The 144,179-nt window shown below is 36.9% G+C and overlaps 10 protein-coding genes and 1 long non-coding RNA gene across 13 annotated transcripts in view; 6 read left to right on the forward strand and 5 right to left on the reverse strand.

Annotated features, from left to right (window-relative positions):
• Window positions 1–5,462: 5,462 nt before the first annotated feature.
• On the forward strand, window positions 5,463–16,130 carry LOC308695864 (RALY RNA binding protein like). The gene is made up of 8 exons (XM_081374113.1): window positions 5,463–5,727; window positions 12,063–12,135; window positions 12,246–12,293; window positions 13,952–14,121; window positions 14,339–14,452; window positions 14,741–14,886; window positions 14,999–15,036; window positions 15,497–16,130. Exons 1-7 carry the CDS (start codon window positions 5,472–5,474, stop codon window positions 15,029–15,031), a joined length of 840 nt encoding a protein of 279 aa, XP_081230239.1. The 5' UTR covers window positions 5,463–5,471; the 3' UTR covers window positions 15,032–15,036; window positions 15,497–16,130.
• Window positions 16,131–16,180: 50 nt separating this feature from the next.
• On the forward strand, window positions 16,181–28,198 carry lrrcc1 (leucine rich repeat and coiled-coil centrosomal protein 1). Its single transcript, XM_081375206.1, has 20 exons — window positions 16,181–16,291; window positions 16,871–16,960; window positions 17,065–17,270; window positions 17,415–17,480; window positions 18,133–18,300; window positions 18,770–18,939; window positions 19,037–19,186; window positions 19,331–19,530; window positions 20,968–21,142; window positions 21,238–21,386; window positions 23,261–23,465; window positions 23,817–23,956; window positions 24,105–24,306; window positions 24,636–24,821; window positions 25,012–25,186; window positions 25,270–25,433; window positions 26,864–27,072; window positions 27,276–27,413; window positions 27,495–27,630; window positions 27,846–28,198. Exons 2-20 carry the CDS (start codon window positions 16,917–16,919, stop codon window positions 27,954–27,956), a joined length of 2,994 nt encoding a protein of 997 aa, XP_081231332.1. The 5' UTR covers window positions 16,181–16,291; window positions 16,871–16,916; the 3' UTR covers window positions 27,957–28,198.
• A 356-nt stretch (window positions 28,199–28,554) lies between these two features.
• Window positions 28,555–34,325, forward strand: e2f5 (E2F transcription factor 5). 2 transcript variants are annotated; one of them, XR_014030821.1, is made up of 9 exons: window positions 28,555–28,834; window positions 29,842–29,951; window positions 30,136–30,297; window positions 30,829–30,937; window positions 31,119–31,145; window positions 31,243–31,404; window positions 31,978–32,112; window positions 32,233–32,271; window positions 32,991–34,325. XR_014030821.1 is itself a non-coding variant. In XM_081375212.1 (8 exons), exons 1-8 carry the CDS (start codon window positions 28,694–28,696, stop codon window positions 33,098–33,100), a joined length of 1,092 nt encoding a protein of 363 aa, XP_081231338.1. In that variant the 5' UTR covers window positions 28,555–28,693; the 3' UTR covers window positions 33,101–34,325. The 2 variants fall into 2 exon arrangements, 1 of the variants encoding a protein (XP_081231338.1); XM_081375212.1 differs by having other exon boundaries at window positions 31,119–31,404.
• Window positions 34,326–36,589: 2,264 nt separating this feature from the next.
• ackr4a (atypical chemokine receptor 4a) lies at window positions 36,590–39,984 on the reverse strand. The gene is made up of 2 exons (XM_081373876.1): window positions 39,930–39,984; window positions 36,590–39,118 (listed from the first exon to the last, which is right to left on the reverse strand). Exon 2 carries the CDS (start codon window positions 39,101–39,103, stop codon window positions 38,006–38,008), a length of 1,098 nt encoding a protein of 365 aa, XP_081230002.1. The 5' UTR covers window positions 39,104–39,118; window positions 39,930–39,984; the 3' UTR covers window positions 36,590–38,005.
• Window positions 39,985–40,881: 897 nt separating this feature from the next.
• LOC308695327 (uncharacterized protein) lies at window positions 40,882–47,188 on the reverse strand. Its single transcript, XM_081373446.1, has 7 exons — window positions 47,044–47,188; window positions 42,905–43,104; window positions 42,098–42,160; window positions 41,753–41,815; window positions 41,466–41,573; window positions 41,266–41,359; window positions 40,882–41,193 (listed from the first exon to the last, which is right to left on the reverse strand). The coding sequence occupies exons 2-6, from the start codon at window positions 43,067–43,069 to the stop codon at window positions 41,309–41,311; spliced, it is 450 nt and encodes a 149-aa protein (XP_081229572.1). The 5' UTR covers window positions 43,070–43,104; window positions 47,044–47,188; the 3' UTR covers window positions 40,882–41,193; window positions 41,266–41,308.
• Window positions 46,385–72,169, forward strand: myripa (myosin VIIA and Rab interacting protein a). The gene is made up of 16 exons (XM_081373445.1): window positions 46,385–46,692; window positions 48,208–48,367; window positions 55,648–55,869; window positions 57,834–57,970; window positions 59,868–59,948; window positions 60,110–60,207; window positions 60,298–60,378; window positions 63,651–63,776; window positions 63,907–64,078; window positions 64,230–64,798; window positions 65,518–66,990; window positions 68,393–68,578; window positions 68,670–68,831; window positions 69,451–69,528; window positions 70,800–70,860; window positions 71,072–72,169. The coding sequence occupies exons 2-16, from the start codon at window positions 48,258–48,260 to the stop codon at window positions 71,083–71,085; spliced, it is 3,570 nt and encodes a 1,189-aa protein (XP_081229571.1). The 5' UTR covers window positions 46,385–46,692; window positions 48,208–48,257; the 3' UTR covers window positions 71,086–72,169.
• Window positions 72,170–72,535: 366 nt separating this feature from the next.
• On the reverse strand, window positions 72,536–80,572 carry plxdc2a (plexin domain containing 2a; the record flags this gene model as incomplete). Its single annotated transcript, XM_081375550.1, has 13 exons — window positions 72,536–73,205; window positions 73,473–73,633; window positions 73,763–73,955; window positions 74,035–74,095; window positions 74,202–74,283; window positions 74,487–74,582; window positions 77,410–77,509; window positions 77,605–77,723; window positions 77,807–77,929; window positions 78,440–78,509; window positions 78,611–78,751; window positions 78,827–79,038; window positions 80,485–80,572. 13 exons carry the CDS (start codon window positions 80,570–80,572, stop codon window positions 72,978–72,980), a joined length of 1,674 nt encoding a protein of 557 aa, XP_081231676.1. The 3' UTR covers window positions 72,536–72,977.
• Window positions 80,573–83,385: 2,813 nt separating this feature from the next.
• On the reverse strand, window positions 83,386–89,600 carry LOC308695903 (MAM and LDL-receptor class A domain-containing protein 1). Its single transcript, XM_081374166.1, has 12 exons — window positions 89,069–89,600; window positions 88,797–88,984; window positions 88,523–88,688; window positions 87,469–87,690; window positions 87,186–87,364; window positions 86,775–87,003; window positions 85,006–85,165; window positions 84,812–84,926; window positions 84,579–84,699; window positions 83,930–84,020; window positions 83,791–83,857; window positions 83,386–83,711 (listed from the first exon to the last, which is right to left on the reverse strand). The coding sequence occupies exons 2-12, from the start codon at window positions 88,935–88,937 to the stop codon at window positions 83,628–83,630; spliced, it is 1,575 nt and encodes a 524-aa protein (XP_081230292.1). The 5' UTR covers window positions 88,938–88,984; window positions 89,069–89,600; the 3' UTR covers window positions 83,386–83,627.
• Window positions 89,601–111,031: 21,431 nt separating this feature from the next.
• On the forward strand, window positions 111,032–112,991 carry LOC308695935. Its single transcript, XR_014030765.1, has 2 exons — window positions 111,032–111,835; window positions 112,638–112,991. It is a non-coding gene; the product is annotated as an uncharacterized lncRNA (long non-coding RNA).
• Window positions 112,992–119,210: 6,219 nt separating this feature from the next.
• Window positions 119,211–133,948, forward strand: mrc1b (mannose receptor, C type 1b). 2 transcript variants are annotated; one of them, XM_081374725.1, is made up of 31 exons: window positions 119,211–119,578; window positions 119,760–120,143; window positions 120,712–120,888; window positions 121,038–121,190; window positions 121,325–121,438; window positions 121,681–121,818; window positions 124,612–124,791; window positions 124,909–125,066; window positions 125,188–125,304; window positions 125,400–125,515; window positions 125,783–125,931; window positions 126,040–126,239; window positions 126,357–126,478; window positions 127,071–127,143; window positions 127,242–127,395; window positions 127,504–127,539; window positions 127,619–127,785; window positions 127,905–127,966; window positions 128,066–128,166; window positions 128,339–128,481; window positions 128,766–128,868; window positions 129,079–129,221; window positions 129,364–129,408; window positions 129,496–129,592; window positions 129,698–129,927; window positions 130,286–130,451; window positions 131,429–131,584; window positions 131,680–131,793; window positions 131,948–132,136; window positions 133,055–133,087; window positions 133,304–133,948. In XM_081374725.1, the coding sequence occupies exons 1-31, from the start codon at window positions 119,515–119,517 to the stop codon at window positions 133,516–133,518; spliced, it is 4,299 nt and encodes a 1,432-aa protein (XP_081230851.1). In that variant the 5' UTR covers window positions 119,211–119,514; the 3' UTR covers window positions 133,519–133,948. The 2 variants fall into 2 exon arrangements, with proteins under 2 accessions (XP_081230851.1, XP_081230852.1); XM_081374726.1 differs by having other exon boundaries at window positions 119,213–119,578; window positions 128,781–128,868.
• A 2,846-nt stretch (window positions 133,949–136,794) lies between these two features.
• Window positions 136,795–144,179, reverse strand: part of cacnb2b (calcium channel, voltage-dependent, beta 2b) — a gene marked incomplete at its 3' end in the record, with an annotated part of 21,140 nt that continues 13,755 nt past the window's right edge. The window contains exons 10-13 of the mRNA XM_081374727.1: window positions 142,810–142,961; window positions 141,217–141,312; window positions 140,543–140,716; window positions 136,795–137,481 (exon numbers count right to left, since the gene is read on the reverse strand). Of these exons, the coding sequence (XP_081230853.1) occupies window positions 136,795–137,481; window positions 140,543–140,716; window positions 141,217–141,312; window positions 142,810–142,961 (1,109 nt within the window). The remainder of the gene's footprint in view (window positions 137,482–140,542; window positions 140,717–141,216; window positions 141,313–142,809; window positions 142,962–144,179) is intronic.

The raw sequence follows: 144,179 nt of genomic DNA on the forward strand, positions 1-144,179 counted from the left end.
TTAAAAAAAAAACTGATGACAAATATGACTTCAGGGAGATGTTTTGGATCTATTTTAGCACCCTAGTTGGCGTCATTCTCGCTTTTCATGTAAAAGTGAATGTATTTCCACCTTGTATTGACCTTGTATTGTTTAAGCAGTGCACCTGTCATGTCAGCTGCAGCTCATTGTGTTACCAGCTAATTAGTCACTGCTCTAGTGACCCACTTACACATGTTGGATGATCCGAAATATAGAGTAAGGCCCGTTCACACCAAGGACGATAACTATAAAGATAACGATAAAGATATAATTCTAAAAATCGTTCTCCATATTAAAGAATAACAGAGTTCACACCACAACTATAACGATAAAGATATGAGGAACGATATCGTTGGGATCACTTTCAGAACGATTTTTTTCCAGCTGTCGAACGATAAAACACTGACAGCCAATCAGAATCCATTCTAATTTTAAGGTCTCGCGCATTTAAAATGGATCCAGGCCCGTTCACACCAAGCACGATAACTATAAAGATAACGATAAAGATAACTATATATGCGTCCACACCAACGACCGATAACGGTCTTTTTATTCTAAGCACGCGCGCGCCCGGATGATCCAGATCCATTTTAAATGCGCGAGACCTTTAAATTAGAATGGATTCTGATTGGCTGTCAGTGTTTTATCGTTCGACAGCTGGAAAAAAATCGTTCTGAAAGTGATCCCAACGATATCGTTCCTCATATCTTTATCGTTATAGTTGTGGTGTGAACTCTGTTATTCTTTAATATGGAGAACGATTTTTAGAATTATATCTTTATCGTTATCTATATTTCGGATCATCCAACAGAGGGAGAAAAGAATGAATAAGTCTCCTTAATGCCCGACATATAGGTTTATAATTAAAAAAAAAAAAAAAAAAAAAACATTATGCGCCTTTTATTGCTTTTGCATAAGAACATTATAAACATCATTATCTCATAAATGTAGATGTGAATACTTAGTGCTGGAGAAGTGGATTGGTAGGATAGGATCTGTTGTGATGTTTTCTTACATTTTTTTTTTTCATGAATTCTGTGTGAAGTGTCTGAGCTTTCATGCAGAAACTGTTATCTGGACTAGCACAGCATCAGCAACAGCTACTGTATATAGGGTTATACAGCAATAAAGAGATATAAAACACACCAAGTTTATAATCAGAGGCTGCTTGAGATAATTACACTAATATGATCCCACTTTTTACAATACTCACCAAATAAATAAATATGTGGACATGAAATATTGATTTGATTTTTACCTATATTCCACTATCAAAAAAGTAGTCCATTGCAGTGTACAAAACAATCAACTAGCAACAAGATGAACACTGCAATATTACAGGAATAAAAAGTCATTTTCAATGCAACTGACAACTGAGGTTATAAATTAAAAACAAACAATGCTTTTAACTGAGTTATAAGGAGCCTTATTATGTAATACAAATATTTACAGTGTAGAAAATTTGAAGCTATATTTCAATCTTAAGGATAATTGCGTCAGCATGAAATTAATTCATTCGTTTTTCAATTCTGAAGAAAATTGAGTTGACTGTGACATTCATCACTAAATTTAATCAATTAAAATATGTATACATTAGTTAGATGTTTCTAATGCTGATAGAGAGCAGAGATGGCTTGATGCCACCTTTATTAGATTTTTTGGTCATGTAATTTTAGCACTGACCAACAAATAGGAGAAGTGTGAAGTACTGTACTGTGTGAGGAGTCGAGAGTGTTTGAATGGGGATTGTATAATAGAATAACAGACTGTGCATGGAGCTGGTGAAGTAAAAGGGTTTGAATGGGAATAGAAATGTCATGTCCAGTCACAATGCCCGAGCTCTGCCATGCCTGTCAACCTGAGAGAATGAGGTGAGGTTATTGTTAACACAGGGAAGGAAAAGGTTTTCATGCATCAGTGATTTGGTAGAAATGATGGTGTGTATTGAGAAGAGGATGCTGGTGTTGCTGAGGATCAGTCAGAGGGTTGACTCACTGTCTCACAGATGAAATGGATTCTGTGTCGGTCTGCTGATTTCCAGCCTTTTTGTTTCTAGTGTGTGAATGGTAGATTATATGAAAAGGAATTTGAAGTTGTAGTATTCCTTCTAAAAAAAAGATATCATGTTTTAAACATTTGTTTTAACATTTAAAGACCACATTTATTCTCCTTAATGTTTTTTTTTTAAAGACTTGAATTTCGATTGAAGTTGGGGCAAAAATAATGAAGTTTGTTATTTTTTTAAATATCTAGACTTGTCTATGTCACAGTCATGAATTTGATTTGCTAGTAGTCAGAAGTAGTCGGTATTAAGGTTGGAACTATCACAGCGTTGCAATTGCAGGCCTTTGCAAGACATTGTCTTTACATTTTCACGCCTCTAAACATGACGTTAAACAAATTAACTGTGATTGGTTGCTTTACATGTCGGTCAGACATCCCTTTGGCCAATGAAAGCTGCTATGGAGTCAGTCAGTCTGCCGTCAGTCTGAAGGTCTGGCAACGAGAGACTAGCTTGAACCCTTGACAACCCGATCTTGGTTATATTTACATTTAATGCATATGAGGGAATGCTGTTGGGAATCCTGAAGAAACACTTTGTTATCAGCAAAAGACAGGAGAAGCCTTATATGTGAAACTTTTTTTTTTAGTGTGAACTTCACACTTCTCCGCATTCACACTCTGTAGTGATCCTCACAGCTCATCCTGAATATCATACTGAGTGTCTTCTCTGGTGTCAGCCCTAGTGCTGCCACATCCAGCCAGATGTATAGTCTCTGTGTACAAGAAAAGAGTGTTTAAAAAATCTGACAGGATCACAGGCTCAGGAGATGTATAAATAGCTCAGCAAAAGATCTAATTTATTCTTGGTCCATTTATAGCAACTGCAGAATATTAGCTATGGTGAGGAAAATGTATTTGAAAATGCATGGTGTGGTGTTTGATGCGGCTGTATTAGTGCTTGTGTGTGTTAAGGTTTCGGGAAGGTTTTTGAATGGATGGAGTTGAGTAGATACAGTATCTGAAAATAACTTTCTTGATCATAAACTTTTATGTCTGTTGCCATGGAGATAGGAAATAGCCAGGTAATGAATGAGTCAGTTTAAACCACACTGAAAACTCATTTCACCAATACGTGTACTTTGAATCAGCCAGTCTACTTTTATAATTAAAATATAAATTAGTGTTATTTTATACAGTGTTATTGTTGCAAATCTGTTGTGTTTCTGTTTCATTTTCAAGGACTTTTAGTTTGCTTTCATCATTTCCTGTGTTTCCTTTCTGTTTTTTCTGTTTCTCATTTGTTTCATTGATTTTGTTACGACCCGCAATAAAGACGGACTTGAAGTGAACTTTACCAGTTGGTTTCAAGGAAACCAGCCCCAGCCGACAGATCATCAAAGACACAATTCTAAGTTCCACAAAAAGTATAATTTATTAAGGTGGAAAAAGTAATTGAGTTATGGAGCAATGGCTTCAGGGTGCCCCAAGGCCAAAATAATAAACAAAATAGACTTATAAAAAAAAACATGTATAAATTACCTAATCAGGGAATAAACTAAATTACAAAGAAACTTCCCTAACTCCCTATAAATAAACAAATCACAAACAAAGTCAAAATAAATGGCAAGACACCCCTACGCTCCTAAAACATAAGAAAGAACCTAATTAAATCATCACAAACAAACAAACATGATCAACAGAAGGTTTTGGGATCTGTGACGGGAGGAGGAATCCGGAGCTCTTCGTGCCACAAGGCCAACACCAGAATGAGCTCGACGATTAGCGCCACCCTTTTAAAGCGGCACATCAGTAGATCCGCCAATTAGGTTCCTCAGTTGGCAATCAATCCCTGCACACATACAAAAAAAACCCACACAAAACAAATACCGAGGATAGTAACAGATTCATACTACAGATATGAAAGACGGAACATGGAGAAAAGCCATTTTCCGGTTTCTTGAGAGTTTTTATCCCATATTGATATTGTCGCTCATGACCACAGTAGATCCAGAAACCACCCCCCTGGGGATATGGAGCCTGAGCCCACCACAGACCCAGAGCCAGAGTTTATGCCCGCCATGGAACCAGTGCCAGAGCCTATAGCCTCGTCTGTCCCGGAGACCAAGCCTGCTGTCCAGTCTGACCAGGTGTGTAAGCCAGTTTATACATCTGTGCCAGTGGAAGTTTTAGTGGAGCTAGAGGATGAGGCCTTTCCTCCTTTTCTGGTTCCACCCAGGCTCAAGTCTTCTTCGTGTTCTCTTTAATCCCACCAGTCCCGTCCAGCTCCAAATCTTCTTCATATTCTCTTTCATCTCCGCCAGTCCCGCCCGGCTCCAAGTCTTCTTCATCGCCGCTGGTTCCACCCAGCTCCAAGTCTTTGTCGCCGCTGATGATCCCACCCAGCCTTCCGTTCCCTCTTCCTTCAAGTAAGCTATCCATTTCTTCGGCTTTGGCTCTGCTGGTCCCATTCAGCTCCTCGGCTCGTCCTCCATTACATTTGCTTAACAATGCTGTTACGCCTCGAGGCCGTTCTTCGAGCCCGCTCCAACTTTGTGTAATGATCCCCTGACTCTGCCTCTGGCCTCCGAGCCCATTACTCCACCTCGGCACGTTGACCAGTCGGCCCCACCTTGGCTCTACCCTCCCTCAGCTCCACTGGGAATCATTGTCCTTCTGGCTCCACTGGGCTCCCGCGTCCCTCCGGCTCCACCTTGGTCAGTCGTTGCTCTACCTCCAACTCAAATTTCAGGGCCTTCACCTGTGCCTAGTTTCTCAACCTCTTTGGCTCTGCCTCAGTCCTCACTCCCACCGGCTATGCCTCAGTCTTCCAGCATCCTGGCTCCACCTCGGCTGCTCGTCACTGCAACTCTACCTTGGCCTCCTGGTCCTTCGGTGTTGCCTGCTCTCTCCACCCATCGGACTCTGCCTGGGTCTTCACCTCTCTAGGTGTTGCCTCTGTTGGTCGGGCTCATGACTCCACCCTGGCTCCTCCCTCCATCAGTTCTGCTGTGTTTCACTATTGTCCTGGCTGGCTCCTGGGGGTCTCCAGCTCTGCCTGCTCCACCCTGGTGGTCTCTTCCACTGGTCTAGACTATCCGTTCATATACACTCTCATTTAAAAACACTTTAATTTTCTTGCAGGATCACCTCTGGTCTTACAGTGTCTGAAACTGTTTGATCAAGGATGCAGTTCTCTAAACATCTCTCATCCTTTTAAAGTGCATGCCAAGTGCCTCATTACTGACAAGAATTACTAACTGTTCTTTCTTTTTGGGAGACAAAAACCTCCCTTTATTGTGCACTTTGATCTATGAAACTTTTCAGGCCTCTTACATTCACAAACAGCTATATTACACACTAAATGAAAGGTTATATCTGAAAAAGCATAATAGGGGCACTTTAATATTTGTTTATGTTTGTGTGTGTTTCAGGACATCCTGAGAAGGATGACTGGGAAAACTCAAACTAGCAATATAACAAACAAGACAGATCCTCGCTCTCTGAATTCCAGAGTGTTCATTGGTAACCTCAACACCGCTGTGGTCAAGAAAACTGACATTGAGCAAATTTTTGCCAAGTATGGCAAGATCACCGGCTGCTCTGTGCACAAGGGGTTTGCTTTCGTCCAGTATGCCTGCGAGAGGAACGCTCGCTCAGCTGTGGTTTGTGAGAACACCAGAGTGCTTGCTGGACAGACTTTGGGTAAGTGATATTTATTTCCCTTTTTATTTATGTAAATGATTTGGAATGAAACAAATGACAATTATTTGGATGACAATGAGGATCTGTAGGCACAGAGACAGTTGATCTTAGGTCATGGTCATTCCCTTGGCTACCTGGTAAATATTCATCATCCTTTATTAAAAATGAAACTGCTGCTGTCACTGTTGGGGCTGTGGCTTGAGTTGAACTCCAATGGGTCTCTTGTGCTGGAATGATTTTCCTTAAGACTATTAAGTCTTTTTTTCTTTTCTAACTGCTACAAGTTATTCCCCCCCCCCCCCCCCCTCTTCAGACCACTTGATCTTTCCTTGTGAAAAAATATGAGTTGCTTGATTTTACCTCAGTCCAGAGCTGGGCATCTATAGCCAGCAAAGCTTTTGTTGAATTTCAGGAGTATTTTGATGAAAGATTCAAATGGATTTGGATGTTTGTTTGTTTAAAATATGCTTTATTATAGTCTTTCCATTTAAATTATTTAATACATTATACAAATAAACATTTATTTTATAAAGACAAAGTAATTGTTCACTTTCCCTTTTCCTTTCTTTTCATTTATTTCTTTTTTTCTTTTGTGATAATAATACCTATCACCAACACATAAAAAAAGCACATAAATAAAAACAATAACCAATAAGTACGTGTGGAAAGCATGGTTTAGAGGTTGCTGCAGACGGAGAACAAGTGCTTTTTCCTTAACAATCAACTTTCCCGCACTCGTTCTCTGTCCACAGCGGCCTCTAAACCACATCCTGCTTTCCATAGTACATAAATAGATACTTTTACATCTAAAAAAAAAAAAAAAAAAAAAAAGAAAAAAAAAAGAAAAGAAAAACACACATCAGGCTCTTATAACCACACATAATACCTCAGCAAATAATTCACATAATATCATCTAAACATCAAAAGAAAAAAATACTACTACTACTAATGATGATGATAAATAAGTAAATTAATTAAGTTTAATTATTCAAATTAATTAGGGTTTTGGGCACTTTTCAGTGGGTCAGATTGGGAGATCAATGTGCCTCATTTTAATCCACATTGCTAATAAGGTTATTTTAAAAAATATAGATAGTGCTATTTCTTATTTTATTTTAACCAGAGCAGCATAGTATCTTTAAAAATAAACATAGTTCTTTACAATTAAATTGAATTGAAACAATTTGAATAGTTTCAAGAATATATCCTAACTATTTTTGTGGGGTGTAGAAAGTAAGTAAAAAAAAAATGTACATGTGATTTTTTTTACAGTGTTTTATTGCCCCCCTTTGTTGGCAAGAGGAAGTGCTGGTAAGAAGAATAAAAAAAGTAACTTTACAGAATAAAAAAATAGGCCAATGTCAGCCACTAGATGGCAATATATATCTATCAGAATATATATGTATATGTATGTATGTGTGTGTGTGTGTGTGTGTGTGTGTGTGTGTGTGTGTGTGTGTGTGTGTGTGTGTGTGTGTGTGTGTGTGTGTGTGTGTGTATGTGTACCATAGCCATCTATGGAACTGCAGTGGCAAAGACAAATCAGAAACTAAACATACTCTAGAAGAATACAAAAACCTCATAAATTGAATCATTTATTTGTCTGCATATTTAAAGAACACTACCATTTATAAACCATATAGTGTAAAACTTAAGATTTATATAAGCTTCAAAATGAGTCAGAAATAGGACCTATAGTTTCTTTAACAATATTAGAAACTCCCATACCTCAATATACCCCATTCTTCAAAATTATTTTATTTAAGCTTGCCTTAAATAAAAGGTTTTATTTTATCAATGTCACAATGAGTGTATGTGTGTGTACTCGTCACTATAATTAGTTTTTCTATGTCTGAAACCTTCTGACAGATATGAAGGCATCACAATGTCTTCAATTTCAGAGCCTGTCTTTAATTCAAAGGATAAAAGCATATTCCTGCATGAATATAGCCCCCAGGGCTTATAATGTCAATAGCATTTTCAAATGACTGACAGCAGCTGTGTGATGCTGTTCTTTTGATGTACAATATGATCCAAGATCAGATAAACAATCTGAGACAATACTATAAACTGCATCAGTCGTTGACATACATGTATATATTTATACTAGCCATACATTTATACATTTGTAAAAGCTTCTTTTCCTATACAATACATATGGTAGATAAATACAAAATGTGTTTACTTAAATAATGCCTAAAGTATTATTATTATTATTTTTATATTGATGCAAAACAGCATGATTTCTGCACTATTTAATGAGTCCGGATTATTACTAATTTCTAATTGTTTAGAATTTTTTAAATACATTTATCAACACCCCCATTATGCATCAGTGGTACGGTCTAGAATGGTGCATGCCTGTGTGCTGAACTCTATTCAGTCAGTCTCTCACAGTGATACTACAGTGAAGTGAGTTCAAGGGAAAGGAATAATTTATTTATCAAAATATAGTATGCACAACCTAATGGACATGTACAGAAGAACAATGCAAAAAGGGAAGCGCCACAATCGGAGATGTGAGTATTTTACAGACAAATAAGATGCATCTTATTTCTGTTTTTAATACTTGATTTGTAACTAAATAATAATTATATTCATAATTCATAATAATAAGACTTTTTCAGTTGTGTTCATTAAAAGTTCACTGAAATGGTGATAATTACATTATGTATTACATTGTATTCAATAATATTATAGTTTTTTCTTGTTGGACATATCAAATCTGTTTAATTATTAATAAATGCAATTAAAATCATTAGTTTGTAATTAATCCCAGGAGAACTCCTGTGAAATTGTCCTTGCACAGTTGCTGTGGACATAAAACTAAACATAAATCTGCTAAATGACAAGTAATCAAATAAATGCACTTTCATATGCTGTATAAACTGAAAATGTGCAGTTGTTTCTATAAGGAGCTATTTCTACTTGCAATACTTTATTTGTTATTTGTATAGTTCTTAAACTTTAAATTTTTCAAATATAATAGTATTTTAATAATATGTGACCCTGGATCACAAAACCAGTCACATGTCGCACAGGTATTATTGTGGCAAAAGCCAACAATACATTGTATGGGTCAAAATTATATCGATTTTTCTTTTATGCCAAAAATCGTTAGGATATTAAGTAAAGATCATGTTCCATGAAGATATTTAGTAAATTTCATACCATAAATATATAAAACATTTATTTTTGTGAGTGAATGCAACACAATCGTGACCATAAACGAACAACTTTAAAGGAGATTTTCTCAATGTTTCGATTTTTTTGCACCCTCAGATTCCAGATGTTCAAATAATTGTATCTCGGCCAAATATTGTCCTATCCTAACAAACTACACATCAATGGAAAGCTTTCAGATGATGTATAAAGCTCAATTTCCAAAAATGTACACATATGACTGGTTTTGTGGTCCAGGGTCATATATTACAAAATAATATTATTTAAAATAAAATTCATATTTTTAAAAACACTTAATTTCAATGTTGCTACATGAAACATACTTTAATGTTAAAAAACTATTCTGAAAGCTCTTAAAGGGGGAAATACATAAAAACTAAATTGCGTCTGTTAAACAATGTTGTGACCTGTTTGAAATGATAACCTGTCTTTATAAGGGTTCGATATGTGTTCTCCATACTGAAGTATAGCACATCTACTTTAGTAGCTGAGCATGAAGTTTTTTTCTCCTTTGACTACAGATTTTTGTTCAGCTTTAACTTGTTCATACACATAACTGCACATAACATGCAAATTTGAATTGCAGGCTTGACCAGGCAAAGCAGTCAAAAATTAGATGTTGTCAGAAAGACACAAAATCCCAAAAGCTGTTAAATTTGCATTCAAGTTGCATCTGTTCATGATGAGCATCCATGTTTTGCATGTGTCTAATCAAAGTCGGCACATCAAAGTTACAAAGCAAAGTTTTGTAGCTGTGCACACACAAGACTCCAGGGATAATGAGCGGCACTGAAAATATGTGATGTCCTGAAGTGTGCAAACCGTTCCAGACAATTGCGTACATCAGTCACTGAATTACATCACGCCACAAAGGAATGAATAAAGAAAGTGAAAGAAATGTTTGATAAGTAGGTCATGCATGGAAAACACTCATTAGTCAAAGAGACGCAACAAATGCTAGAGGTGTCTGAATAATATTCATATAGGCTAGCTAAAGAGAAAAATTTGTTATGCGTTTATAATGTTTGCAAAAGGCTTTTCTTTGGAAATAAATAAAGTCCTTGAAGTTCTTTCTTGCTTAGTCAGGTATATCCTGAGTGACTTTGTTTACTGAGATTTTTCATTTAGAGTTTGGCATTTAGGCAAGTTTAGACTCAAGTCTTCAGTTATGCCTTGTCAAATGAATCACTCAAAAAGCTTCTTTAAGCTGACAAGTGGACACATTGACATTAAGCCAAGGTCATCACTAAGAGAAACGCCAATCTTCTCTCTACAACACTAAGCCTGACGGACTTTTGGGAGAGAAAAGCACACTGAGTAGAAGAGGCCCATTGGTAAACTGAGATTAAAGTATTGATATGGCTCCATGTCTGAAATATGATGGTATTTTAGATGGTCGGCATATATCGAGTGAAATGTCTGGCGTTTTGTGGGATTGGTGCAATTGGATGAGTCACCCTGTTCATATTGTCTCCCAGGAAACCATTATTAAGATCTCACAAAATCATTATTGTGAATTTAAAGGCACTTTGAATCACTTGCTTCCACATTAAAGCAGTCAGAGAGGCTAAATGAAGTCGTTCACTCAAACAGTAAAGGATGGCACTAGTGTCAGGGGTTCGATTTCCCAGGGAATGCATGGACTAAAAAAAAATATGGCCTAAATGTAAAAAGTGTCTGCCAAATGCATTCATGTAAATCAAAAGAAATGAACAGCAGCCACATCAGTGATTAGTATAGAATGCCAGGTTCATTGTGATCGAACTCATGATGACTTCCTTTTGAACGTCAATCACAAATAAACTTTTCACCCGTTCAATTCATGAACTTTCAATGCAGATTACTTCACCACAAAAGTATACGAGAACCTAAAAATACTACAGCAAAATATCATATCATGTGATCAGGCAACCTTCTGATATTTGCTTGAATATTTTATTGTTAAATAACTTGAAATGTCAAACTTTTTTTAAAATCTAACAAAAATAATACAATTAATATTATTTAAAATAAACAAATTAATAAATAAATATATTTGTTTTTAACATGTATACAAGTTAGCATGAGTCAGATCTGAAAATTGAAGAAAATTGAAGACAAATAAAATTCTGTCATCAATTATTCAACATCATGTTGTTCCAAAACTATGACTTTTTTGTTTCTTTTTCAGAAATCATAAAGAAAAATTCCTCCACACTTTTTTGTCCCATGAGTGTGAGTAAATGATGACAGAATTTGAATTTTTGGATGAAATACCCTTTAAGTTTCTCCACCATTTTAGATACTGACATTAAACTCACAATGTTATCCTTTGAGCCTCAAACACTCAGGTCAACGTAATATTATTATTTTTTACATACTTTTTACATAAAGCTTTTGTGTTTACTTCAAACTAACTTTGTGTTAACGTCAGACTTTTCTGTGGAAAACGTCTGCTCTCATCGCAGAAGGTTAGCTGTAATTAACTACTAATTAAAGAGGATGAAACAAACCTGATCTTCTTAGTCAACCGTTTTTTCCTCAGGCTTTTCTGTTGCTATATGTTCTCCAATATGGTTGAGTGTATTTTCCAATATACTGTATTCCTCCTAGTGACACTCTCATTTGAAACTTCAATCTCACATATTCTGAGCGTGACCATTTAAAAGGGCTGTATGCTTCCACAATGAATTTGGCTCAGTCAGGCAAAGACTAATCTAAACTCTGACAGTGCACTACTTTTCCCTCACAGATTTAGTGCTTTGTTTTGTGCTTCATCAGAGTGAAGGCTTAAATTGCTTGTAAATGTCTTAAAGCCCCGAATTGTGATTTAGTCAGGCACTCAGGCCCGTCCTTCTGGATAACGTGCCGGATGACCTTGAAAGGCACTCAGGAGTGATTGTGCATTGTGTGTGTATGTGTGTGCGTGTGTGTATGCTGAGTGAGACTGTTGCTCTCTGATAGCATCTCTCTTTCTGATGAGACAGATGAGAGCCATCAGTTATTTATTCTGTGGCATAATGCCTATGCTCTTTCAGAGGGCGCAGAGGCTTTTCTGTCCATTATATTCACCGGCCATTTTTAGACATTTATTTGAAGGAGACTATATTTAAAAAAGGAAGCGTATCCTGTTTTTTTTCTCTTCTTCAAAATGTCCTTTGCTCTTCCTGCAGACATTAACATGGCTGGAGAGCCTCGTCCTTACAGGCCAAAAGTGGGGTCCAAGCGTCCCTTCTCCTTATACAGGTGAGCCACCTAAAATTAATTATAGATTTTTTTTCCCCCATTGTAATTAGTAGACATGTAAAGATTGAAATAACATTTTAATAATCTTTTTTTTTTTTTTTTTTTTTAAGTGGCTATGAATTTGATTATGATTTCTACAGGAATGATTTCTATACCAGGTATGTACACGCAATTACTTATGAAAATGCATTAATTTTAAAGATACCAAGGTTGTATTTCAGTTGTAGATTTGGTAAGGTCTTTACTACAGGAGATTTGTAATATGTTTTTGTTAATTAAATTTTTAGTTAAGATCCACCTTGTCTCGTTTAACCTTTTCTATGCTATGAAAAAGTGAGGTAAGGTGAAAAGAAAAAGAAAAGCAGTAGAAAAAGTAGAGGAAGAGCTTCCCCTAATGTCCATAATTAATGTCATTTTATTGGTTTGACTTCGATCCTTTGCTCAGGCTAATGATGAGCACTCCTCTCCTGTGAGACATTAGCTGAATGTCAGAAAGCTGCTGGGTCGTTAACAGAGCAACGCGAGACACGCCGGTCATCTTTCCTCTGACATTTTCATGTGTTTGCTTTCACTCCTCATTTGGCAGAGTTTTATACTTCTCCACGGAAAATATATGTGTGCTAACGAACAAAATCCCTTTTGTGCAGTTAGTGAAAAACTTATATGCTCATCAAATGTTATCTCAGGGGACAGGGACTAAGATTTGATCTTGCTCTTTTGCATGTAGACTAATTAAGATATTCTCTCATCTCTGTATTATAACTTAATGAAATTCTATACATGCCATGATATGTCAGTTTCCATATTGGTACAACAGAATTATTGGATTACAGCTGGTCATTTTAAATGGGGTCCAGTGGAGTCCAGAAGACTTAGATCATTAGTGAACATCTATTTTTGTAAATTATTAAAGGTACACTGATATAGTGACTGTAACTTTTTCCCCCAAATATTAACAAAATATAAATAATTAGTCAATATATCATAAATCCTTCTTCCAAAACATGTTTTTCTCTTACCCTGATTCACTATGTTTATATTTTAGACCTGACAGGACCGTTTATTAGCTGGAAATTGCGAACACTCGGCTTTGCTTGTCATATCATTGTCATATCTGTAAATAGAGAAAAATTCCTCCGGCTACTATGACGTGTGTATGGAGTGGGAGTGGCATGTAGTTGTCACAATGAGCGAGAAAGGTTGTAATAAAACAATAATCAACATTGGCTTGGCTTTTCGGAGATGGCGAGAAATTAGGGATTTGAAATGTTGTAAAAGTGATGCATTTTTATTACTCAACAGGTGATTAAGGTATTTTATTGAACAGATAAATTGCCATATGTAGCTCTCTAACAGAGTTCACTGTAAAGCATTATCTATTGTAAAGGGGCAAATTCATCCACCCAGTCACACATAACCAAAGCACAACCAAATGCATTTTAACCGCTAGATGCATGGCCAAAAGTTACATTTTGTACCATTAATAATAATAAAAAAATGCTTAATAAATTATATTTTGTAGAATAGCAATATTAGTGACACGTTTAACTCAAAAAATCAACAAGGATTCTTCAATGTGGATATACACTACCATTCAAATAGTTTGCAGTCAGCACAATCTTTTAAATGTTGTTTCATAAAGTTAATATAATTTTAATATGATGATTTGGTGGTCAAATTATTATCAATGTTGAAACAGTTGTGCTGCTTAATATTTTTGTGGAAACCATAATACATTTTTCCAGGATTGAAAGTGATTAAATAATAATAATAATAATAATAATGAACTATAAAATATTTTGTGTCTTTTTTTCAGGATTTTTGACATTCGTGGGCGATTAGCACCATCTCCTCGGGCTATGATACCTGTCAAGCATTCCCGCTTGGTTGCACTCTCAACACGCAGGACGAAAAACTCTTTCCAGCCAAATATGTCCACCTGCTCTTCTCTAAGAAGGCTGTCCTCAGGTTCCTTATGCTCTATGGGTTTGTATCATTCCAAGTCAATTTTTTATCAGTTCATTTCAATTTCCATTATCATGTTTTAGCCCCAAGGACAACATGTCCCAACCTGGACTTTGACATAGCATGCCCATCATGCCAACCATAACTATTTTAAAACTAAAAGTAATACAATGAGCTGATAAAATGATATATTCATCCTCATAATTAAAACATTTTGGGGTGTGTTTTTTTATCTAAGTGAAATCCGATCAGCTCCTGACAATCAAGAAAGAACTGTCTCAGATCAAGATTAAGATTGACTCCTTACTGGGAAGGCTAGAGAAGATTGAACGGAAGCAGTTAGCAGAAGCAGGTAAGAGGATGGAATGAACATTGCTATCAGGGTAGAGGCCATGTTGGCAGGAGGTAGATTAAAAACACTTGTCGTCTTCACTTTCAATGTCAGTGCAGGAAATCGAAAACAGCAGCACTCTGTTCCTACACACACACAAAAAATTGGCCTGGCAGAGGGCCATCCACATACCTGTATTAGTTTTACTTGCTTGAAAGTTTGCTACCTTTTAATTCTGTAAATATACACTGTCGTTTGTCGCACTTTAATCTCAGTCACCCCTTTGTCTGCCATTTCTATATGGTGTAGAAGCCCACTGGAAGCAGAAGGCCCATCAATCTCTCTATAGTGAGACCGAAGAAAATTCTGGAGAAGATGTGGATCAGGAAGGAGGGTCCTGGGACGTGACAGATGAAGGTGATAATGGATATTTTGACAGGGTAAACAAAGAACTGGTGAGCGGTCATTAAACTCATATGCATGTGAAATGTCATTTGTTTTAATTTGATATATGAATAAGACCCACTTGTATTGGATAAAACTGTGTGTATGTGTGTTAAATCCCAGATAGAAAACCACATATCAGATGTAGACAACTGAACAAGGTTTGTACCACAAATTTATGTCACATTATGTTTGAAATACTTCTCTATTTTATTTGACATCATCAAAAAGTAGATTGCATCTTTGATTGCAACAAATGTCATTGTATTGCGCAGTTTACTGCACTCATCATTTTCAGACAGACCTCAGCATTTAGAAGCAATGCCATGTAAAATAAAAGCTATTTACGCCATTCATTTATGAATACTAATGTCTCTGAAATTTCTCGTCATTTGACCTTCAGTATCAGGCAAGCAAAAAGTTCTTATTTGCTTCATTCAGTGTACAACCAACAGTTTCTTGGAAAACACTTAGCCTATTGATACTGGAAATTTCTGATACTACTAAAAAGTAATAATACAACATAAAAAAAATTGTGTTGTGATATATCTTTTTATTATAAAAATATTTCAATCTTTTATTGATGATTTTTGTTGTTGACTTTTTTTCTTCTTTTTTTAGGACTGAGACCACGCATCATGTTTGGATGATATCTAGCTTGAATTGTTGACCTTTCCATGTCAAACTCTTTATGTATTAATTTATGTATGTATGAATGAATGAATGTATAAATGTATGTATGTATTTATGTATTTCTTTTTTTCAATCATTCTTTTTTGTAAGAAATTTGAAAGTAATATCTATGAAGTTATTCTGATATCTGCATACATGATATATGTGTAAATAGACAAAACAAAAGGGTGAAAACGTTAACTTTGGTTTTCGGCTACTCAACTAAATATGTAAAATAATTAATGCATTTTGTCTAGCAAAACAAGTGATAAACTTAAGAGTCATTGTCATAAAGGTTTACAAATACATGGAAAACGTTATACTGTAGCCTATGTGCATTTTATTTTTTGGCATTAAATGATTATGCATATATTTGAATCATATTTATTGAATGCACATTTATGTGTAAGTAAACTTTCATAAAATGATTGACGTCTCACACATTTGAAAAACTACCTTTTACATCTCTATCTATTTCTTTTCTGTATTTTATTGTGGTTTATCCGTCATCTGAAAAGTGTTTATTTGTATGTGTTTAATGTAATATTGTCACACATTTGTGAAATAAAATCAACCAGACATCATTTGTAGCAGCTTTTTTGACTTTCACGCCTATAGGAAGTGACTACGTACAAGGCCGGAAGTGGGAATTAAGACTAAGCGGGACTTTTAATTTTTGCAGCGGTAAAATATGATGGAAAGCTTTGAATCCTACCCATGCAGTTAAAGTTTTCCACAAATCGGGTAGGTGATAGTAATACGTTGCCTTCTATACATATTAATTATAGCATAATGGAGACGAAGTTATTGTAGAATTAACAAAAATAAACCGAGGCTAGCAGGATGAGAACTGACGTTAAAACTAACGTTAACTAACATCACAGCACTTTGCATTTGAAATTAAAGCTTTACCAAACAATTTTGTACTTTTATTTGACCCTGGCAACTATACATGCCTTTTAATAGGATAATATGTCTGTTATTAGCACAATCAAGTCTGTAAACGATCAGGCTGGGCTTTGTTTACATTATGTGTTGTGTTGTCAAGTGCTGAACTGTCGGACTTTGAGAGTTTAAAACTTAAGAAACGTTAACTTAACGTACCGCAGTTCTTCGTCTTAATCCTCGTGATCTGAATCATTGACCCATGATTTAACATTTATTTCAACGAAGGGACATTTTGTTGCTCCATTGTACATAATGAAACAATAACACACTATGCTGTGGTTAATGTGCTCCGTCACTGTCATCGAATTTGTTGTGACCTATTCGATCATGTGACACCCCAGTTATTGTGGGTTTATTACATATTATATTTGACAGGTTGATAAAGACAGAAGCTTGTTCTCAGTCAGTCTGTAGCTTCGTTATGGCTGTTGGAGAGCTTTGTCTAATTGATAAGGATATTTCAAGGTGAGTTTAACTCATTCTACTTCAGATTTAGACTATCAATACTGGATTGTATGTTAAGTACAGTAGTGTGTGATGGTGACTTCACTGAAGATATTTATTTGTAGTCTACTAGAGGTCCATCTGAATCCCAGCATTTCATCCTTGAATCTTCATTGCAATCGTCTCACTAAGATTGAGGGCTTGACGACAGCTTGGTACATAAGACATCTAGACCTGTCATCCAATCACATCTGTTGTATTGAAGGATTAGCTTCCCTGTCCTCTCTGCGCACCCTAAACCTGTCCTGCAACTTAATTTCTAAAGTAGAAGGTAAAGCTCACACTTTTTGAGGCAGAAAATATTAAGAATGTTTTCTTTTTAGCACTGTAGTATAATTTTTTTGCTGCAAAACAATGTTTGAAAAATGGTCAAATGAAATTGTGTCTGATTTGTCAATACATGGATTTATTTCAGGACTGAATGGGCTAACAAACCTCACAAGACTGAATTTGGCCTACAATCAAATAAATGACCTAACTGGTAGGTTAGATTGCATTTCCATCAAATATGTTAATTCCTGAGTAGTTTGTTTTAGCTCTCTGATCTCTCAAGATAAGAAATGCACACTGCCATTCAGAAGTTTGGTTGGGTTGGTAAGATTTTTTAAATGTTTTTGAAAGAAGTCTCTTATGCTCACCATTATGCTCATTTTTTTTTGTACTATCCAATATACAATAAAACGGTGAAATACTTTATCATTGCAATTAAAAAAAAAGTTATACTTTTATACTTTTCTAATATGATTTTTATATATATTTTACAGTGTAATTTATTCTTGTGATGACAAAGCTTTATTTTCAACAGCCTGTACTCAGTCTCACATGATCCTTCTAAAATCATTCTAATATGTTGAATTTGTGCTCATTTAAATGTTTTATACTAATAATGTTGAAAACAGTTGTTCTGTTTAATATTTTAGTAAAAAGCATTTTTTTTAGGATTTTTTTCAGAATTTATTTAAAGTAGAAAACTTTTTTAACAATGTTAAAGTCACTTTTGAACAACTTAATGCATCCCTGCTGAATAAAAGTACCTTAATAAGAAACATTTTTCTGATCCTAAATTTTTTAACAACAGTAGTGTAGATCACAATTAGACAACTGTGTATTCATTCTCTGCTCTGTGCTTTTAGGTCTTTTGTATCTCCATGGAGCGGAATACAAACTAAAGTACCTGCAGCTCCACAGCAATCGTTTGGAGAGTATGAACCACCTGCTGCAGTGCATGGTGGGACTGCAGAATCTGGAAGATGTTACTCTTAGCAAGGAAGGTGCACAGAATCCAATCTGCTCGCTGCCAGGTTTGTTGTAAAAAGTCCTCCTGACATGTAATGAAATGTGGTGAAAGGTCTGAAATAGTGAGAAAAAAATAATTTTACTAACAGCTTGTGCCAGTGCAAACCGTCTTTTGGTGTTAAAAAATTACTGTCAGGATTTACTACAGACAGGGTTAGGCCTTATTGCATATGCGTTTGTAGGAGTTTCCCTTTCACACACAAAATGTACATGAGGAGAGTATTTAAATGAATCATGCAAGTAGATTTACTAAGGATTGCACTTGTCAGTTTACTGGTATTTGTGCCATTGTTTACCACCCCAAAAAAGCAGGCCCTAAACCAGACGCTAATTTGCGTCATTATGGAAAAGATCCAGCTGCGTCTGTGTTCTTTAATTTGCGTGTCGTAAGATCATGCGCAGAACTTTACACTCCCATCAGTGCTTTGGGTGCTGGCCCCTAGTTATCACTGGTATGTTCTTCATATGTTTTAGGCTACAGGGAAATGGTTCTTCAATCTCTGCATCAAGTCACCACACTAGATGGAGTAGATCGCCTTGGAAACACATCTCCTTTAGCAGAGGACAGTCCCATGGATGTTCCTGGTCTTGAGGACTTTCTTGAGTTTCTTATTTCATCAGACACTAGTGTTAATGGAGAACTGGTAAAATATTTTTACTATGCTTTTTGATTAGCTTTTTAACTAGCCAACCCTAACTTATATATTTATCTGAGGTTAAGAGTGTTTCTTTATTATGAAGGCAAAGTCAGATGCTCCTATCACTACTCCACGGATTGATGAAGTCCTGACCCAGTTTCGGAAACGAGGCGGAAAACCAGCTGCAGAAAATCAAGAAAATGAGCAGCGAATTAAAAAACTAGAGCAGCAGGTTTCCCATCTAATTCAGAAGGTAAGTTTTGTAAAAATTGATTATTACATTTCAGTTATCATTATTATCAGTATTTTCATAAAAAAGATTAGCATTCTTTTTTCTGAATGGTAATTTAACATTTCAAAATGTAGCAAAAAGGACTAATTCTGCATTTGTACTTAGATCCCTACAAGGGCTGGCTTTAACACCAACAGTTCTGTACCTTCTGTGGTACATAAAGCTAAAAGAGACACCGATCAGACATCAGAGAGCGAATGTGACAGTGGAAAAGAGAACCAACGGCATTCCAGAATCCTGTCTCATCCCAGAGGCTCTGCAGGGAAAAAACTGTCTCAGGACACCAAACCCAAACAATCTGAAAGGTGAAGTAACTTGTACACATATATACACTGTATATGTGCACTTGGTCTCAAACTGAATTTCAAGTGGTTTTTTTGAGAATTTAGACTTCAGTTGCACAAACACTTCTCATTACAGTTTACTGGATTTGATTAATAATGTAATAATGTTTACTTCAGCACAGGCCTTGAATTGTGTTTTGAGAGGCTGTTCAAAATATTTACTTGCTGCATTCTGTACCCAATACAAAAAGACTGGATGATGCATCTAACAAAGGCTTTGCAGTAGTCCAGTAATCGGGGCAGTTTATAAATTGTCCTAGCTCCTCCCACTTAAAATTGCTTGTACACAAGAATGATTACACTGTCACAAAGTTCATTTAGCTTCATCAAAACTTAAACTTCAATTAGCACAGAACTAGAGAGAGCTACTATTGATGAGTTACAGCAATAATATTTGAATACATACAATAATGCAGTGGTTCCCAACCTTTTTTTGTCTGAGACCCCCTTTTTCCCAAGAAAATATTTTAGGGCCCCCATTCACATTTAATGATATTATCGCTCTTGTAAGCTTGCAGCAAGGATGACAAAATATGTTGTTTTCAAACAAACGGTGTTTACTATAACCAGATATGTTTATGCACAAATAATAGCCTATAATATTAAAAATACAATAACAAAAACATCATTAGGCCCTTTGTAATTTAAAAACGTAAGCCTTGGAGTAGCCTATAAATTGGCCCTATTTGAAATACAGTAACAAAAATATTCACACTGGTGTGTAGGTAAAAAAAGAAAGAAAAGAATATAGGCTATTACTAAATGACTGCTGTCTGGGACCTCAATACTTGCATGTTATTTGTGAGGCTTAATCAATGTGAGGCTTTATTTTTGACGCTTTTGGCGCTATATAGCGAGCAATAATAAACTTGCGTTTACTTACAGAATAATGCGTCTTTCGGAAGAACATTGTAGCCGGAACTACTTCTCTCTGTGTACGTCTATGACGAGTCACGCAGGTACTGGGCTACTCCGCAGCGGCAGCGATCCGATCTAGTGTAAAATAGTCCCAATGTAAACACTTATTATAGGTGTACCATAGTTGTTCAGGATAAGACAAAAACACGGATTGGAAAATGGATTCATGATGAACTCGCTCATCATATAAATTTTGTACATTTTGAACAGAATAAAGTTAAGGGCTTTTATTTAATGCTCATTGCGCAAAACTTTTCAAAATATGACGCGACCCCCCTGAGAGCTCGCTGAGGCCCCCTTGTGGGCCGCGACCCCCCTGTTGGGAACCACTGCAATAATGCATCCTTATGTTCATTTAAATTATTTATATTTATATAATTATATATTTAATGTAAAAAAATAAATACCTATTTCATATTTTCCAAGTTCTACTATCTACTATCTCTCACTAGTCCAAAATGGATTTTGTTTTCATTGCAGTGTGACTAATACACAGAAGCAGAAGTCGACAAAGCTGGCTGTTGGTGCCCGTAGGAGGACATCAGTCCAGAGCTCTGGGTCTGTTGAAACTATAGAGTCTGTAAAAAAGGGCCCCAAAAACATCAAGGCAAGTCTTAGCAAAAGCTCAACACAACCTCAAGAGGAAACCTACAGGGTATGCAAACTGCACTGTTCAGGTCCGGCATATGTTTTTTTTATGAAGCTACTGTAGATGTAAAATGAGTAAAGCGCTTGTGTTTTTACATGCAGGCAATAGTGGAAGAGCGAGACCAGGAGCGGGAGCGGCGCTGGAAGGCAGAGCAAGCTGCAAAGAGACTTACCGAACAGGTCAAGAACCTGCAGACTCAAGCCAGCGAGGAAAAGGACCTGCAGAGTTTGGCCTTACACACCACAGACAGGTGAGGACAAACAGTTCTCTGTTAAAATGGATCGTTTCACTTTGTCTCTTTATGTTTATGCCTTTGAATGTGAATGAAATGTGAATGCAAATTGAGCAGCCCAATTAAGAGTTTTACTGCGGACAAAGTTATTTATTTATTTTTTAATTTTTTCTTTTACGAATGAACACAATTAGCTGCAACACCTATTATCTCACTCATTTAAACATTCTCTCCCATCAAGGACATCTTAACAATCTCCAGCCATCCAAGTGTTTGCAGAGAATGTTTGGCTTGACGTATTGCACCTAATTGGTGTCAGCTCCATCTGAAATGTTGGATCTGAATACACTTGAGTATAATTAAATTTTATTAGAAGTTTCCAGAGACACCACTGCAGGCCCTGATGTATGAATCTCTGCCATCCCACCTGCACAACAGTTTCTGTGGCATGATGATGGCCCTGATATTGTGCTCCAATATTATAGCCCACGCACTCCCCCTGGTGATAAATCGTAATTATAATGGAGATTAAAGTCATGGTGACAGGCACATGCTGCAGATCATCAATCAATCCTAATTACCAGCCCTGTAGCTTTCTGCTGCTAATGATACTCACCTCACTCTCCAGTATCTGTTTTGTTAACTCTTTATCTGCTGTGTGTGTGTAAATGACAGTAAATATGACAGTGTCATATCTGAAATGTCATCAAACAGAAGTTTTAATGTGTAATTTTTGCTATAGTGCAGTGTGTCGGAGCTGTGGCTTAGTGGGTAATGGCGACATGTTGTGCCTTGGTGCTAATGCAGATCTAATGCATGAATCCGGTTGAAATCGATTTTTGACTAATTTCCCAATCCTGTTGCCCATTCTTTTCCAGATCACTTTCAGTCATTTCTGTAATGTCCTATCAATAAACTTAGTCAATAAATCCATTGAATTAATTTAATAGAATTGTAATTAAAATTTGATACACTTTGATACATCATTTAGTACACTTTGATACATCGTTCAGAATTTGTAATGTCAATATTAAAAATTGGTATTAATATAATGAATACTTTTATTTGGCAAGGACGCATTAAAAAATGTAATGCTACTATTTCAAATAAATGCTACGAATATATATTAAGAATAAGTACATCTGTTTTTAACATGGATTATAATAAGAAAGGTTTCTTGAGCAACAAATCAACATATTAAATGATTTCTGAAGGATCATGTGACACTGAAGACTGGAGTAATGATGCTGAAAATTCAGCTTTGCATCACAGGAATAAATTAAAATACATTTTAAAATACATTTTGTTTTGTCTGGCCAAAAAAAAAAAAAACGTCACTGTTTGGATTTAAATAGGCAAATGGTTAAAAGTCTATGATTGGATCATTATTGCAGTGATTATTATGTTTCTAGCATGTTATATGTTTGGGAACAGATCTTTTAATCCTAACTGATGGAGAGTGTAGCTTTTCATTTCTTAAACAACCATGTAGGAAGTCACATTATGGCCATATTCCAGGATGACAATGTCAAGATTCATCAGGCTCAAATTGTGAAAGAATGGTTGGGAGGGAGTATGAAGAATAATTTTCACACAGTCCATACCATACCATACATACAACATACTAGAAACATAATAATCTCTGCAATAATAATCCAATCATAGACTCTTAAGCATTTGCCTATTTAAATCCATTTTTTTTTGACCGGGCAGTGTAAATTACAAAAACATACATCAAATAAATGCAGTCTCAGTGAGCATAAGAGACTTCTTTCAAAAACAAAAAATCTTACCAACCCCAACTTATGAATGGTGGTGTACACGAATACATGGTGAAAAATAATGATTATTCAAAAATATTGTGAGAAATGAGATCTGTCTTTTTCCTTTAGGCTGAAGGAGTTGTTGTTAAAAGAGCGCTCTGATCGGGCAGGATTGCAGACTCGTTTGCAGGAGTTGGAGGAGAGGTACAGGTCAACGTTAGAACAGTTGGAGCAGGTGCACAACAGGGAAGATCAACACAAGAGGGCGCTGCACAGTCTGAAGGACAGCATGACCCAAGCTGAGGCTCTTAGGGAACAACAGCATGCAGAAGAGGTAGAGTAACATTTGTCCAAAATCCCCCCCATACACAACCGATGTACACTCAACGGCTAGAGAGTACCCATAATGTCTGAACCATGAATCCAGTCTTCATTGACCTAACAAAAACTGTTCCTACTTACTAGAATGACACTGAAATACTAGCCATTTAAAAAGAGCAATTTTTGTGGGATGGTTAAAGAAGCAGCTCCCAAATAAATATATAGGCATTTGGCTGAATTGCAAACATGTTCCAATTTCTTTTTGACATTTTGAATCCTTTGAATTGAGAGGAATATTTTACACATGACCTTTTGCATGTGTTTGAATGGCTACCATTGGAAAGCACCTGCTATATTATTTCAGATGAAGAGGGCTCAGGAGTTAGGGAATAAAGCGTCCGCCTTAAAAAGGGAAGTTGAAATACTCCGCGCATCAGCACGACAGCACAAAGAGAAGCTGCAGCATTTGCATGAACTTTTGGCCTCCAGAGAGGAGATGCACAGGTACACAAGCACCACATGGAATCGTGCCTATGATCATTTTCTTAGTCATAGTAAGAGTAACTGTCTGAAAAACAAAATTCATTTACAAAACAGGAAATTTCAACTGTTTCATCTTGCACCTGTTTGACTGTTTAACTTTGTGGGACAGGAAAGAGCTTGCAACCCGACTGCTTCCTGGTGGGACTGAGTTTAAGGAGGCTGTAGACAAAGAGGTGGCGGCGACAGAGCAGAGATTTGCCCAGAAACAGGCTGATTTGGAACAGAAGATCACTGATTCTAGAAGACAGTATGCTGCTCTAGAGGATGAATTTCGCATTGCTCTCACCATTGAGTCAAAGCGTTTCTCAGAGGTAAATCAAAATCTGAGGTAACATATTTAGTCTGAATAGTCTTATTATAATAAAATATATCTATATTTTGTGTGTGTGTAATGGGGACAAAAATTTTGGAACATTTTTGAAAACAGCAGAGCTAATGGATAGGTTTAGAGTCAGGGGATAGAATATACTGTACAGTTTTTTATTATACAGTATAAAAATCATTATGTCTATGGAAAGTCCCCATAAAACATGGAATTCCAACGTGTGTGTGTGTGTGTGTGTGTGTGTGTGTGTGTGTGTGTGTGTGTGTGTGTGTGTGTGTGTGTGTGTGTGTGTGTGTGTGTGTGTGTGATTTCTAGGTCAAGGAGGGGTTTGATCAGGTGTCTGCTGAACTCTTAGAAGTGAAGTCAAGCCTCAGCCAGTCTCAGCAGAAAGAGAAGCAGTCAGCCTCTCTGGTGCAGGAACTCACAGCTATGGTAAAAGAGCAGAAAACACGAATTACTGAGATACTCAAAGCCAAAAAAGAAACTGCCATTGAATTCAAGGTAAGACCAAATATTTTACTTAAAAAAAAAAAGTTCTTGATTTTGTTGTTCTTCATAGAAATCGACATCATTATCATGTACGCATACATGTCTAGAAATGTAGCCAGATGTTATTTTTTTATTATCGAATGGTTGTGATTTTAATCAGTTCTTAGGAAGTGCCTCATTATGCTCTGTTTTTGCATGTTAGGCCCGTGTGCAGTCATTGGAATCCAGGTTAGAGGATGATAAACGACTTAATCTACAGGTGGAGCTACTGAAGAAGGACAAATCCAAGCTGATCTCCCAGCTAACTGCTCAAGAGTCTGTCATAGATGGACTACGGGCAGAGAGGAAGATCTGGGGCCAGGAACTTGCACAGCAAGGTACATCCGTAACTTTAAGAAAAGATGATGCAGATAGAGACTTTTGTATTTGAACTAAGTTTTGTGTTTGTCCTTTTGCTTAGGTGCATCCTTAGCACAGGACCGTGGTCGACTGGAGGCCAGAATTGAGGTTTTGTTAACCGAACTGGAATCACAGAAGAAGCAGAATGAGAGAGACAATGATACACTCAGGATTAAAGCTAAGATTGTTGATGACCAGACAGAGACAATTCGTAAACTAAAAGAGGTGAAGTCCCACTCACTCGCAAAACTATAATCTAAGATATAAATTAAGGCTGTCAATTGATTATAATTTTTTTGAATAATGAATTATTACAATTGCATGATGTTTATTAATTAATCATATTAACCACCAATATGCCATGAGTGCCATTTTTATAAGACAACAAGTTAAACAGTACAACTTTTCAAAATGCTTCTCAATACATCTTTAATTGATCCTGTGGTAAGACATTCCTTTTATCAAAAAATCTACATTACCGTTTAAAAGTTTGTAGTAGTCGACAGTAGTCGATTGCCGAGTTCACGCGCGTGATCATAGGTACTAAACCTATGCGCGTGAACTCGACAATCGACTACTGTGGACTTCGACCGAAAACAGGAAGTAAATACAGGTATGTGCGCTGGCTGAATTAACATCATTTTTATTAATATCTTTCACATCTACTGCAGTCAGATTTACCGTGTTTACTCTGAAGGAATCACTCAACATGGCTGTGCACTTGTAATGACACATCAAGGATGTTAAGAGGCTAAAAGCAGGTTTAAAACTTGCCCCATTGAAGTCAACAGGGTGCAAATTTTAAAAAGAGTATAACACGGTGTAGGCAACACCGATTTTTCTCTGTACTGACAGCACTCCAAATTTAAAAAAAAAATGAGCTCAATGTTAAAATTGACCGGAGTTCTCCTTTAAAGGGATAATTCACCCAAAAATTGTCATCAGTTACTCACACTCATGTTGTTCCAAATCTGTTTGAGTTTCTTTCTTTTGTTGAACACAAATGAAGATCTTTTTTTCCATATGAATGGAGCGGTTCAGTCCAAATTTTCTGAAGAGACTCAATCGCATTATATGATGAACCGATTGAATTTAGGCTTTTATTCTCATATAAACATTGATCAGCGAACATAAACATAAGAAAACTCAACCAAACCTGCTTGACGTGCGAGAACAAACCTCTTGACGAAGCTCATACGTGCTGCGTAACACGAGAATGAACCTAATTTGGTTCTCGCACTTCAAGCGAACATGCTTGATCTTCCGTTTACAACTGATGTGCGAGTTGATAAATGTTTATATGTGAATAAAAGCAAAAATTCAATCTGTTCATCATATAATGTGATCGTGTCTCTTCAGAAAATTTTGACTAAACCACTTAATTAATATGGATTAGTTTTACGATCTCTTTTTGAAATTTTTGAAGCTTTTTGAAGTGTCAGTTGCATATCTGTTTAAGAAATCGCTCAGATTTCATCAAAAAGATCTTAATTTGTTTTCCAAAGATGAATGGGCTTACGGGTTTGTAATGACAAGAGGGTAATTTAGTAATTTAGTGCCATTTTAATGAATTAAATACAAAAAATAGCCTGATGAGCAAAATCTTATGTGTAATATTGGCAGTTTTCAATTTTGTTCTGACATATTGCTTCTAGGCATTGCTGGAACGAGATGAGCAGATCCGTAGACTGCGTGACGAGAGTGTGCAGGACCAGAGAAAGCTGAAGCAGCAGCTGGAGGAGGAGATGGCCTCTGCCGTGGAGCTCAGAGACACAGTGGAGCAGCTCAGTCTCAGGAAGGAGGAGCTGAAACAACAGCTCCTTGATAAGGAGGTGGAGCTTGATGAGGTTAAAGAGACATACAGGTATGAAATAATAGGTTTTATCGTAATCACCAATATGTTATGATTCCAAGCTGTAACCCTGACTTATTGCACAATACAATGTGTTGTTGTTTTAAAGGCTGATGTCTGCTGCACTCCATCACACAGATATAATCCTTTAAATTCAACAGCTATCCAAAATACACTATTATGTATTATGTACTACATGTATTAAACTTTTGCAGGGCCTCAAGTAAGAAATGGCAGGAAAAGGCTGAACTGTTGAACAGGCTCGAGAGCCAGGTGAAGCGAATGAAGGACGGTTTTGATTCCAAAGAGAGAACGCTATTGGAGGAAAGGGACAAAGCTTCACAAGCACACAGGTATGAGATGGGCAGCAGGTCCTAATTTGGCCAATGTAGTATAGATTTGAGACATTTAAAACTGATTTATTGATTTATTAGAGCGGCAGTGGAGAAGCTTCACTCTGTGGACGATGCCTTCCGTAGACAACTGGAGACTCTACAAGCTTCCCATCAGGCGGAACTACTTCATCTTGCGAATGACAAACAGAAACAGATAGAAAAGGCCAATCAGAAGGTACCACTGTAACCAGTTATCATTTCAGTATTGATTTATGTATTGATTCATGGTATTTGCATTCATATGGCTTGTCACGTTCAGACAAACTGCTTGTCTAAAATGAGCAGACGTAGAATGAGTTGTTTTTAATTATATGTCCTAATGAATGACTGATGCTTGAACACTGAACAGCACTCTTTCTTTAGTCCAAATTTCTTTTTCTGTAACCACAGGTGCTCCAGGTGGAGGAGGAAATGCGCCAGCTGCTTGTGGAAACTGAGAGTAATAAAAGGGTAATGGAGGAGAAAATGAGACGCCTCACACAAGTGCTGAAAGACTTCTGACCTCCTACCATTACAAACCAAAAGACAAAATACTTGAAGATGCCTTATGCCTTATATAAGAAGACTTATGTCACGTATGTCCCTAAGTTTGCCTGCCAACATGAACATATCCTCAAATGGTTGTACTTATGAGAGTCCAGCCTTTCTGGATTTGTTTCACAATACATAAATACTAAATGGATGTGAACTGACTGTAACTGTGAATTTTTTTTTTCTTTTAATGATAAAACATTAATAATATTATATTTTATATATTTTCTGGTATATATATATATATATATATATATATATATATATATATATATATATATATACACACATACATTTTGTAAAACGTTTGTACCTTCAACATACAGCATCATAAAATGCACTTTTAATATAACATCGCCTTTTTATTTACTTTTCTGTTTAAATTGTAATTAAATTCTAAACTCGTTGTTATTCCGTATTCGGTGTGCTTTCTTTTTTGGAGAATTACATTTTTGAAACATTTTATTGGCACAGACCTCTGGAACGCTCAAGTGGAGACGTTGTCATAGTAACAGTAATCCTACGTCATTTCCTCTCATTTAAAAACCCCCGAGCCATCAGTAGTAGAAGTGTAGCCTGAGGTAAATAAGTGCAAGAGATGATTGTTGCTCCCCTCACCGTCACCAGCTAAACTGAGGTCGACCTGCTCCATACCTCTAAACGGGACAAAGAGGGTGTTTTCGATTTACACCGGTTGTTTGGATGGTATGGCTGAGTCGAACGGCGCGGGTTTTTCTCACACGACACCGAACGGGTCCAGTCGCCATGAGAAGAGTTTGGGTCTCCTCACAGTCAAGTTCGTTTCTCTGCTTCAAGAGGCCAAAGATGGAGTGCTCGATCTCAAAGTGGTGGGTTGAAATACAATTACGAGTGGCGGAATGAATGAACGAAGTGAATGAATGAAAGTCGGCACTCTGTCAGGAATTAACGTACACAAAGAAACTTTTACCTGAGAGGAACTTCGCCGAGTTTTGAGGCTCTTATATACAGAATTACTAAGTGTTTGGCTCGTAGTTAACTTAATTAAAAGTGTTAAAGAGCGAACAGAAATGGCGTGTTATTGTCAGAGGGACTTTTGAACAGAACCCCGTGGGATTCTCGCAGCAGGTGTTTGTTACCTGACGCTTGAGGCACCAGAGACGCACTGTGTGTGAATTCTATGGAGACTTTTTTTAGGTTTAATCTCCTGCTACTTTCTGCAAAAATGGTAGAAAATAGGGCCCTAATCTCTTTAAAAAAAATCAACAAATGGGAGGTGCTTAATGACTAAAAATAATAATAATTTGATAAATAAAAAAACTATTTATTGTTAAAATCTAGTAGGGGCTAACTAGTTTGGGATCAGATGTTAATGTGTTGATATTGATAGAATATATTTTTTTTCTTTAATGTATATTTTTATACATTTGAGTAACAGGGCTGCTTGAATGCAAAATGATGTAAAAATAATGAAAATTAGTTATTTCTGGGGTCACAATTTGAACTTTTTTTTCCTTTTTTTGTAAATTTTTAAGTATATGAGCATTTCTGTCTTTGAATTTAAAAATATAATGGGACACCAACGTGTGTAGTGTTCATAATGTGCATGTACATTTTGTTACTTTGCATTATATGCCCATCAACCATCATACAATGACAGATGGGGTCTGTCTGACCAGCTCTAGCACACCTGCCCATATTTATCATGATGGCACTCGTACTCCTCTGATAACAGTTGAGAGCTACTGTGATATCCCAACAACCCTAGCTGTCGTTATTTGTTGTTACAAGCTGTAAATTATGTTTGGTCCCCTAAATAGCCAGTTCCTCTCTTCTGATTGGACAGTCTCTGGTAATGACATTGTGATTTTCATAGGCTGCAGACAGTTTGGCAGTCAAACAGAAGAGGAGAATCTACGACATCACCAATGTTCTGGAAGGTATTGGGCTCATTGAAAAAAAGACCAAAAACACCATTCAGTGGAAGTGAGTACAAAGATTAAGAAAGTTATCCATGTGTTACCTGACAGTATATTTATCTAAATTACTTTCCTTATGTGATTATACTGTATATGTATTTTGTAATGTGTGCATTCTTTGCACCATGCATGCTCAGTGTGATATACTTCCGTATCGTAATTCTCTAATGCAGTTGCTTTATCTCAATTAGGGGGGAGAGTTCAGGCTGCCAGCCTCAGGAAGTTCTCGAGCAGGTGGAAGTTCTCAAGGCTAATATTGCTGATCTGGAGATTCAAGAGAGAGAGCTGGACATGCAGAAAGCGTGTCTGCAACAAAGCATCAAGCACTTGAATGAAGACTCCTCCAGCTGCAGATATCCTTACTGTCAGTGTATGAGCCAGAAATAGTTGCGTTTTTCTTTTTCCTTATTCTCGTCTGATATTCTTCCATTTTTGGGTGGTTCCCCAGGTAATTAACAGTCCCAGAAAACGCCATTGTCGGAGGAGTGCACATAATTACATGTTGAATGCTATCCTTCCTGGTCCTTGTTGGGTATTTGAGTCGCCCTAGTCCAGTCTTTCCAGTCTTTAGTATACTGCGGTTCATGCTAGAGTTTCACAATCCTCACCCCACCAGTTATTCCTCTTTGGATTAAACTTGAAGTGGTTTATGTACAGTTCAGCCATCTCAAAACGTGCATTGTCATGGTACGAAGCCCCTAAAGGGGGGCATGATTATGGAAAAAATATAGGAGGAATATTTTTTATATTAATTTTTTTTACGTTTGCTTTCAAAACTTGTGTTCTCTCAGAAATATTGACTTCCTCTGAGAAAATCTGTCAGAGTATTTTTGGAGATAAAAAAATGCATTAGCCCTTGGTATATGTTCCTTAGCGTTGTATACATACAGCTATGTGACACATGAGGACATATGTGATGCGTTTGGTGGGGATACTCTTCTAGCTGTCATGGCACCATCAGGGACTCAACTGGAGGTCCCAGTGCCGGAGATGGTACGTTACACCAACCTTGAGATTGTGCATAATTTATCTTTATTGAAAACAGTTTGAGTGTGAAAGTGGAAAAATTGTAATTAAAACATTTTCGTTTTGTACGTTTATATGTAAAAGGTGTTAATTTGCTTTATTGTGTGATTTTGTCTATATAATCTCCATGCCTTTTTTGTTGACTCAGGGCCACAATGGTCAGAAGAAATACCAGGTGAACTTGCGAAGTCACACGGCTCCCATCCAGGTGATGCTGATAAACAGAGAGACGAGCTGCTCCAAGCCTGTTGTTGTCTCCGTCCCGCCTCTAGATGACATTTCTGCCATGCCGACTCCTCCTAGTACTCCAGCAGCGCTGCAGAGATTCCCCGTCTCCTCAGCCGATCTCTGTGACCTGAAGCATGGGCCGCTCAAAAGCCCCGCTGCAGAGCACCAACTCACTCCGTCCTCCACGTCCCCCGATATGCACATGGGTACTGCTTTCATACTGGCCCCATTCCTTATTGATTGATATTCCTGATTGATATTTATAGCACCAGTCATTGGATTGTAAAAAAATACATATATTTAACAAAGAAAAAATTACATGCATCACCTTTAAATATGTGTGAGAAGATATATTAATGAAAATTATATAAATGTATATTTCCATTCAAAAGTTTGGTGGTTGTTTATTTGGTGAAAAATCTTGCCAAGGCCGCATTAATTGATCAAATATACATTAAAAACAGTAATTTGTGAAATATTGCAATTTAAAAGATTTCTATTTTAATATGTTTTAAAATGTAATTTATTCCTGTGATGGCAAAGCTGAATTTTCAGCATCATTACCCCAGTCTTCAGTGTCACATGATCCTTCAGAAATTATTCTAATATGCTAGGAAGTTTAAAAGAACACTTTGAACTGAATAATAAATGAATTTCTAAAAAAACAACTTACAAAAAAAAAAGCTTTTGAATTGTAGTGTATATGATATGTTTTATACCGTATTTTAATGATTTTAGTTACAATTTCTACCTCTTTTCTACATTTTTTTTTAATAAAGAATGCCACCCTGAGTCTCCTGCCAGTCAGTGTTTGCTGATGCAGGGCTCTCTAGGTGGACCTGAAGAACAGCAGAGGGACATGGGTGGTCAGGATCTGCAGTCCATGCTGGAAGAAATGAGGGATGAGAGAGGAGGTGACATGGATTCCATTATACCAACAAAAAAAATGATAGTGTGATATTTTTGTCATTTTAATTGAACCTCAAGGAGATGCATCTCTTAATTTACACTTGCCTTTTTTCCTTTTCCTCCAGGTGTTTCTAATCTCATTGATGAATTGATGTCTTCAGATGGTAAGTTCTTACCAGCCATTTATTTGTGTCAGTGTTGGCCTTCTGCACAGCCCTCTTGTGGCCACACAGAACATCTTTGGTTATATTTGTTCTGACTAGAAGCAGTTCACTGCTGACCTTATCAATTAATCATATAGCTAGCAGTGCATATAAATCTTTTTAATATGTCCTGACTCCTGACAAAACAGCTGAGTGATGGTTCTTCTCAAGGCTTCTTTCTCCTATGCTTGCCAGTTTTTCTATATCACTTTTGCCTTTGGCTTGTTGTGTTATGGCATCGATCCCTGTTATGCAGTCATGAGATGGCTGTTATGCGCAACCTTTTTCGACATCTATAATAAGAAATACTAAAGCACTAAATTAGCATATACAGATGATTTCTGAAGGATCATGTGACACTGGAGACTGGAGTAATGATGCTGGAAATTCAGCTTTGCCATCACAGGAATAAATTACTTTTATTAAAATGTATTAAAATAGAAAACAGTTGTTTAAAATTTTACTAATATTTCACTATATTACTGTTTATAATGTATATCAATAAATGCAGCCTTGGTGGGCATGCGATAGTTCTTTCAAAAACACTAACAACCTCAAATTTTTGAACAGTAATGTATGGATTGATACTTCTTGTGAGGCATTTTTTTTGTAAATGCATATTGGATGAGCTTAATCTGTGCTCTGTGCTAACTTTTTTTTGTGTGTGTGTTTACCACTAGTTTTCCCCTTGCTAAGACTTTCACCTAACCCTGGTGTGGATTATAACTTCAACCTTGATGACAACGAGGGAGTCTGTGACCTTTTTGATGTGCAGATTCTTAATTATTAAAGCACGATTCATGCCACACCGGTCGACACTTGCTTTCATGACAAAAGCAAAGGTAATGAGTCCCCCCCCACGCCACCTCACTGCCAACGGCTGCATTCCTGCCTCAGCGCCTGCTCCTTGAACCTTGGCTTGCACTCAGTTTCACATTCATTTACATTTCATCCTTAGCTTAGGTTTGTAAGTCTTTAACAGCATCTGCCTTCAACCATGACTAATATTTAAGCTTAACTTTAGACACTTGTGTGTCTATTGTCATTTTGTTTGATACGGTCGTTAGTTTGTTTTCAGTTTTCTGACTTCACTCATTGTTCCTGATGAGCGATGGTGTAATTCATAAAGGTAAATGGAGGGCAGTTTAAATGTAATCTGAGAAATTAAAAGCACCCAAACATGACACGTTGTTGGAACATGTGCCTTAAGATCATCTTTTTGTTCTTTGTTTTTGCCCTTTCTGTGCCATCCTGTTTTATTGTTCATGATACTTTATAAAGGGTTCTAACTTTATCTTCTTAGCACATATTGTAAGCAGGAGCTCTGCAATGTGACATGAAAATGTATGATATAATTTAACAGCTCACACAAAGACATTTGAGTGGCTTGATTATTTGTCTAACTATTTAATCACAACACTAATTATTTGTATGTTGGTTAGTCTTGTAGTCTAGTATTGAAAGAAACACTGACACTCGATTTTGTGCATATTTATATTGGAGTTTACTTTATACCGGAGTTTTTTTTCGTTTGTCTTTGGAACTGACTGTCATGTTGGAATATTACTATGTTGTTCACCTTGTTGTGAAATGCTAGTTTGATTTTTTTTTTTATACATATATATTGTAATCCTATTGCAAATTGCAATCCTAATTTAAAAGGAGAATTAATATAATTGTAGTGTTCTTGGTTTAGAGGACATAAAGATGTTACTGCCTTGGATAATCTTTGTTTATACATTCCACAAGATTGTGCCTTATGCAGTTTTTTTTCTATTATTGTAAGTAACGTTATTTTCTCTGTATAGGTTTTCTAATCAAGAGCAATGTTTTTGTTCCTTTGCACTTTTTTAACCAAAGTTTTATATATGTAAATATATATATATAAAAAAACCACTTGCTTTTGCTCAAGTATTGTGATCATTTATGTTTGTGTGGAATCTCGTCTTGGAGAAGAAATGTATTTGTTTGTAACACTGCAATATAACACACATAAAGCATTCTGTTGGGTTGTCAAAATCTATCCATCAATTCCTATTTTACCTTATTTCAGTACATCTCTCAATCTTTTTCCCTCCGTCTCTTTCTTTTAGTAAAATTTTCACATTACAGCATTGAAAGTTTTTGCAACAGTTTTTAAAATGAAGACTCAACTTACATAAAATGTAATGCTCTTTTTAAATCGACCAAAGATTGTGGCCATAACGAATTAGTAGGGGGTAACAAAAACATATCTCAAAACTAAAAAAAAAGAAAGAAAAGAAAAGTGTAGTACAGAACAGTTTAACCCTATAAAGCCATCTGTATCATAAATCTTTAATGATTCTATAAAGAAAACATAAAAAAAAAAAATTATGTTGACAGTGTAATATTATATTGATATATTTTATTTTTCAAGATAAACATTTACTGGACTTTGCTTATCCATCATTTTTTTATGTATCAAATATACAGCAGGCACAATTAAAATTATAGAGCATTGATCTAATTTCAACATATTATTGACTGTCTGTTATAATGTTATAAAAATCTCATTGATTTACTTTACAAGCTGTCAGACTTACATCTTAATTTTTGGCCATAAAAATAACATCATCTGCACCAAACTTAGTTTTTTGCTCAGTTAGGACCTCTGAATAAAATTGATGTTTTTTCCTTCTCTCGTGTGCGCCATTTTCTCAAAAAACAAAAGTATGGGCCGTAAAAGCCCATATCGAATATCGGGAAAAAAAAGTTTTCTAAATGTTGTCTAAAAGTTCAATAAACTGTTCAATCAACTTGTATTCTTTGCCGGAGTGTCTTTAAAAAAAAAAAAAAAAAAAAAAACGAATTTCAGTGATTATTGGGATCCTGTGAGTGAGTATGGGGAAAGATCCTCCCATGCATGCTTGTGTTTAGGTTTGTTTGGATTGTGCAGCTGGAGTTATACAGATGCTATGTCACCCATGTGACCCATAGGAATTGGCCAAGATTGCTCTTGATTGCTGCTTTGTTTCTCCTCAAATTCTTTAAAGCATTTTTGAACATTTTAAAATTAGACATTTCTGTGGGATTGAAGAACAAACTGCATGGAAACATTTAAAATGGAAAAGGTGAAAATGTGCTAAATGCAATGTTAACATTAAACCGCCAAATGAAAAACACTATGATAAATTTAAAGATTGAAACCGATGTTCTTTTGTAGAGAGAAATTACGTCCAAAGCATTATGAAGTCTTATGAAAAATCATTTTCTTTACATTTTGGTGGTTAAGAACATTTCTTTCTTTATGCCTAATCTAAATCCTAATCTTGTTCTGATATTCATCCACAGATCATTTATTTCAGAAAAAATAAAGGATATCTGAACTGAAATACTCGATTTTGATTGACAAATAGCGGCATTTATTACACGATTCTGTGGAAGACTTGATTCTGATTGGTCAATCGCGCCATCCACGGTCAGAGCCATATAGAGCCATCTCTCTCTATGGCTCTGTCCACGGTTAACTAGAGCAGTGGTTCCCAAACCTGTCCTGAAGGCCCCCCAACACTGCACGTTTTCTTTGTCTCCCTACTCAAACACACCTGATTCAACTCATCAGCTCATTATCACATGGGTTAATTGAGCTGATGAGTTGAATCAGGTGTGTTTGATTAGGGAGACAACGAAAATGTGCAGTGTTGGGGGGCCTTCAGGACAGGTTTGGGAACCACTGAACTAGAGCGCATTTAGGCCACGCCCACACCCAGGGGGAAAACAAACCAACCGTCCCCATTGACTTTGCATTGCGAGAGACTGCCTCCTTGTCATTTCTTGCTTCTAACAAAAGACAGAAAAATGCCTAAAAGCTGCTGTGTGACAAGGTGTACAGAAAACAAGCTAAAAAAACCCGAAATAAGTTTTTATAGCTCTCGACCCCCAAAAAACGAGTGTTTAGGACACCATTTAGGTGGTGATGTCGCTAAGTCAAAATGCCAAAGAGTTGTTGCGTAATTTATTTACATGCAGGCCTATCTGTTGTGTTTTATCTGCTCATTTAAATTATACGTGTTGTAAGTAATTCCAAATCTAGGCGAATGGAAGAGTGGGACAGAAGGAGGAAGTTGTAGCCTATGTTATAGGCTATTCTTTCTTTTCATAATTTGACGAGCTGCACATGACCACATAGCACGTAGTTGTATGCATCAAGGGATTTACGCTCTAATCATTTCTCTTGTATACACACTTGGTGTCTGAATAAGATGATTTTGATTCGTAAACAGTTGGACGTTTTAAATATGCGACACAAACAAACAGATCCAACTCTGAAATTGCAGTTTATTATTGAGTCAACAAGAAATTACAAACAATGCAAAATCTACGTTAATTACAATGTTCTTTTACAGAACTCGGCATAAAAGATAGCGGTTTTCTGCCTCCTGGATGCGCGCGCATCCGGTATTGTTTGTAGGCTATACAAGAAACCCGTGTAGGCTATATCGCGGACTCGCTCTCTCCTGTTTCATAAAAACGCAGCTGCTGCCATTTTACAGCTATTGTTTTGTACGCTGTACTGTAATGGGTTATTGTTTAACAAACTGGTAAAATTTTAAAACAGTTTAATCTCAAATCAGTGTATCTTATTCTCATAATTATTTATGTGTAGCCTAATAAGTGGTATGAGTATGTGGTATGAGTATGTGGACATTATCCCTTACATATTGGTCCAATTGAACTTTTTCCCCACCAGCGATTTTTTACAAAGTTGCCAGCCACCGCCAGCATTTCTGACATTTTTTTCACAAAACTGTCATGACCCCCAGAATATTCTGTTGTTTGAATATCTGAACATGCAATATATCAAAGAAAGAGGTCCTCTGCTAAAAAAGGTTTTATTCTAGCTTTATGCATTCTTTATTATCAACACTTGAATGTGAGTAAGTGTAATAAAAAAAGCGGCATTTTGAACAAAAAGCTGAGAAAATCACGTTTTTTTCAGACTGCAGCAAAAGACTACAATGCTTTTATCGTTTGTTTTTGCTCCTTTTTTGCCTGTGTTTTGATCCGGAGATTTTGTACTCATTCAGAAGTTGCGTAATTTAGCGCCCCTATAACAGAATTGCTTCAATGGCAGGGAAGCGTTGTCTCATAAATCACGGAAAATTCCGTCAATTGCAGGGAAAGAGTTATATTAATCATATTTACGAGATGAATGCACATGAATGCTACCACATTACAAAATGGGAAACTCTGAACTCAAAGTTTCCGACTTGAGTTGAGGGCGTGTCAGTTAACAATATGGCGGACGCTGGAAGCAATCCACATCTGGTAATGCGGAAGTGATCGATTAATGTGCAAGACCTACGATTTGTTGCTATATAACTAGAAGAATAACAAAGGTCAGTAAACACCGGTAGAACTATTTGCACAAAAAGCCAGTGTGTTTACGATTGTGATAATTAAAATAATCACCATCAGTCAGCTACTAGTACGGGTGATACTTTCATGTCTCTCGTGTCACTCTGCCGACTTGTTCTATTTTTGTTCTTTTTCATGCAAACGCAACTAGCAACATGTTTCATCTCACTTTTTACTTCAATGAAAAATTAGCCTACACTTCTGCTCAAAATACTGCCTTCTTTTACTAAAAACAAAGCCACTTTATTTACATATTTGCCAAGGGGAAGATGGTGCAAAGGCTGGTAAACATTCTACACCATCTCCTTCACTATGCTCAAATGGAAAAAGTACTAGTGTCTTGGGACTGTGAATGAGAATTCAAGGAGATATTCACTTCTTGTTGCTCTCTCGCGTGTGCCAACCTTCTCCCCCTGTCTCCAAAGTCTTTTGCACACTTCAATACATGCTGTCTGAAGGAGGAACCAACAAAGGTGTACAGAACAGGATTTAGACAGCAGTGTGTCAATGCCAGGCTCTCTGTGATCTGAGTTGCCCTATCCAGCTCTTTACTAACCCCACAGTGAGTAACAAACGTATACATGATGTCAACGGCCCGGCAAAACTTCACCACATTGTAGGGCAGCTGAGTGACCACAAAGACTCCCACCATCGCCAACAGCACACGGATGGACCTCCACTTCCTCCACCTCCTCTCCTGAGGGAGCTTCAGTAGGGTTCGGCCTACACAGGTATAGCAGAACAACATCACTAACAAAGGTAGCAAGAAGCCTATCATGACCTCCACCACCTCCAAACTAGCTTTAGCCCTGAGCGCCATGTCTGACGGATACATTGCAATGCAGCTTTTTTTATGAGAAAGCTCCCTGACCGTTGAAAACACCAAATCAGGGACTCCAAGGAAAAATGCAACAGTCCAGACCACCAAACAGAGTTTTCCACAATGCTTCTTTTGAAAAGCGAACGCAATGCCTCTGTTTCTGACTCCCGGCATCAAAGCCAGGTACTGATCCATGCTGATGTGGGCCAGGAGCATCATGCTACAGGTGAAGTTGATGGTGTACAGGGCAGATACGAGTTTACAGACGGTGACCCCGAGCTTCCAGCCGTGGACGGCATCTGCAGCCCAGAAGGGCAACGTTAGGAGCAGCAAAAGGTCTGCCACAGCCAGGTGAAGTATAAATGTGTCAGTCATCGTTTTCAGTTGTTTGCAGTACGCGTACACCGCCACAACCAGAGCGTTCCCTGCTAAACCTAGCACTAGAGATAACCCGAAAACAGCTGGGAGGAAGATCCTCGCGAATGAGCGCACGTCGCCCTTCTCGCAGATGGTCTGATAATCATCGTAGCTGAAGTTGGAGCTGTGGTTTTCGTACTCGGGGTAGTCCAAATAATGATCCTCTGAGTTCTCCATTCTTCCTTTAAAGCACTGAAATAAAAAAAAAATTATTCGTTTGAAAGTTTTTAGTTTTTATGTTCAAAAAGACATTTATCAAGCAGATGTAGTGTTGATCTTTCTTCCAGAAAAGCAGAGAAAAAGCATATGGCTACCAGACAGTTTTATTGCTGCAGGCGTGTAACAGCACCTTCATTCCAAACATTCCCACTCTGCTTTTATCAAGTGCCCTTTTTCTATGCATGCTTAAAATGACAGATAAAATGAAACTAGAGATGCATATCAGTTAAGCTTTGGAAATCCTTTCCAGATTTCTTGTGTAATCCAACATGTGCTCAAAACAAGTTAGTTTCTCTTTAAACATCCGCCCTTCCATAAAAAGTGTGTTTTTAAATATATTTATATATGAAAAAGTGAAAATCGTAACATCTTTGATTCTTTATATTTTCAAATTTTATTAAGCAGAAGTTCTGACAAATGTTTTCACAAATTTTTTGGCATCATACTGTAAACTAGTCAAAGGCTATACCGTAAATGAGTGTTATTTAAATTAGGCGTGAACCCAAACATGTTATTTTCAGTAATTTGGAACATTAAACAACACTGATCTGATAAATGCTATAATTATGCGAATAAGTGCTATAATTATTTTCAAATAGCAGATTTGCACATTTTAATACAGTTCATGGAAGTTTATCTTAATGTTCGCTCAATTGCATACTCTCTGTTCAAGACTTGTCTCACAAACAGTGTGCAATTTCAGCAGCCAACATCTGGATCATATTAAACTTCTATCTAAAAACAAAACAATTCTCTGAAACTTATAATACAGTGTTTCTCTTACCTTGTAGGATTCTAGGTTTTGCCTGAAGGCTTAGTAGATTGTTTCTGTCTGCTCTTCCTGTGAGAACAGAGTGTGTTTACTATGACTCATGCATGCAGAGCTTTACTCCCACCTCACCATACTGTGCGAATGTATCTGTTCTAATGTGCATCTCTAGCAGCTGTCCACAGACATGGCTTTAAATTCGTTTTAAACAAGAACATCAGAGCGCAAATGGCATAAATGTAATGCACAGCCACAGCATATGCATTTGAAACCTTGTTTCTTTGAATATGGTCATTTTGGATATTCTTATGCATACACATTTTTTTTTTTGTGTATTTTTGTTAAACAAATTCTTTTTTTTTATTCTGCTATAGCTTGGTCAAAACTGCTTTTTTTTTTTTTGAGAAAACCTTTTTGTAGTCTAACATCTGTTCATTGTATATACCTGTGTAAGAGCAAGTTGTTGCTTTTGCATGGTTGCGTGTGGTTGCTTTTTTGGGTTTAGTGTGAAGGCAGTGTGTACTGCATACTTGCCTCTTTGTGATTGCATACAAAATGTTTTTTTTCCAGCACATTTTAGATGCCTGAATAGCAACAAAGTGAAATGCACAGGAAATAGTTTGGTGTTATTATCAAGGATTATGCAGATAAGGAAGAGAGGGTGTTGCTTTTCTGTTTAATTTGGACCGCCAATGTGTTTTGACAAGTTCCTGGCAAGAAACATATTATTTTGCACGCTTCTTCAAGCTAACAACTTGTCTGGCACATTTAACTGGCAGAACCACTCAAATACAAAGAGGAGTGATAGTTACGCAGTTCACATCTCACAGAATCCATTAACACTCACATAGCTTCTCGGACTATTTATGCTTGACAATATCAACATGTCATTCTTTTCATTCTTCACTACTCCCTTAAACCCCACAATACAGCCAAACCTCTATGGAAAGTTATACACAATAAAGAGTGACATTTAAACACAATTTCTTTATTTTAATTAAGATATAAAGATCAACAGACATCAAATAAACATTGTGAAAAACAGGCTTGAGTGCTCATCTCTAGAGTAAATACTGCCGCCTAGTGATACTTTTTTAGACTTGCAGAAATTGGAGACTCCATTTCAGATTATTACTCAACTAAATATACTTTGAGAAAAAGAAGAAAGCTATAGAAAGATAAATGATTACTTTCACAAGCATAACCTGAGGCTGAAATGCACTTTATGAAATGGTGTTGCTCTATATATGCAATCCCTATTTTTCCTGATTCCGGGAACCTGTAAGGAGAGAACATCTGTTAAGCCTAGTAGCATTTTTTCATATTATGTAAATATGTTACAATGTGCTACCTGGGAAGGAGCCTTGAATGCGTATAATGCTTTAATTTCCTGGTCAGGGTCTTTTTCCTCCGGCACCTTCATCCCTTTTGACACGGGCAGTATCCTGAGTTAGGCAAATGATAAGTTCAGTGTAAAGCAATTCCGTGTATATCTTTAATATAATGTGTTAAAATGGCACGTTGACAGCGTGATCAGAGGATAGAGTATACCTTGGGAAGTTGAGGAGGTGCCATTCCTAAAAGGCTGTTATATGCCGGGCGGGGTTTTTTCTTTTTGTTCTTGCTTTTGCTCTGCCTCTTGGTGCGATAAACCTTTAACTGAGATAACCAAATGGTGAGGTCAGTGTAAAGTCAATATGTTTTTAGAATATAAAATCATGAAACTGGTGAAGCTTGTGTTGATAATGCTTTATAACTCAACCTTTTTCTCCATTTACCTAGTCTTTATATTATTTCACTATTTATATTTTAGTGGCATGAGAGAGGAGAGTGAATACCTCCGAATTTTTATCGTCTTCTAAAAGCGTCCAAGCTCCTAGACGTGGCCCTTTTCCGTCCTCCTAGATCATTAAAAAGAATGAAAATATTATTTTTTTGGTGACCCTCTCTGCATTGTGGAGCATGTACAATATGGGGGCAGATATAGCTGCAGGTGAAATCTTTAAATGGTTATTTTGCAATGTACTACTGCCATTTTAGTAGTCATCTAAGAGAGAGCTTGATTATGGCTTGATTATCATCCAAACCCTGTAGGGTTATTTCATTGTGAAACAGCAGCAGTTGGAAAAATCATCTCACAAGTTGTGCAATAGCAAACGCTACTTTATTAGATGTGTACTTACACTTGATGTATCAACAACTTCCTTTGCTGAATCTTCCACAGTCTGTCGTCGTACTCTGTTCATCTTTAATTATAAAGAGTAATTATGAAAAAAAAAATCAAACATATTTTTTATTTGATGCACACACTCAGACAAATGATCCTTCAGTCTAAGCACTAATAGAGCTTCCAAAATATCTGCAGGATGGTTTTAGTGACACATGATCTTGGTGTCAGAGTTGTGCGAGGATCTATTCAAAACCATTCAAAACAGTCAGCATGGTTATTGTCTATCATACCTGTCAACATTGTTAAACTGCTTAATAATGGCAGTTTTTTAAGCATAATTGCTAATGAAATTAGGTTACACATAAGCCATTGATGCATTCTATCACTTTGCAAAAAAAAAACAAAAAAAACATGAATTATATTTAGAAAAAATCATGCCACAAGAAAAAATGCCCCTTAAAGGGATAGCTCGCACAATTTTAATTCTGCCATTATTAACTCGCTAAGTTGTTCAAAACCAGTATGAGTTTCTTTCTTCTGCTTAACACAAAGGAAGATATTTTGAAGAATGTCGGTTACCAGTTGATGGGACCCCATTGACTTCCATAGTATTTGTTTTCCATACTATGAAAGTCAATGTGGTCCATTCTTCAAAATATCTTCTTTTGTGTTCTGCAGAAGTAAGAAACTCATACAGCTTTGGAACAACTTGAGGGTGAGTAAATGATGACAGAATTTTGGGTAAAACTATCCCTTTTAAACTTTCTTTTAAGCAGTGATTGACCTCAGTAAAGTACTGCTAGCAAAGTTTATCCCTCACCTGAGGCTGATGAAGATCCGGCTCTTCAAATTTAGGAGGGACATGCATGCTGGCATCTATATCGACTTCCCCATGAAGACTGGAGATGAGCAGGCTGAGACACAACAGCCCTAGCTGCACACTACCCTTCATCCTGCTGATTTCTGCAGTCCAAGTGCACTTCATCTCTGCTTTATACTCACACAATCACTACCAGATGTCTGAAAAAGGGGCAGTAACATTTTCCCTGACGAAAATGTTTTGAAATACACTTGCAGGTTTGAACAACAAAACACCCTACCTAGGCATGTAATGATCTGCATTCTGCTGTCTAATACTGGCACACAAGATGATTTATTATGAGTGATTTGTGTGGCTGAGGGGCTATATCTCTTAAGGCTGTGTTTTGTCATCCAACTTTCGGTCTTGATATTGATTTATAACTTCATTACAGGAAAATAGATGACGGAATACAATTTGTTCCTGAAACGAAGGAAAACAATAAAGTAAAGTGATCTTGAAAAGAAGTAAGTCTCAGAATGGGTGGTGAGAAAGAGCAAGGAGGAGGAAAAACTCAGGGTACTTAGTCCTTTCTGTGCCATTGTTTTTAATCCAGCAGACTGGATCTACAGTACATGTGACCAAGCTTAAGTCTGAAAATGCTGGAATATTAACTTGCCTTACAGTCTGAATTTGCAGATCAGCGACATGGAGGGCGCGGGAAGAGGTTTTAGATTGGAGGTTGGGGGTTGGGGTCACCACTTTTGAATAAGAAACAATATCAAGACTATAAAACTCGTCAAAACTCTGCGAATCACAACAAGCTTATCAGTGAGAACACTCGTTCAAACAGCGCACACACTCAAATCTGACTGTCACTGCACATCACATTTTTGACTTTATTGATTCTGCTTTTATTCGTAATGCAATGGACCGGTCAACGGGACATAAATTAATCATTTAAAGCAGGGGTTCCCAACCCCCGGGCCGAGGGCCGGTACCGGTCCGTGGGACATTTGGTAGCCTACCGGGTCGCACAGAAAGAATAAATAACTTGGCGTATTTTCCGGACTATTGCTCCGGAGTATAAGTCGCACTCGCATCAGTCAAAAAATGCGCCATGAAGAAGAAAAAACATATAGCCTAAGTTGCACTGGACTATAAGTCGCATTTCTTTAGAAAGAAAACAGACTGCTCTCTGCTAATGTAATTCGTATGAAATGTGCATTTCTCTCTGGTGCGTTCACTACTGCGAAGATCGTGAGTCAGCATCGTCAACTTCATCTTTCCAGCCAACACTGACATAAAAAAAAAAACTGGTTTATTAGTAAACAATTAAAATGTCTCCTGCTATATTTTACATAGGCTATTCAAAATCATTAATTTTGCATTAAATTAGCTTTTTTAGAGCCTCTACACTGTAGGCAACGTGTTGGTTTTCATTTATACTTCTGCGTCGTTGTCCGCGTTGACGCGCGCAGAGGGAGCATGTGAAACCTGAGGGAGCGGTTCTAGCAGACCAATCACAGCGCTTGCGTCCACGTAGAGTTGACGCGTTGTTACATTTTTGAAGAGGTGCACGACAGGGTACGCGCGCTACACACAGGCGTAAGTTCGACGCAGTATAAATTGGGCTTTAGGCTATGAACGCATCAGCACCGAAAACATGGAGATTTTTTCTTTGGGGGCATTTTGTTTGTGTTCAGGCTTTCTCAGTTGTCTTTAAGCGCGATGTTGCGAGGACGCTGCTAATAAAGTTGCGAGTAGGCCTACACATTGGATTCACGTTTATTAAAATACCCCAGTTTTTATGCCGGTCGTATCATTTTATTTGTTGTATCTATCCGCCACACCTTGAAGGCCGGTCCGTGAAAATATTGTCTGATATTAAACCGCTAATAGAAATATAGAAATGAACACAAAAAAACCCTGCCTAGTGCTACTTACACAACACTGACAGTGGACTTGCGCTCAGGAGGAGCTCTGTTTTTTTTATTTATTTATTTATTTTTTTTTTTGAGCAGCTGCGGACAAATTCAAATTCAAATTCACAAATTCAATAAAAACATAATTTAACATATACCACTTTTTAAATAGCCCACTTAAAGTGTTTATTAGCCTACAAATAAATGACTAAATGCTAAAAATTAATAAATGTTAATGAACAAACAGGCCTATGCGTTGCCCAGCACCCCCCACTTCCCGCGCCCTGACATGGACTGTAGCAACAGCAAAACAGGACCATAGGCTATAGCCTACTTCTCTGCTGAAACCAGTCTAAGATGGTTTGTTGGTTTTAGCTGGTTTAAGCTGGTCTCCTCTGACCAAGTGACCAAAATTCATATAAAAGTATTGAAACAACATCCAACTGATGAATTACTGAAGACCAGAAAAGCTTAGGTAGATTTTAAACATTGAATAACTGGGATGTATATAGAAATGAACACAAAAAACCTGTCTAGTGCTAACCTTACACAGCACCCACAGTGGACTTGCGCTCAGGAGTAGGTCTGTTTTTTTTTTTTTTTTTTTTTGAGCAGCTGCGGATAAATTCTTTCGACGCATGCACACACAATATTACGTAACACTCTACGCGTATGTTTTAAAAACATAATTTAACATATAAATAACACTTTTTAAATACCCCACTTAAAGTGTTTATTACAAATGACTAAATGCTAAAAACTAATAAATGTTAATGAACAAACATATGCGTTGCATTTACAATTCTGTGAAAACCCTGACATGGACTGTATAGCAACAGCAAAACAGGACTGCTACTTCTCTGCTGAAACCAGTCTAAGATGGTTTGTTGGTTTTAGCTGGTTTAAGCTGGTCTCCTCTGACCAAGTGACCAAAACTCATATAAAAGTAGGCTATTACAACAACATCCAACTGATGAATTAACCAACTGATTAAGACCAGAAAATGAGCTTAGGTAGATTTTAGACTGGTTTAAACTGAATAACTGTGAAGATGTTCTTTAATTATTTTGATATGTGTTTGACTGGGTGGGTCTCTAAATTGGCAATGTTTGTTGTTTCTAACTTTTATATTACCAGGATAGCATCTGTTTGAGATAAAATCTCTTAAAAAAAAAAAAAAGTGGCAGCAAAGAGCACATACAAGGCAACATATGCAAACAGTCAAACAATTTAAATAATATAAATCATGCACTAATATAAATGAAAAATCTGTAAATCAAATCATGTAGGCTATAGGCCTACGCTACAAACAAAAAAAATAAAAACATCAATAAATCGTATCATATCATCATTATTGTTTATGGTAAAATTGTAGGTTATTTGGATTAATTCAAATCAGGCCTATTTTTAATTAATGTTACTAATTTTCTTAAAAAAAAAACTAGTTTAAAAAAAAAAACTATTTTTAAGAAATAGTTTTCTTAAAAAACTATTCTCAATATGGTATCAGCGGCTTCAACACGTCCAAAAAAAAAAAAAAAGGATTAGCAGCACTGTTGCAGCATCGCAGTCTCCTGGTTAACCGGAGGTTGGCAGATTTGAGGTCTCGTGGTCGTAAATGGCATGAGACCACAGCAGGTACACGCGCCCGCTACGCACGCGCTCTGTGTCTATGCCTTTTCACTTCAGACACTCTTGAATTTCTTTTTAAAAAACTTGTTCGAAGTTAACCTTTTGACATGTCTGAAAGACACTGAAAGCCGACCGTATTGATTTGAAGCGGTCTGCGGACATTTATAATGATTTGGTCACATGTTGACAGCTTGGCAGTCGCTGGTCGAAGAAGAAAGCTGACGTGAGAGACTGAGGTGAAGAGACGCGACGGTAAGTTTCGCATCTAAACTAGTTCTTCCCAATATAGCCTAACAATTACATGTATCCACTCTATGTTTTTAATTTTTTAAATTTTATTATAGGCAGATTTTATAAAATGTGCCTGCATGATTAGTCGTATTACAGCAAATAAAGCCTGTAATAACTTTAAGCTGTCTCATGTAGGAATAGACCTGCATCTTGTTGAAAAGTGGTTTGCTATCCAAACTCAGCAGGAACAGCTTGTTGTGATCATACTGTAGTCTGTTTCTTTCTGAGAGCTCGACGTCGACTTAAGCAGTCTCAAAGTCTGGTTTAAAGTGACAGTTTACTCAGAAATTAAAATTCTGTCATCATACTCACCCTCATGTTGTTCAGCACGTTTTATTTTCTTCTTCTGTGGAGCACAAAAGGAGATGATAAGCAGAATGACAGGTTCAGTTACGATTCACTTTCATGGTGACTGAGGCTGAGGGTAAATGATGACAAACTGTCCCTTTAATGCATTGCCACTTTCTGACGGATGAATTGTAGTTAAACTGTAGCTCATGGGCAAAAGCTTTGTGTTTGCTTTGACTGTTGGCTCAGCAGATGGTTTCGAGGTTGCTGTGAAAGATCTGTTAGTTTTACAGTGCGCCTTCCAAAAGGGGTTGTTTTTGTTTTTTAAATTGTTGTGTTGGAGACACCTCTGTTATTTTAGTATTATTTATGCACGATTATCATATTTATTTATATTTTGAATAAGCATTTATTTCTGTATTTTCAGTTTTCATTATTTGAAACTTTTTTATTATTTTTATTTAAATATTTCTATTTAGGTTTCATTTTAGTACTTGAACTTACACATCTTTTATTTAAGTTCAAGGCAACTTTTCTCATTTTTAAGTTCTGGTTTTGCATTCAATATTTATATTTATTTCAGCTTTATTTCAATTAGCAAAAACAAATTTTAATAGTTTTAGTTAACAACAGTAACAACACTGGGAAACACTAGCTTCCTAAAAATAGCTTCCATTTAGATTTTCTTAAACACAGGCATGTGTTACTTACAATTGAAAAGTTATTTTCTTTTTTATGAAATGCCAGAATTATAACAGTGGTGTCAGATATAATATAAGAACACATCCACAGCAGTGGATAAAAATGGCATTGTTGGGCTCTGGAATCTCAGGGCCCTCACAAAGTGTGTGCCTTATTTCAGCTGCAGGCTGATTTAACAACCTTATGCAAGAGCTTTTACTTTGGACTTTTACAATAGACTGTATTATGTTGATTTCATAATGAAACAATTTTAGAATTAAAATTGTTTTGTCTTCAGATTTACTTCCCAACTGCAATTAGCTGCCACTATGAAGCATTTACCAATCCATGTCAAAGTATGAAATAAAAAATGTCATACATAAAACAATATCCGACATCTGTAAGTTCAAACACATTATAAAGCCAGTGACGCAGCTGCTTTTTTATTATTATTTTTTATTATTATTAATTAAATGACTATTTTTTTGCTTCCATTACTGTCCTCAGCTAACAGTCGGGACGGGGCAGGTATCTTATTAGCTCTGTAGAGGTGAAGGATGGGGCGTAAACTGGATCTCTCTGGTCTGACGGATGTGGAGGCTGAGCATGTGATGCAGGTGGTGCAACGGGACATGCAGCTGCGCAAGACGGAGGAGACGCGGCTCATGTGAGTCTCATGCACCCTTCTGCTCAGAACTACTTTGGTTACATAATAATGTGTGTATAATATGTATATAAAATAATAGTACACTACTTTTCAAAAAAAACATTTTTAAGAAATTAACACTTTAATTCAGCAAGGATGCATTAAATCCATCAAAAGTGTCAGTAAAGAGTTTTAGATTGTTACAAAAAATATTTATAATAATGTGCTTTCAGCATAAATATTTTCAACATTTATAATCAGCATATTAGAATGATTTCTAAAGGATCATGTTACACTGAAGACTGGAGTTATGGCTGCTGAAAATTCAGCTTTGCCATCACAGGAATAAATTAGAAAACCATTTTAAAATTGTAATAATATTTCACAGTATTACCGTTCTGACTGTATTTTTGATCCAACAAATGCAGCCTTGGTGAGCATAAGAGACTTCTTTCAGAAAAAGAAAAACATTTCAAAATCTATTTTAAACAATCTATTTTAGCATCGTCTCCCTCATTATGTCACCCAAATGGCATTCCAGTCATCGATAGAGAGCATGAGGAAGTTCCCATCATTCTTTGTCACACTTTAAAACAAAATGACAGGAAAGGCCCTCCCTTCCCACTTTATCCGTGACTCACTTCCCTGAGCCCACCATGAATATGGTTTCAGCCTTAAGGGAATCTGATTCTGACCTTTAGATACAGATACAGTATAGAGGTTTTATCAATCAGGAGAGACAGATTCATGTTGTGTCTTGGTCGTATGAGACCAATATTTCTACCTTCACAGGTATTTTCAGACCCTTGCTGCGTCCAAAATCGCATACTGTTATAGTTGGTACATTTGTTTTAAAACTTGCTTTGTGACCATTAAAAAGTATGTTCTATATAGTCTGAATGAAGTATGAATGAAATGCAGACATCCACCATGTTGCCACTGTCATTTGACCTACGGGGTTAGTTGCTATTTTCACTGCTATTGCTAGGCATGCCTACTTTTTTTCAAAGTATAAGTTTATATGCAAATAATTTTAGCTATACGTTTAGTATAGTGTCCCAAACAATGGAACATAACCCATTATCTTTATTTAGTGTGTTTAATGTATTTAGCCTGTAATCTCTGTTTGACCTTCTCTCTTCCCCTCTTTCCTCCATTGTTTTGTCTTTCTTTCAAAAAAGTATGGCACATTGGCACAGAGAAGCACATTCCTCATCACTGTACTTTGGGGTGCTAAAAACACTTTGGTTAATGACTTTGTTTGGTACCAGGATTTTATCTGACTTGCAGACACGCACTCTGGCTAATCTCACACTCTGTTGTTGGAAATGCTTGTTTGCTGGAAAAGGAAGGAATAATTAAAAAAATAAAATAAATAATTCCTCAGTGTAATTGATTTCAGGCTTTTAGGCAGTTTAGATAAGAAAAGCAGAAACACACTGGCATTGTGTATGGCAGTTATGTAGTCACAAATAAAGACTCCTCAAATTCTGATCACAAGTGCACATAGGAGACACATTTGAGATGCGTGTTATTAATGGCCAGTGTGAAGATCTGTCTTGGCTGTCCACTTGTATTTGGATCGCTTGAGATGGATGTTAATATCAGGTGTACACAGATCCTCTAAATTATAATGTTATAATGTTTAGTACAGTATGCATTAGTTCTTTCAGAGCTCCAGGAAACAGTAATTTATTTATCCAATTAAGAGGATTGGGTTTGGTTAGCCTACAGCAGGGGTCGGCAAGTAAGTTTGGTATCGGGCCAAAAAAAAATCTTAGAACGTAACGTAGTCAAAGGCCAGAACGTAGTCTAAGGATAACTTAAAAAGTTAATTGATGAAAAATGCAACTAGAATTACAGTGTCTTTTGTAACTGGTAGTGAGCTGTTACTCTGTGTTAAATCTTGTAGTTGTACAGTCATTAACAAAAAGCTACATTTGTGTGCCGGTGTCCGGGTTTTACACTGGATAAATTAATAAAGCAGTTGTGACTAGGGATGAGTCACGAATTTCGAAAATTCGATTAGTTGATTTAATTGTAGAATATCGAATAGGCTGTGCGATTATTGTCTAAAAAAAACCCCATGTTTTCGCTGCTGATGAGGTGGCGACATGTTAATGTATCAGTGTCAGATGCAATAGTGAACACGCCTATAGAGAGAAATTTATTAAAAAAATATATTTATTTACTAAGACCCACAAAACCTTAAACCATCTCATTTAATGCAGACAGCATCTTTTTCTTTTCCCAAGTGTGTTCTGCTTGCATGCATCTAGCTTTTCAATATCTTCTCTGACACCTGGTGAGCATCTCTGAATTTCAAACAGGACTGAGTGAGTTATCAGGGAATGGAAGAGCACAAAAACAAGATTATTAGAAAATACCCTCTGTGTAGGAGGAGGAAAATTCACAAAGAGAGACTTGCTGAGCAACATGATTTGAAATGTAGTTAAAAAAACCTGAAAACCAATTAAATGCATTGACGAGGCATCATATATCTTTTCTTAAAATATTAAACATAACCCTTGATAAGAACAATTGTTAATTTTTAGTTTGTGTTTAATAGTGATAAAGACTAAGAGAATGTAATGAGGATGGAAATGAATAAGCTGAGAATGTGTGTATCATGTGCTGTATTGTCTCTTCATAATTTCTATTTTATATAAATTTTATATCTATTTTTCACACTTTCCAAAAGCCCCTTGGTACCGTCTTAAATGGGTTCTGGGGTATGTGAAGTCCTGGTTGGGAACCACAGATCTAAATCAGCTTTTGTAAACCATCTAGAGAGACCCTAGAGTCCTCCATCTATCCATGCACTCATCCGTGACTTTCCAGTTCATTAAATCAAACATTTCAAACAGATGGCAGATTCTGATATTTTTGTGATTACATGTGATGGAACTGCTCACAGAACATACTGTTTCTGCACAGGCAGTTTGGCTTGTAGGACACTGGGTCATTTTGATCTTCAAACAATTATGACAAGACATTTTATTTTATTACATGCTAATCCATTTATTATGTAATGCATAAAACTATGGCAGGACTATTTGTCTGGCTTATGTTTTTGGCCATTCTTTACTGGCATCCAAATCTGATGTGATTCCTGAGAGTTTATTTAAATTGGAGAACTAGTTTTGTCTCAGTTCTGTCTATGCTAAATCTCCATAAAAAGGACTAGCCACAACTGCATTTGACAGATTTGAAGCCCTGTCATATGAGATTAGTACAGGTTTTCTTGTATTGCTATGAAGTGAGCTATTCCCAGCATACCACATCTTGTTTTATCAACCGCTGTGTGTTATTGTGTTACAATACCACTGCTGATCTGTGTTAACTAGATGTTCCAGGAATAGGGCATGCAATTGCTACATTGCTGGAATCTTTGCGCTTCATAACACAGCAGTAGATTTGGCTCATTGAGATTGATCGACTTAATTACTGTTCAAATAAATATACTCTAAAGTAAAGTTCATTTTATTTTTGTAAATGGTTGTAAAATTTAATCTGAACAGTAATCTCAGCATAGCTTTTGAATTTTTTTTTTATATTTTAATGTTGAAAAAAGAATACCATTAAAACATTTAGAAATGTCCTGTCTAAATAAATTCACACTTAAAACTAAAATCAGTCCATTTTAATGATACAAGTGAATTTAGACATCACAACAATATAATATAAGCATATATATTACAGTATGCAAAAATGTATATATTGTGTGTGTGTGTATATATATATATATATATATATATACAGTGGGGAGAACAAGTATTTCATACACTGCCGATTTTGCAGGTTTTCCTACTTACAAGGCATGTAGAGGTCTGTAATTTTTATCCTAGATACACTTCAACTGTGAGAGACGGAATCTAAAACAAAAATCCAGAAAATCACATTGTATGATTTTTAAATAATTAATTTGCATTTTATTGAATGACGTATTTGATCACCTACCAACCAGTTAGAATTCCGGCTCTCACAGACCTGTTAGTTTTTCTTCCTGTTCTCCACTCATTACCTGTATTAACTGCACCTGTTTGAACTCTTTACCTGTATAAAAGACACCTATCCACACACTCAATCAAACAGACTCCAACCTCTCCACAATGGCCAAGACCAGAGAGCTGTGTAAGGACATCAGGGATAAAATTGTAGACCTGCACAAGGCAGGGATGGGCTACAGGACAATAGGCAAGCAGCTTGGTGAGAAGCTGTTGGTGCAATTATTAGAAAATGGAAGAAGTTCAAGATGACGGTCAATCTCCCTCGGTCTGGGGCACCATGCAATATCTCACCTCGTGGGGCATCAATGATCATGAGGAAGGTGAGGGATGGTCAGGCCCGTCTGAAGTTTGCCAATGACCATCTGGATGATCCAGAGGAGGATTGGGAGAAGGTCATGTGGTCTGATGAGACAAAAATGGAGCTTTTTGGTCTAAACTCCATTTGCCGTGTTTGGAGGAAGAAGAAGGATGAGTACAACCCCAAGAACACCATCCCAACCGTGAAGCATGGAGGTGGAAACAGCATTCTTTGGGGATGCTTTTCTGCAAAGGGGACAGGACGACTGCACCGTATTGAGGGGAGGATGGATAGGGCCATGTATCGCGAGATCTTGGCCAACAGCCTCCTTCCCTCAATAAGAGCACTGAAGATGGGTCGTGGCTGGGTCTTCCAGCATGACAACGACCCGAAACACACAGCCAGGGCAACTAAGGAGTGGCTTTGGAGGGAGCTGAAAGTCTGTATTGCCCAGTGACAGCCCCGAAACCTGAAGGTTCTGGAGAAGGTCTGTATGGAGGAGTGGGCCAAAATCCCTGCTGCAGTGTGTGCAAACCTGGTCAAGAACTACAGGAAACGTATGATCTCTGTAATTGCAAACAAAGGTTTCTGTACCAAATATTAAGTTCTGCTTTTCTGATGTATCAAATACTTATGTCATGCAATAAAATGCAAATTTATTACTTACTTGTTTTAGATTCCGTCACTCACAGTTGAAGAGTACCTATGATAAAAATTACAGACTTCTACATGCTTTGTAAGTGGGAAAACCTGCAAAATCGGCAGTCTATCAAATACTTGTTCTCCCCACTGTGTATATATATATATATATATATATATATATATATATATATACACAGGTTGTATATATATGTATATACATATATATACAACCTGTCATTAATAATAGATGCTGCTCTGACAGATGACTTAGTATAACATATTGGAATCAGTTTCCCCCTGCCTGTTCATCACACCTGCGCCCAGGCTGGCTATCTGGCATTGGTGACTTAGTAGAAATTCTCTTGGAACTGCACCTACTGGCACAGGACACCTCTGTTGTTCTTTGCCAACGGTTTGCTTTGTAAACAACAGACCATGTTTCTGAGAACTCGGTGGAAATGGCCTGCCGAGTATCCAATTATAAGTTCAGTGGATAGACCCCTGATGGGGTATCATCATAGTACATGATTGTAGGAACATGAAATAGATCCTGCTCCATCTATAAGAATTTTTCAGCTATTTATCTTTTGTGCTTTTCTTCTGTTACTTTAAATTCATCTTGCCACTGATTGAGTCAAGACAAACTGGTGGAAGACTGTTTGTAATCTCTAGTCTGTATCTGTGGGGTCTGAATGTCACATTTAGAGATTAATCTACAAACTACATGCATCTTGGATTAAGTGCAAGAGTTGTTTTTTTACAAGCATATGCATGCACAAAATGTTCTCCTCTCAAAGGGAGGTTTTGGCACAAATATGTCTCCAAACTATTGCTATGTGCACACTCAAAAATGCATTGTCATAAATGTATGCCAAGCCCACAGTCTCAAGACTAGTATCCCTGTGAAGTATTACACTTGCTTGTGAATCATACAGTCTTTTGTTTTTTTTTTCTTTTCCATTTTGTTTTATTTCCTGCCTGTCTGTTTTTAATCTGCTGAGATTTTCCTCAGTTCCCCTCTCTTAGTGTTCACTGGAGCCGATCTGTTCATGCATTGGCATTGTTTGGAGAGACAAGTAAATGCCACACCTCAAGCAGAGGTTTTCAATACAATGCATCCTTTCTAATTTTTCATCCCTCTGCTCCTCCTGTCAGCTCCTCTCTCTGTGAGTCATAGGTTTGCTTTTAGAATTATATGTATCATCATGACACATTATTTAAAATGATTTAAATTTCATTATTTAATTTTTGTTTAATATTACATATCCAGTATTTTTTAAACCATTCCCTTTTGTTCACATCTGTATTAACTATACAGATTAATAAGGTCAATAAAAATGAACAATATTCATAAAAGTTGACAATAAATAATCTCATTATTGCAGTATATTTTGTATTACTTTTTTCTGTATTCACACTTGTGAACCGCAGGAAATGCCATGATAATTTTCATATCAGCCATACAGTCATGATGATATTCAGGCCAGTGTGATATTGCTGTTAGAAAACACTTTGATGAACTTCGTTAATAGTAATACTAAGTAACTTAGAAATTTAGACACAGTATTGCCAGTTGTAATTTTGCAGTACCTCTCCAACCGAACTCAAAGCAGAATTAACTGTTGCAAATCTTTGAGCAGCACTGAATGAATGAATGATGAGTGAATGATTCAATGACTCATTCATAAAGCAGTTGCTGAATTAATCGATGTAAGCTCCAGAGTCACTTAAAAATCCACACCAGTAATATACAGACAGACTTCATATGTATGTGTGTGTGTATGTTTATATATATAAGCTGAATATACTGTAATGTATGTATAATACTGTATGATGAATACATATGATGGTACATGATGAACATCTGTTTAATTGAGCATCATAAATCTAATGGACCTAATCCAAACAAAGTGTGTATGTGCTGGTTGGCAGCAAATAGTGCTCTACTACATAGTATTGGGTCTCTTGTCTCTTTGCTAAATGTCAGAGCAATTTTGCAGAATTGCTCTCATCTCTGGAGGCTGCAGTACGGCTGGAAATCCTGACAGATTTAAGACGTTGAAGGGCAAATGTAGTGCATCTGTCAACACGCAGATGTCATGTGAACATGATCCACTTATGGAGCACTACAGCCCGCTTTACATAGAGATTAATTATGAATGTTTTTTAATGTGTCCTGCTTAAACTCAGACAAATATACATCAGCTATATACGCATGCTTTATATCACATGTTTTTCTTTTTTATACTCTCTCTCTCTCTCTCTCTCTCTCTCTCTCTCTCTCTCTCTCTCTCTCTCTCTCTCTCTCGCTCGCTCGCTCGCTCTCTCTCTCTCTCTCTCTGTCTGTCCAGTGGAATGAAGAAGGTGCTGGTTGAGGAGGGCAGTCGGTCTGTTCTGCTGTCACGGCAGCACCGGTTTAATGAGCGCTGCTGTATCCGCTGCTGTTCTCCCTTCACCTTCCTGCTCAACCCCAAGCGTTCCTGCCTGGACTGTTGCTACAACGTCTGCAAGGGATGCTGCACCTACAGTAAGAAGGACAAAGGCTGGCTGTGCTCCGCCTGCCAGAAGACCAGGTCAGTATTGTCGTGCTAACAAGAGCTGTTGTGGTTTAGAGATAGAGTGAGAGCAAGCTCTGTCAGGGGGCTTAAGTGGGAAACACCTGCAGGTTAAAGGCTCATGATGCTTCTGTTAGTGGTTGGTTTTAGGGGTTAAAACTAGGGGTGAATGTTACAGTGAAACGTATTGGTTATTGGTTGATATTAGAGATTGTTTTATTTCTAGTCAGTATTGGATGTTTAATTGTGCATGCTCATTTCTACAGCATTTTTACATTTTACATTTATATTACCTTTGCCATCATCTAATGCTCACTTTAAGCAAATATTTAAAAACACTAACAATTTAATAACACAGCTAAATATAATCTTTATATTTTAAAAATCTTTATATATTTATCTTAATCTTTATAATGCTGTGATGCCTAAATTCACTTGTAACATTTAGATTAAGTACACTTCAAGTTTAATTTCAGTAAAATTTTATTTTTAATATTTAGACAAAATAATATAGCACATCAGCCAGATTGATGTTTTTGTATTCCTTATAAACACTGAAGACTGAAATCAGTTTTCCTTATACAATATATGTTTTTGTTTACACATTTAAAATATACTAATTTGCATGATGTAGTAAAGTGCACAGTTATTCTAAATCAATCTAAACTAAATCTATTGCAATTGAAAAGAGCTCAATTATTTTCCACTGAAACAACAAAAACAACATCCTGAAGAGTTCAGGACTAGTTCTGTGAATGGATAGTTTTAATGTGAAAATGTGCATACTTTTCTGCTGTGACTCTCGTATATTTCAAATCATATTGAGCATCTGTTCGGGCGTGTTTATACTCATGGTTTAATGAAAGACAGTGCCATAACTGTTTATAACAGGGCACTTCCATTAAGGGGTTCAGTATTTTGATACTACACACATCCACTCTAGATTTATTTCCTCCGTTGTCATGTAATAAAACTGATGCTTATTCCAGTTTTCATTTCAAATATCAGTGTATTAGAACATTTCTGAATGGAAGCAGACAATTTCGATTTTTGCTATGTTTATAGACAGACAGGTATATACAGTATGCAGTAACCTATGTACAGTATATTTTGCTTATTTTGTCTAGTCAATTGCATAAATGCATGAACCAGTAATTTCCATTAACAGAATAAAATGCCTTTTTTTTTTTGTGGGAAAAATAGAATTTGTCCTCAAGGGATATCTGGAGTCTGTACATAATGGGTGAAAAGACGCAGAATGCTATTTTAAGCATGAAAACAACACCGTGTTGTCTTTACTAACCTCTCATATTTCTCTGCATATTTAAAAAAAAAAAACAGATGATAACAACATGGTTGTCAATGATGCCAACATAATTGTTGATTGATACACAATTTTGGCTTGGTCCCTGGACCACAAGAATAAAGATTCTTCTTATTTTTTTAATTTCCTGCTTTTAGTGTATAATTTATTTATTTATTTTTAAATAAATAAATAATATTTTAAACTCTGAAGCAATCTTTTTTTCTTGTCTTTTTAACAACATTTCTTACTGTGTATACCAACTAAACAATAATCTTATATGTCCCCAGCAGGCAATTCCTCTAAAAATACTCATTTTAATTTAGATTATTGTTGGACTTCTGCTATCAGTGGCATGGCAACATTGAGCTATTTGTCTTTCGGGCAGTCTGTACTTTGTATACTAGTATAATCACTGTCTTAACATCAAACAAGGTCTTTGATATTGAGCATGCTCAAAAGTGCATGTTTACTCTGACCTTTCTGTCTATGTATTATTTGTATGCGCTTGTTGATTATAGGACCTTGTGTCTGTGAATATAGGACAAATGTCATACTCTGCATAATCACAACATACTGTACTTGTATTGTCAAAGGTTTTAATCAGTGTAAAGTAAACCAAATCTCAAGAATGCCCTTAAATAAGCACGATAATGTGGCCTTCTTTGTGTATTTTCAGGCTACTGAAGACCCAGTCGCTGGAATGGTTCTACAATAATGTGAGAAGGCGTTTTAAAAGGTTTGGCAGTGCTAAAGTGTTAAAGAACCTCTACAGGAGGCATGCGGCCGAGCATGGAGTGCTAGCAGACCCTACAGGTACTCGCCATCTGGACTTTTGTGTGACCTTCCTTTAAAATAAAGGATGTTTTCACACTATGACATTTTATAATGTATTTTGGTATATATTTGCTATGTTTTGGAGTTAAAAGAGCTGTTTACATGTTGCATATTTGTAAGAGTTTCTTCATTTCAAATACCTTCTGCATCTGGAGGATATATCAGTTTTGGATTGTCCTTCAAGCTCTAGCACTGTCTTTTACACTGTTCATGTTTGCATCTATTAGCACTAATTCATAAGGGTTAAGGATCGAGCAGGCAGGGATACTATAATCTGATTTACCTCCTCTGTCTCTGATTTAGCAGCAGTAGGATTAAAAAAAAAATGTTTATGGAGGAAAGGTCACTGTACAGTTTGATATGACATTTAAATCGTGAATAAAAATTGCATATGCATATTTACATTACTTAGTACTTACTTAATCAGATAAATCATTTAATCACTTTCCTAAATTAAAATATGTAGTGGAGCACAAAAATTAATCCGAAATTAAACATTAATTTTATTGAAAAATCAATGCTACAGACGTGACTATTATTTTAATAATAGTAAAACACACTGTAAAAATAGTAGGCCCAACCATCCTTCTAAACCTGCACAATATATAGTTATCTACAATATACAGTTGTCATTTTTAAAGTGGTAGAAAAAATATTCTACTGGAAAATGTACTGTGAAAGTACAGCAACTAATAGCCAGAAATATACTACAGTACACCTTTGTTTGGAAGTATAAAAAAAATCTCAAAGGTTATTTTCCTCTTCCACACCAGCTCGAAGGCTCATTTGCTTGTATTTGTGGGCACAAAGAGTTATGATCTGTGCTCAGCCTCCGTTTCAGTTTTGCTGTGGTCTGTGAACAAAAAATGTCTTCTCCATTAAGAGAAAGGCAGTTAAACGCAAGGCCAATGGCACATTAACAATGGATGACCATGACTGTGGTTGTTTGTCACCTCAGCAGACCCCTGTAACCTCTGAGGAAGAATAACTCTCTGTGGAAGAGAGAAAAAAGCATTGCAGTGACAGTGAAAAATAAAGAGCTTCAGCCACAAAACTCTCTGCACTATGTGGTCAGGCCTTGAAAATTTGATGCAGAGAAAAGCTAGAAAGATAATCTGTTTGAGTTTAATGTCGGACAAGTGCTAAGAATGGAGCAATAAGCTTATAGCATTATAGGATAGGTTTTTAAGCTGCAACATCAGTCTTCAGCTTTATCTCATAGAAAAAGCTAGATTTATAACATTACTTTGATTTGCTCTCTGCAGTAGAGAGTAGGCGTAAACATTGGCTCATTGTAAAGGGGTAGCAGGTGACTTCAGAGGCAGTTTGACCTTCACCGGATCAAGGGAAACACTTTAAGGGCTCTATGTGGAGTTGAGGCCATATTGATATGTCAGTAGTTACCCATCAAATGATTTGTCATCCAAATGCACTCTGAGACTGAGACAGTGATTAAATCATGTGTCGCAGCTGGAAGTGCTGTTGAATCTCTTGTCAACAACAAGAACAACAACAATAGAAATGTGTGATGCAAATAGTTATACCATTTATTAAAAAATATGTTTTTTCACATTGAGCCAATCTCTATATTCCACTTTTGTCCTAGCTTATCAATATTGAGAATATTATTTTACTTATGGAAAAAAAGTATATTAGGAAAAACTAGAAACCGACAGATTTTATTTTGTGGATGTTCTATTTCATTAAAGATTGATGCCTTCAGAAATTGAGGCTTCAGGCTTTAAGTGTTTCCTCATGGAATGCAACATATATTTTCTAAATTTATACATCCTCTCCAACTGAAAATTGATCAATTCTAAAGAGTTATTAAAGTTGTTTGATGAAATGAGCTTTATTTTTTGTTTTGCACCAACAGAGGGGAGCACTTGTGAGGAGAGCATCTGCAATGAAAGCAGCATGTATGAGAGTGACTCCACATTCTACAGACAAAGTGAAGGTTTGTGATCAAATATTTCCTATTTAGATATGAATGGTTTGTCATATCAATAGTTTTGTTTTTATTAGTTTCATTCAGTGAATATTTGAAAACACTTAACTGCAACTATATGGCAGCAATTTTCTTTCTATAAAGGCTTTAATTATTATATCTCTCTCCAGAGCACAGCATGGAGGAGACTATTAGCGTGGCAATGCGTGTGGCAGAAGAGGCCATAGATGAAGCCATTGCTAAGGCTGAGAGCCAGACCAACAGTCAAGTAAGACTTTCCCTATATAAGATAATTTATTCATTCTTTCATTCATTCATTCTTGATAAATTGGCAACTGTTTGACATTTTTTTTTGTAGGAGAAGCAGAACGAAGCTCATTATCTGCGAGAGAACAGAACAGAGCTGATAGAGGAATTGGCCAAAACAATAGTACAGAAAGTGAGTAACAGATGTCAGCAATGACCTTTCATGAGGGTAGAGTTGTCCATTGTCCACAATTTAGTGTGCAGTGATTAATTAACGAAATTAATACTTCAGCAAGGACGAATCAAATTGATCAAAAGTGACAGTTATAATGTTAGGATTTCTATTTCAAATAAATGCAGTTCTGTCCTGAAAACTCTCTGAGTGTTTGTCATATTAATGAGAATGACAATTTTGATATTTTTGGTCTTGGCGGTCTTGAATAGATCTGATATGCTGCTGCTGCTGTTATTGCTGCTGCTGCTGCTGCAGAGCAAGTACGGGACTTGCTATTGCCAATAGTTCAAATTCACTTTATTTATGTAGCACATTTACAACAGTCACTAGGCTGACCAAAGTGCTTTACAGAACAACCAGATAAATAATAAGAAAATAATACCTGCATAACAACACATAAAACACAAATAAAAGCAGCAAAGCTAAGAGCAACCTTAAAACCGGAATAGCAAAACAGTATCAGACTCAAATTTAAAATAGTAAAACAGAAGTGGCAAAGCATTATCAGACTCAAATATAGAATGGAAACACAGGAGTGGCAAAACAGTATCAGACTCAAATATAAAATAGTAAAACCAACCTAAGAATTGAGATCAATATGCTAAAGAAAACAGGTAGGTTTTTAACAGAGACTTGAAGACAGACAGGGTAGGGGCTGTTCTAATCTCTAGAGGCAGGGTGTTCCAGAGTCGTGGCCCTGTCACCGCAAATGCATGCTCCCCTCTACGCTTGAGTCTAACGCGAGGGACTACCAACAGAGCATGGTCGTAGGATCTTAGGCTTCTGGACGGAGTGTAGTTCAGAGTGATAGGCAGGAGCTAAGTTATGTAGGGATTTAAAAACAAAGAGTAGAATTTTGAAAACTATTCTCTGTCGAACTGGCAGCCTGTGTAGAGATTTGAGAATCGGAGAGATGTGGCCATATTTGCGACACTTATGAATAAGTCTGGCCCCAGCATTTTGGACTAACTGAAGACGAGCAATTTGAGAACTTGATATACCGCAATATAAGGAATTGCAGTAATCTAGCCGAGACGTTATAAATGCATGAACAGCCATTTCCAGAGTTTTCGGAGTGAGAAAGCCTTTCATTTTAGACAGTAGACGAAGTTGGTAGAAACTGGAACTGATTACGGATGAAATGTGTTTGTCAAATTTTAAAGGCTGGTCAACAAGAACACCTAATATCCGCACCCCTGGGGATTTAAAAGCTGTTAGACTCTCTAAATCAGGGCTTATACACTGAGAATATTCATTTGGGCCGAAAACAATGACCTCAGTCTTGTCTTCATTTAGAAAGAGGAAATTTTGGGCTAGCCATGATTTAATCTCCTCTAAGCATCGCAGAAGAGAATTCATCGCTGCAGGGTTGTTTCTCTTGATTGGAATATAAATTTGGAAGTCGTCCACGTAAAAATGAAATGATACACCATGTTTCCTTAGAATAGCGCCCAGAGAATATAGAGAGAAAAAAGAGAGGGAGACAAAATAGTGCCCTGTGGAAGACTATAGAGGTGCCATGGAGCTGGAGAACTTACCCATCTTTACTAAAAACTTTCTGTCAGACAGGTATGACTGAAACCATGTCAGAACAGAAGCTTTTAGACTCACCCAAGACTAGTCTAGATAAAAGAGTAGGGTGGTCAATGGTATCAAAAGCTGCCGAAAGATCTAAGAGAACAAGAACCACAGTATCCCCGGAATCAGTGGAGAGATAAATATCATGATAATATGAGCAGAGGAGTGACCGTAGCCACTTCAAGATTGGCAGGGACAGAGCCCGTTTTGAGACACATGTTGATAAGAGATACTGTCAAGTTACTTCTTGGATTTCACACATCAGTTCTGCCTCTAACTTGAAAAAGGGCTTAGTCAACCACGGACACAGGAATCATCAAAAAAATGGCTTTTACTTTCAATCTTCAATAAATTTGTTACAATCTTAGTTGATTTGCAGTCTGTTGATTTCATTCATATCACAATAGATTGGAACAGATGAGCTTTGTTTGCAGTTAGATTAGTAATTTGATATAGTCATTCCTTTAGTAGAAAAGCTCAAGCTCAAATTAGGTTGATAACCTTTAAAGAAGAAAAAAAGAATACAATTCCTAATTACAATCAAACATTTGACACCCTATGCATTAACACAATATATACATTTTTAACACACTTTTAAATTCATATATAAATCGTATGCCCTTTAATGCAGACTTATCATACTCAAAGTAAAATGTCTCAAAACATGTAAACATTACATACAAATAACACACAATATGGCATTTATCTGAATATAAATTAATTGAGCTTCAAACAGTCATCCTACCAGCAGCGTCTCGGGTTGATTAATCACTGATGTGCATCCAATTTCTGTCATACTCATTCACTCATACCTCATAACTTTTTTCAGTCACAAAGTTTTTTCCTCAAAAGGAGATAACTGGATAAAACCGCAGGACAAGCGCTCTCACTGTCAATTGTTTCTGCCCGTGTTTGGCGTTTAATGTGCTCTAATTACAAGCGCACTTGATAGAGATTCATCACGAGTTGAGTTCGGCTTCTTCCGACGACGCTCTTCGTGGCTTTCCTTAACACCTTCTATGACAATCAGTTCGACATACAAATTTTCTCTTTTCTTCTTCAGTCGTCCCCAATAATGTTTAAACTAATATAAATAAATGTGTTTAACTTCACAGATACTATACCTTGCCCAACCGAATCAGTGATTAATTTTTTAAATCTCGGGTAAATGATATCATTAGGACAAAATGAAAGTTTGAGCTTGACAGTCACGTCCTTCAGTGTCTGGAGGTTGATAGGATCAAAAACCTCCCAAAAAGCAGAAGCAGGTGTCAAGATTGGGGGGACAGTTAAATTAGGGCAGACACTAAGTCTTAAGTTAGTGATTTTGTTAATAAAAAATCTTTGGAAGTCTTCACATAGAGCATCTGAGGCAACAGACAATGTGTTAACAGATGGATTTACAACAGACTGAATGACTGAAAACAGAACCTTTGGGTTAGAGTGATTGGATTCAGTTAAGTTAGAAAAATAAGCAGCTTTCGCAGACTTAGCAGCATTCTGGTATGCTGTTCGAGAGTCTTTGAACATTTGTAACGAGACAAGTTGCCTGTCCCGTTTCCATTTGTGTTAATTTTAAATGATCATATTATTATTTATCAGTGATGACAATGTTTGCATAAACTGATTATATTGGAATATTTAAACAACAGATTGTCCACCAGAGGATGGATCCGTCTGAGATTCAGTCTGGATGTAATCTGGACCTGTTGCCCGGCCAGAAAAATGATGAGACCTCTCCTGATCAAACCCAGAGTGCCTTCGATGCTTATCTCTGGGTACACTGGCCTTTTATTTTTTTTCAAAGACTCAATCACTTGCAATTTTGGCCACTTTTGAGATGCACTATTGAATGCACTGACTCTGTAATGCTTTTGTATTGCTCTTTTGCTTCTCCTTTCCCCCCAGAGGTCTTACTCAGCTTTCTGTCTCTTGACTGATGAGAAAACAGACCAGCATGCTGACACTGGGTCAAGGCCTTCAGCTTCGAAAAGTCATGCTCTGGAAATGAAGAAAGAAGAAACGATGCCTGTCCAGGCCATGCCTAGCTGGAGGAGTGTTGACCGACTGGACAATTCCAGTTAGATCCTTGACTTAATCCATATGATTCTTAATCAGTTAATTAATGTTTCTTGCTTACAACAGAGAGATTTTAAAGCAATTTATACTTGTTTAAACTGTTGATCACCTCCATTTATATACATGTCTAAATGCTGTGTATATGTCTTCAGTGTTACAGAGTCCTGATGGGAACTGGATTGCTTATCAGAGCAACTTGCTCTCTCGACCGAGCCTTTTAACTAAGCGCAAAAGTCTTGTCTACAGCGTCTTAGAAAGGGAGTCTGGCGTGGGGTCAGCTTATGACGAAATGGGCTCCGAAACAGAGCCCGAAGCTAATGGGGGCTATGGCGCTGCACTAGTAGAGTTTCGTCGTAAAATGTCTGCCAATAAGCAGTTGAGTTACACAGAATCCTACTTGCCTTTGGATGCACAAGCACAAAATATCACTGCACACACCTTGAATGCTGACAATGAGAACTCCTCAGGACCGGATGGACCAATGCCCAAGTCCCACAAAAATATGCTGCCCTTCCTGAAGAGAAAAGTGTCACTAGAACATAGGCGACTCTCATCCGCCCGCCTCTCGAACATCATGGATGTTAATTCCAACCCAGGAGGGGCTGAAAGCAGTGAGGATGGTCTAGAGGACAGCAGGGTCAAGAGATCACGACGAAGGAGGAAAAATAAGAGAGAGGAGTCAGAGTGGAAAGGACAGTCAGTATTGTCTTTGGCTGTACCGGTGAGAATGATTGTTTGTTGTACAACATGTATTGGCTTTGATTTAGAGCAGGGGTTTTAAACATTTTAACATCAAGTCCATATAATATAAAAATATAAAGACTGCTATGTATTTCCATACATAAAGACCTCTTTATACTTTGTTGTTTCCAAAATTAAATGATTGGTACCGAACCAAAACAAATAATATCTCACTACTACTATAATATACGATTTATGAACCTATAAAATAAATAATAAATTACATTTCTTACTATAAAAAACTGTCAGTAGAATAAAATAATAAAAAAATTGCAATTCATTTAATGATTTCTGGTCATTCTATAGAATGCAGAATTAATTAATTTTGTGTATTTTATAAAGACATTGTATATACACACTACTGTTTAAACATTTGAGGTCGGTAAGATTTTTTTAAAAACGTTTTTGAAAGAAGTCTTTTATGCTTAACAAAAATAAAAGTATTGTGAAACATTATTACAATTTAAAATAACTGTTTTCTAATTTAATATATTCTTTGATGAAATCTAATTTTTTTTTACAACAATGTAAAAGTATTTACTGTGACTTTTCAGCAATTTAATTCATCCTTGATGAATACAATTATAAATATATATTAAAAATATTAATATTTTAAGGTAATATGGAAGCTTTAACATCCCTTTAACAACATTTCTTTTAATTTATTTATATTTCATGACTGTGATTCTTTATTGGCAGGATTCCAATAGTCAACTCTCAGATTCTCTGGTTAAGAGTCGTCATGTGAAACAAGACTTGCATGGAAAAAGACCATGTGATCATGCTCTGGAAGATGACACTTCAGACACTGCTACCCCTGACATCTTGAGCTCTGGAGCTGTGACCCCTGATCCATTTGGACCTGTTCTCAGTTCTCCTAGCAATTCGCATCATAGAGCCCTTGGTGTGGTTGGATCTTTAGATCAACAGTTGACTTCCAAACTAAAAGAGCTGACCAGTCAAGTCAGAGAAACACAACTTTCCTCCACTGAGGATGAATTGGACAGATTGGAGTATCAAATGTGGGATGAAGATGATGAAACAAAAGCAAAAGTGGGAGATGAAGTCATGGGAGATGCTTTATTGAAGATTGAGGCTGTTGCAAAAGAAAGATCAGATGAAACTGAAGCCACAAATCAAGCAAGGAGAACTGAGATGTTGAAAAAAGATGATCTGACTTCCAAACTCAGAGAGTTGACTAGTCAGGTCAGTGAGACACTACTTTCCTCCTCTGATGATGAACTGGACAGGTTTGAGCATCAAACTTTAAATGAAGGCATAAATCAATCAATGATAACTGATATGCTGGTGGTAGATGACAGAACAGATGGAGACAAAATGATACAACGTTACAAAAAAAAACAAAATCATGTAGAGAAGATGGTTGAAAAAGCAGAAGAAGAGAGATCAGAGAAAAAGCAAAAGGACACTGTTGCAGAGCAGGACATTAGTAAGCAAAAGGACACGAAGGAAACGCAAATGTCAAAAGAAATGAGTTCTGGGAGGCAAAAACAGACACCCGCAGAGACAGATGCACAAAATGAGATCACTAGAGAGAGAAATAAAGAGACAAAGAACAAGGGAGAAGTTCAGACTGAAGAGAGAAAAGCAGAAATAAAAGATGGTGGAAATGTCGTTGAAGGTCAGCAGAGCAGAGCTGAGAATACAGAGATGATCGATCATATTGAGAAACGGGGACAGGCCTTATCCTCTGAACTGGCTTTGAATAGATTTATAAGTGAAGATGGAAACATGGAATTTGATAAGATCATCGATTCTGTAGTGAAGGCTTTGGATGACATGGAAGATAACATAGAAGCTTACACTAGTGAGGTGGTATTTTTAGACAGGGAGGGAAGTGAGGGAGAGAAACTAGAGATGATGGAAGAGAAGGTATGCTTTGTTGGTGGACAATCGAAGAAGGTACAGAAAAAAGAAATTAAAAAAGAGGGCAAAATCAAAGAATTTGTGGCACTAAAGAAACGCAGTGAATATACTGAGACAGAAGACAAACAACGCATCACATCATCAGAAGAGAGCGTTCAAGGGAATGATGGCAATAGTCAAGGTGACGTGGTTAAAATGAAGGAGAAGAGGGACAAGGACCCCACAATTCAGCACAGCACCCCATCTGGTCAGGAGGAATATCTGTCACCAGAGGAGATCTACAAGGTAACAACTGTACCATAACCGTATTACAGTAAACTATAACTATACTACAGTAAACGCTTCAGGCTGCAGTAACCTGCTTGTATCTAACATTCTTTATTTCATCTGCTAATTAATCTCTGAAGCTCTTCTCATTTCATTCTATGTCTTCTGCCTCTTTTTGATCTTTATTAGGATGCACACGTGCTGGACAAAGAGAAAAACCTAAATTTTATCTCCAGTATACTACAGCAGGTGATGATTGTATGCTAATATGGATAGGATGCTCTCATTTACACACTCATAATTTACTAAGCTATTGTTTGTGTCCCTTCCTCTCTTAGTTTTCATCTGTTGTCTGACTATTGGCTCACTGTGTATTACATTTAACATATTTTACTTTCTGTTAGGGCTGCACAATTAATCAATAAATAATTGCAATTATGATTACAGCTGCCACTGAAAAAATGTGGATTCAAATTGGGTGAAAGGCTTATATTTATATTGTGGTAACAAATCACAGATATGCTGGTTGACTGAATGAACGCAATCAGAGGTGTTTAAATCTGCTTTGAACTTAGAATTTCATACTTAGAATTTCTCTCATTATAACTCATTATATTTATGTAAATACTGTAAGTATGGAAGCTCATTTCTGCCAGATTAGAAAAAAAATTATGCTTTGGTAAATCATAATAATGACATACAAAGCATAAAATTATGAACTATAACATAAAACTATAACATGTTAAGTCATAATTATGAGATAAAAAGTTGAAATCATGACATACTAAGTCATATTATGAGATGATTATAATTAGGAGTTTGTCATAATTATGGTATATTAGGTCTTTTAATCTCATAATTTTGAGAATTTTTAATTCTCAAATTTCTTTTACCGAAGCATCTTTTTTCCTAAATGTTGGTAATTGATTCACTGTGCAGTGTCCATTGTTTCGTTGGTTATAATGGTTTTTTTCGATAGTGCAAAACAGTGAGCTCATGCCAAACTAAAGTCACAGTTCTTAGTTAGCTATTCTGTATATAATTTATTTATTATTTAAATAACAGATGCTTTCATGCTGTTTGGTAAGACAATATTTAGCTGTTTAGTTGTTGTCTTGATTTACTGCATGTAACAACAATAAAATACAAACAATTCAATGTGTAGCCCACATAAAGAATATGGCATGCAGTTGGCCCATACAAAAAAAACAAACATTTTATTGTTAATTTTGTTAATCAATATTATTGACTGTGATTACAATATAAAGTGAAATAATTGACAGTTTTGTGAAAATTGCACAGCCCTACATTGTGCTGCTGCAGGTGTGACTTTATGCCCCATTCATTTCCATTCGTATGCATCTGAACGTTAGTGTGTAAAGTTTACAGTACCTTCTTCTTATGTATTTATCTTGAACAGAAGTACTCGGCTGTATCACTGCGCAGCATCACCTCCGAGGTGCTGAAAGTGCTGAACGCCACTGAGGATCTGATTCACGGATCAATGGGAGACGGACAAAGCCAAACAGACCGCAGTGACGTCTCAAGCATTCCCCCTGCCGAAGCCAGAAGACTGGACGAGCAGCTCAGCAGACTGGAGGAGAACGTATGCATTCTTTCTGAGATGAACATTTGTCACGCCACTGGGAATTATGAGCCGCTTCACAGTTTGTTCTGATTGATTCCACCCTGCGCAGGTGTATGTGGCGGCAGGGACAGTGTACGGGCTTGAGGCTGAACTGGGAGATCTGGAAGAGTGTGCGCGCAGCATCGGTGGATCCACCACCGAAAGAGAGCTGGCTCATTTGGAGGACCAGGTGGCCTCTGCAGCAGCCCAGGTGCAGCAGTCTGAGCTCCAGGTGTGTTCAGCCTGGACGCTGTGCTCTCTCTCTCTCTCTCTCTCTCTAGTTTTCTCTCGAAAAGTAGTTTTCGTTAATTGAAACACAGCTGAAATAAAATACAAATACACACACATATACTGTATATATATATATATATATATATATATATATATATATATATATATATATATATATATATATATATATATGAGATAAAAATAACTTAAATGAAAATTAGAACGTTTGCCTTGGTAACTAACTGAAATAAAATAAGTTGAAGCACTGCAATTACTAACTAAAACTAATAAAAATAAAGCTAAATGTAAAATAAAATAAAAAAAAATAATAAAAAGGACAAAAGCACATAATAGCACAAACTGAAAATATAAAAACGAATTATTAAAATATTAATAAACATGAATAAGAATATAAAAATAATGCCAAAAACAGCTTTCCAGAGGAACTCTATAAATACTGTATAGAATTAAGCAAACATACGAACCATGGTGTCCCAAACCTGGCAATAGCATTTTACATAGCAGTCTTCTGGCAAAGCCTTACTGTACACATTCTTACTGTTTTTGTACACATTCTGTCATTTTATATCTGCCTGCCTTAATCTGCTTTTCCCCCCCAGGTTTCAGACATTTCCTCAAGAATTGCCGCTCTGAAAAATGCAGGTCTTAATGTAACTCCTCAGACACAATTTACCAAGGTATTGTCTTCATAGTTAAGTAATATAGATACAATTCCTACATGCTCATTATGAATAATTATGGCTATAACTGTTGTAAGGGCCGCCCAATCGGTCCAACATCAGTTTCCGGTAAGCGGGTGAAGGTTTACTGCATTACTGTCTTTTTAGTGTGGCAAAGTAATTTAATTACCTCTTTGTTTCATTTGACTCTAAAAATTGAAAAGGTTTAATTGATGTTTGTCAATCATTACATTTAGGTGAATGTTTGATTATTCTATTTAACTCTTAATTGAAATAACACCTGTTCATCCGGAATCCTGTAACACTTTGAGTGTTCGCACCGGTTGGGTACACAATCTCACAACCGCAAGCTTGTCAGTCTCGGTCATTGGACAGAGACGATTGACTAATATCCTAGATGGCCGTACTCCACTTTGCTCATTCTAGAATATATTATGTATTCCCCATAGATCTGAACACACTATTAAGGTAAATCTAACCAGAGGTCACAACCATTGCCATAAAACCAAGCTGACCAACTTAATTACTTTTAATGGTAACTTTGTATAATCATGCTGTTGTTTCCCACGTACACTTAGTTAGAATAATACTATAAAATAATCAAAGGTTGAGGCTCACCCTATTTAGATTGGAAACCCTATTATTAGCCTCTACAGTCTAAGTATACATGACTAATGCCATTGTGTTAGTCGGATCTCTAAAACTTCAGTCGGTGTGGTCCTCTTCTCCACCTAAGATGGATTTTAGTCCGTTACTAACCTGAGTGTAGAATTGTGGTGTTATGGACTTAACGTAATCTACTAGAGTTAATAAATTCAGAGTAAGTCAGAATAAATGCAAATGTAACCATTTATTATTAGTCAGATAAATGTATCATGCCAATCACATAATCAATTCAAAGATAATCAATACAATAACATCAAATGCTCAGAGATAAAGAGTAAAAGATGCATTCCTGACATTAATGTTCCACATTGCTTCTGTGGAGATGAGACCATTGTACCAGTCGCACTGAGACATTTTAAATGTTACCAAACGTGACTGTTAATTCACTTGTCATTGACATAGAACATTATCATTTTTATATAATCTTTCTAAGTGAATTGAGTGAAGAGAAGGATGTGTAAAGGGAAGGAAGTGGGGGAAGAAGGATCAAATGTGAAGGTGTGAAGACAAATGGCAGTATGTGTTTGCGTTGTCCATATCTCAGGAGATCACAGTATCTGAGGTTCTGTTTGTCTTACACTGTCATCATACTTTTGTTTCAGACACAAACCATCAGCTCATCTCGGAAACTGAGGAGGCGACTGCCAGCACCTCCAACACAAGGTAAGAGCTAATCATAACCAATACTACTACTATGATAGTATGACTACTATACTAAAACTAATATTTTAAAGATGTTGCCTGTGTAATTAATGGAGAAATTTCATCTTAAAATGTACTTCATCTATTTCCATTTTATTATATTCTAAGGATTCAAAGCAGACATCTGATGTTGGCAATGATTTGAATCTCCCATTTTATCTGTACATTTCAGATAAAGAAGCATAAAGATGATAGAAGGAGAGATCAGCAAGCATCATCGCAAAGTTAAATAACTAAAAACCTAAAAAGCCACTGATCACATGTGCCTTGAAGCTCATGGGTCATAGAAAAGATTTTATGAACTCAAGCTGTGGTGGGATAGATTCAAATGACTGATGTATCGCTCATGCATTGATGCAATATTACACAAACACATTATACATAACCCTTAGATCAGATTGCTTTATTACTTCTCTCTCCTCCATACTAGTATCTGAATTATTTCGAAATAGTTACTAAAATGTAATAACTAAGTAAATGTAAGATGTAAAATTATGATGTGGAGCTTTGTTTTGGCATTTTGACCATTACTGTGAATCAAACTCATCATTCAATTAAACTTTTAATAATAATAATAATAATAAAAAATCCTGTTACAGAAAGTATGCTAAAATCTAAGAAATTGTTTTACATTGACTTCCATTTTATGGACAATTTCTCAAAATATCTTCTTTTATGGTCCACAGATGAAAGAAATAACTATTCCTTTCATTTCTCACTGTCAATATATAGATATATACAATAGCTGCGTCTGAAATTGCATACTCTCTTGAGTAGGTACTTATTATGTAATGACCTCTAACAAAGTACATTCTATGTAGTATGAATGTTTGTTGTATGAATGTAATCTGGATGTACTACATTCACCATGTTGTCATTATCATGTGACCTACCCCTCATGGGATAGTAAAGTGTCCACCGTATGCACACTTCAGAAGAAGTATGTCATCTGGGTACTCTTTGCCTGAGTACTGTTTTTCACCTACTATATAGCAGGGAAGTATGCGATTTTGGATGCAGCCAATGTTTTGCACATCTGACCAAATATTTCCTGCATTAATTATTATTTTTTCTCTGTCAGATTTATAGATTATTCTAGCCATGTGTCAGCTATATGAATCACTGTCATGTAGAACATGAAAACTTTATATTTGCTCATACTGTAAATTTATGGTGTTAGATTTGATAATAGAGATTTACGAGCTATTGTAAAAACATTGATTTATTGTATATGTGTAAATTAATAAATGGAATTTTTTAGTTTGATTATATTTCAATTGTAGTAAATATTATTTTTGTTAACAGATTTTTGTCGGTGACATTCCGATTACATAACCTGAACAATTTTATGGTGTTCATATATTGAAATTGTTGTTGAGATCTATATTTAAGTTGTTCAGAGTAAAATATACCAGTCAAAATACATATTTCAGAGCACACATATATTATGAGGAGGACTGAGGGATGTTGATGATCTAATACCTTTGATGTGCACGATTACTAAGAGTGATATGTGTGTTTTCTTTGTTTGATCATTATTGTATCTCTGTTTCTCTCATACACTGCAAAAATATTTTAATCAAGAAAATTTCAAAGATCTAACAAAGTAAGGATTCTTCTTTACAACTAGAATATTGAGACTTATCCACATGAATTTAGGTTTATTGGATCAGTTACACAAGAGTACAAAGGTATTATATTGCAAAAATACATACTGTATATCCTTCAGGCTTCTATGAGGTGTTTGCAATACACATGCTTAAATGACCCATCTGATTTGGGGACATTCCCAGGAACATTATCGGGCCCTGATAAAGAAGTGGCCCTTTAGAGAGAAATGAAAAGCTCAAATGTGAAGGTTTTTCCTGAGCACTGCAACTCCACTGGCGTCACTGGGTTGGAAAAGCGTTTATATGTCCACATTGTTTATATTGCACTTTGGTGTGATGGTACAATAGATCTCTCACATTTGTAGCACTCCCTGCTATGAGGTCAAACAAATACCCCATTTATCCCAGCAGCCAGTGCAACTTCCTCTCAAAAACAGAGGAACTTATTCACAAACCACTGAATTCACGTTAGCGGCGTTCCATGATGAGAAAACGTTCTCTTTGGTCAGCTACAATAAATCCTTCCCTCTGGTCCGTCAGAAACAAGCTCTCTCTCCTGTCCGACACAAGAAAACTCTCTCTAGGGTTCATCCTGATAAATCCTTCTTTGTCTTGTCCCATTGCCTCTACCTCGGCATATGACGGATGTCCTGAACCGCGCCGAAATGTCATGGCAGGCCAGTGTGTTGGTCGTCTCTAGATATCAAGAACAAAATTACAACATTTTCAAAGCACCTACATATAATTCAGTTTGAAGGCTTGGTTTATATACATACGCTACCATTCAAAGGCTTGGGGTTGGTAAGATTTATAAAAAAAATGCAAAGAGCATGCTCAGGCTACACTTATTCTACAAAAATATGGTAAAAACTAATATTTTCAGGATTTTTTCAAATTGTTGTTTGAATAGTTTCCATAAAAATTTCCATTAGCTGAATAAGGCTTTCGTTACTTAAAGCTCACCTCTATGAAGAAGAGACTGGCGCTGGAGGTGGGATGGTAGTACATGTATATAGTGGCCAACACAGCGACCACCATGAGGACCATGGTTATGAGGATGCCAATGAGCAGACCAGTCTGCTTCTTCTCCTCTCTCTGTTTCTCTGTAATTTCCATCTGAGAGTCTGAGAGAGAAGAGGATATTTACACCTGCTTGTAAAGAACAACCACAACTACATTTGTACATTTTCCAAATTAAATGTGAGTGGCACTTGCCAAAATGATCTGCAGTACATGACAAAACTGATACATACCATCAGTGAGGAAGCTGGTAGGAAGGTTTCTTATGAATAAGGGTGTGCTGGTGATTTTGGTGGCGAGCGAGGAGGCTGGCGTGGTCGATGTTGTAGTCGTTGTAGTTATAGATACAGCTGTTACTCCTGTCTGCACAGCTGGAGTGCTGCTTTTAATGAAGGGACGCTTTCTGTCACAGCTCTGGTTTTTTATCTTAAAATACATCCACAACAAGTCAGTAAAAATGAGAGATGGTGGACTGTAAAAGAGGAACGAAAGAGGATCTATTCACCTCACTTAAGCACCCACTGTCAACCCAGTCTTGACGATACTGGTCAAAACCACTGGAACATCTGCAGAACAAGCATTATTTGCAGCTGTTAAGTAAATGTAGAGTTGAAGCACACCACACTTTATCTGGCTATTCACATCAAAAGTACAAGTGAACCAAGTGTATACCTCTGTAGGCGACTACACCAGCTACAGTTGAAACCGATCTGAGCCGTAACACACATCTCACAGCTGGAGAACTGAAGGCAGGCTGACAGCAGGAGGAGCAACAGAGCAACATTTTAACAAAGACGTGGGTACTACTTTCTGTTTTCTCACAATATGTGATTAACTGTACTGAAGTCATACATAGAATTGGTTTTCGTTCTAGGGAAAAATATTAACTGCTATTTTCTGTGGATGTGATGTATTTGGTCTAAGCTGAATCTAGTTGTGTCAGCAGTTCAGACTCACTCGGTAGAGGAAGCATCTCAACAGCAGTGACGGCCATGATCTTGGATTTTAAGAGCTCTACCCGATGATATTCATATATTGTTCTCCTTCTAACATCTGTCATGAAACAAAAGACAATGGAAGGCCAGTATCGTTATTGTTAACTAAAACTATTAAAAATCTTTTCTTGTAGTTCAAACAGTAGAGCATTGGCGCTTGCAACGCCAAGGTCATGGGTTCGATTCCCAGGGAAAGCAAGAACCGGTAAGAATGTATAATGCAATGAAAGTCGCTTTGGATAAAAGTGTCTGCCAAATGTGTGAATGTCAATGTTAATGTAAGCTAAAATCAAATATAAATATTTCATGAATAACTTGGTAACACTACAATAAGGTCCCATTAGTTAACATTAGTTAGTGCATTAACTGACAGTGAGCAATGCATTTGTTACAGTATTTATTAAAGGTATAGCGGAGGATTTTCTTTTTCCGGGTGGGTAGTGTAAACTATTTGTCCACCTAAGTGTCAATCATTCTGGTGATATGTTTACGTAAGGCCGTCGTACGTGCTCGTCCCTTAGTTTTCGCTTTCTGCGCATGCGCACTTTCAGGTGTGAGCTAAAGCTAAGCCATTCATTGAAGCTCGCCGTTTCACCGGGTCCTTTGAAAATGTCTGAGGGTCGCAAGAGAAAAAGTTTGTACGAACTGTATGAGAAGAGAAAGGCCTCAGAAGAGAGAAACAAGATCAGAGTGTTTTTGGGAGATTGTTTCACACGATGGCGTGCGCTGAAAACACAGGTTGGGCTTCCCACTGATGCCTCAGTCGCGAAATTTCTACTCGACAGGTAAAGTTTGGCATGCTATTTGGAGAAAAAGTGCAAATCTTCTTTTGGAAAGTAATCTTGTATGAGCGATGCCGACAGCAACTTGTAAACAGAGCGTGCACGAGGAGAACCTCGCACACGTTTAATAGGCGTTCCCTCTCGGGAGCAGGTAGAGTGTTGCGCATGTGCATTTTTTTCAAAAAGTGGAGAGGGCGGTTCTTATCTAAAATTCGGAAAGATCCTCCGCTATACCTTTAATTAATCTTTATGTTAGTTAATTTCTGTCCTGACAACTCTTGGAGTGTTTGTCATGGTAATGGATTTGACAATTTTGATATATTTGGTCTTGACGGTCCTGAATAGATCTGCTACTGCTGCTGCTGTTATTGCTGCTGCTGCTGCAGAGCAAGTACAAGACTTGCTATTACCAATACATACACGACACTCAGCTGTGAGCAAGTAAGACATGCTGCTGCTGTACAATATAGCGTACATGAATTACCCAGAGTAGATCAATACAGGTGGAGCTGGGGAAGGTGGAGGGTTTCTGTATGCGCGCTGCACTGCTAAGGCAAATGCTAACCAAGTATTTTAAGGTTGAGCACGCGAGGTCATTGGCTACTGATACAGCAGGAACCAATCAGCTGTGCCCTATAGAGAATAATGTGATTGCACGTGGATTGAGTTATAGCAGAGAATGTCTAATAAGGGGAGAACTTCCACTCTCAGTAAACTTCCAGCTTCTGAACTGGTTGCAGTTCCACTCTGGTTCCATATGAGGGCGCTCACAGGACGAGGGCAGAATGAATGGAGGTCTATGGGGCTATACCCCTCAAAGTCCACTTTTCTCAGGATATAATTTTTTGTCTAGGTATTTGAATGTTGTATTCGGAAGGAGATGCAAAGAAATTACACATTGCTGGGTGTTAGATTTTTTAGAGTCACTTATTTGCTTTTTTTAATAAAAAAAAAGATTCAGCGCGCCGACGCACTGGCGAAGGTTAACAGGTTAAAAAGTCTTTTAAAACGTCAATGACGTCATATACATCGTACGACCAGAGATACTGCTTTACGGCAATCCTTCAGTCACTCTGGTGCGTTCGTGCTCTGCACTTTCTTTTCTCTCGAGGCATCGACAACACAGCTGACACAGGTAAATACACGTGCTAGAAGAGTTTTTGTTTTGTTGTTTTAAAAGACCACGCCGAAAATACACACACACACACGATGCGTATCAAGCGGTATCTGTGGTCAGATCAGTCCTTCACTGACCAATCAGCGTTCATTAGCAGAATGCTAGCATGTTATGGGCAACAACAACTCAACCTGTAAGAAATCGAAAGGACATAAGTAATTGTTCATTCAACTTTCGACCTATAACCCATGTTGAACTTAAAAAACCTACAATCAAATCTAAGATTTCTCAACGGCAATCGGGTGAAAGAGACAAATTTAGCCGTCTAGCGCCATAGACTCCCATTCATTTTGCACTCATGGGCGATCGCCCCCAGTGGAACTCTGGTGGGACTACAACCAAAATTCGGTACAATAGGACTTAAAGGGATAGTTCACCCAAAAATTAAAATTCTGTCATTATTTACTCTCCCTCAAGTTGTTCCAAACCTGTATGACTTTCTTTCTTCTGCTGAACACAAAAGAAGATATTTTGAAGAAAGTCGGTAACCAAAGACTGATGGACCCCATTGACTTCCATAGTAGAAAAAAAAAAAACTTCTTTTGTGTTTAGCAGAAGAAAGGAAATCATACAGGTTTGGAACAACTTGAGGGAGAGTAAATTATGACAGAATTTTCATTTTTGGGTGAACTATCCCTTTAATAGGGAGCGGCCAGGCTCTCCGTAGATGGGCTCTGGTTATAGACCTACTAGCCTGTGCCATCTAGAGTTTCATGACAGAACTTTGTATTAAAAAAATACAACTCTTCATTGTTAGTTCATGTTATAGCTCAGGTCCATTAAGATGAAGTACTACAATTGCTAAAAATAAAAATGAAATCCAAATAAAATAATTCATTAATAAATACTGTGATTGTATATAAATAATACTAAAATAAAACTAGTGAATTTAGAATTAACAGGTCAATTAAAAAAAAGTTTCTTACTGGGAAGCTGTTCGATCTTATGAAGAACCACAAATGCATCAGAAAGCCCGACTTTCACTGGATGATTCACTGAGCTGATCTTATTAATGTCAATGGGAACCTAAAAGCAGATGAAAGCCGACAATCAGATATTGCATCATCAACACCATTACAGTGATGGCAGCTGCATGTAAGAAGTATCTCAAAAACATCAACCTCTTTGTATGCAAAGGTGATTCTTCCATCATTGTATAAAGCTGCCTGGAAGGTGAAACTGCCGAGATGTGATGCATCCTGGAGATACACATGGTCCCACTGCACAACAAGAGCTGTGGCTAACAGATAGGAAGTAGATTAATAATACAGCCATTTACATATATCACATTCAACAATGAAAATCAGGACACTTCCATTTTACCATTATCACAGTACATGACTGTTGAATTCTGTGAGATGCTGAGGTCAAAATTAGCCATGAGAGGAGCGATGTACTGAGTAGCAGTCAGCATTTTGTGGATAACATCTCCAGTGTAGATGAAACCTGAATAAAAAATGTATAAATATATAATAACATTCAAAGGTTTTGGGGTCAATAAGAATTTTTTTTTTTTTAAGAAAGCAAGGATTGATGTGACAGTAAATGCATTTATTATCTCACAAAAGATTTATATTTCAAATAAACTTTCCATTCAACTAAGAATGATGTATCAAGGTTTCCTCCAAAATATTAAGCAGCACAACTGTTTTCAACATTAAAAATAATATGAAATGTTTCTTGAGCACCAAATCAGCATATTAGAATGATTTCTGAAGACACTAAACATTGGTTCAGCTTTGCCATCACAGGAATAAATTCCATTTTAAAATATATTAAAACATTATAGAGCAATATTGTTTTATTTTTAATTAAATAAATGTAGCCTCGGTGAGCATAAAAAAATCTATGTAAAAAAATGTTTATGTATATAAAATATATTTAAAAAGTTAATTTAAAATATATTTGTGAATAATATTAAAATAAAAATAAATCACTCATTTGTTTTGCACTTACCCCCTGTCGCTACATGTATTTGCCTCAATGAATGCCCGTAGAAAGGGAAATTGAAGGTCAAATTCACTCTCTATAAAAACAAAACAACAACTCAACTAAATTTCATTATGTGCACAAAAACGTGTAACAGTTACAAAAATTACCTTTAAGAAAACTTTGTAGCTGACGTACCAAAGTTTGTCGATGTGTGTTGGAGAGAATTTCATGAACTCTTCCCATGTTCATTTGCTCAATATTTACCCACAAATCCTTGCCTGCACTGTCTGTGGGCCCATAGAACTTGGATGTGTAGTAGACATGATCCATATCTCTCTGATGAGCAAATACACACGTTATCTCAGATGAATGAATATATGAGAAGATATAGAGATATTCCTGGATGTTCACCTTAATGGATAAGTTGCCATGACTGTCATTTGTCACAACTTCAGGAAAGCGCTCTGAATCTAATCTGCCGTGCTCTTCATAGCGCTCCAGACTGATCTCACCCACAGGTTTGGATGAGAGCATCCATCTCTTCCATCTTTTATTGTAAAGCTTGAGGTTTCCACCAGCACTCTCTTGCTTGGAGAGCCTCTCAAAGGCGAAGTTAGAGACACCTGATGAATTAAGATTATTCACATTTTACAAGCTGCATTGCCTGTGTTGCTACACAAAGAGATTCATTAATAAACTAAATGCATGCTAATTGTTCTCTGAATCTAACATAACATAAAACAAAAGATAACATACTTTCAGCTGTTTTGATAACTGAAGAATGTTACATTGACAAGGATTTTTAGCAGCTGTGGGACTGCAAATGACCTGTAATGCAAATAAACACAGTTCCTCACATCCTGCAGTGACAGGAGTGTGTCCAAAGTACTTCTTTCACAGAAGAGGGTGAAACATGCTCCGAATTCCTCAGTGCTGGACGGGTGGAGTGTGAGGACAGGGCAATGTTTTGACTGGGGTAACACACAGTTCGTTCCAGTGTCCTTCACATTTGAATTCTGCCAACATTATTTCTATACCTCAAGCACAAAGGTGCGTTCCTTTTTTTCTGTTTGGCATTGTGACGTCCTCTGGTCTATCACATGCTGACAGATCGCAGGGTACAGTGAGCAGGCATGTGCCAAAAGCTACTTGATGAGTAAAGATATGATGATAAAAAAAGATAAATTATTATACAGTTACACTGCTTAATGACTAAGCCGGGCGGGTAATATTACTCTTTTACCCCTGTTTTCACAGACAAGGCTTGACCCAGACTAAAATGCATGTTTTGAGCTGCTTTATCTGAAAGCAACTTGCACTGACATATCTTATAATATGTCAGTGCCATTGTTTTGCCTCTAGATGCACACCAGTACTAATGTTTTATATAGGGCACATTTATTAATGTTACTTAAATGTCCCAATTGAACTAAGGCTTAATCCTAGCTTAATCTAAACCCTGTCTGTGAAACCAGGCCTTAATCTTTCTGTTTTACTTCTACTTGAGAATAATGGCTGCCAATGCTTCTTAGATGATTTATGAGTCAATTTTTTTTTTGTCTGGATCTCAAAAATATATTGAAAATCCAATACAGTCAGTGATTAGAATATGCTTGTTCTATGATAAAAACAAAAATGTTTTTATAGTGCTAAACAAAGTATGTAGGTGGTCTGTATGGAGAAGATACTTTTGATCTTCTAGGCTAAATCATTGTAGTTTTATTAATAGAATAAGGAATGCAATGCATTCTAACGTTTCGATTAAATTTCAATTCATGTATTTTTAAAACACATTTAAAGACACGTTGATCCAAAGTGCTGTACAAATTGAGCCGTAACATATAAATAAAACAAAGCCCAACCCATTAATGAAATCAGAGGGCTAATCAGTATTAAAAGCCAGAGAATAATATTTTTAAGTGCAGATTTAACACATGAAAATTAAAAGCGAAGAAAAATAATAATAAAAAAAAAAAACCCGGAAGTAAAGCATAGTGATTACTTTTCGTCACTATATGTGATGTTTTAGACGACTGAACGAAAACATGCAAAATAAATGAATGACTTACCATTGGATGGCAATTCCTGAATGGCAAATTTAACCTGAATAAAGGCGAATATTCCTAATAAAATATGTGGTCTTGCCGGTAGTGCCATAACCAATTACATTTAAATTGTCTTTGCACATTAATATCGAGTGAGAAGAAGCCAAGTACGATGGAACTGCACGCGAGCGACGCGCATAATCCAGGGGCACGTTCAGCTCCGAACACACCCACGCGAGACTGTCCAGTGACGCGCGTATGAGAGGTTCATTATGGGCCATTCTACAGAATTGGTTCAAACATCTGGGAAACATCTTTAAAAAATGTGTCTTTTTCCACAATTTTTAATGTATGCAAATAAATTGCAGCAAATTGTATTATCCAAGTACACAATTTTAATTGGGCAGTAAATTCTCATATTGTATTTTCAGAAGGTTTTGAAATATTTTGCCTCTCCCCAAATTTGTCATTACTGAAAAACTATAATATATAATTTGATAACAAGGGTTAAATTGACCTATTAATATTTTGTTCACATCTACCTTGTAAAAAAAAAAATTGTGCTTTTTTTTTAATTCACAGGTAAATCAATAACAATTACAATTTTAACTATATTACATGTGTAATTTATGAGATTTGTTGTATTTTCAATCCAATCTTTCTTTGTAAAAGGCATACAGTTAATCATACTGATTTCAAAGTTAAGGATTAGTTTGAATATTGAACCAAACACCATCACAACATCATAGCTGATAATTCAGTATACTTTATTTTTGACAAAACATCATCCAGTTTCAGCCGTGAATGCACATTTTTGGTAGCAAGTAGTGACAGTAATGTTTTGGTAACAAGTAGTGACAGTAATGTTTTGGTAGCAACCACATCACATTACAGAACTTTAACTTGCATACTAAAATATACTAAAATACTAATGATTTGCATAACTAAACAAAATTGTGGTTATTTCCACCAAATAAAGGATTATGTGTTACCTTTTGTCACTACCAAATCAATGATGTATGTTTTGACTGTTTCTATAGTGACAATTTTAGATACTTTTGAGCCTATAGCTCAAAGATGCTAAACAGCACATGTTAGCTAGCACAGTTCTGAACAGTTGTACACATAAAAAAAAAAAAAAAAAAAAAAAAAAAAAAAAAAAACAGTTTTATTGAAAAACACCCCCCAAAAAGTCTGCTTAATTGCAGAAAAAAAGGTGTTTGGTAATGAGGTTCATTAATGTTACACACAGATTTTCAGACTTTTGAACACATTTACCTCAAGATTATGGGACCTATCTACTCACTATAGTATTATATTATTATATTATTGTGGGTTTCAATAGATATAAAAAATGATCTTAGTAAACATCTAAGATTTGAATACTTAAATGAATTTGAATGTGTTTCTTGGTTGTGGGAAAGCAGTTTGCACCAATTCTGTATGGCCCATATAGTCAAAGCTGGTCAATAACCGCAGAGATATTGTTAGAAAAACTAAAACCTTGACTTCCTAATTATGTGTACTTGTTTTATATAATTATTTTATTTTTGTCTGGTTAATTTCATGGAATCTGTTAGTTAATTGAATCAGTATTATATGTTTCTGACACAGCTGAAACCTATAATAAAATGTTGATTAAAAAAAAAAAAAAAAAACAAAGAATGGCCAATAGGCTACTTTAAGCTATTTAAATAAATCTGTAATATTAGCCACCACTGTCAATGAAACAATATTATGAAATCTTTATTATACTCATAAATGTAGTTGAACTTGAAGGGAACACTGCCACACCAGTTTTGTGTGTGTGTGTGTGTGTGTGTGTGTGTGTGTGTGTGTGTGTGTGTGTGTGTGTGTGAGAGAGAGTGTGTGTGTGAGAGTGTTGCACAAAGTGAATGTGGTACAACGAAGCACAGAACACTTTTGTCAATATTGTATTCAACCACATTGAGCATATCACTCCGGAGTCAACAATGTCTCCTGAATGTGAACAGCAGACTTTGTGTCAGCATAAACAGAGCCATAATAAGCAGTGGATTAGCAACGTTTTTCAACAGAGACATCACCAGCATAAAAATCAGCTTCCACCTTTTACTTTCATTTATCTAGGCACTTAACACTGATGTATTGCATCCTTCCATGCGGGCCTACTTGTAAGTGTATGGATGAATGTGGTTATGTGAGAGAGTGTGTGCTTGCTTGAAAGGCAGACAGTAAGAGAGAGTATTGGCTTACTGTGAGGAAACTGGTCCCTATGAGAAATGAGTGGATTAGTCGAGTGTGACATGTCTCATAGGGCTGAGAGGATTCTTTGGCCCATAGGTTTGGAAAAGTCAAACAGCCCTCTCCTGAATGATGTTAGGTCAACTCAAGATTCAGGGGTTTCAAAAAAGCCTTTTCCATCCAAACCTCTACTTGCTAAGATTTTGTTTTTGTTTTAGGTGAAGTCTAAATTGTCTGGTTCAATGGGTCAACCCCCATTTCCAGTACATCAGAAAGTTCTTGTAATTTGCCTAAACTAAATGAAGAAAGCAGTCATACGATGTGGTGTCATATAATACAAATCTGCAGTAGGAAAAGCAATAGTGTTAACTGATAATATTTTCAGCCTTATAAAGTGAATTAAAAAAAGAGCAAAGGTTGGGTTCCTGACACTCTAAATAATGTTAGTTGCACACAAGTAGTACGTCTCTTCAACATATTTCAGTGCAATTTTGTTATCTAAGTAGTATGTGAATATCGTAAAAAAAAAAAAAAAGAAGAAGAAAAATAGTGTTAAAAATAAATGAAATGGCACTGTGGCATGCATGCAAGTGCCACATGCTAGGCCTGAATTTGCATGACAGACAATATAAATGATATAATCTAGAAGTATATAAATGTTTTACTTTCATACTATATAAAAGTTATTATACTAGAGATCGTAAGAAACACATATAGCCAATGAGCCATTTTATTGTATTTCCAGTACATGGTGCTGTGTTTGGCAATGATTCAGTCAGCCAGGCATTTAAATGCCATTCGGCTACTGTTATTCCAAATGGTTGTGTGAATAACTGCATTTAGTGTGGAGGATTCCAGATTATTTTTCAATATGATATGAATATGGATGGCATAAAGATGACATTCGATATATTTGTTTCTATGTGAGTTTGGGATTGCTCATTTTATGAGAAATATTCCTCATTTCCATTTGTTGAAAGTGAAATATTGTCATTGGAGCTGCCGTTCTCTGCTGTGGATGTTAAACCCTGGCAAAAACAGGAATAGAAAACCTTAAAGATAAATTCTTACAACATTATATGCATGTAATTTAGAAAAAATACTCACACTCATGTTGCAGTCAAAGGGGCTATAAGTAGAGTTGCTAAGCACGTCATCTTCAAGTATAGATTCCCTAAAGATACAAAACATGTTTGTCCTCTTTTCTTTTTTTGTCATTCTAATGAATTGAGTGGTACATACATACCTTTTTCTTTTTTTATTCAGCACAAAAAGGACAACACCAACAGTAAATATCACCACAAGTGTCACTCCCACTCCAACACCAATACCTACAGCTGAACAAACCAACAAATGTTTTTGTAATGGGAAATACACTGTAAATTAAAAAAAATACACTGTAAAAATCAAATACAAATAATTTTTTATTTTTGGACCAGTTCATGCTTCCCTTAATGAGAAAATTAAATTGCATTTGAGCATTTGAGTTCTCAATTGAGCAGCCATTTTGAGAGTTTGATTTATTATTTGATAATTTGAGCATTCGATTTATCATTCAAACTGCTGTTTTGAGAGATTTTTTGATCAAAATGTCTTGTTTGAAATACAAATATCACAACTTTTTGATCCAAAATGCCATGTTTCGATTTATGAGGAAATATGAGGAACTGAAATCATGAGGGGTCTCTACATTTTGAGATGAGATGAGCTGATGAGATTATGCTGCGGAAATAAGTAAAAAAATTCCTTGGCCAGTAAAAAAAAAAAAAAAAAAAAATTCATTCCCAGAAATGAGAATCATTCTCAATTCACCCTCTATATGCAGGTGTGGCAAAGAGTTTGGATCCTGTGTGAGAGATGTATATAAGACTGGCAGGCATTAATATATCTCTTACTGTCACTAGAGTGTGGAAGTGGTGAGGTGGGATCTGAGTCACAAGGCCCAGGAATAATGTGAACATCATCAATAGCTATACTTCCTTTCGAACCTTCTCCCTTCAGGAATTCAAATATAAACTGTGGAGAGAGGAGGAGACAATGATGTACAAATCTTTTGTGGTTTTGCTTTGAGTAAATCTTAAAATGATTCCCATTGATCCTGTGAATTCTGCATGATAGAGTTTGATACCCAGAAAGGCTCTCGGTATGACACATAGATGTTGCCTGTCCTCCACACGTCACCCTGATCTCCTGACTCCACCCATACTATCTGGCCACGCTTATTCCCGCTGTTATGGATGGTCCTAGGAAAGAAAGAGTCTCAATGAATTGTGATGTAAGTACAGTGTTTTTTTTGTTTCTTTTTTTGTCATGGTTCTGTACCTGTTATTGACGTATAACATGAGCGTCCCAACTTTGTATCCATACATATGATACCAGAATGTGAAGCAGTGCCCCCTGCTGTCAGGTGTGAATATCTCACTCAGAATCATGGCAGTGTCTCCCCAGATCCCCACAGAACTGTCCATATAAAGGTAATAACCTACAGGCACAAGAGCACCACAGAACCTGTTTACACCTTAAATGAAAATGTGACCACCTGTGATAATTTTTTAAATAAAGGGTCTGATTTCATCACTATATAAATTACTCACTTCTTTAGTGTGTTACTGTGTGTTGATAAAAAACTGTTTTTTATCAGATTTTGATTCATCCCTGGGAATCAAATCTGCTGAATCATTTACTAAAAAGACTAATTTGTTCATTAAAGGTGCAGTAAGCGATTTCTGAGAAACGCTGTTGATATTTGAAATCACCAAAACAAACACGCCCCAAAACAAAAATGATCGCACCTCATCATCTTGATAGCTCCGCCCACAAAAGGCACCTCCCCCCTCATGAGTGGACACGCCCTTTACTGCTGACTGGCTTCAAGTCTGTTTTGGTGCACGTTCTGATCCACTTTCAATAGCGTTTCTTGGAAATTGCTTACTGCACCTTTAATTCATTCAGTGACCTTTTTTTTTGTTACATTGTTGCCAGTATGTAGGTCACAACAATTGAATCACTCATTCAATTATTTACTCAACTGATTCATTAAAAACACCTAAATATTTACATCCAAAACAAGTCTTACTATCCTAAATGAAAGGTTGTGTGCTTCAGATTTACAAAGAGACTCCAGAAAGACTTGTGTGTTTTCCAAATTGTTCATGAATTAAACTAATTTTAATGCACAAATATATTGTTTTCCAAGCCCAATTATCTTGATTGACAGGTGACAGATGACTAGGCTTCCCTTAACTCTTGTCTGTATTTGCAATTTACACCACAAAAGTAATGAGGTTAAGTGTATTTGATGATCTTTAAATATAGTTGGAATGACTAAATCACAAAATTTGAAACACATTGTAACCAAAATTAAAAGCTACACTATCTAGTAGCTGAAAAATAAAACTGCAATGCGTTTTGAGAAATAACATTATTTTGTTTCAATGTGACAACAATGATAGATTACTGTATGTGTATAGATATGTGAATTACATGCAATCCCACAAAAATGCATCCCAACAGCTCTAAAAAGTAAACCAAGTTTTTCAAAGAATGGTTGGGTAAAATAAAGACTTGAAGAAGATGGATTTGTTTTACACTCTCATAGTGTAGCTTTAACGCTGTGATTGGATCACCCGAAACAGATCTTAATACAACAAGTAAACAGGGTCACAGTTTAGGATGTGCCCGAAACATAATTCCAAATTCAGAAAGGCACGGAAAATGAATAACGCATTCTACGGTACCGTGCTCCCTCTATGCAGAGAATGCGAGATTGCGAATTGGAAAGTGAAAGTAAAAAGCAAGCGTGCATTCAAAAGTGATTTCATAACCCGCATATTGATAGCAGCTCCCTGATGCCCACACATTATATATACACAATATAATTACCCAACTATATAAGTGCAAGCAAATGCAAAACTATTGAAATATATTTTTCCTCCCATCTCATTTCCCTTCAGGTTTTCCATAGAACGCGTAATTTCCTTTCCGAACATGTTATTCAGCTTAGGGCACATATCAGATCTATCTATACACTTCCTTCATAAACTAATTCTTCATCACATTTTAATGAAGCTCAGTGAACTCCTTCAGCCCACCTGTGGAAGTGTTGGTGGTGTGGTCCACACTGGGTCGTGTGTGATTTCCAGTATGTGCCTGGGTTCTGAGCCAGTCTGCATCATCCACCTCCATCAGATTCATCCAGCTGCAGAAGTTTGCCTCAAAGTCACATTGTCCTGAAGGAGTGCAGGGATAGTTTGAAACCTGAACATCATCAAGCGCTATGACTCCCTGTTCAGTCTGGCCTGCAATTCCCTCCACCACAATCTGAAAAGACAGCTGTATTAATGAGGACACTCCTGCAGTTCCACATCATTAAACTCAAGGGTACAAACTGTAGTATAACATGTGGCAGGGTTTAAGGCCATTATTTGCAATAATATGTGATTGTAATTCTGAAATAATGTGCTGGACGTTTCAATCAGTCACCAGATGCAGCGCTGACTCACTCTGTAGTTTGACCCTGAGAGGGTTAGAGGGGTCTGGGCAAACCTCCACAGCCCTCCCTGCTCTCCAGACTTGGTCACCAGCAGGGGCCGATCTTTGTCTGAGAACTGTTGATACACATTTAAGGTCCCAGTGCCCTGTCCATCCATGTAATACCATAGCTGGAGACACTTGGCATCAACTGGAATGAAGATTATAAGAAGTCTTCTCATGAGAGTTTTCTACCCTGAAATTAATAGTTTACATATATCACAGTTAACAGAAAGATACACAGTTTTCTCTCACCTGTTTGAAGCAGAGGAGATGTCATTATAGCTCTATGTCCTTGCATATGGGTAGGTGCACTTTCCATATAAAAGTAGGATCCACTCGCTGTGTTGGTTGTATGGTCGAACCCAGGTCCAGATTTAGATTTTACATTATTTCCTGACACTCGGATCCAGTCCAGGTCATCATCGGCCTGTTGTTTCCAGCCACAATCCCCCTCTTCAAAGTCACAAAGACCCTCTGAAACAAATATTATCTGGTGATATTCATAAACATTTATTTATCAATATGTAAAGATGCGCTGATATTAAACTTCTGTCCAATATTTTTTTTGGATAATATTTAAAAAAATTATAAAAAAAAATATTAAAAAAAAACTAAAAGACTTTTATTCTACAAGTGAATTTAGGCATTACATTATAATGTGTAATATGTAAATTAGATATTCATTTTGAGAATTGCTAAATATTTAAATAAACAGAATTATTTAACTATTTTTATATACTTGTACATTAAACAATTTTTTGTTTTTTTAAAGATTAACTTTAATTGATCCGTAGATTACTGCAAAGGCAATACAAATTGTATGTTAGTTAGTGATTAGTGATTAAATATTCTATTTTGGCTGTTACCAAAATATCAGCTGATAACGAAAATATCATGCATCTTTATAAAAAAAAATTTAATCAACAGTAAATGTTAAAAAATATGTTATTTGTGAGTAATCACTACTCATCAAACCTAGTTCTATAAAGAATTTTCATTTAAAGTTATACAATAAAGTTTTATGGTCAAGATCCCCTTAATCAAATCACCCGTCTTTCAGGCTCACATTTTTTGTATGGTATATTTAATCAGATTGTCTTTAACCAAATTTAATGCATTTGATTCATGTCAATGGTCACTAAGCTGACAGTTTGATACTGAAGACAGTAACTAGATGGATGAATACAACATTATGTTACAGCTGTGCCAAATGCTTGTGGTGCTCTAATAAGCATGGAGGACAATTCAACAGGGTAATGTGAAAAACAACAGACCAAATACTAAGCTTAGCTACATTATTAATTACCTGTGGGAGCACAAGCACCCTTAGTGACGGATAAATCATCTATAGCAATGTGCCCAGACAGTCCTCCAACTGAAGCCTCAATTAATATCTGATGAACATCTGTCAGTTTCACATGACTCTGAGCCAACTGCCATTCATTCCTCTGAGACCCTTCCCTTAGCCACATCTACAGTTTTAGAGACAAAAACATTTTTGGAGTTAGTATAAAACATTTTGCATTCCTTACATGTGACATTAGAGAATTCCCAGAAAATGATTTTCTTTTGAGTCTTACTAATGTGATGTGGTTGGATGAAATGTCATATATAGACATTCTTAATGATCCCACTGTTGCTCCAAACATGTGATACCAGAATGTGAAGCAATACCCATCAGGTCCAATAGGGGGCGACAGAGGAGACTTCAAATGAGCCATTTCCCCAGTTCTGCCATGACTTGAGCTCTTGACGTACAAATAATACCCTGTAAAACAACAAAATACACATAATTAGGACATACATGATGATTGACCTGACACTGATAAGGTGGAAATGGTTACTGGCTCACCCTTTCCACTGGTGTGGTCACCCAAAGGACCTGTATTTGGAGTCTCAGTCGGTCCGCTCCATCTCTCCCAGTCTAGGTCCTCTGCAGCTCCCTGGATCCACCCACACAAGTCCTTCTCAAAGGAGCATGTGACCAAGGAAAAGTCTGGAGTACAGAGGAGAAGTGAGACATGATCTCATCATCATAATGTGGGCTCAGGTCACTGAGCAAAACTTTCTCAAATTTAAAAATGTAAACTACTGTTTGTAATTTTTTATGATTTTGAAAGAACCAAGGCCTTGATTTGATTGATCAAAAATACAGTAAAAACAGTAATATTGTGAAATATTACTTCAATTTAAAACAATTGTTTTCTATTTTAATTTATTTTAAAATGTAATTTATTTCTGTGATGGCAAAGCTTACAACAGTCATTTTCATTGTCTCATGATCCTTCAGAAATCATTTTAACATGCTTATTTGCTGCTCAATACAAATTTCTTATAACTATCAGTTGAAAACAGTTGTGATGGTTACAATTTTTGTGGAAACCATAATGCATTTTTTTTTTCAGAAATATTTGATGACATTCTTTAGTTACATTATAAATGATGTTTTATTAACAAAGTTCGGGAGGAGCAGGTTCAGATAATTAACCAAATTATGCACAGCTGGAGATTAATCAGTAATCAACTCAATGACAGAGTATAAATTCACAGCAGACCTACCTCTGTTCATTGAAAGTTTGTCAGCATCCCTCCTCCACCCCATCTCCTCACTTACAGTTCCATCTACACTTACCAACTGGGGGGAGTACTCTGGGTTCGGGCCTAACTCCGAGCTCGGAGCCCTCCCCCCAGACAGCACGCCAAATACGCATAAACTTATTGTACTAATTATATGTAGATGTGAACTCGTGAAATGTCTTTACTACCACTTTTGATCAATATCATGCAAACTATTTATTTATTTATTTATTTAATCTTTCTGACCCCAAACTTTTGAATGGTAGTGTAAATAAATAGTCACAATATTTCACCTTAATAATTTCTAGACTATTGCCATGGCCAGGTAAAATAGGATAAGCTTGTATTATATAGAAGAAACAGGATCATTATGCAGTTCAGATTTGTATTCATTTCCATCTCAACTAACTTCTCAGCAGATTCCCCACCTGGAGGTTGGAAGTCCTTCTCACAGTTGTGGAAGGAGACATCGTCCAGGGCAGTTGTCTGAGTTGTGGGCAGGGAACCTTCCTGTTTGAGTGAGGTCTGGCTGCTAAAAATTAACTTAAATGGGACACAAAGAAAATATGTGCATAATCATGCAGAACACTTGCCTAATAGGTGTATAATTTGAGCAAGGGATCCTAGAGAATGAATCCCATAAGATCAGACTCATAATGGGTACTTTGTGTTCCATACACATTCACTGTGACATACCCTGTAAGGCTGGTCTTGTTTGCCCAGTGGTAAGTGTTCTGGGACCCACTCAACTGAAGTGCTGCTGGGTCGTGACCAGAGCAGCTTCCTGTCCTCTCCCTTCTGCAGAATCACGCTGAGATTGCCTGCACTTCCAACACCCATGTGGAAGTGAAACCTAGTGCACAAGAGAAAGTAAGGACAGTCGGGTTCAAGGAACATGGCAAGTGTTGTGTAACAGTATTTGTCTGTTTCACAAAAACAATATTTTACTTCCCTCCACATCAAAATGTGGTCTTGACCACAGTTTTGCACAACATAATTATGAGTGAACTCACAGAAGCTGACAGTATGCAGAGCTGATAGGCAAGGATGGGCTCTGAAACAGAGCCTCGTTCTTAGACGGATCCATTATAAACGTCTGCATGTAGTGCCCTGAGGATAGGTAAAGGGTAAAAAGAAATATGAATCATATTTATTTTGATATGTTTTTGTCGTGGATTGATATAGCATTTAATTACCTGTTCCAGTGGTGTGGTCAGTAGGCAAGTCTGTGTTGTCTGTGGCCTTTACCCATTGCCACGTGTTAGGACCTACACTTATATCACTCCATTGGCACTGTCCATTCTCAAAATTGCATGGACCTAGACAGACAGACAGACAGACAGACAGATATATATATACACATATACATTCATACCCATAGATAGATAGATAGATAGATAGATAGATAGATAGATAGATAGATAGATAGATAGATAGATAGATAGATAGATAGATAGATAGATTTTAGAAAATTTGAATTTTGACTATTATATTTTATTTTTATACATATTAATCCTGAAGAAAGAAAATAGCAAGAAAATGACTCACCGCAGATTTCTTCATCCTCCCCTAGAGGGCAATCTAGGTCATAATTACACTGAGCACCAGCTGCAATGCATATTACGCCATCTGACCGCCAACAGTGAAATTCATTCTCCTGAATTTGACAAACCATGTCAATTTATTAATAAAAAGATACAGCTTTCACAATTATTTTTCTCAAAAAGAGTAGCAAAAATGAGAGAGAATATTCACTCTTCATCTTTGTACATACAGTAGTATAGTCAGTGTATGCAACTGAAATTTCCTGACCTTACAAGGGTTGAGTGTTGGTGAAGCTGAAGAAGCATCAGTCACTGGTGTAGTTGCTGTAGCTGGTGTCATTGTAGGCTCAGGTGTGACTGGCAGCTCGCTGTTGTCAGGATCATGAGCACATGTCACAGAGAAGGAAATATCATCCACTGCTGTTTGCGATGCATGAGCCTCACCATTTCCCACATACTGGAAAACAATCTGAAAATAAAGCCAGTTTTATTTAAAAATGATGTTATACATTATTTAAGCCATAAAATTATGTAAATGACTCATATACTGTTAAAAACAAAAAACAAAAAACTCTGACCTTGCTCTTAACTGCGGTAGAAAAGGTGACTTCTGCTCTGTGCCAGAGGAAGCTCTGTGTCACAGTCTTGTCCCAAAGTATATTGTCATCATCTCCATTACTTAGCGTCCTCAGCGTGACGACTAGCCTGGAACCAGTGCTGTCACCATGAGAATAGTGGTAGAACCTCACCTGCAAGAACAAGGTGCATCAGTACATATGAAAGAGACTTTGCATTACATTATTTGATCGACACACGACTCACGGTGCAACCAGAGCTGGGCAGCAGGGTGCTGGAGATGATCTCTGCTGTCAGTTCATGTTCTGGGCTGATGAAATGACCTAGAACATGCCACATGTCCTTCAGAAATCATTCTAACATGCTCATTTGGTGCCTTAAAATGCCTTGACTGTCACTTTTGATCAGTTAAATGCATCCTTGACCATAGTGACACAAAACTTTTGAATGTTATTGTACAGTATGTGTATTATTTTGAGCACCTGCTGCAGTGTTGCGGGTGTGGTCTCTTGGTGGTCCATGCTTAGGCCAGGCTTGTTCTCCATTCTGCAAAATCCAGCCAGCTTCCAAGTCACTCTTCTCCCACGAGCACATGCCTTGCTCGAAACTGCAGCGATGCTTATAACCCTTTACATCTAGACCGACAAAAGACAAGAGGTTGTACAGTTCCTCATACAATGTTAGTGTCCTTCAGAGTTCATCAGTGCCTTTAAAACTTTGACACTATGAGGCCTTGACAGAACCACGTTTTTGATAGCTTTAAACAAAGTCATACCACAGAGCTCTTCATCAGTGCCATCACCGCAGTCATCGCTGTAGTCACACACTCTGTTCAGCTCCACACACACATGGTTGGAACATTTGAACATGCCCTCTTGACAAGATTCATGAGGCTCTGAAGGAGAAATAATGGATGATGGACTAACGTCTTGGCCCATTAAATAATGCTGTGTTAAAGGTTAAAGTGATCTGAGAGCTTTAAAATGGATTTATCAGTAAGAATAAGTTGATGTGTTTGTAACCTGCCTGGAAGAGTGCAGTTGAAAAAGGTAATGTCGTCTATAGCAATGTCCCCGAGCTCGCTGAAGGTTCTGGTAGCTTCAAAGAGGAGAGTGAAAACCTGATGGGTGCGACCCACACTCAACTCTGCCCGATGCCACTCATCTCCATGGTTACTAGACATCCACCACAAGGGTGTCCTCCTTGGACCTTCTTGGAGGTACACTTTCAGTTCCCCAATGCCTGGCAAAGACGAGATTGCATTAACTACAGTTTAAATCTTTTAGTATTACCTGAAGTAATTTAACACATAAAGATGTCTAGTCTTACCCTCTCCAAACATGTGGTAGTAGAATTCTAGCAGACACTCATTGCTGGCCTCTTTCATGGCAGGACTCTGAAGAGCAGCATAGCTGTTCTGGTCACCATGGCTGGCTTCTACTGCCATGTACCAGCCTACGACAAATATATGTTTTTATTATTAAATTACACTGATAGCATTCTGTTTTAGCATTATATATTAGTTATGGGAATTCTGATTCATTCAAATAGTTTGTTTCAAGAACTGGTAAAAAAAAAAAAAACACGATTCAGCAATTCTTTGCGTCATTATGTGGTCCATGAAATCCCTGACTGGCATATCACACGGTCTAAAATTCTCAAGAACAGCCATATACGTATGTGCAGTTTTTTTTTTTATTCTATTAGGTTGTACTATAAGGGTGTTTATTGTAATTTAATTTATTCCAGTTCAGTTGGTTGCTGTCATGATTCAACTCCATTCATGTTATGATTCAATGCCATTTCAAACCTAAAAATTGTTTGCGTTTACAATACAAAACAATAAAAAAAGAATAAAAAAAATAAGAAATTAATACTTTTATTCAGCAAGGTTGCAATAAATTGATCAAGACTCTGAAGAGCAGCATAGCTGTTCTGGTCACCATGGCTGGCTTCTACTGCCATGTACCAGCCTACGACAAATATATGTTTTTATTATTAAATTACACTGATAGCATTCTGATTTTGCATCATATATTAGTTATGGGAATTCTGACTCATTCAAATAGTTTGTTTTAAGAACTGGTTAAAAAAAAAAAGAATCAGCAATTCTTTACGTCATTATGTGGTCTATGAAATCCCTGACTGGCATATCACACGGTCTAAAATTCTCAGCAAGGTTGCACTAAATTGATCAAAAGGGACAAACAAGATGTTTATAATATTACAAAATATTTCTATTTAAATAAATGCTGTTCTTTTTAACTTTCTATTTAGTAAAGAATCACAAAAAACTGCATCACCATTTCTACACGTATAATATGCAGCAGAAATGTTTTCAATATTGATAATTACATATGTTTCTTGAGCACAAAATCAGCATATTATAATTATTTATGAAGGAAGACTGAAGTAATGATGGAGTAAAAATTTTGTTTTACTGTATTTAAATTAATGCGAATAAGAGATCTTTAAATCTTTAAAAAAAATTAAAATAAATAAAAATGACACCAACCCCAAACATACACATTATATAGTACATTCCAGGTTAGTTGTTCTCCAAAATATTTTACCCAGCTCTGTGCCAGTAGTGTGGTCCACTGATGGGCCAGTGTTGGCGGTGGTTGTACCATTCTGGTCCCGCTCCCAAACAAACTGCCCGACGCTGATATCTTTCCATTCACAAGTGTCTGTCTCAAAGTCGCACCCAACAAACACTCCACTTTCCACGCTGATGTCTGAATGTTAGTCAATGAAAAGACACTGACAGTAAACATCCCTCAAATAATGCTTATTTTTCTTGATAATCAGCTACATCAATCATTCAAAACAATTATTTTTCACTGATTAAAAAGACAGTTTACCTTTGCATGGCTCATTTGTCAATCTAATGTCATCCACTGCAATGTATCCTTCACTGCCTGTTTGAGCCTCTATGTGAATCTGATAACAGGTTTACACAGGTTATATGATATGATTACACACAAATGGATACAATATAATGGTGAAAGTTTAAGAAATAGATAGGTATTTCACACCTGAAAGGGTTTGGTCTCAGCCACAGTGATAGAGACATTTTCCCAATTGTTCCCAGTGACCTGTGTTTCAAAAAGCAGTTCTTGCTCGGTTGCACCTGAATCTAATAGCAGTCTAAGGACCCCAGGGTCACTGCCAATAGAAAAGTGCACAATAAAAACTGCATTATCACGCCTGACAGTCAAACAGTGGAAGAGAGTGCAGAAAGCAATTAAGAACAGACCTTCCATTTATTTGGTACCAGAACTCCAAACAGGAGTCACTGGTCAGCCGGATCCTTTCAGAGGTCAGCACTGAACTACTTTTTTGGCCTTGCCTGTTCCTCTGAGATGGGCTCAAAAGAAATTTGCCTGAAAAAGGATCAGAAAAAAACAATGATCAGTGTTGTGTCTCATCAGCTGTCCTGCTATCTCATTTTGACTTGTGTCAAATATTGGCATTATCCACAAACATAACTACTACAGGAGATCAGGAGATCAGGGAGGTTAGTCTGACATTTTTCCTCTAGTCCTCACCATCTGCAGTGTGAGTAGTGTAATCGAAAAGAGGGCCGTTATAGTGACTGTCTGCATGAATCCAGTCATGTTCATCTGTGAATCCATTAGCAACATTCACCCATGTACACTTTCCTGACTCAAAATCACAACTTCCTGCTTGGGAACAAGCTCCAGTTTTAACAGAGACATCATCCAGAAGAACAAACGACTCAGAGTTTTGACTGAGCTCTGCTCTGAACGCCACCTGTGTGCACATGCAAAATTAGATGAATAACTGCAAAACAAACCACATGACATACAGTATACTTCTTTCCATAATTGAGGATACTAGAACACAGGAACTGCAGGTATTTTGCAATTTTGTTTCTTACTTTCAAAATAACATTTATAAAAAGCAAATGAAAGTTACCAAAGGATGTAGAATAGAATCAGGTAAAGAAAAACTTTATGACCCTACAGTCAAAATAAGAACAGACGAGAAGCAGTGATGAATCATCAGACTAGTTCTGTGAAACAAATCAGCTGATTCATTGAAATGACTCAAAAGAATGATTCATTCACAAATTCAAGAAAAACAACTTCTATTTTGTTTCGTTTCTCACCAAAAGCTATCTTATAGTTTCACAGAAGACAAAGTCATACAAGTTTAATTACGACATGGGGGTGAGTAAATGAATTTAATTTTACTAAGTAATAGAACCAAAGTCCCTTTCAAGGAAAGTCTGTTCACTCTGCGGCCATATTTGCAATGCCTCTGGGCAGATATTTCAGGTTCTATCTATTTGAATGGGGGAATCCCAAAATCTCAAAAACTGCTTGCTGAACTCACAATTAAATAACATATTTCAAATCTGAAACAAAATATGTTGTCTTATGCTGAAAAAAAAGCTTATTTTTCAGGCTAGACCAATGCGCATGTGCAGTCCTAAGCGGGAGTCTCAGGTTTCTATGGGAAACGGAGCTTCTAACGGCACCTGCAGTAATTCAATGACTTTACCAATCAGCGATTGGCTCTTTTACTTAGAAGGCGGGACAGATTAATCCGTTCATTAGTAATAGGAGTGAACCGTTTTTCTATATCTATAGTCTTTGAAGGAACTCACTCTGAATTTGGAAGGAGATGACACGGTGACCTCTGCTACCTCCCAACTATCAGAAGTCGCTCCAGAAAGAGACCAGAGTGCTGGACCCAGCTCCCCATTCAGAAGAACATGCACTGAGAGTGAATCACCTGAGCCTACAGACAGCCAATACCTACAAAAAACAGCCTTTATCAAAACATTACTCTTAACTGGGTTAGAACAGAGCTTAAATACAAAAACTGGATCCATAATGGACCAATATAAGATTATATTGACACAAGCATACCAGAACTGTACACAGGACTCTGTAGATGGGCTATACTCTGGTGTCAGAAGATTTGAACCCTCTGGTTTCTGAAGATTGGACCCAAGCACAGCCATTGAATGGCCTGTCATGTGACAAACACATGACATGGGTCAGTACATAAAAAAAAAAAAAAATTCTTTCACAACCAAAGCGATTGTTCCCTTACCAAGTTCAGTTCTGTACGTATGGTCAGTATGGCCACTGCTGCCGTTCACATGGAGCCAGATATTGCTGTCAGTCTTATCGGGTTCAAAGCCACACAGCAAGGGAGACTCAAATCCACACGGGTCTTTGGTAAAGAGATCACTTTAATAGCTGAGAATGTCTGGTAATTAGATAAGATGCTTTGAACGCTTTGACTCACTGTGTTCCACACAGGCTCCTGCAGTCACTCTGAAGTCATCAATGGCTATGAAGCCGCTGCCTCCTGCTGTTCTGCTCCCTGAGAACTTTACCTGTACAAGGTGATAGTCATGCTCTACCTGTTGCTTTGTTGGTAAAAAAGATTGAGATTTACAGTAGAAAATATGTCAGGTGGCCTTACTCGATCAACGTCTGCAGTACTAATAGAGACTTGTGCGTTCAGCCACTCAGAGGTCTGGGTGCCTCTTCTTGTCCATGTGATGGTTTCCATTGTTTTCTGAAACCAACAATACTAATGTTTTTAAAGGTGCTGTATGTAGTTTTTAGCGGCCTCTAGCGGTGATGTTTCAGATTGCAACCAATAAGTTTACAAGCGTGTGCTCTTACGCGTACTCGAATTTATGAGCGAGTAAATCCGACCCAGGAGCTTCACATAAAAATAAGAATACTTGCTTTCAGAGGTAATAGCAAAACCCGCAAAGTGGATAATTTTAATGTGAGATTACAACCCCTTCACACACAGGCAATAAAAAAAGGATTAGTTTCGCACTACATACAGCACCTTTAAATGTCAAAAAAAAACCCTCCCTTTAAAGGGGTCATGAACTGCATCTTTTTTACATAATTTTTCCTGAGGTTCACTTATAATGTTAGTATGACTTTTACATTAAAAAAAAAAAAGCCATTTTCTACCCTGATTTTAGACCTCTGGTTTGAACACTCATTTGGAAGTGGCATGTCTGCTGTGAGACTTACATGTAGAACTCTCTCGAAAACTTTTACAATGTTACTTTTTACTATTACAGCTGTTGAGATTAACTAATCTTGAAAAGTGTTTATAGCATTATATTTAGATCTATTCCCACCGCATGAAAGGTTGCAGCATTGTGGCCGATGACAGAAATGTCTGTTGAGCGCATGAATGCAGTGATCTCCTTATTGCAACTTGATTTCTGCACTCTCAGGAATGCTTTAATCATAACTAACAGTACAAATTCAATGTAAATAAGAGATTGTGCAGTGTAGACATCACCATTGATTATAATGTGAGTTTTGGCAAGAGTCCAATCATTGATAAACTCGTGCTGTGTGATTGACAGCACCAGCGATTATAAAGGGAGTGTTATTTGATCTTCCTTTCTGAGTTTCTGTATATCATTTAATCACATATTTAAATAACAAATTATTTTTCATGCTACTAAGATAAACAATGTAAAATTGTTGAAAAAAACGGACTGATTTACTGATGCATAAATAACAATAAATTTTGAAACAAAGAACGTCTGACTGCACATGAATCCTTACATATCAGAAATCATATCACTACATTACACATGCCATGTTGAAAGTACCGTCTCAATAAGCAGATCTAAGTTTCCAAGAGATGGTCCTAACATGTAGTACCAGAATCCAATACAGACATCAGTGCTCTGAATTATCATCGGCGCTGAAATGACTGCTGTCTCACTGGTTTTATGTTCTCCAGACATATTTACAATGAGATAAAACCCTATAAGACAAAATATGAACATGTATGACAAATTATTATAGAATGACCTGATCTGCCCACTAAAGGGTAAAATAATGAATCTTACCATTGTAATTTTTTAAGGTGTGGTCATATAAAGGTCCTAGCCATGGTTCATTCACCTTTCCACCCACTTGATGGATCCAATCAAATCCATCATCTGTCTCCTGGATCCAATCACATAGTCCTGAAAGCAAAAATCTGGAATAATTAGCAGACAGCTCACAACACACACACACACACACAGGTTTCTATGTTTTGGGGACTTTCTATACACAATGATTTTATACTGTACAAAATGTATATTCAATGCCCTAACCCTAAACACAACCCTCATAGAAAACTTTCTTCAATTTTTATCAGCTTTTTTTTTTTTTTTTTTTTTTTTTTAAATAACATCAAGTATGATTTATAAGCTGTTTTCCTCATAAGGACCAAAAATGTATGTATGTATATGTATGTATGTATATATATATAAACACATATAGATACAGTACATACATACATATATAATCAGGACAATAAGTCAAAACACACAGATGGCCAGACATGCACAGGAGATGCCCATGCAATTGAACAGATCTCGAAATTTGCAAAGAAGAAAGAAGAAAGGAAAAGAAGAAAGGGAAAATATTCCAGTCAAGATGTGCCAAGCTGATAAGTGCTTTAATAAAAATGAAAGGGTGCTTCTGCAAGTATTCAGGGGTGTGTACACTTATGCATTTTCAGTTAGTTTGATCTTAATATTTGTTTCTTATCTTTTTCTCTGTAATGTGTCATTTTGGTTTTCAGTGGCATTGCATAGGCTATAATTTTTACATTAAAAGTGCAAAAGTTATAATTATAATTTATTATTATTATTATTATTAATTTTTTTACAACATAAAATCAGGCTTTTTTAACAGGTGTGTAGAAGTTATATCTCCACTGTACAAATACATACATTTACACATACACATTCATGTTTTGCTCATTCATCTCTTACCCTCCTGAAAGTTGCAGTCCGAGGCGGACGCAGGTGGAGAGGTTGGCTCAGTTGTGGGTGCTGGTGTTGTTGGGATCAGGTCAGAGCAGCGCGTATTCCTCCTGATATAGATGTCATCCAAAGCAATAACACCTGTGTCTAAGTGTCCACTCACGGCTTCAAACACAATCTGCAAACAGTGAAGTTTAAGTCAGCTATTGTCAAGCATCTGATGGTGTGGCATGTGTTTGTGCATCAGTCTCTCACCTGGTGTCGTTCAGATGATTGGTAGTCTACAGTGACATGATGCCACACATTCTGATAAACGGCAGTTCGACTCCACAGACCACGTAGAGAACCGGACTCATTTACATAAATTGCTAGTTTGAGCTTTTCTACAATAATAAACACAAAATATACAATGGAAGAAAAATCATGGTGTTCATACTGCCTCAACTAGTCGTAGGAATAGACATTAACAAATCAGTAGCACTTTATTTTACAGTCCTGTTCCCCATGTAAATACTATGTACTTCTAATTGCAATAACTGGATAATAACTAGGCACTAACCCTGAACCTACCCCTAAACCTAACCTAACCCATGTAGTTACCCTATATTACCCAATACTTTCTTAGGTAAGTTCAATGTAAGTACACACAAGTGCACGTACTGTAAAATAAAGTGCAACCATTTTAGATTTTAGACTTTTTGACTCAAAGGCCCCCTGTTGTCCAATACAATTTTTGAAGGCTAAGAAATTTCTGGTATTTCTGCTGTAGTTATGACATTAAACAGCTGCTTGTTTTCAAACTTTTATATATTAACAGAAACTGGTAGTATTCATGAATTCAATTAATTGATCACAATTAATTTTGTGACTCCAGAAGTTTCAAAAAGTGTGTGTACTTCAATAAAAAAGTAGTTCAATAAAAAACTACTTTTTAGCATTTTAAATTAGGATTACAATTTGATTATTTTAATATACTAATTATAATTTATTAATTTAAATACTTTTGAAGTCACCACAAAAATCTACATTGACAATTCTTGTTTTTCTTATAGAATATTGCAGTATTTATTCATCAAAATAAATAAAGTATTAATCTTTCAACAAAATAACTTCCTCCCACTTGCAGCGACATCTCTCTTTTATCTCTTTTTGAACTGAAGCGTGCATACGATGAACACTTTACTATGCCATGAGGCCACGCGAGAGGATTTTTGAATGGCAGTGAAGCAACGTAACTGACGCTAGTAGGTCACATGATAATGACAACATGGCGAATGTAGTACGTCCATATTATATTCATACTACACACATTCATACTACAAAGGACATACTTTTTAGTGGTCGTGAAGTAATTACTTATTCAAACTAAGTACCTACTCAAGAGAGTATGCGATTTTGGATGGAGCCACTGTTTTAGATCATTCTAAACAATCAAGTCTCTCTTCCAATAATATTTCAAAGTCTAAAAGACAATTAAGGTTCTCTACGTAGATGCTCACCAATGCTCCACTTATGCATGTGGAACCAGAACTCCAAACAGCCTTGAGATTCAGTATCCATCATCTCACTCTCAAAATGAGCAATCTGATCTGCTTTGCCATATGTGTCAAAGGCCATGTAGTGTCCTGGATAGAAGAGAATGAGTGGTTGTCAAAACACAGTTTGCTGCACTTCTGCGCATGGGTTTGATTCCAAGAGTCAATAATTACATAAAATGGAGCACTCTATTACTTGGTGTACATACAGCATTACGTAATGTGTTTATATTTACCCAGGGCAGTGTTTGTGGTGTGGTCGACCTCGGGGTCATTACTGGTTCCAGAGGTCCAGCTCCAGTCTACACTAGAGTCGTTGACATGAGTATTCACCCATCCGCACATGTCCATCTCAAAATCACAAAACCCTGAAGAATGATGTGCACAGCTTTATTTAGATGGTAGAGCAGTTTTTAGTATAAAACATTTGTTTTGAAAATATTTTAGGTGCTTTGTGAGGTGAATAGATATTAATTAATTACTTAATTTATTCAAGATCAGCAGCAATGAAATTATAATCTTGTGATTTTGATGTTCAAGGACTTACCATGAGGGGGGCAAGGGTCATTTAGAACTGTTAGGTCATCAATGGCAATATCATGTTTCTGCTCATTTCCAACCACTGCTTCAAATATGATCTGTTATTCAAGAAATAAACCAGAGGCTCAAACATAACTATTGCATAAATGTGCAGAATTCCAGAGGTCAGGGTTTGGCTGGTTAGCTTTAGCAGTTAGTGTGTGTCATAACTACATCATTTCAGAAGCAAAATGCCTTTCTCCATTGACAGGTATTCAAAAGTATGCATTCTGACAAAATTTAAAAAATGTGGCCTGAAGCAAAGATGACCAGTCAGTGCAACTGCCATTGAGATGAAAGGGAATACTAATGGATGGCTTTTTTCAGGAATGAAGGAGCCTCATTGTTAGAACTTATAATACCAATATGATTTTTAATATTACCTGTATAATAAAGAAATACTTACCTGCTGCACACCACTGCACATACAGGTCATATTTATTGGGCAATAAACATTGTTCAGTACTTCCTATCAAATTATTATACTGACCATCTTTAATGTTCCCAGTTAATGTTTTACAGGTACTGACATTGAACCTGTTTATGGCTCTACTTAAAAAAAATAATAAATGGATGGCTGTATGAGTGTGTGTGTGCAGACACGCTTCACATTCATACTGCAAATGTTATTAAAAGCAAGCAGAGAACATAATCAGAAGCTGTGCCATCCACAATGAGCCAAAACCTCCCAGTACGAGCATAAAATATGTGAAATTAAATTACATAAGAGAAGAGTACTTAGACACGTTTTACAAAATAAATAAAATAATTACAGAAAACATGTGTAAAATCATATCAGTAACCCTATAAAAAGTTTTCACTTTACATGGAGCTGGTCGCCACATGTAGGATGACATGATGAGATCACCTGACCATTCAAATACTACACTCTTTATGTTATAACCACCATATTGTTGGACACTTTCACTCCTAAAATAAAAAAATCAGGTTTGGCTGTTAGTAATGTGTTTCTACAGTGAATCTAGAATCAGTAACTGAAAACTTTTCTTTTACTGAGTGTACCTTTTAAACTCTTCTACACGCACCTTATATGGGCTGTGAGGACTTATGACTGTTGCTCTGCCGTGTCTCCACTGTTCTCCTTGATCTCCACTCGCACTCCACACGGGCATTTGAGATCTGGCACTGTGCAGCTCCTGGACATAGATGTTAAGAGAACCCACGTCTCTTCCATTCACGTGGTACCAGAACATCAAGCACTCTCCGTGCTCAGAGGAAGGGTGATTGACATCCATCAGCATGCTGCCTCTGCTCCCACTGGGGTTCTTCCACAGCTGTGCACTCAGGTAAAAGCCTATGGATAAAAACAATATGAATTATCATCACATTGTTGCTATTACTATGATGTCTGGTATGCTGTATCTAAGGTGGATATTCAGACCCTTATCAGTCTCTAAAGTATGGTCCGTTGCAGGGCTGGGGGTGCCAGTTGTCAGTTCTCCATTAGTTCTGATCCAGGTAAAATCAGCTGTAGGGTCGGACGACAGGCCGCATAGAGAGCCTTGGAAGGTGCATTCCCGCTCAGCTGGGCAGGACCCATTTAAACTGTTTGACACCTGCACGTCATCTATGGCGATGTAGCCTTTTGTGCCTTCCAGGATGCCCTCAAATATAAACTATTGGATGCAATGCATAAGAACAAACATGTACGCATATATACACCTGGGTATAGTGTGTCTGATTCAGTACCTGAATTGGTTCTTCACTGTCTGCGAAACTAAGGTCCACAAAACGCCACTTGTTGCCTTGAGTCCCTGTCCTCATCCATATAAGCGTCAGATTTCCATTGGCATGCTTGGTGATGAATCTGAGAGAGCCTTCAACAGCCACAGACACCCAGGATTATTATAACCACATGTAAATATGTACATGCAAATAAGTAATAACATATGCTGTAACATAAATATGTGTTTGGTTAGTTTTTGACTGTTCACATAAAGAGCTTAGACAAAAGCCATCTCTCTAACCAACTTAAAAATCACCAATATGTTTTTGTGAGGTTTAGGGGTAGATAAATGAAAAGGATGCACAGACCCTGATTTGTGCAAATGTGTAGATTTTTTTGTCAGAATGTCTATTATTGCAAAATTATAGATTAAAAAGTTCGTCGAGACAAACTTTAAGTTGGCTTGAGAAAGCTGGACCAGAAAGTTTAAAGAAGTTTAAAATAGTTTGGAGTTTAAATTAGTATAAAGTTTAAAGTAGTTTAAAGTTTAAATTAGTTTGAAGTATAAAGTAGTTTAAAGTTTAAATTAGTTTGAAGTTTAAAGTAGTTTAAAGTAGTTTAAAGTTTAAATTAGTTTGAAGTTTAAATTAGCTTAAAGTTTAAATTAGTTTGAAGTTTAAATTAGTTTAAAGTTTAAATTTGTTTAAAGTTTAAATTAGTTTGAAGTTTAAAGTAGTTTAAAGTTTAAATTAGGTAGTTTAAAGTTAAAAAGTTGCGTAGTACATATTAATTTTTTGTTAAAGTTAAAAAGTTGTTGGGGGTTTTCTAGTGGGTTGCTAAGGTGTTCTCGGTGGTTGCTAGGCGGTTCCTAGGGTGTTCTGGGTGGTTGCTATGCTATTGCGAAGCGGTTGCTAGGGTATTTTGGGTGGTTGCTAGGGTGTTCTGGGTGGTTGCTAAGGTCTTTTTGGGTGGTTGCTAGACGGTTGCTAGGGTGTTCTAGGTGGTTGCTATGGTGTTGCTAGACGGTTGCTAAGGTATTTTGGGTGGTTGCTAGGCGGTTGCTAGGGTGTTCTGGGTGGTTGCTATGGATTTGGAGTTCTAAAAATTTCAATTTATGGTTGCACCATAAACATGAACTCAAAATTGACCCTATACAAGTTCTTACACATTCCTGGTCTCATTATGCAGAATTTGTTGGTGCACATTATTACATGAAAAACATTCTTTCATGAAATGTCCACTTTTTACAATCCAGTCAATTCCAGATGAAAAAATTAATCAATTCTGACTCCATACTTTCTTTATCAAGAGCATGATGAGAGCAGGTTCTTAACTCACCAATGTTTCCACCGTAGATTAAATACCAGAAGCTGACACATTTGGCCTGCTGTGGAAAGCTGGTCAGTCTGGCTGTCTCAGGGGGTTTGAAGGATCGTTGTGGTGCTATGTACATAAAATAGCCTGCACAAAATAAAAAAATATTTGTTTACTTTAAAGTGAAGTTTTATATTTTTAGGTTTAAGTTTGAGGTTTATATTAATTACATTTTTAGCAACTAAAGTCTTACTAAACCTTTACCAAATTGATTTTAAAAAAGACAGTTAAGAATTAAGTTAAGAAAAAAACTAAAAAATTATAATAATGCTGTTCTTTTGAACTTTCTATGCATCATAGAATCCTGAAATAAATGTCTCCTGATTTACACAAAAATATTAAGCAGAAAAACCATTTTCAACATTGACAAGGAATGTTGTTGAGCACCAAATCAGCATATTGAAATGATTTCTGAAGGATCATGTGACACTGAAGACTGGAGTAATGATGCTGAAAATTCAGCATTGCCAAATAGAAAAGTTATCATTTTAAATTGTAAAAATATTTCACAACACAACTGTCTTTTTACTGTATTTTTGTTCAAATTAATGCAGCTTTGTTGAGCATCAGGGGCTTCTTTAAAAAATTTTTAAAAACCTTACTGACCCGAACCAGTGGTGTGATCATGTCTAGGTCCCTCATAACCAAAAGAAGGGTTCTGTCCATCTTCTCTCCTCCATTTTATTTCAGTTGACTGGTCATGGTACCAGGAACAGGTGTCTTTCTCAAAGTCACAGCTGAGCTGGTCTGAAGCTGCAGGGATGTCTCCCTCTGCACAGTCTATCAGTGTAATGTCATCCAGCATGATATCCTGATTTCCGATGAATGTAGGATCCACGGAAAATACAAGCTGTGATTTTGTAATGGAATAAGAAAGCATTAACACAAAATCAGTAAAGCTCTTCAAATTACAGTGTCCAAAAATAATTTGGTGCGATTGAGAGGACTGTGAATGCAGTGCATTACCTTCAAGCCCAGAGGAAGATTTCCAATTAACAAACAAGCATTTTCCCAACCATTAGTCTGGCCCTTTTTAATCGACCATAAATTTACAGATGAAGTGTCACCAATCAAACTCAGGGAAAAGTAGGAAGAGATATTCACAGGATCATGGAGATGATACCAAAAGCTGAAATTAAACGATTACAAAACAGTGCTCACACTACTAAGCATTAAAATAATAATAATAATAAAAATTAAAATAATGAGAATCTGAGTGATTAGAAAATAATTTTTAAAAGTGAGTGTTTGATGTGCTGCTTCTCCACCTTATCTTGCATCCGAGTGCAGTGGCCCTGGGAAGTGTGTGCTCCAAAATTGCTTCCGAAAAAATATTTACAATATCACCTTCTGCATGCATAACTCCACCTATAAATAATACAGACGTCTAATTATCAAAAGTTCACATGATATCAAATCAAATCCAAGGTGATTGTCCTAGTCCAAAGGCCTACCCCAAGGTGATCCTGTGGTGTGGTCCACACCAGGGACAGCACTGATGTTTGCCATCTCTCGACGCCATTTAAATTCATCCTTACTGGAGTCAATCCATCCGCAAGCATGTTCCTCAAAGTTACAAGAGCCTGTGACGAAAGATAGGCAATTTCTTATATGTGAACCTAGCATTGTATTGTAAAGCTATTATTTTCTATGTATTTGCATGCAGGTGTTGCACGGAACAGGTATCACAATTGTATAGCTGTAGTCCTATACATTTATGATATCGGTTCTGTGGTGTTGCATGCAAATAAATGGAAAATAATAGCTTTACAATACAAGTTAGTAAATATTACTACATGACAAAGATGTGTCATCAGCAAAGGAAAACATAATTTGATTAAGATGACAATGCTGTAACTACCACAGAACTCCTCATCTGATCCATCTGCACAGTTAGGGTAGAAATCACACACTTGCTCCATGGAAAGACATTCTTGGGAGTGAATACACTGGAACTGCCCATCAGGGCAGGAGGCCAAGCCCATTGAAACTGCATATAAAACACAAACTAATAAGTGGTTACATTTGTTTTTTGTTATATATAGATTTACATCTTCAAAAGAAAAAGAATGCACAGTTTATTTTATTAAAATTTAGAGAGTATTAGTATCAGGTCTCAGTCAAAAATGTCATTCTTACAGCATCAATGGTGTGAGGGCCCTATTGGATTGCTTTGTTTATTTTAATGTAGCTCCAAACATGAAGTCCTGTCAATCATCATTACGAGTGTATATAAGCTACTTATAAGACCCTCTCTTAAGGAAGTCTCACCTCCATTAAGCAATAGTGTGTCTAGAGAGACACTCAGAAAAAGACACTAGTTCCAGGAAGCAATACATAGAATGAGTCTTTAATAATCAACATAATTAATTGCAAACTGTGGGGGGGGGGGCAACCACATGCAAATTTCTAATTTTAACCATAAACATTTAGATCAAATGAGGATACATAAATGAAACACAAATTCAAACAGATTTCAACAGGCACCTGATCATATTAAGGAAATAATTTCATAAAACGTTACATTATGCATGCAAAACAATCATCAAGGACATAAGCAGCTGGTTCTGATGACCTTGCTGACCTTTACATTTAACCGGCTCATAGGTTCACACAGTAAAATGTACCCTTGTTTATTGTATTTGAACTGATACAAAAAGAAAAAAATGGCCTCACCGAGTAGCAGTACAAACAGTCCCCTCATTTTGTCGAGAACATGGATGAAGAGTTCCTCAGTGAACTAGTCCGATCCTCCAATGTCTCTTGCTTGGCCATGCATGAATGTGAAGCCAATGAAACTTCAGAGACTAGAGATCATTCTTTTTGTAGATAATTTGTAATATGGTATGTTTATCAGTGCATGTTAAAGTTCAGTGGACCCAACTACCTCAAATGTTACTTTTCACCTGCCTGCTTTTTACAACTCCACGTGGCCAGATAAAAAGCATACAGTCTGCTGTACTGTCAGTACTGGCATTCTTACAGTTGTTGAGGAATTGCTCCTCACGGTTTCCTTAAAGTAATCATTTGGTGAGAATAATCCTTAATTTATGGCACTTCAATTCTGAAGTTATACCTAAGATTACAGAAAGTAAGACAAATCCTGCAAAGCAAACATGTTTTTCTTTTGTTACAATGGCAATAAAAACAGCCTCACAAAGACTTCCCTAACTTTGGTTACTGCCATAATCCATGACATCATTTTTTACTGCACTGTCCATGCTAAACTGCAAGATCTGAGTGCACTTTTCTCTACCATGCTTACGTCAATAGTCTTCACTGGAAAAAAAAAAGAATGCATAATCATTTGCTAAAAGGTTAAAATGATTTAAGTCATTGTGTAGCAAGATTAAGTAGCATTAAATACATCTGAATATACTATGTACTGTAAAAATGCTCAGAACAGGTCCATAAGAACAGGTGTAAAAATGTGCCCTGGTTTGGGTCCTTGTAAAGCACAACCACAATTTCAACAGACACTATAGATGTATTGAGCAAGCAGAACTGCATACTTGGAAGTCTCACCTCCGTTAAGCAATAGTGTGTCTGGAGGGACACTCAGAAAAAGACACTAGTTCCAGGAAGCAATACACTGAATGAATCTTTAATTATCAACATAATTAATTGCAAACTTTGAACAGTCTCAAGCTACTTAGCACATTAAAAGGTAAAATTTAGGAGACTAATAGATAGCTTTCTCCATGTGTAGACATACACACAGCAAAAGGGTAAAGGATGTAAACCACGACCACTAGTACTGGCGGGGAAAAGTTCAGATAATATCAATCTATGAAGATGAAAAAGATGATTTAAAATAGGTAAAAACAGTACACGTTGTAATTTACTTCCTTAATCATGCTAAATTAACTCAGATCCTGGAATGCAAATCATGCACAACAAATAGATTTAGTATGTCTCTTTTGAAGTGCCTTTATTGTAACGATCTCAACAATTTGCCAATATACCTCCTTCTGACATTTTGCAATGCACTAACCATAGATGCCAATATTCAGACAGGTCTCCCACTTATTTTCTTACTCACTGTCCTCTGACTGTCCCCACCATGCAAACTCAGCACAGAAGACATCAAAACAGATGCATTTGGAATCACTGTGGAAAGCAAGAGACGGAAATGAATGATTATGTAACAACAGGCGAAAAGGAAGTGAAACCTTCCTTACACTTTATGAGTCAACTCCACAAATCCAAACACAAGGATCCACAAAGGCTGACTATCACTTTGACATATGACGTGATCAGGAAAAACAGCAAAGATGGCAAAAAAAGAGAGAACTGCAATTAGAAAATAATTTCAAGGACATGACGAAATCTTGCATATTGATAGATTTCCGATGACGTCACATTTCTCCCGCAACTCCTTACGGCGCCATCTTGTGTGTCAAGTGGGTCAAGCGTTTGTGTTACGGAGCATGATAATATCCTGAATCGGCATTATTCTGAACATGAAAATCATACGACTATTCTCCGTTTGGCTGGAGTTAATGTTCAGTGCTGCTCTTGTGAACATTTAGAGGTTTTGTGCTCTGGAGATGTGACACTTTATCTAATCATTTCCAAGATGGGCTAGCTAAATGCGCTAGCTCTCATCGGCTGTCAAATAGCTGTACCCAGGCGGCTACTATCGACCAGTGGCGGATTTAGCAAATCGGGGGCCCAAGGCGTCCAATCTTTAAAAGAGAACGAAAAAAATATGTACCGACTGAATGGTGGATAGGGAGGTAAAGCTAATCTAAGGGGAAGTACAGGTTAGAGAGGAGAAAAAAACGTCCCCTTTAAACCCTGCATACACTTCTTTACTCCTAAACAGAAACATGTTACAATGTTTACATGGTACAATTTATGGTAAGCTATGTTTTTTTTTTTTTTTTTTTTTTTTGCTTGGCAAATTTCACCATTTCGATTCAATTCTTGTGATTTGATTCAATATTGACTCATTTGGATAAATATTAGGTAACGTTTCACAAGAAAGGCGTTACTTTTTCTCAAGAAAAAAAAAAACTATCAGCTGGTATTATTTAAGGTTAAAATAAGTAATTTACTGTAGTACACATATTTAGCCAAATACTCTCTATAGCTCTTTTTTTCTAGCCAATTAAATGGCTTTCCTGAGGTAGGCTAAATGTTATGTGACGATTGTTCTCCAGCTGCTTTACCTCTTTTCGCGGTTGAAAAACACTTATTGATCGATATTATGAATAAGGAATATACATTTCGGTAAGTTATACGGTATCTTTCAACATTGTTAATTCGTGTTTATTTACTATAAGGTAGAGCTGATCAGTTCACGTGCCGCTATAGGAATCTGTCACGACACATTAAAACGGCAAAACGGTATTGTTTGAATTTCGTAATAGAATTGACAGAGCTGAATCTGAGAGCTGAGATTTTTATTAAATATCATGATTCATAAACTGCTCAGTTTTGTCTGTCGATCTCCGTGTCCTCTTTGCTTCACGATTTTTCTGTGCATTGGACGTTGTTGTTCCTGATCTGTATCCCCAACAGTAGCCATAAAAAAGTTTGTCATCTTTGGCAGCGTTCCCAAATACTTATCAGCGTCTTTTCACTTTTTTTCTTTTATTTGAGCCGCTTGGGTAACTTCAAAACTTTAAATTTTCGCGTTTAGACTCGTCTTGCTCTGGGGATCAATTGCTCTATTTCCCAGTCCCCCTGTTACTGCGTGTTGTTTATCTTTCGCGCCGCGCACTTTTTCGGACTTTTTGCTTTCCTCCCGCTTCCTCCTTTTTTTCAGCACCGCTTGGGTAGCTAGCTTCGCTTCATTTTTACTCTGTCTACTACTCTGTACACTCTCTGTCTGTCAATCACTTATTTTTCTCCGTCAGTTTTTTTGGCACAGCCTTGTCACTTTCGCAGATGCGCAGTAAAAGTGAGATAATGGAATAGTCCAAGGTAGTGAGGCGGGGGGGCCCCCCTCCTGTCTTCGACACTAATGATTTATGCCATTTTTCGCAAATGGAGTTTTAGAAATATATAATTGGAAAAAAAACAAGAAAAAAAAACTTAAGCATAGCCTACGTTAATAGGGCATTTTGGGGGCCCCTATGTAGCTCGGGGCCCAAGGCAATTGCCGACCTTTGCCTAATGGTAAAGTCCGCCCCTGCTATCGACACAGCCCTTGAGAGGTGTTGGCTGGGCAGAAGCACACTCTAACGATTGTCCACCTTCATCACTTTCAGAGGCTAACGTACACCTGGAGCACATCGCTCCGTGCCTCTGCTCTCCATCTCTCTCCTACACTAAATTAGTTCGGAGCGTTGTGTTGTTGTTTTTTTTTCCAGATGGTGTTGTCTTGACACGGAGTCTAAATGTACCGTATAATAAAGGCTGTGCAGATATCAGCCGCCTGGCTACAGCGATGTGAACCGCCAATGCAGGGCTCCAGACTAACATTCCCACGAGGGAGAGAGAGCAAGACAGCGCTTAGTTTGGAGACGGTGAAGTGTTGTTTACACGTTCGCCTGGTTTCGAAGAGATAGAGAGTGCGCGCGCGCGCGACCGTCTCTCTCTCTCTGGCTGCGTTCGAAACCGCATACTTCCCTACTATTTAGTATGGGAAAAAGAGTAGGCGAGCGAAAAAGTATGTACGAATCCAAAAGAGTAGGCGAGAATTACCTGGGCGACGTACTAATTATCGCGAGATTCGGACTTAAGTGCGTTCGAATATGCCTACTTTCCTACTATATAGTAGGCGAAAACAGTACGTGAAGGAAGCAGTACGTTCGAAACATCAGTATTCATAAAAGAGTAGGCGAGAAGTTCCCGGATGGCTTACTGCTTCCAGCCAGATTTTTGAGTGCTCGACCGATGGATACTCTTCTATCCCAGGAGGCCACGCGAGAGGATACGTCACAAAAAAAAAGAAGAAGGATAGGTCATACTCGAACGTGACGGAAAGGATGACGGACGAGACTCAAATGTGAGTATTACAAATCAAATGATCGCATGTGTTGAACTACTGTACAGTAAACTGTTGAATTGTTTAAGGTGTAAAGACGCTGTATAGGCTATTTGTGATTTTGCTGTAAATCACATTTTATTATGTATAGCTAACAGAGAAGCTCCAGTAAGGACACATACGTCTCCAAAGTGGATTTGCATACATTTTAAACCGTATACATCTTAAATACAATTACTAAATGTCTATTTAATATCTGGCAAGAAACTCTTCTATAAGAATTGCAGATTACTATATGAAATAGGCATCTGAGTGATGTATGTGTGCTATTATGTAGAACAAATCTATAAAGTAACTAAACATAAGTTATCTATTTTATTTGTCCATTAGTTGATAAATTGAGGAACATTTATATTGGATAAAAACTAAAAGTTAAAACAACCTCAACATGTAAATGTAGTGTTGAGCTCATAAATCACAGAGGTAACGTGAGTCTGGTCTGGATGTTAGAGTGGCTCATGAAGCTGAATGCTGCCATCAAAGACTTTGTGACATTACAGAAATGGATAACAACAACTATTTAAATATTAAGTTGTAGTTTATTTTAATTATTGTAATTTCAAACAGAGCTATTACAGCACTTTTCTGATTCTTGAGTTCTGTGCATTTGCTGCACAGCTTTTGTGGTGGAGCAGGACCTGCAAAGAAAGATGATGGCGGCATTTGTGGAAAAAAGCATTTTTGTCTTCTAAATAATACTGAAATCAAATGACATTGTGCTGTTAAAATTACTGCTTTTGTGTTATGTTTGTGCATTTTGTAGGATCTGAAATGTCAGCAGACTGGTGTGAGCACTGAGGACGAAGAGCACAGAGCTGAATCCTGGAGATGGTGCCATGGATGAGACCCTCCATCACTCCACCTGCCCTTATGAGAACCTCCACCTGCCCTCATGAGACCCACCATCACTCCACCTGCCTTTATTGCCTCAGATTGTGAAGCACAACACATCACGCAACAACCTCAGGCACAAGGGAACGGCTCACCTCTGGCGGTCAGCTGATTCATCAGAATAAATCTGCAGAATGGGCACCGCTGTGTTGAGATGGCAGAAGGATGTGGGGTTCAGTGCCTGTAGCCTACATACATGATTGTAATAAAGCTTTGTTTCATGTGTTGACTTGTATATGCATTTGTTTATTGTGTGATGGTGACTTTGATTCATTCTTTTACTAATTTATTAATATTTCTCATTGTTGTCAGTAAATAAAATACAATTAATTAATGCTTTATTTATTGTTTGAAGGAAAATGTAGATGTTCACTATATACACATCTAGAGTGTATTCATGCATAGCTATGTCATATGATATACATTACATTTTGTTTGTTTTATTGAATTATATAATTTACAGTAAAAAGTAATATAATTAATTGATCAGCATTTATCGTTGTTATTATTGTATGTTTTGGGCTGGGAGCAATGCAATTCATTCTGGGGTAATATTAATTTTTAATAATGATACTTATATTTTTCGAGTATAAAATCAACAGTTTTCTCCAAAGGTGAATCTCCCTTTGTGCAGACATTACAAACGCTGAGGAAAACCGTTCTAGGTAGGGCTGTCGAGTAAATGTGAGGTAAATGTATGTATGTATATGTATGTATGTATTTATACAACCTATAAGGTTGAATATCAATATATATTTTCTTAAATAATTATATAATACATTTTAAAAAAATGCATTTTCTGTTATTTATAGGCCTGAGGGATGAAACGATAGTTAAATTTAACAAGAAAAAGAGGAAAACAAAGCAGTAAGCCACTTTTGCTTATGGATGAAAATGTTTGGATATAAAATAAAGAAATTAACAACATATTCAAGAGATGACAATTTTGGGATTTCGTAATAAAAATAAATATCGTTAAGGATAAAACGGTGGGTCACATTAGTAGGGTTAAATATAAGAACTTAAATCAACCCTAAATGTACTCACAAAATAAATGGGCAGCAGTTTCTTCAAAAAGACCACAAAATGAGAAAGTTTAATCAATATCATGATATTTACAGATAGATGAATTAAACGTGTCGTTCAAATCTTTTAAGTTGTTGCGCGTGTGATAACGCGTCGTAGGTCACATGATATCGTCAACATGGCAGATGTCCGGTTCTCATTCATACTCAACGAGATCTGGCTATAAAGTACCTACTCTTTTAGCGCTCGTTAAGTAAGTACTCATTGAAATTAAGTACCTACTCATTGAGTATGCGGTTTCGAACGCAGCCCATCTCTCTCTCTTCTTCTTCTTCTTCTTCTTTGGTGTTTATTGGCGGTTGGCAACCTAGCTTATTGGTGCATTACCGCCACCAACTGGAATGGAATATGGATCAAGTTATTTGCTTTTATACAAAACAAATAAACATAACAACCAAGTAAAACAAATAAACAAACTGGAAATAAAACATAACAAATAAACAAAAAACAAAACAAAACCGCTATATTCTATTATATAATTTACTTTCTTTCACAAATTTAATGATTTCATCATACAACTTACTATCTGTTTCTCTCTCTCTCTCTCTCTCTGCTCGTTCTTTCAGTTAAACATGCGCCCACTTCATCTACATTACTCACCGATCAAATAAGACTTTGGCGGGCGCTAAAACAAGTTCCATGCAGGAGAATTCATGCGTGAATTTAACTGAGTAAGTTAGTACATGACCATGCACTCGCACAAATGCGACCATATAAAATTTTAACTCGCACATTCTAACAAAATAAGTGTATGCTTCCAGAGACTTTCTTCCTCTTAATTTGTCAAAAGTGTACGCATTAACGGTGTGGATGAGATACTTGTCAATGTCCATTTCCTGAATATCGGAGATGGTCCTCAATGCAGAGCATAAAATCCGGGGGGAGGAGTCGGATCTAGATCCAACTCTTCCCACCTTACACACCTAAACCTACCAGTCTCCACCCCCTGATCCCTAAACCCACCCCTAAACCTACCCATCTCCACCCCTAAACCTACCAATCTCCACCCCTTATATAAGATCCGACTCCTCCCCCCGGATCTTGTGTACTGCATTGAGGTGCTACTGGAATATCGGGGTACGCCGCAGGATTAGCCTACATAACCAGTCCTCTTTCGACATTGTGTAAGGATCCTTTCCATCGAACTCAATTTCTCATCATATCTTGCCTTGCAAACATCGTCTAATGTGTCCCTGTAAATAACCTTCACCTTGTCGCCAGGTTTGGAAGAATTTGTCATCGTTATCTCAACACAAAAGAGTCAAAAATACTTTATATTAACTGGCTTTCTATTAATGCGGCACACTGGCTTACTGACAGCTTTGACACACAACATGGACAGAGGATAATGGGTAATTCGCGAAACGGAAACCCATCCTTAAAACACAAAAATGTAACCAATTAAAGTTCCATAATGAGTTTCTGGACTATAACTGGTATTAAAAATGTTCTTTATAATTTCTAGAAGCACTTGCATTTAACACTATATGGTGTCATTTTGAGCATACTTTTTCATTTATGGTAAACAAAAATCTGAACCTATTTTTCTAATCTAATGTCAGGATCTGACACTTTTGAATGGACCATTCTGGGATGCCAAGAACTGTATTGTGCTATAAGAAGGACAGAGTAATGAATGAAATTGTTTTGTTTTGTTTTACATTGAAACAAGTCTTGCTTGTTCTTATATAAATAAAACGTCTGAAGACTGGAATTGTTGCTGAGCTTTGGGATGTGCAGCTGCACAGAAAATAGGCTATCTACAAGCAGAAAGCTGATTCACTTGTTCCTTTGCCCATAATCTTTAATCTAATAAGGTTAAGCACATTTGGCTTGTTGTCCGCAGTGGAGGGGCTTGAGGAAGCAGCTTCAACTAGAGCTTAGATATACCCCCCAGTGGGACTACTGATGCTTGGATGATGAGTATGGTCACAAGATGCCTAAATTATATTGGTAGAGTTGGGGAGGTGGATGCCTAAACAGCTGATGCCAGAGCAAGGTGAGCGGCTTATACTGTATGCTCTGACAGATAACTGAAAGATTGGATGGGTTCACTCCTCCCAAAATTACGTTGTGAACTTCCCTAAACAACTCCAGCCAACCACACCTGCCCTCAAGAATGGACTTGCATTGAGGAACTTTTGTGTCAAGGTAAAATAATGATATGACCATGACCTTTATTCATTCGTGATATTCATTTGTTATCAAATCAGATTCGGACTGAGATTAAAATAATGTTAATAATACAATATAACTTGTAGGCTAATCAGGGCCCCAATCATCACCATGCTGATATTCTGTGCAACAGTACTCCATGTTGTGGATGTCCTCACTCGAGAGACCCTATAGCTGCTCCGCGCCATCATGGAGCGAGATGGAGAAAACACAAAAGATTTGAAAGCTCACTTCCCGCTGGTGGCAAAGTCACATGTCCGATTCCGTTCGCGAAAGAAAACAAAATTTCCGAATTTTCAGTGTGGGGTAGCAGTCTAAATTGAATTCATAGAGATAAAAAAAAACGTGAGACTGCTACCAAAAAAGATAAGAAGAAAGCGTGATGAGAATGCGTTGGCCAACAAATACATCACCACTTAAAATGACTCTTGTGAGTCAGTTCATTTAATGATTCGGTAAATCAAAAATTCACGACTCGAGGATCGTTCCAAAATCCTTCACTGAATCATCAGAGCGGTGACTGAACTGAACTCTCAGTCACTGAAAAGCAAGTTATGCTTACATTCAGTGATGTCTGTCTCAAAATGAAAATTGTGAAATGCATAGCTACTTAGCCCTCATAGTTGGACAGTAGTAGGGGTAAAATCTTTGAATGGCAGGGGGAGCTGGTGCGAGCCTGCCACTCGACCAGTCACGGATATATGCGCCTGCCACTCGACCAGTCACGAATATACGCGCCTGCCACTCGACCAGTCACCGATATACGCGCCTGCCACTCGACCAGTCACCAATATACGCGCCTGCCACTCGACCAGTCACGGATATATGTGCCTGCCACTCGACCAGTCACAGATATACGCGCCTGCCACTCGACCAGTCACGGATATATGTGCCTGCCACTCGACCAGTCACGGATATATGCGCCTGCCACTCGATCAGTCACGGATATATGCGCCTGCCACTCGACCAGTCACCGATATACGCGCCTGCCACTCGATCAATCACCGTTATATGCGCCTGCCACTCGACCAGTCACGGATATATGCGCCTGCCACTCGACCAGTCACGGATATATGCGCCTGCCACTCGACCAGTCACGGATATATCCTGCCACTCGACCAGTCACCATTATACGCGCCTGCCCCTCTTTTAGGGGTCGCGACCCCTGTAGCCAGCGGGAGCCAGAACGGTACGCACAATAGCGGGCGCGTGCATGGTTGCCAGATAGCCTAGCCTACTATTGAAGAGACCGGGTATAAAACGTGCTCTTTTAAAAGAAGAGCTCTGACTGTGGTTTAAATTATTGAAATCTGGCAACCTAAGCATGAACGCTCGTAAAAACTGTTGCTCTTCTGTAATGTGTTGTCTCCTCCTTTATTCAACAAAAATAAGCGGTTTTGGTCAAGTTTTTATTTTTTTTAAACTCGTATTTTTTTCAGTCTCGTCTTTTTTTGTCAATAGGCTATTGCACGTGTTGATATAGTCACAGTTATGTTTAATGCCGTGGGTGTTTGCTACGTTCGTCTGTTATAGGACAACTTAGTTTGAATAAAATTAATATTTGTGTAGTGTTCAATGTTGTTATCAATATAGATACGCGGATGGGGTATTAGTTCATCCGCAACCGCATCACAAAACTCATCATCCGCAAAGCCGCACCCGCCCGCCATCCGCTGATTGTTTTGCGGTCTATGGACGATGCAATGCTCTGCTGATACGAGCCGCAAGAAAGCCCTTGTCTGTTCTAGAAAGGATGCAGCAAAGATATTTAATGCTAATGTATGAGGCATAGGCCTACGCTTAGTTTCATTCATTTACGATGAGATGCGCTCTAGTTCAACTTCACAATGCAATGCAAGTGAACGCGGCGCATCGGAGCCTCCATGTCACGGTTATTATATTGCCTCCTATATGCTTTTTATTTATTAAATACATGCAATTGGTTGATGAAACATTTATTAAAATTAAGATACAATTTGTTCAAAACGAAATTAGCTTTAAAGAAAGGCTTTCTACAAAGCAAAACTTAATGAAGTGCTAAAAATCATGTCTGACGATTTACAAAACAAAACTTCATTAAGTGGTAAACACAATGTCTCCCAATTGCAAATGTTCATTGCTATTGTTTATTATTGCAAATGTTTTTCATTTGTTTAATAAATCTCATAATGATGGCACATCACTATATCATAGCTTTTATTTCTATCTCAAATGATTGGCGGTTGGTCAAGGGGTACTTGGCAAAGAATCAAATAGCCTACAGTTGGAAACGACGTACACCATTAATAACACAGACTGTTAACAATTGTTTTTAATTAGTATTTAAACATTCTCTATGATTAAAAAAAATGTTTGTAAAAAATATTTTAATAACACGGTTTTGGCGGTTATAGAGTTGTAGGGCAGGCTAATGACGGTGTTCAACTATAACCGTCAGTCTCACGGTTATATAGCCTACTAACCGTCACACCCCTATTTGTGGGTGCCATATTTCTTTCAAATAAATTCCAATAGATTTAATATTTTATTATAAAATGCATATATTTTAAGAGTATATTAAGTATCCAGATTGATCACACTGCTCTGAGTAGTTTTCTTCTATAAATTAATATCTTTGTGTCTGAGATCTTTCGGTGTCTGTAGCAGGTGTGGGGCTGGTGGGGAGTGTGTTTTCCAACAGTTTCAAGGCATGGAATTTGGAAGGCTCCTTTTCAGGAGTGATGTGCTCATCACCGGTATAGGACGGACAGCCAGTTCTCATGAAAGATACTGATGTCATAAAGGGTTAAATGTATGCAAAATAATGATTGATGGGAGGCAAATCTGTGACCAATATATTTGTATATAGATTTATTATTTATAAAGTAACAGGTGGGGTCACGGACAGTGACAGTTCTTATGAGACTGCAGTAAATTTTAACATATACTGTATGCCTACAAGCAGAACAAAATTTTCTTATGTGGTAAATAAATTGCTGTCATCACAAGTTTTTGCACAGGATGCGTAGGAACATGAGTACAAGGCATAACAGGAAAGGGGAACATTCAGATCATAAATTTTAAGTGTAAATGTGTTTTTTTTTACCTCTATTGTTGTGTATGCTGACAGGGCAGAACCATTGCTGGGAAGAGGGAATGTCTCAATGATTTAGGAGTGATAGGTTTGACTTCATCTAGATGTTCTGTAGTGAATTATTGTTTAGTGTTCCTCAAATACTCAAACCAAAACTGACCAAAATCAAACTGACTAAGATCATTTTCGATAATTAATAAGATTCCTTCTGCTTTTCCAAAGAAACCTTGTGACATTAGTGTTTCAACAGTTCTGAAGAAAGAGACGTGACAGGATGTAATTTTGATTGGAACAATCGGACCCATTTAAAGGGCAGGTCTACATGAGCAAATCCGAGACTGCAGAAGCTCAGCCAAAGACAGAGAATGACACTGGACTGAACACATGAGCATCACAGAATATATTTTGGATCAAGATGAAAACAATAACAGTAGTTATTTTGCTTGTATTAGAGCTATCAAACTGCTTTGCACAGTCAGGTATGTATTGTTTTCTATAATCAAACTGAAAAAATGAACGACAATAATAATCATTCTTTTTCTTGTTGCAAAAAGTATTGTGAGAAAAGCCACTTACACTTATTTTATTTATTTTTTTCATTTATGCTTAACTGATTGTAACTTGCTCAACACTGCATCATCTCAACCTATTTTTGTGCAGGAGGAAACTTTTTAATATATAATGTGGATTATAACAAATGCATGGCAAGCTTCCTGGAACGACTTACCACCTGTGACCCATTCAGTACCCAACAACAGTTCCGTTGGACTTCAAAGAATCGCATTTTGAACACTAGCACAAAGAAATGCCTTGGAGTAGGAAGTAAAGCAGTGGGCAAAAAATTGCAGTGGCTGAAATGTGAAGATGACAGTGATTTGCAGAAGTGGGAATGCCACGGTGATACATTTCTTCGCCTAAAGAATGAGTCTCTGTACCTGGCTGTAAATGACAACGGTGTGCCAGTGATCTCTGCAGACACTGGAATAAAGAGCAAATGGACAATTCATGGAACACTGAACAGCATTTGCTCTCTGCCTTATGAAGGTAGGTGTCTCTATGTATCTCTATTGAATTGTCATAAAGTGACAGTGCTGTTTTCCTTTCTATGCAAATGTGTGCTATTCCCTCAGGGATCAAAATACTGCATGCTGTGAAATAGACCAATAATTCCCAACCTTTTTGTCCTTATTAGTATGTGTTCCTCCTAACTAATATTTTGCTAGATACATTTCATTTATTCATTATTCATTTATTCTAAAAAAAAATAAGAATCCTAACTGGGTGAAGACTCTAGTTGCTTCTCCCTTTAATGAGACAGTCGAGCTTGTTTGTCTTTCACAATTTTTCCAACAGTTCCATGTGGTAAGTAGCCTTGTAATAAGCAGGATAATGTACCTTGTTATGCAAAAAGCATCAATTCAATTGCATTTTGCCAATCTTATTTTATCAGCCTATGTTATTTAATATTTAACTGAATGATTTAAATAAAGTTATATATTTGCTTAAAATTAGTTAATCATTTTTATAGCAAATTCAATGTTTTTTTTTTCACCAGCACTATAAAACATGGTGTAAGTAAAACTACTGATCAACTCTTACATTATTTTAACAGAAATATACACCATTGATGGAAATGCATTTGGGCGGCCATGTCACTTTCCTTTTCTTTATGAGAAAAAATGGTATGCAGACTGTACCAAAGTTGATGAGCAGCATCAACGTCTATGGTGTTCCATTGAGGCTAACTACGGTGTTAATGAGCTGTGGGGCTACTGCCCAACACATGAAAGTAGGTTTATGTTTCAAGTGTTACCTGCACAATAATTAATAAATCATTAAGACTGCAGTTGTTACCTGTCCACCATCAAAAACTATGTATATTCTAACAATAAAACATTGGCTTGCATTTATTGATGGGTAGTTATTTGTTATTTGCAGGTACATTGTGGTCCAAACATCCTCTGACAAATGTCTATTACCAAGTAAATGATAAGTCGGCCCTGACATGGTACCAGGCTAGAAAGAGCTGCCAGCAGCAAGGTGCAGAGCTGCTGAGTGTCTCTGAACCTCATGAACACAGCTTTATAGCAGGTATACAGTCCCATCAAAGAAATAGTCTAAATAGAACTGTTCATCATTACATGCACTAATGAAATACTAATGGATATCAGAAATATCCAAAGAACAAAATGCTAAGAAAAAGTGCTTATTCTCGCTTTGTCTAGGAATGGTTCAGAAGACACAAGTCTCACTATGGACAGGACTAAACAAATTAGATGTGTCCAGTGGATGGCAGTGGAGCAATGGACAACCTTTACGTTATCTGAAATGGCTCAGTGGTAAGACTCTTTCAATCAAAGGATTCAGTCTTGTTGAATCCCTGCTGATTCCTGGGGAACAAACAAACAGACAACAACAAATATGTATTAAAAGTGTTGCATGAATTGAAAAAAGTTCACTATGCCTTGATTCATAGATGTTTTTGGCCTGTGAATAGTTGAACGAACAAAACAAAACCAGCTTTCACTAGCTAACTGAGCATATTAATAAACTGAAATGATAATTTCTGTCTTTGTTGAAGGATTCCCAACCACACAACCAGGCTACAGTTGTGGTGTCCTAAAAAACGGTGTTGGTTCTGAATGGTCAAACAAACCTTGTTCGGAAAAACATGGGTACATCTGCCAAAAAGGCCATTCTGTTCCTTCTATTCCACCAGGTAGGCTTTCCAACCACTTTTTATTCCATAAAGCAAGCAGCGATTCTTAAACCACAGTGTCAAGAATGGTGCTGTTCACTCAGAAACAAACATATAGCATGATCTGTGTAGTGCGATGGACAAACAAATGATTTTTATGTGTCTTTCTTTTAAAGATTTATTCATAAAGGCCCACAAACGCAGGAGTGGCTCTCATATGCTGTGTCCCAATTTGTACATGCTACTATCTGTCCTAAAAAGTATTCGAAATTGGAGTTAAGTGTGTCCCAAATCATAGTATGTTGAAATGAGTATTTCATAGATACCCAGATGGTGCATTTTTTTCTAGTTAGGATACAAAGAAAGACCCATGCACTTTCTAATGGCTAATATTACCCAACAACCTATTGCGCATTGCACGCAGATTCAAATAGAACTACAAACAAACAACTACAAACATGTCGGATGTGTGAGATCGACAGTTAAGTAGAGAGCTTTAGATAAAAGGGTTTGAGAGATTAATAATCATTATCTAACCTGACGAAAAGATGTTATCCACATTATATTTAATCTGAAACAGCTTTGTGAACATTTATAAAGATTTGGTCATTTTAGTCGTTTGGTCATTCTCCACATGAAAGACCCATGACTGGCAGTGCTGCTTCATGGATGTGGAGGATTTTAACTGTGTCGTTATAATTAGGACTTTAATGGACTGCTCTGCCGCTTAGTTACAGTGAGGAAAATAAGTATTTGAACACCCTGCTGTTTTGCAAGTTCTCCCACTTGGAAATCATGGAGGGGTCTGAAATTGTCATCGTAGGTGCATGTCCACTGTGAGAGACATAATCTAAAAAAAAAAAATCCAGAAATCACAATATATGATTTTTTAACTATTTATTTGTATGATACAGCTGCAAATAAGTATTTGAACACCTGTCTATCAGCTAGAATTCTGACCCTCAAAGACCTGTTAGTCTGCCTTTAAAATGTCCACCTCCACTCCATTTATTATCCTAAATTAGATGCACCTGTTTGAGGTCGTTAGCTGCATAAAGACACCTGTCCACCCCATACAATCCGTAAGAATCCAACTACTAACATGGCCAAGACCAAAGAGCTGTCCAAAGACACTAGAGACAAAATTGTACACCTCCACAAGGCTGGAAAGGGCTACGGGGAAATTGCCAAGCAGCTTGGTGAAAAAAGGTCCACTGTTGGAGCAATCATTAGAAAATGGAGGAAGCTAAACATGACTGTCAATCTCCCTCGGACTGGGGCTCCATGCAAGATCTCACCTCGTGGGGTCTTAATGATCCTAAGAAAGGTGAGAAATCAGCCCAGAACTACACGGGAGGAGCTGGTCAATGACCTGAAAAGAGCTGGGACCACCGTTTCCAAGGTTACTGTTGGTAATACACTAAGACGTCATGGTTTGAAATCATGCATGGCACGGAAGGTTCCCCTGCTAAAACCAGCACATGTCAAGGCCCGTCTTAAGTTTGCCAATGACCATTTGGATGATCCAGAGGAGTCATGGGAGAAAGTCATGTGGTCAGATGAGACCAAAATAGAACTTTTTGGTCATAATTCCACTAAACGTGTTTGGAGGAAGAAGAATGATGAGTACCATCCCAAGAACACCATCCCTACTGTGAAGCATGGGGGTGGTAGCATCATGCTTTGGGGGTGTTTTTCTGCACATGGGACAGAGCGACTGCACTGTATTAAGGAGAGGATGACCGGGGCCATGTATTGCGAGATTTTGGGGAACAACCTCCTTCCCTCAGTTAGAGCATTGAAGATGGGTCGAGGCTGGGTCTTAATGACCCGAAGCACACAGCCAGGATAACCAAGGAGTGGCTCTGTAAGAAGCATATCAAGGTTCTGGCGTGGCCTAGCCAGTCTCCAGACCTAAACCCAATAGAGAATCTTTGGAGAGAGCTCAAACTCTGTGTTTCTCAGCGACAGCCCAGAAACCTGACTGATCTAGAGAAGATCTGTGTGGAGGAGTGGGCCAAAATCCCTCCTGCAGTGTGTGCAAACCTGGTGAAAAACTACAGGAAACGTTTGACCTCTGTAATTGCAAACAAAGGCTACTGTACCAAATATTAACATTGATATTCTCAGGTGTTCAAATACTTATTTGCAGCTGTATCATACAAATAAATAGTTAAAAAATCATACATTGTGATTTCTGGATTTTTTTTTTTAAGATTATGTCTCTCACAGTGGACATGCACCTACGATGACAATTTCAGACCCCTCCATGATTTATAAGTGGGATAACTTGCAAAATAGCAATAGCAGGGTGTATGTGCACCCAGTCACTGTTTAAAACAGTTAAAACAGTGACAGGGCAGTTTAAACAGAGACTGGGTGCACATAATTAAGCGGCAGAGCAGTCCATTAAATTCCCAGTTATAATGAAGGAGTATGCCTCAAAGCTTGCATACTATTCTGCTACACACTCAAAAGTACTGTACTTTTTCTTCCCAAAAAGAGTACATACTTTTTGGGCATAGTATAAGTAGGTGAATTGGGATGCAGCAATATATTTGACTGCATGTCATTGCTTCATTAGTCTACTTCATGACAGGCTATAATAATTTGATAAGTAAAATAAAAATGTTTTTAAATGCATTTATATCTCATACTGTATTTCACTTTAAAATGTTCTTGGCACATCATGATATTGATTAAACCTCTCAAGATGCATGAAAAAGTTTTGGAACCTCGTCTATATAGAATAATGGAAGCAATATTAGTGTTAATAATAGATTATCTTTGTTTTTTTTTTGTTTTTTTGGACAGTGTTTAACACTGGATTTTGCCCAAGCCCTTGGATTCCATATTCAGGCAACTGTTATCTGCTTCATCGCAACAAGCGAACATGGATGGAGGCGCGAGATGCATGTCTGCGGGAAGGAGGAGACCTGCTGAGTATCCTCAACACAGAAGAGCAAAGCTTTGCCATCACACAGCTTGGATACTGTACGTTTCGATTATTGGCTTTTAACTGGAATGCATTTTTAATAGTGTTGTTGTAGAAAAGACAGAAGTCACCCCTATATAAGGTTGCTCGATAATAATCTGCATCACTATTCTCAGTGAGGACAGACGAGCTGTGGACTGGTTTCAATGATCGCAAAACTCAGATGCTGTTTGAGTGGAGTGACCAGTCTAGCGTCCCGTTTGCCTCATGGGAGGTGGGGGAGCCGAGTCACAATGCTGTTCATGCAGAGGACTGTGTGTTAATGAGAGGAGAGGTAAGAACTTCATATGCGAAAATTATTTGAGAAGTGATCTTAAATTCTAGTTGCATAGTTTTTCTCATAGAATTATCTGTTGCTAAACTAAACATTTGCATAATGACTGTTTCTACTTTAGGAGGGAAAGTGGGCCGATGATATTTGTGAGAACAAGTATGGATTCATCTGCAAGAAGAAGGCCAGCTCTAAAGCCTCGAATAATGACACGGTTGTCACAAGCCCAGGGTGCAAAACAGTATGTATATTTGCATAATAAGAAAATGACCTAAAAATGAAGAATTGTCTGGTGGTGAAATGTACCTACTGACAATTGTCTTATTTTTTGAAAAGGGTTGGACCAGGTATGGGTACTACTGCTACATGGCAGGATCTGAGACAAAGACCTTTGAAGAAGCAAAACAGATGTGTGAAAAAGCTGAGTCTCAACTGGTTGATATTTCCTCCAGGTTGGATCACTTCTTCAATTACATGCTTTCTGTCCTTTCTACATTTGACACTGAATTTGCTCTACATTAACTAAAACCTTTAAGCAGATTCTGAAATAAAATGACTTTTCTAAATGTATAACTATGTGTTGTTCAAAATAATATTTTAAAATCTATGAACAGATTTTAGTGTCAGCTTCTGCCTCATTAAAAGAATAAAAGTCCATATAATTAGGACAGCTATCAAGAGCAGTTAATACTTAATCTGCTCGTTTTTTCCCCCGTTAGCATAGAAAATGCATTTCTGGTTAGTCTAGTGGGAGCACGACCAGAAAAGTACTTCTGGACTGGATTGTCTAATCAGAAGGATCTGCACACATTTGAATGGACCAACACCAAGCAAGTCCCATTTACTCATTTCAACGCTGGGATGCCAGGTATTATGCCAAAAAACATGAAATGTTTGATGTCAATGAAATGATAATGTTTCTGATTTCTCATAATTACTGTATTTCATTTTTTTTTTATATATATATATATTTTAGGAAGAAAACAAGGCTGTGTTGCCATGACGACTGGAATTATTGCTGGGCTTTGGGATGTGCTCAGCTGCTCAAATAAGGAAAAATACATCTGCAAGCAGAGAGCTGATGGACTAGTTACTACTCCAGCCCCGTCAACCCATCCTCCCCTGGGCTGTTCTGAAGACTGGGAGCCAATGGCGACTAGAGACTTTTGTGTCAAGGTAAAATGGACTTTTTAGCTATTTTCATGTTGAATTTTGGAGAAATCTGCTATTTAAACAAAATCATAGACAGATTGTACAACATTTCATAACATTATTTCCCTCTCTTTTTGGCAGTTTTTTAGTGTACCAACGTTTCAAATGAAGACTTGGGATGAAGCGCTTGACTTCTGCCGAGAGCTTGGTGGTGATCTTCTGAGCGTCCATCATGATTCTGATATTCCTTGGAAACATGGAAGGTAATCTCTATCATTCCTTTTGCAAATGGACTTGTTTCAAACTTGTTCAAATCACATTATCTATAACAGGCTCTATTAATCTGTTTTAGACATGAAAATTTTCCACCATCAGCAGTCATAATCTGCAATAAATTATCCATAATTAAGCCACAATCCATCTCCACATTCTTGCGTATTCATATAAATGTGTGTAAAGGATCTGTATATAATCTACTGAATACAAATAAATGCATGTATATAATCTACACACACACACACACACACACACACACACACACACACACACACACACACACACACACACACACACACACATATCACACATATATATATATATATATTTATATACACACACACATATATATATAAATATATATACATATATATGCATAAAAATGTCCACGAATGTTAGATTTGGCTGGTTGTCTGCCAACTTGTATCTCTGTTCATGTGTTTTTATATTCATCGCCAGCTGTGTACACCACTGATGGTTGTAAATACTGTGAATGTGTAGCAAGTCTCATCACTGAAACAGATGAATACATAAATGTATGATCAAAAAAGTAAAGAAACTACATGGTTTTGCTTTTAGAGGGTATCCAGCATGGATTGGTTATAGAATGTATGATCCCTCGGTGGGTTATGTTTGGAGTGATGGTTCTTCGGTGAGTTCACAAAAAATATGTTAAAAGACAATCAATGCTAGATTAGAATTCGCATTTGATGTCATTTTGATTTTTTATTTTTTTTATTTTTATTTTAGTCATCCTATCAAAGCTGGTCCAGTGATGAACCAAACAATTTGAACAACATTGAAAATTGTGCTGAAATGAGTATATCAATCTGGGAGACTGAAGGAATGTGGAATGACGTGAACTGTCATGACAAAAGGGACTGGCTCTGTCAGATTCGAAAAGGTACAAAATGCCAACCTGGCAAAAATCTAGTTCTGCCATTACTAGATTGGAAAGAAAATTATATTTTCTATGTTCAATTGACAGCTAACTGCTGTGCCTTCTCTTTAGGAAAGACCCCAAAGGAAGTAAATATTACAAGTCCAGGTAAGTCTTTTACTTCAAGAACTGATGAGGTAAATGAGTAACTTGATTTTAAAACATTTATCTATTATTTTTATTTCAGTTTATAATGAAACAGAGGATGGCTGGACTGAATTCAGAGGTAACCAGTATTATGCGTCTCAATACTCAGCAATGTCTGTGCACGATGCACGGACATTCTGTAAGAAATCACATGGCGATCTTGTGGTTATCAATGATGAAGAAGAGCGGTTGTTCCTCTGGCATAAGGTACATATTTGTGGTACATATCACACAAAACTTGTATCAGTGTGTTATTTTTGAGTATGCTTTATATTGCATTTAATTTACTGACATCCTCACAACTGCTGTGCTTTTTCCTGTTGCAGAGTAAATGGTTCCACAGTGATTTCATCATTGGTTTGACAGTTGATCTGGATGGGTCTTACCAGTAAGTTTGAATAATGTAAATGGGTCCTGTATAAACAGGTGAACAATACAAAATATATACGAAAAAACAAATAAACAAATAAATGTTTGCTCTTTAAAGGTGGATGGATGGTTCCCCTGTAGTATTTCATGCTTGGGAAGCAAATCAACCGGCCTTTAAAAACAATGAGGAAAGATGTGTGAAGATGACCTCGTCTCAAGGTACATCATATCTTCTGATCTATGAAGACATTAGGTATATGTGGAATGTTTTATTGACCACTGATACATTTGGGGAAGGAAATGTTTCTTTATGTATGATTAAATCACTGTTGATACATTTCATACAATACATTAAATAAACCAATTAAAAAAAGCATTTTGACTGTTACAGGACTCTGGGAAACTGTCAACTGTGGTGATGAATTCAATTTTTTTTGTAAGCGAAGTCAGTCTCCTCCAGTTAATGCCACGGTGGCCCCTACACAAAAGCCAAAAGGAGGCTGTGCTCCCGAGTGGAAAAGCTTCGATGGAAAAGTAATTATAAACATATTCTAAAATGATAACAAATATTGTAATGCTATATATTAGAAGTAAATTATAACCTTCAGTCTAAACAGTTCTGCATCAGCTCAATGAAATGAAAATATTTTTGTGCAAAATCTCACACGGAATAAAGCCTTGCTTATGAAAAGTTACAAAAAATTTGCACTGCTGTAATATATTTTCCAGTACAATATTTGTGAAATATCTTGAATCATATTCATGACAATAAATGATAGAAGAAAATAAATAATGGTCATTTATATAAAACATTATAGTGTTATAACATGAAGGAAGACATGAAAACATGGACAGAAGCAAGAGAATACTGCAGAGAGCTTGGTGGAGATCTGTCATCTGTTATGAGTAGAACACACCAAGGTAAAAGCTCTGTGAGAGATTTCAGCACTGCTCAAAATGATGAATGTAGAAATATCTTGTCATATTCTGTGCATGGAAAATGTGACATTATTCTAAAGTATTAATTCTCTAAATGTTTGCTGTTTTTTTAGCAGTGCACTTTGATTGACTTGATCATTATCATATATTGCATGTTTAATGTATTGCATCATATTTATCCATCTGCTGCAGCCTTTTTAACCATGATGATTAGAGATAAAACCACAGACTTCTGGATTGGATTCAGCAATTTGGCAAACGGGAGGTTCAAGTGGACAGATGGGAGTAAAGTTGCATTCACAGAGTGGGCCAAAGGGGAACCTCAAAACTATAGAGTATGTGCATTTTGTCGTCATTTATGAGTGAACATTATGAATTTAGGCAACTTAATAAATGTAAAATTTAACCTGAAGATGTTTTAGCGTGACTGTGGATTGTTTTTTTCTTTTTTAAATGCATGTATTGTTTCTCTTACAGTGGCATTCGTACTATTGGTCAAAATATCACTATTCAGAGGAACAGGTACTGTTATAAGCTGACTAAAACTAAATAGTTTTTTTTTTTGTGTGATAACAAAGGCTTCAGTAGCGGTGTTTCTTTTTCAAACAGGAATGTGCTGTTATGGGCATGGGTTCAGACTCTTCTGGCAAGTGGGTGGCAACTGACTGTAATTCTACTCACGGTTTTATCTGCAGTCGTGATGTTGGTGAGTTTAGCCAAACACTGCGGACTTGTAGAGAGATTGATTGATCCTCTTCAGACTTTTACCATTCCACTTTTGTTTTCATCGTATCTTTTTTCATATGTTCAGATCCTGGTATTGCCCCAGTGCCAACTGAACTTCCGAAAACCTTTGTCAAGCTCGGAAATTCATCTTTCAAAGTGATTCAAGAGAACCTAACATGGAGTGAGGCAAAGCGTCGCTGTGAGGCGGATGGGGCTCATCTTGCCAGCATTCGGGACTTGGTAACACAAGCTTACCTTGAGCTGCAGGTCTTCAGAACCCAACAGCCCATGTGGATTGGTCTCAACAGTGCGCAGGTACTGTACTGGAGTGAGAAAGGGAAAATCATAGCATTACATTTTGTAAAATATTCACCCAAAAATGTAAAGACACCTTTATGGGTTTTTCATTGTGTGGTACACAAAAAAGAATGTTCAGGCTGCTCAGCCATGTAATGAAAGTAAATGATTACTGGGGCTGTCAAGCTCCAAAAAGGACAAATTTTAAAAGCAAGTCATTATAAACAAACATTATATGTAAAATGTGTGTGTTAAATGGCATGTCTGTTTTTCTAAATTAGGTTTTATTAAATGAAAAGTGAACCATTTATCATCCTCTGTATGTGTGATATTTATGACTCCAACCTACTCATTATATATTTGTATTCATTAACAGTCAAATGGATATTTTCTATGGGCGAATAACTGGCTCATGAAAATGGAGAAATGGGCACCTTCTGAACCACGGCCCAACCGCCCTTGTGCATACATGGGAATAGAAGGAGAATGGAGAACAAGTCTCTGTAATCAAACCTTCTACGGTGTCTGTGAGCAATCAACAGGTGAGATTCAAATATTTTTCCTTTAGATGATTGTATTTTGCTATTATGTCAAAAAATAACTGGGTGGTCAGTCTTAAAAGATTCCAGTGCTTGGAGGCAAGATTTAATAATTCTGTTCTCTCTATTTGCTTTAAAGCCAGGAGCAATGCACAGGTTTCAGCAATTTAAATTGAGTTGTGTTTGTGTGTATTTTTGGTATTGTTATTGTGGGCACTTAAAAATACTGTGAATAATTCCGGACATCTTATTGTCTGAATTATATATATATTTTTAGAATGCACATTAGCTCCGTTTCCATCAACCCCTGTACACAAAGCTTTTCTGTATTTGACACCCACTTTTCATGAAGAATCCAAACAATATTTAAATGTTTTCAAACACCCATTCAGATTTTTGCATTAAATATGGTGTTTATTAAAAACTAAACTAAGTGTGTGAACTAATGAGTGAATGATTCTGTGCCAGAATTCAGAGGTAAAATTTGATCGCATTAATCGGCTTTCGCCCTACATGTCAATATAGCGGTCAGAGACTTCAGATTTTGGCCCAGGATCAGTGGAATCTTTTTGGATTCTCACAGTTTTGTCAGGTCCCCTTTGTTTCCATAGCTACTTATTTGTTTATTGATTAACTTCACCTGTTCCTTGTTTTCTCTTCTGTTTATATAGCCCTCATTTTCAGTTGTTTCTTTGTCCGTTCTCATTAGTGTATCGTTGGTTGTATTTTTTTTTTCCTGCGTTTCTCCTGTGCTCTTGTGTGTTTGTTGTTTTGATTAAATTGTGAATAAACGTGACTTCTGCGATTAGATCCTGCCTCAACTCTGCTTAGCTGCTCCTGGCTGTGACAGCACCGTACATCAGTGCTCTTGGAACAATGTCCCTCCAATCATTCCACACTGAATGGATAGTGCTTCTGCAGCTGTACAGTAATCCATCACTTTCTCTTAAGCACACTTTTCCATGTGACATTCTCCCCAGACGTTCCCCCAACTCTTCCACCTCAGCAACCTGGGCATTGCCCACAAGAAGATGATGACAGTCCTTTAAGGTGGATACCTTTCAAAGACAGTTGCTATGCTTTTGTGGCTGATACCAAACCATGGAGCAGAGCAGCTAGACTCTGTATGACATGGGGTAAGGTTATAGATTGATTTTAAAACCCAATTACATGACAGGTGCAAAGAACAAAAAAGTAACAAAGCTTGTACTTCATTTTTCTTTCTTGTCAGGAGCATCTCTTGTCAGCATTAGGGATGTAGCGGAAGAGAAGTTCATAGAGGACAACATCATGCTCCTTGAGAGCTACAAAGAATTTTGGATTGGACTTTTCCACTCCCAGAAAGGTAATGTGCCAAATTTCCTTCTCAAATGAAGGAATCTCTTCTGTTCAAAACTCCTTTCCAGTGCCCCAGAGTCTTCACACAAATAGTGAATGAACTCATGGGTCTAAAAGGGTTGGTTACAAATGAACTCACCCTGGATTATCTAACTACACAGGACACTGGTTATGGTCAGACTACAGTGTGGTAGATTACACTAACTGGGCATCTGAAAACGATTATGAAGACGACTATGGAGATCATTCTTGGAGTCCTGACTGCGCATTATTCTGTACCAAATCTAAAAAATGGAAAAAACGACATTGTGATTACACAGTCTTACCGTTTATCTGCAAAACCCCCAAAGGTATGTATTGTAAATAAATACATTTTCACAATAGCATATTTCTCGTAACATATTGTAACACAGAAGTAGTTGTCACTTAGAGAAATGCAGTACTGTATCTAAGTAGCTAATGTTTTGAGTTAAATGTCCAATGGCATGATTGCTTTTCTCTAGCAGTGCTTAATTATGTTGGTTTCAAAAATCTCTTGTGAATTCAGTCCTCCAAACTAAATTTACCGTAAATTATCATCATATTTGTGCAGTGACTGTTAGGTAACACAATAAAACCCGACCACCTTAAGACAAAAGGTATAATATACAACAAAGGTAAATAATGATAAACTGTGTTCTTATAGGATATAAGAAATACAAGGGTGTTTTTTTTTTTGGTTTCATTTGATACAATTTTATATTCACAAATGACTGAATTTGTATCATTTCTGTGATACAAATTCAATCCAATGGTTGGATATTTCTCATTTCATAATTATATTGCTGCTTTAATCTTCCTGAACAGCCATTAAATACACTATAATGCATTTCAAATACAAGTATGTTGTGGAAGATGCCATTTTCCCTTTTACTTTAGATGTTAATATTTCATAAAGCTATTTTCTTAAATTAGTTTCAATAAACCACATGTCCACATATTCTGACAGTTTTTGTCAGAATTACCTGCTCCAGTTACAAAAGGTCACTTTATATTTCTCTGGAAAATAAAGGTGGAAATGCCTATTACATGTAGGAATGTGTATATTCAGAAGTTCACAAAGTAGACATTTTTTTTTGCCACTGGAGTAAATCGTGACGGCTAGCTATAGTCTCCTATTTTATTCCTATGAATAGATATGCTTATTATGATTGTTTAGAGTAAAATGGAAATGTAATAAAACTCCAACATTTTATTACATTATCTATTTATCCTTTTCTTTCCTGCAGTAATGAATCCAACCACTGAGGCCTCACATGCAGGTAATATGATGATTTATTCATAATGCCTTTTCTGTCAAGAAATATTAAAAAATCTCATTTTATGTCAAGAAAAAAAAAAGAAACACTTTCAGCAGCCTCTCTCAGATGTTTAACAGTATGTAAAATAGTGAAATTGTAGTTTGATATAATGTGTATATCACAATTTCAGACTAGATAGTCCTTATTATCTTATTATTGTTTCCTCTGTTTTCACAGGTCCTGAACCTCACAGTGTCAAAACCGGTTTGGCTGTGTTCTTGAGCATTGCAGTGGTCGGCATATTGGGAGCTCTAGCGTACGTTTACTACAGAAGTTCAAATAGACTGTCATTGCCTACATTTGAAAATCCCATGTATAATAACACAGAGGCTGCTCATTCAGATTTTAAAGATAACAAAACATTGCTTGGCCACATTGATATCACTGAATAGACCTGTGTTTTATGATGTCCCAGTACTTGTATATATGTAAGAGATACTGTACACTCAGCCAATCATTATCATAAAATAAACAATGACAGGGATCATCAGGTTTATTTTGTGATAATGGCTGTACTTTATCCTGCTTCGGACATGGCTACTCAGCAAATAAATATTGATTTGGGTAGAAAGTATTTTATGTCAGAAAAAAACGCAGCTATGAAGGAATCAGTTGTCAGTTATAGTTTAGCAGTCATTATCCAAAAACAAATCTCACTGCAGAATGGTGCAAATGACTAATCAGAATCAAATATTTCAAAGAGTCAACCAACACGAAACGAAACCACTGATTTAATATGGCATTGCCATTGTCCTGTATAGTTTCCTGTTTTTCAAATTTAATAAGAACTGTCTCTAAATAAACTTTAATTTTACACTTTAATATATGTGTCTGTTTTTGAGCGAACCACCACAGTTACACTCCAACTGCACAGTGTAAATTGGTTTTAGTATGGAAAAAGTGTGTCATTTTTTGGGGTGCAGTGTGTCAAAGAAAAACAGGATAAGATGACGTAAGGTCAGCTGACTTGGCAGTATTTGGAGTATGAGGACAGTGTTGGAAAACAAATTACCTAAACTTTTAGTTTGTTTCAGAAATGTATTCCCTCTTTGAATACAATGGCTTATTTATTTATATATATATACACAGTACTGTGCAAAAGTCTTAGGCATGTTAATATTTTTGTGTGTGTGTGTGTGTGTGTGGGGGGGGGGGGGGGGTATAAACATACCTAAGACTTTTGCACAGTATATATATATATATACAGTATACATATGAATGCTGAATGTGTGCTCAAAATAGTCCTTCATAATATCCTTATTATCTGACTAATCAAAGGTAGAAACACGATGGGAGACACATTTGGGAAAACAATGCACAAAAACATTAAGTGATAAATTTGATGTGTGCATTATTGGTTCAGGAGAACATTTCAATAAAGACAATATACAGTCAGTTTAACTGAATACAGATGTACATCTATATTACAGTGCAGCAGTATCTGTACTCAGTTTTATCAATCCAGTATCTACAAAGGCATTTATGAGGTATATACAAATGCATAGAAATAATTTTCAAGCTATAGTGTTGTCACAAACTAATGCATAGAGTACTCAGGAAACATGTATAAAATGTAAATAAAAGTCATGGTTCCAGGTGCATTAAGAGTATGTACAGATCTGAGTGCTTATATATCTTTCTCATTCCATTTTTAGCATAACTGGAATCAAAACTTTTACCATGCTGTTGTACAAAAGATATTTTCTAAATCATTGTACATATTTTGCTCAAGACATTTGAGTGTGCCTTTTTACTTTATGAACATGAAAGTTACGATTAAGAAAAAAATGAAATCCATTTAATATACATACTGTATATATTTAAATAAATATTTAGAAAATCATAAATACATGCAGCTGGTTGGCTAAAATTATCACATTTTATATATTATAAATATGGAAAAACAAACATGTTCATAAATATCAACAGTGTTCATCTGCAATAATTTTGAATGAGCAAAGAACACATAGTATGGCTCGAGAGTTGATTTAACATGATTACGTTATCAGCTTAAGGTTTTTGTATTGACAAACAACGTGTGACGAATGAAATGTACTAAATAAATTTTTGTCATGACAATCCATACCTGGCCAAACTAAACACTGAACAGTGTAGGCCTATACATTAAAGCCAGCATAAAGCCAAAATAAAATAGGTTGCAAATGGTATTTCACGCTGACTTTTTCAAGTTTAAGATTGTAATTGCTCTCCGGGTACGTTTACACAACAACCATGGACTTAAAATGGAAAAGTTTTTCCTTTGTGTTTTTCGCGTACAGACGACAAAGTTGTCAAAATGATCCCTGTTCACATCGATCAATGAAAACAAACAAACAAAAAATCGCTGTTTTATGTAAAGAAACACTACACGTCTATATAGACCGAACACGCAATCCGCATGCGCATGACATCACTGTTTTCACAAATTTGCGTTTTTGTAGTTTACACAGAGCAGAGATGATAACGGTATCATCTTCAAAAAACCTGCACTTTGAAACCTGTTTTCAAAAGCTTGCATTTTCAGGCCCCCAAAACGGCATTGTCATGTAAATGAATGGCCGTGTTGTGTAAACGGTGTAGTGTCAGCAAATGGAATTGCAAAGATAATGGCTTTTCAGAAACATTATGCCATTTATCAGAAAAATATATAGTCCTGCCGCCATGTCATTGGTTGAACCCCGGATGCTGGTCGAGATGGTCAACTGTATTGTGCCACAGTGTTTATACTTTTCAATGAAATCAACCTAAAAAATTCTTGTTGTCTCTGTTTTAAGTAAGGATAGGAGAAAGTATAACTTTTCAAATATCACCTTATTTTTCAAAACAGAAGCTATTCCCTCTAAATGTGTGAGACTTCTGATTCAATAGCCCCTATAGTTAAATAATGATTATTATATCAAATTAAAATATTATGATAACAAATACCAGTTTGCAATATCAAAAATTGGAAGCCTTGCACATTCAAGTTAAAAATGGCCCCAATGTCACATTAAAAATGAGGTGGATTAAATAAATAAAAATGACTAGACTATATTGTAATTGTTTTGATGTTGAAAAAAACTGACCTTTCAATCACTGAGGTGAAAAGCCAATCATAAAAGGGTTCTTTAGTTTGCCTAATTTTAATGTAGCCAATAGCAGCACATACTTAGTTCAGATTATTTGTGGGTAAATGCTAATTCTTGTTACCATTTTAAAACAAATTATTTTCTTAATATTTTCATACCTGCCAGTAGTGTAGCAGCACATCCCTCAAAAGACCAATTTTACACAAAGAAACAGAAACTAAAAAAATGTTATCTTTCTCAGGGGCGAAAAACCAGTTTGCATGTGCGTTTCACAAAATTTTTGAAAAAAATGGTGTATCTGACTGACCGTTAACAACAGGGGAAATAACAAGCAAGGATGTAACCACATACTTGGGACTGGAAGGACCAAACGTGCTGAAATCATTTAAAACAAATATGGTAATCACAGGCCCGATAGCAAGAGGCACATAAAGCCAAGGAAACACAGAATTATACGAATGAAAGGCTCATAATCAAGGAAAGTTCGATTTCGACCAGAGTAGGCGATAACACAGAAGAACAGATAAAGAAAGAGAAACCATGTTGTCCTGAGTACACGGTAGCCAGCATTTAAATAGCAGCATTAAAACAACGTCCTTTTCAGTGATGAATGTACATGTCTTCAGTCCACTCCTCCGCCTCCACGCACCTGTCCCTCTCCCTGTCCCGCTCCCGTCCCTGGTAGTGATAGTGGTTGTGGTGTGGGTGAGCGTAGTGGTGTGATTGTTGGTGCGAGCGCAGCTGTATCGGCTGTCTCTGTTGCCTGTTGTGCTCGTTGTGCTCCAGCTCATAGTCCTGCTGCCCGTGGTGGGAATAATCCGGCTGAATGTCTGTGGTCCCGCCGCGGCGGTGGTGGTGATGTCGATGGTTATGGTCCTTTTGAATTGTAGTCCTGTTATGGTAGACCTCGGTTTGATCCGGGTCGCCCTCACCCGGGAGAGCGCGCCTGCTCCGGGACTCCGAAGCGTCTTTAGTGGGAAGCTGATCCACGTCGGTGGGCTGCTGCTGGCGCGCGTGGTGCTGGTGTTTGTTGTGGGGCTCGGTCGGTCGGCTGGTGCTGGAGCGGTGGTGATGATGATGATGGTGGTGATGGTGATGGCTGCGTCTCTTTGGCTCGCTACGAAGGAGCCTCTCCTCCTCCTCAGCCTCCTCCAGCACTTCCTCTTCTTCTTCCTCCTCCTCCTCCTCCTCCTCTCTCGTCTCTTGAGCCTGGGGTAGATGTTCCTGCTGGTTCTCTTGATGTCCTTTTCTCTTGGTGGCGGCAGTCTTCTTGCTTTTCGGTTCGTCCTGTATATGGGATACATCAAATGAAAAATGAGTCATTCAATCAAATGAGTTTTGTGGATTTTAGACAGCTTTGAGGCCATTTAGAAAAAAAAAAAAACAGACCAAAACAGTCATTGTACCATTCATTTTCTCCACTGAGGAATTTTGGAGATTTTTAACGATAACATTTAAACTGACACACCTATTGTGAGGTACAAGGTTGTGTACCTCACTAAGTACCCCACTAAGTACTTACTAAGTACTAAATACACCAGTCAGCATTATTTAAAATTATTTTAAAATAATCATGTTGAACTGTGGAATTCCTGGTGAAAACCTACATTATCGTTGATTCTACAATGAAATCTCCACCAATTAAAGAATCGAAACTAGCAAATTGTGCCATTTTAGTACCAGTCCACTACCATGAAGGACTGAGAATGTCTGATTTTGCTTCCTATCAAAGTTTGTAATGTTGGGATTCATCTTGTACTGTAGCTGGTTGGTTTGATTCCTGGTTTATATATCTTTCTGCACTCTATATTAATGACTCATCCTTCACTACACAGATTTTTTCCAATCAGATGCTTTCTAGAATTGAAGCAACGGACAGGAACAGAAGAATACAGTAGAGCATGGAACTAGCAATGCCAAAGTCATGGGTTTGATTCCCAGGGGATACAAGAACTGATCAAATGTGTAACTTTAAAGCAGTGTAAGTCACTTAGGATAGAAGTGTCTACCAAGCAGTGTTGGGGAAAGCTACTATTAGTAATGCGTTACAATATTATGTTACTCCCTAAAAAAGCAATCATACAGGCCTACAAGTAAAAAAAAAATTCAGACACCACCAACTAGTCGTTTATTGAAATATGTAGTAGTTCCTAGGTAAACCCTCATGTAAAAAAACAAATAATAGCCTAATTAAAAGTACAAGTAAGCAACTGCTTGATTAGTCTGGTGCAAAGACACTAAACTACAAAAATGGCACTATACTATAAAGTTTACTTAAAAAGCTATTACTAATACGGAAAAGTAGAACAAACTAGTAGGTACTGACACTAAAGGCATTTTACCTCAGAGACCACCATCTCACTCACCGAAGGTCCTTTAAGCTCAAGTCTTCTTTAAATGTCCAAGAGAGTTTAGTAAGAGGTAGGGAGGAAATTAAAAATGTCACAGAATGACACACCACTACGCAAAATTTCAGTCTCTATGAAGCCTGCAGATGCTTTCAAGCAGTCATAAATTAGGACTTGCACAGTAGAAAGAAGAAGTAAACAAAATCTAATAAAATATACTAGAATGTGCATAAAAAACAGAGAGACATTAATTCAAATAGTAATATAAATTAGTACTAAAAATGAAGTATACAAAAACATACAACACTGTCACTGAGGAGCATACTTGAGATGAAATATTAGATATGTGATGTGTGAGGAAAATAAAGAAAATGGTCTGTAATGTTTCAATTATGTATTTGGGAAATTATGTGAAAATTATGAAAATATTATTTAATTGTGTGTATTTATGATACATAAAAAAGCTAGCAATGAGATAAGCCTTTAAAGGGGTCATATAATGGTACATGCACTTTTACAAGTTGATTGTACTGAAATGTGTGTTGGCAGTGCCTGTACACAACCATCAGAAAATGATAAAAAATCCATCCAGTGTTTTTTTTTAATCTTCTTATATGTTTCCTCCTCTCCTGAATCAAGCTGTTCGATTTTGTGACGTCACAAAATCAACGCCCCTCCCACAATGGTTGATTGACAGCAGCGTTTCAACACAGACCCGCCCTCGCGCCCTCGTAAGCGAGCTGTGAATCATAGCCCGCGCCAAGCGGCGCGTTCATTGCTGATAGCTGGAGCACTGAGTAGAATGGTCTCGATTGTGGTGTTCTTGGGTGTAATAACGAACACAGCAGTCATGTTGATGTTCCTAAATCCGAACTGCTGAAGACAAGTGGCTGAGTTTGTTTTCGAAGGGAATTCCCCGCGATCAACGTCAATGCTTTTTTATGTTTGCGCGAATCATTTCACCAGACTGCTTTACAAACGAGGATCAGTAAAAAGCTGGTTTTGCTAAGAAGCTGCTCCTGAAAAAAGGATCGGTACCAACTATTCGTGTTCCTGCTGAACCTCCAGAAGAAGTGAGTGAGTGTAACGTTTTATTAACCTTTATATTAATCTTTGCAAATCACTTGCTGCACGCTTCACGATGAATGCGGCTATTTTTACACTCAGGTACATTACGGCATGTTTTGTATGTATGACGTTCTCAATATAATTCATAATCCCATGTTTATAATAAACAAGGCGTTATGGTTATTGTGTTACAAACGGTGTACGCACAGAACAGAGGGGTGGGGTGAGCAAAGCTCATTATCATTTAAAGACACATGCACTCAAACGGCGTGCTGAAAACAGAGCTGTTTTTGACCAGGTAAAATTAATGTTTTCTTACAATACTAATGAGAATTTTTAATTAAAGTATATTACAAACTTTTAATTTAGACCCTAAATAATCATATTAGCTTGTACAAAAATGACATTATATGACCCCTTTAAATGAGATAAGACAAAGAAGTTGGACATTTTATTACAGAACGCTACACAATACATAATGGGAAATGTGGTAGAATTTACACTCTTATGAATATATGTATGCTACCTTTCTAAAGTTTGGGGTCAGCTGTATCTTTTTTTCTTTAAAATGAATGCTTTTTAATTTAGCTAGGTCATTAAATTGATCAAAAGTGACAGTACAGACATTTGTAATGTTACAAAATATTTCTATTTAAAAAAATGATGTTCTTTTGAACTTTCTGTTCATCAAAATAATTCCACAAAAATATCAAGCAGCACAACTGTTTGAAATTTTTCTTGAACACCAAATCAGCATATTCAGAATGATTTCTGAAGGATCATGTGACACTGAAGACATTTTAAAATGTAACGTATTTCTGTGATGGCAAAATTTTTCAGCATCATTATAGAAATCCGTAGGCTCTATCTGTACAGTAAATGTTCGATCTCAGTACTTCATCTCCTGTTTTTCCTCAGAGTGTGTCCAGTACCTTAGCAGGTGTGGGGCTGGTGGGGAGTGTGTTTTCTGCCAGTTTCTCCAGCATGGGGTTGGGAGGTTCCATTTCAGGAGGGTGTGTGGCTCTCCAGTAGGCCTCCAGGTAATCAGCGATGTGTTCACAGGCATCTGACAGCTGGTTCTCATCCAAGATGACATCGAACAGCTCCTGTGAGAGAGACCAGTGGTGACGTCACAACAAGCGTAAGTATAAGTGACAGTGAAATGAAGCCAGTAGCACTGCAGGGAGGCTAATTTATGTAAACGACTGCCTTGGGTGCTTTGCAACATGATGCAGCATAAAAATAACAGTCTCTTGATAATCAGATCAGTTTGTGATTAGGCCCTCCAGCTAGACTTGAATTATAAATAAGGGCAGTGTTAAAAGGAGGCCATCAAAGAGGTTTGAAATTTGGGTGTTCATATTGATTTTCTAAAAGTACGGACTCTAAGTTTGTTAGAAGTTATATCAAGAGCATAACAGGGTGACATTTTGTTTCACGATTAATCGACTACTCTGCCTAAAACGTTGTTAACTAATCCACAAGAAAATAGAGCTTATCATGAAGATTTTCCAAATCCTCCCTATGGGACATTCTGTAAAGTTCAGAGGGCTGGATTTTAGCAAAGAGCATCTATCGTATTTAAGTATACGGATGGCACACTTACATTAGGACACTGGGCCAGTTTGTCTGCGGCCACCATCTGGACGTTCAAATGTTTAGTCTGAGATTTGCCCCTTGTCTTTATCAGTCTTGTGAGAACCTGAGCAGCAGATGAAAAGAGGAAGGAAAAAGGGACAGGAAGGATGAGTGGGAGGCATAGGGGGTGAAAGTACACTGGACGTTAGGTCATATTGGGTCACAAGAGAAAGGTTAGTGTTTTTGTGCAATTGGTCTTCTCTCAAAGAAGCGTTTCCTGTGTGAATGTATTAGCTACACATTCAAATGCTTCTGGACAGTTAATGAAATGTTTTTTGTAGCCTAGTGACAGACATATAGATCTTATTCATATGACAGATATTTATCATTTTGAACAATGTCGTGCACTTTGAAAGGAAATAAATAAGAAGACAGGTGGTTATCAGAAAAACGACAGGTTTATCAAACAAGCTGATATATAGTACCAGATCAGATCTCGCTGTACTGGCAGAATGATCTTGTTTCTGCCTCCTAGTGGCGTAAATTCATTTTTATTCCATTGTAAAACTAACTGAATTCTTGAACATGTTAGCAAACATGGCATTTTTGAGCATTTTCTCAAACTAGGGAAATGACAGAAACCAGCTAGAACTGGTTGGTATACTGAATTAAAGCTTTCTGATGACTATCTATGACTAGGTATTTAATGGATGACTTTGATGGAAGTATTGAACATTATTTATTTCATAATAAGAGTTGAACATAATACTTCACACTGAATAAGTCCTGTTTTGCCATTTAACCCTTTAAAACATAAAATAAATTGTTTTACAGATTATTACTGCAGAATGTGGTGCATCTTCATGCAGTGGGAACTAATAACCAATACAATCATATTCATACATGTTCATTTAATTTCATACAAATTAAATGAACAATATATATTAGAAACATTTATATATATATATATATATATATATATATATATATATATATATATTCAATCACCCAAATCTTACTAACAGATCAAAAGTGACACAAAATACTTATTTTTCATATAAATGCTGTTCTTGTGTACTTTTTAACAAAGAATCCCAAAATTCAGCTTTGCCATCACAGGAATAAAGTATTATTATTATAAATTATCATCAAATAAATTCAGACTGGATAAGCATGAGAGAATTTGGTAACACTTTAGGTTTCATTTGTTAACATTAGTTAACTACATTAGTTAACATGAACTAACAATGAACAATACTTCTACAGCATTATTAATCTTAGTTGATGTTCATTTTAACATTTATTAATACATTTTTAAAATTCAAAAGTTCTATTTGTTAACAGTTAATGCACTGTGAACTAACATGAACAAACAATTAACTATTTTTATTAATATTAAGATTAATGAATGTTGTAAGAAATACGTTGATCACTGTTAGTTAATGTTAGTTAATACACAAACTAATGTTAACAAATGAGACCTTATTGTAAAGTGTTACCAAGAATTCTTTTTAAAAACACATTATACAAAATCTTACCGACCCCACATTTTTAAACGGCAGTATCTGTTTCATCAGTAAGCAAATGATTATTGTGAGAATGTTTGAGCATAATTTCAGACCTTAGGTGATGAAATCTTGACATACACCAGGATAGGGGCCAAGGAGGTCTTGCTTAGTTGGATAGGGTGGTTAATGGTGTCGGCATCCAGAACCACAAGCTGAAGGCTGCGTGCTAACTCAAAAATCCTCTCAACCTCTCCTTGGATTTGGGCTGTAGGGACAGATAAAAGAAATAAATGAGGCGAGTCGTCAACCTAAAAAATCCTTATAACATCTTCAAAAAATATTATTCTATCAAAGTACAAAATCTGAACAATCAAATCTGCTGAATTGCAGCCAAAATGACTTAAAATGGAATGGAATGAAATGGGAAGCTTTTTTATGTCCAGTTCCACTAATACAAGTAAAAAAAAAAAAAAATCATTTCATGGTGACTTTTTGCACCATTTCATTAAGTTTTAGAACTGAAAAAAAGCGTACGGTGAAAGTCCCATCTTTAAAACTAAACACATTCCATACTCAGGTCATGCAATATGTTTTTGAAAATAGAGATGATCAAAATATGCTGACAGAACAGTTCCTCATCCACAGGAAGTAACAGAACAATGAAGGTTTAAAACTTGCTCTTTGCTCCAAATTGAGCAAACTTTAGTGATAAAAAAACATCACAAGTAAGTTCAAAATCCGCTCACATGGTGCTCAACATTATCTTTCACAACCACACTGCAAAAATAATTTTCTTAATCAGTAGTTTTATATTGTTTTCCAGTAAAAATGTAAAAAAAAATCTTAAAACAAGATTTATTTATTATTTATTTTCTTTTTTAAACGTAAATCATGAGGGGAAAAATCTTTAAGTCTTATCTGACATGATTTATATCTTGTTTTAAAGATGTTTAGATATTTTTTCAGAAAAACAAGAAAAAAATACTTAAGCAGCGCAAAACATACTCATACACATACACTGAATACTTTGGCTTGCATTTATTTGACCAAAAAAAATTATGCACAAATTATGGAATTGTGTGGTGTCTAACACAAGCCGAAGCTTTTAGTTGCAGTGACCTTCACTAAAAGTATCAGGGTTCTTTGACACTTATAGTGTTCTCTAAAAGAGGTAAAGCAGTTTTACACCAACAGGAATGAGTTGGGGAACATAGACAGGCTACTGCTGTAATACATACCCGCGGCATCTGAGGTAAGAGAGCAATATGAGGGACAGAGTGGAGAGAACCAGAACCAATCAGATCCTGTCAGCTAACCAAAGCTAGCTACACACCTCAGATCCACACCCACTAATGTTAAACAACTACTTAAAGTTCAGCCAAAAATGAACATTTTGTCATCATTTACTCACCCTCGAGTTATTCCAAACTTGTATGAGTTTCTTTCTTCTGCTGAACACAAAGGAAGATATTTTGAAGAATGT

This window comes from Scardinius erythrophthalmus (assembly GCF_964197995.2).
Source record: "Scardinius erythrophthalmus genome assembly, chromosome: 9".
NCBI classification, from domain to species: domain Eukaryota; kingdom Metazoa; phylum Chordata; class Actinopteri; order Cypriniformes; family Leuciscidae; genus Scardinius; species Scardinius erythrophthalmus.

Bases quoted from the DNA above. Each gene is read 5' to 3' on its own strand.
- ackr4a (XM_081373876.1), bottom strand. From the start codon at position 39,103: ATGGAGAACTCAGAGGATCATTATTTGGACTACCCCGAGTACGAAAAC.
- LOC308695903 (XM_081374166.1), bottom strand. From the start codon at position 88,937: ATGGCTCATTTGAAGTCTCCTCTGTCGCCCCCTATTGGACCTGATGGG. The intron at 87,691-88,522 runs GTAATTAATAAT...TATTTGTTTCAG, and splicing joins GGGTGCTTGTGCTCCCACAG to AGGGTCTTTGTGACTTTGAA. The intron at 84,927-85,005 runs GTACAGAACCAT...TTTCTTTCCTAG, and splicing joins ATGTTATACGTCAATAACAG to GACCATCCATAACAGCGGGA.
- mrc1b (XM_081374725.1), top strand. From the start codon at position 119,515: ATGAAAACAATAACAGTAGTTATTTTGCTTGTATTAGAGCTATCAAAC. The intron at 125,516-125,782 runs GTTGGATCACTT...TTCCCCCGTTAG, and splicing joins CTGGTTGATATTTCCTCCAG to CATAGAAAATGCATTTCTGG. The intron at 129,928-130,285 runs GTACTGTACTGG...ATTCATTAACAG, and splicing joins TTGGTCTCAACAGTGCGCAG to TCAAATGGATATTTTCTATG.
- LOC308695864 (XM_081374113.1), top strand. From the start codon at position 5,472: ATGACTGGGAAAACTCAAACTAGCAATATAACAAACAAGACAGATCCT. The intron at 14,122-14,338 runs GTTTGTATCATT...TTTTTATCTAAG, and splicing joins AGGTTCCTTATGCTCTATGG to TGAAATCCGATCAGCTCCTG. The intron at 14,887-14,998 runs GTGAGCGGTCAT...GTTAAATCCCAG, and splicing joins ACAGGGTAAACAAAGAACTG to ATAGAAAACCACATATCAGA.
- e2f5 (XM_081375212.1), top strand. From the start codon at position 28,694: ATGGCTGAGTCGAACGGCGCGGGTTTTTCTCACACGACACCGAACGGG. The intron at 29,952-30,135 runs GTGAGTACAAAG...TATCTCAATTAG, and splicing joins AAAAACACCATTCAGTGGAA to GGGGGAGAGTTCAGGCTGCC. The intron at 32,272-32,990 runs GTAAGTTCTTAC...GTTTACCACTAG, and splicing joins TGAATTGATGTCTTCAGATG to TTTTCCCCTTGCTAAGACTT.
- lrrcc1 (XM_081375206.1), top strand. From the start codon at position 16,917: ATGGCTGTTGGAGAGCTTTGTCTAATTGATAAGGATATTTCAAG. The intron at 18,301-18,769 runs GTTTGTTGTAAA...CATATGTTTTAG, and splicing joins TCCAATCTGCTCGCTGCCAG to GCTACAGGGAAATGGTTCTT. The intron at 24,822-25,011 runs GTAAGACCAAAT...TTTGCATGTTAG, and splicing joins AAACTGCCATTGAATTCAAG to GCCCGTGTGCAGTCATTGGA.
- LOC308695327 (XM_081373446.1), bottom strand. From the start codon at position 43,069: ATGAAGTGCACTTGGACTGCAGAAATCAGCAGGATGAAGGGTAGTGTG. The intron at 42,161-42,904 runs GTGAGGGATAAA...TTATAATTAAAG, and splicing joins CGGATCTTCATCAGCCTCAG to ATGAACAGAGTACGACGACA. The intron at 41,360-41,465 runs GTATACTCTATC...TGCCTAACTCAG, and splicing joins CACCTCCTCAACTTCCCAAG to GATACTGCCCGTGTCAAAAG.
- myripa (XM_081373445.1), top strand. From the start codon at position 48,258: ATGGGGCGTAAACTGGATCTCTCTGGTCTGACGGATGTGGAGGCTGAG. The intron at 48,368-55,647 runs GTGAGTCTCATG...CTGTCTGTCCAG, and splicing joins ACGGAGGAGACGCGGCTCAT to TGGAATGAAGAAGGTGCTGG. The intron at 60,208-60,297 runs GTAAGACTTTCC...TTTTTTTTGTAG, and splicing joins AGAGCCAGACCAACAGTCAA to GAGAAGCAGAACGAAGCTCA.